Raw genomic sequence first — 144,179 nt, 5'->3', positions numbered from 1 at the left:
GTTGTCAGTTGCAGGGAGACGTGCGGTGTGTTGTCAGTTTCAGAAAGACGTGCGCTGGCGTGACGTCGCTTTCAAAAAGACGTGCGCTGATGTTTCACTCTTTTCGGAAAGACGTGCGCCAATCACGTCTCGATCTCAAGGGACGTGTGGTCAGCGTGAATGCGGGCCGTCAGATTGTCTTTGATCTGCACTGTCAATTCTTGGTTACTGTAGCTATAAATAGTGGGGGACCCCAGTCGATTTGTCACTTCTGCGGTTTGCCTCTTGAGCTTGCGTCCAACTTTTTAGCTCGCGTCTAGGCTGGTTACTTAGCCTTCAAGGTTTTTGGCTTGTTCCCATCTCCGGAGCCTTCAAAACTTTCCGGTGAGTACCTTCCTGAATCCACCTCTTTTCCTCGATGTCTAGCTTCGATAGCTCAGACGACTCTTCAGATAGGACTGATGTAGGTTCTACAAACCATGCCGTATCCCCCGACTGCCTTAATGATCCTGAGGTGGAACTTGATGACTATGAACCCGTAGGCCGAGCCGCTTCGGGCAGTTTGGCGTCTACCTCTCGCCGAGGTCGGATGCTAGACAGGTTTGGTCCCTCAACCATGATGCCCGAGGGGCTCCAATCTATACTTATGTCTTACAATCTGCCTGGGGGGTATACATATTTCATTCCTTCGGGTAGCTTTCCTTCGGAACACGGTCCTGATGAGATCATGATTTTTCAAGAGCAGCTCGCTCCGGGGTTGCGACTGCCTTTCCACCCTCTTCTCATCGAAGTTATAAACCACTTCGGTGTTACCATTGGCCAGCTTCATCCGAACTCTATTCGGAACCTAATGGGCATTGTCTCCCTTTTCTACGAGCAGAATTTCCCTTTAGACTTGGAGATATTCTCCTCCATCTTGATGCTCAAGAGACAAGCGGGTTCTCTTCCTAGGGAAGATGGGCGTATTACCTTTCTCCTCATCCGGGCTTTAAGCTTTTGCACGATCTTCCTAATAAGGTCCCGGCGTGGAAGCGGGACTACTCCGGTGTGTGAAGTGCACAAGGATGGCCCTTTCAGACCGAGTGGGGTGAGGCCGCTCCTGATTCAGGTGTCATTCTCAACAAAGAGACAGTGAAGGGCCTCCGGCAATGGGCACGACAAGGTTTAAAGTGCCATCAGTACTTAACGGAGGCCAAGCTTATTGCGGTCGGTCTGAGTTCGGGTAGGTTTCTAGTTATGCGGTTTCTTGCTTGCTTTGTTCCTTCATTTTTTCTGATGTCGAACTCATTTCTGCAGGTGTGATGGACGCGGAGAGAACTCGTGGGGGGCGCCTGTTCCAAGGCATGAAGAGGAGGAAGCAGGTCGCCAAGCGAACTCATACCGAGCTGCCCCCAGATGAGGAGCCTCAAGTTCCAGGCCACACGCCAGAGGATCTGCCAAGGGAGCCCGAGGTGACTCCACTGATGCATGAAGTTGACGGGGCGCCTTACGTTGAGACTACTCACACGGGTGCTCCTGCTTACTCCAGTGCTCCTACTCACTCTGGGTCCGCTCATACGCAAGCTGGGCCCTTGGGCTTGGGAGCTCAAGGGGAGTTCAGGAGCGTGTTGATGTCGAACTACGCTCTTCAGAAGAGTAGGGAGGCTACTTTCCCCGAGGAGATCGCGGCGTGGACCGATCTTCCTTTGAACGAGGTCGCCTGCCACGCCGTAACACATGCTATGGTGGTAAGTCAGATTTCATCTGCCTTCTTCATTTTCTATCGCTTTTGTTGTTGTTGCTCACTTGTTTCTTTTGGTAGGTGAATTCTTCAATTCACGCCTTAGCAGCCCAAGTTGAGAGGAGTTCGCGACAGGCGCGAGCTGCTGAGGCTGCTGCCCATGCTGCTGAAGAGGCTTTCCGTGCCGCCAAGGTGAATACCTGAGTTGCTGAGGTGGCCGCTTATGCTGTCGAAGAAGCTGCTCGCGTCGCCATGGCCAGGCAGGCGATGTCTCAACGTGATGCCAAGGCCATGGAGGTTGTCGTCAAGCACATGGCAGTCTTGAAGTTGAACTTGCAGCATTAAGTCGAATATCTTCAGGAAGACATCAGGGAGAAAACGCAGATTTTTTCCCAAGGCATTGAAGACACCAAGAAGAAGGCCGTTGAAGACTATATTGCCTCTCCGCGTTTTGACGATCTGATGGTGGATTCTTACAGAAGGGGGTTCAAGCTGAGCCGGTGGATGATCCAGAACACGTACCCCGACCTCGATGTTAGTGCCATATCCACTTCGCGTATAACTCAGGAGATGGCCAATGCTGCCGATGGCGAGCCAGACTCTGAAGGAGAGGCAGGGCCTTCGAGTGTTGTTGAAGTGCCTTCTGATGGCGAAGAAGTAGCTCCGGGCATGTAGAGGTTTTTTTTTTTGGAAGTGCCTTCTGATGGCCAATGTACTCCTATTTCTTGCAACGGAATAGACAATCTTTTTTGCCAAGTGTTCTTTTTCCCGAATTGATTCTTTGTCGTACTGACAATATGCCACTTTCTTGTCCGGTTTATTGTACTTACGCGACCTGTTTCGGCGCTGACTTTTGTAGCGAACTGATTTTTTTTGTCGAGCTGATAATATGCCCGACTTTTCTTTGCTTGCTTACGCCGAGGTTCCTCTTCGCTCTGCATCATGGCCCTTAGGCATTTGAAGCGATTTTGTCCACTTCCCTTGGCAGTTTAGGGGTAGTATCGCCTTAAGTTCACAATGTTCCATGCTCGAGGTACTTGTTTGCCTTCTAAGGTTTCGAGCTCGTATGCCCCCCCGAGCGCTCTCTTTACTTTATAAGGCCCTTCCCAGTTTGGTCCAATTTTGCCCACGCCGGGTTCGGGCACCATAATCTTACGAAAGACCAGGTCGCCGACTCGGAAGCTTCGTTGCTTTACTCTCACATTGTAGTAGTGAGCTACCTGCTGCTGGTAGGCCGCTGTCCGGATGTGCGCAAGGTCCCTTACCTCGTCCAGTAGGTCAAGGTTGGTACGTAACTCATCTCCGTTTGTCCGATCGTCGTATGTTTCTAGTCGCAATGTTGGTACTTCGATTTCCGCCGGGATCACTACTTTAGTGCCATAGGTGAGGTTGAAGGGGGTTTCTCCCATGGTGGTTTTTGCTGTAGTTCGGTGAGCCCATAAAACACTTGGTAGCTCTTCGGCCCACAATCCCTTAGCTCGATCTAGACGTGCTTTCAGTCCGCGCAGGATGGCTCTGTTCATTACTTCCGTCTGACCATTTGCCTGCGGGTGCGCGACTGATGTGAAGTTCTGCCGAATCCCCATGTTCTGGCACCACTCTTGGAATTTAATATCCTCAAACTGCTTGCCGTTGTCGGAGATTAGTACCCCAGGTAACCCGGAACGACATACTATGTTCTTCCAAAAGAAGTTCTGTATGTTTCAGGCCGTAACAGTTGCTAGAGGTTCGGATTCTTTCCACTTCGTGAAGTAATCTACTGCAACAACTAGTAATTTTCTTCCACCTATTGCTGGCAGGAATGGCCCCAGGAGGTCGATGCCCCATTGTGCAAAGGGCCACGAGCTGGCGAGGTATTTGAGGTCGGAAGTAGGCCGATGGTGGATATTGGCGTGCTTTTGACACTTGTCGCATTTTCTGACGAGCTCGACTGCTTCTACCTTCATCGTTGGCTAGTAGTATCCTTGTCGAAGTGCTTTTTGGGGGAGTGCTCTGCCACCCAGGTGTCCGCCGCATAGGCCTTCATGAGTGTCGCGGAGTACGAACTCGGCTTCGGTAGGTCGCAGGCAACGCAAGTAGGGGAGCGTATAGGACTGTCAGTACAACCGTTCGTCAATTATGACGTTTTTGGCTGCCTGGCGCTGCACCCTCTTGACCGCATTGCATTATGCAGGGAGGGTTCCGTCTAGCAAGAAGCTCGTGAGTGGGTCGATCCAGCTCGGCTCTGCTTCGAGGATGGGAGCGATCTCCTCTGCCCCCCCGAGAATACTAGGTCGAGGTAGATCCTCTATGTACACGGTTCTCATGTTGTTGTGACTTGTGCTGGCTAACCGGGACAAAGCGTCGGCCTCAGTGTTCTTTGACCTCGGGATTTGCCTGATGAAGTGTGATTAGAAGTTGAGCAGGGCCTCTTTTACTTTCGCCAAGTATGCGATCATAGAGAGCTCGCGTGCTTCATACTTGCCCGTAACTTGGTTGACCACGAGCTGGGAATCGCTGCAGATGACTAAGTGCTTTGCTTTTACCTTTTGTGCTAGGTTTAGCCCGACTATCAGTGCTTCGTATTCTGCCTCGTTGTTAGATGCCGCGAACGCAAAGCGTAGTGCGTATTCCAATTTTGTGCTACCCGGGCCGCATAAGACTATTCCAGCCCCATTGCCTTGCTAGTTCGAGGAACCATCTATGTAAAGGATCCAAGGCTCCTCATCCCAGTTCGCGTTTCGCCTGACCAGGAGAGAGGCCACACTGGCTGCTACTTCATGGGGTTCAGACTCAATTGGCTTGGGAGCTCTGGGTTCGCCCGAACTGGGGACCTCGGGCTCAACCTGTTGGCCTTCGAGGCTGAAAGTGCACTCGACGATAAAATCTGCCAAAGCTTGTGCTTTAATTGCGGTTCGTGGTTTGTACTGGAGATCGTACTTGCTGAGTTCGATGGCCCACTTCGTCAGCCTATCGGAGACCTCAGGCTTCAGCAAGACTTGTCTTAGGGGCTTGTCGGTTAAGACGATGACGGTGTGAGCTTGGAAGTACGGGCGGAGTTTCTGAGCTGATATCACCAGTGCGTTGGCTATTTTTTCTATCTGCGGGTACCTCGTTTCTGCTCCCTGCAGAATTCTGCTAACATAATAGACAGGCCGCTAGACCTGATCTACTTCATTTACTAGTACTGAACTAACCACCTCGTCGCTCACCGAGAGGTACAGTTCTAAGACCTTGCCCTCCTCGGGTCTTTCCAAGGTTGGCATTGTGGCGAGGTAGGTCTTTAGCTCGTCGAACGCGAGCTGACAATCTCGGGTCCATTCGAACCCTTTACCTTTGATTGCCTTGAAGAAAGGCAGGCAGCGGTCTACCGACTTGGACATGAAGCAGCTCAGAGCGGCTATGCGGCCGTTTATCCTTTGAACTTCTTTTACTTTTTGAGATGGTCTCATATCAAGGATAGCCTTTATTTTATCCAGGTTGGCCTCAATGCCACGCCGATTGACAATGTACCCTAGAAACTTACCCGAAGTGACACCGAAGACACACTTGTTTGGGTTTAGTCTCATTTTATACTGACGCAGAATTTGGAAAACAGAATTTTCGTGCCAACTGTGTTTTGACGACCATGTCATCTACATAACATTAGATTTTTGTGCCAATTAAAGGCCAAAAAAGTTTATTTACAAGTCTTTGAAAGGTCACACCAGCATTCTTTAGCCCGAAGGGCATGACCTTGTAACAGTATAGGCCGAACTCGGTAATGAAGCTGGTTTTTTCTTGGTCGGACTGGTCCATCTTGATCTGGTTGTAGCCTGAATAGGCATCCAGGAAGCTTAGCAGCTCATGTCCCGAGGTCGCGTCCACTAGGCGGTCAATTCGGGGCAGGGGGAAGCAGTCTTTTGGGCAAGCTCGATTCAGGTCGGTGTAGTCGACGCACATGCGCCACTTGCCATTGGCTTTTTTCACTAGCACTAGGTTGGCTACCCAGCTCGGGTAATGAACTTCTCTTATGAATTCCGCTGCGATGAGCTTTTCGACTTCTTCGTCGACCGCCTCCAGCGCTCTGGGGCTAAGTTGCGTTTCTTCTATCTAATGGGTCTGACCACAGGGTCAATGTTAAGCTTGTAAGTTATAAGGTCAGGGTCAATACTGGGCATATCTACCACGGACCATGCAAAAATATCTAAATTTTGGAGTAAGAAACTTACCAGTTCAGTTCGCAAAGGCTCCTTGACGGAGGCACCGATCTGGAGTGTTCGCACCGGATCTGTAGCCGAGGTCGGGACTGCGACTGTTTCCTCAGTGGGCGAAGCTCGTTCCTTGCCCTGCTCCGCAGGCCGCTCCAGTTCGAGGTCGTCGGCTGCCTTAGTTTTTCCCTTTAGGGTGGCAACATAGCATTTGCGGGACTCAAGTTGGTCGCCTTGCGCTACCCCCACACCGAAGTCCGTTGGGAACTTCATTGCCAGATAATAGGTGGAGACTACATCACGCAGAATATGCGTAATTGGTCACCCTATTATGGCGTTGTATGGGGAGGGGGTCACGACCACCAGAAAATCGTGGTTGAGTCTTACCGCGCATGGCCATGTGTCGACTTCCACAGGTACTATTATCTTCCCCAGGGGCCTGACTTCCTCTCCACTGAAGCCCATCAGAGGAGTGTGCGCGGGTTTCAATTTGATTTTCTGCAACTGCAATTGGTTGAACGCCGATTTGAATAGGATGTCCGCCGAACTGCTTGAGTCTACCAGTACGCGTCGGACTTCGAAGTCGCTGATCCTTAGCTTTTTGACGAGCACGTCGTCGTGGGGGTAGTGAACACCTCGCGCGTCGTCTTCTGTAAAAGAGATTTATTCTTCCTTCTTCGGCCTCTTGGGAGGGTTCTGCTCCTCTCGGGCTACTTCGCGAACTGACGTCCTTGCTGCCGCCGAAGTGCATCCTACCACCACCGAACCGCCCACTATCACGTGGATGGTTCCCCGGACTTGCCTTTCTTCTGGGGGAGGTCACTGCAAGGCTTCGGCCGGTCTGTTGCTCAGCTCGGGGACATCCTTCTCGTGTTCCCCTTGCCGACCTGCTTTATTATTATTGTCATAATGTACAAAATTTCTTAAGTACCCGCGACAGATGAGTCCTTCTATCTCGTCGTGGAGATTATTACATTGCTTGGTGCTATGACCGTGATCTTTATGAAAACTACAATATAAATTTTTGTTCCTCTCGTTTGGGTTGCTCTTCAGGCGAGGTGGCCACTTTATGTAGGGGGCGTCCTTAATCATCATCAAGATCTCGATCCACCTTGTGTTCAATGGCGTGTAGTCCGTCCGAACTGCTAAGGGAGCTCGGGATGGTTGGCTTGGCTTCGCCTCTCGGTTCTGGCTTCTTCTATCGCTGGGGTTGGAGGGCTCGCCTTCTCTTTTTCTTTTTTCAACCCCGCCTTCATTTCTCTGGTTGATTTCTTCCTCTGTTCTCATAAACTTGTCTGCGAGCTTGAGGAAGTCAGCCACGGTTGCTGGCTGGCTAGCCACCATGTGCCATTTGAACTCTTTGTGCGTCACCCCTCTTTTGGCTGCGGAGAGTTGTACCGCGGGGTCTAACCGAGGGATCTGCAAACATGCTTCATTGAACTATTTGATATAGCTCCGGATGGGTTCCCCCTCTCTTTGGATTATCCCGAAGATACTTTCCTCGGTTCTGGGACACCTTTTGCTGGTAACAAAGTGCGCAGTGAAGATCTGCATGAACTGGGGCCATCTTCTTATTGACCCGGAAGCTAGGTTCCGGTACCAGGTGCGGACCACCCCTCTGAAGGTGGTGGTGAAGGCCACGCACATGCACGACTCGCTTGCCCTAGCGAGGTGCATTTGCGACTGGAACGCGTCGACGTGGTCGCTGGGGTCAAAGGACCCATCATACTTGTCCAGAGAAGGGAGTTTGAAATCTCTAGGCAAGGGGATTGCCAAAAGTTCTACTGAAAGGAGGGAAGGAACTGAGAGAATGGGGACTGTTTTTACCTCGTCCGAGCTCATTTCTTCCTTGCCTTTGAGCTCGGGTAGCACACGGGTAGCAGTTCGGCGACTTCGTCAGCGCCTTCTTTGAGTGGACCTGGTGCTGGCGCTGCTGGCCTCCGTGTTGCCGAGCTCGATGGGCCCAGAATGTTGGCCTGCTGCTAAGGCGCTGAAGCGGTTCTCCGTGAGTGGGAACTCGGGCTTGGAGCACCGGGGTGACTTCGTAGGCGAGGTTCCTGACCCACCCGCGAGCTGCGAGGCGGGGGTGATCTTTCTTTGCTTACGGCTCGGGGATGAGGCCTAACTATTAGGGGGGTTCTGTGGTCGGGAAGCCTCTCCTTGGTGAGGTCGTCCACCTTGAGAGGAGGCCTTGATCGGCTTTGAAACAGGGTGCCGGGGGTGAAGCAGTGGTTGGTTCAATGGTAGCTGAGGGAACTGTTGTTGATAATGGTGTTGGGAGAGGTGGTGCAACACCTGGTGTTGCTGGAGTTGGTGCTGCTAGAATTGCTGCATTTGGGCCTACATTGCCTGCATGCATTGCATGAGATCATCTAGCTGATTTTGGCGGGCTGCTAGTGGGACAACAGTCGGTTCCGCGAAGTTCGTTTCGATGGGGAGTGGAAGAGGAATGTTCAACGAGGGAGTGTTCAGAGGTGCCACCGCTTGTGGCACATTCAGACTTGGGATCCCATCCACTGAAAGGGGGATGGTGAACTGCCCAATGCACACCGCCGGAACATGGTGTTGCTCTCCGGTAGTGGCTGTTTCGGTTCCACGTCCGACATTGTTGGAGGAGGCCATTTTGGTGTTGGAGTGGGTGTTGGAGTTTTTGAAAGAAGGGTAGGTAAAAGAGATTTAGAGGGAGGCTTTAGAAGCTTTCCCACAGACGGCGCCAATTGATGGAGCGCAATCCGGCCGTTCTTAGCTATCAACGAATTCGCCTCTGAGCTAGAGCAACGGGGAGCTTGAACGGGAAAGATGAGAGAACTCCGGGGGGGAACCCGATGAGATAACTCCGAAGCTCAAGTTAGTAATCTTTGAAAGGCAAAGTGTAGATCAGATAGCGCAAAGTCCACATACCATGTTTGTTGGGGGCAGGGGGCTTTTATAATCACTTCGCGCACTCGCTCCGAGGTCTTTGTCAGGTCGGGTATGATTACCCTTGCGTCTGTCAACTCGGGCGTCATCCTTTCTGCTGGGACAGAACCATCACTGCCTAACCGTCTCTCTGGAGATGGCGGTGTCAGGAGGCGGTGGCAGGTGGGCGTTTAGAGTGCGGCTGTCAAGCGTCAGATCCCAAGTCAGTGAGGTGTGGTGCCTTCAGGTACGGACTTCCTCGGTGTCAGGCATAGTGCGGTTTACTTGGTTTTGGTGCCCTAAGGGCGATGTGGAGTGGTGAGCGAGGCAAAGTCTTGAGTTTGGAGGTATGTATAGGGCAGGTCAGCTCGGCGAGGGGTATCCTGAACTGTTACAAGGCAGGCCAGTTCGGCGAAGTATGTCCCGAACTGTTACATGGCAGGCCAGTTCGGCAAAGTATGTCCCGAACTGTTACAAGGGAGGCCATGTTCAGCGAAGTATGTCCCAAACTGTTATATGCAGGCCAGTTCGAATTACTTTTCTAGTTTGGGCCAAGGGTGAGTTCGGGCCCCCAGAAGGGAGTTCTGACCGCTGGTTTCTCCCCTTGGTGCTCGCGCCTTAGGCTTGCTTTTGTGTCGAGCTGTTGCCTTTGCCACGTGTCGCATAACTGTGAGGTCGGGCCAAATCTTCCTTCATCAATTATAATATAGTAATACATTATAAAATATGATACACAATATATAATATATAAATAACATATAATATATAATACTTCAAAATTAATGGATCGGATTGGGTCATGGTAGATCGGATCGGGGTATATCTGAATTTGATCCGTTAATTAAACAAATCAACCTTTCCGATCTGGTCCAATTTATTAGTATGAAGAGAGGTATCCAAATCCTCTTATGGGATCAAATTTGAATTCGAATGGGATCTAAGAAACAAAATTAAAGAAAAGCTGAAGTGAACAGTGTCGTAAAATGAGTGAAAAAAATAAAATTTGAGAAAAAAATACATATGGGTACCCTGCACATTTGAGGGTTGTCAACACAAATTTCGTACTAAATTTGGAGTACAAAAAAATGAAGACAAATTAAAAAAAATGAACTTTTTTTTTGTAGATATCTAAATAGGATACAAACTTTTTTTTAAGAATATCCTTTGATTCTCATTTTACGGACACCACTGAACTTGCATTTGTAGCTTGTCACGAACATGACCCATAAATTTTGACGACTTTAATTATAGGAGGTCGCTTGTAATGATTCGATGAAGATCTTGATTACAACAATTTGATAAAAGATTTCTTGTTTGTGATAATTTGATGGGAGCTTTCTTTGATTAAAACAACTCAAAGGACCAAATTCTTCGATTCGCATGACACAAGACTATAGTAATTTTAAAGCATCAACAGTTGAGAAGCCAAACTTTTGGTTCTTCCTTCTTACAACAAGAAAACTAAAACACAACATGGGAACTGCTGGAGAGAACCGAAGAGGACTGCGCTGCCCTTCTTCATCTATTTATAATGCTCTTTGTTGGCCATTCAACCCAAAAATTGAATTCAAATGAGAGGAATATCTTCAGCCACTTATTGTTTCCTTCTATTATAAATTGTAATTGATATGGGCCCACTAATTTTGATGATTCGATGTCTTCAACAAAATTGGATCTGCTCCTCACACCTGGCACTTCACATGCACATTCTATCATGCATTGGGTAAAGGGATAGGATATCCATCACATGGATGCCCAAAGATTGCGGAATAAGGGGGGCGAATTTCAAAAATTTTTCTCTCCCTTCAACTGGGAATCGAATTCCCTATTTAGAAAATCATATTTTCAATGATCATTCTTGAACCATAAACTGAACCAAATCTGAACCAAAAGGAGTAGGAGAGGATGTACTTGATACAGAGAAACAATATCTCCCAATGGAAGTTTTCACGCCCAAGGAATGATCCAAAATCTGCTCCCACTGAAGATGGCGCAGTGTAGGGAGGAGCAGAATCAGTAGTGTTCTTCCAAAAGAACTTGACCATTCACAAGAATCAACTGGATGGCTTGTGAATATAGCTCCAACCAATCTTTTCTCCAAAAGATTGGTATCAAGATCGAATCTTGATTACCCCTATAGAGAAGAGGAGATCAAACTGCTAGAGACGGCGGCTGTAGGAAGGAGGCAGCAAGAGAGTATTCGCAGGGTGCAGAATTCTCTCTTCTTGTGATTTCAGCTCTGAAGACAGAAGTTGTGTGTTGCATGTCTAAAGGCTGCCGCCCCCTCCTCCTTTTATATTCTTAAAGGGATCAGCTCCTAATCCCATTAGGAGTTGGTGATCCAAATCATATTTGGATTACAAGTCCCTTTAAAAGATAAGGGATAACCCTTATCTTATCTGCAGATCAGATCAGCCATCTCCTAATCTAATTAGAAGGCTTCCAAGATCTAAATCTTTGACTCTCAAAGTGGATAGGGTCTGGGCCCAATCCTATCAGCTGATCAATCTCAGAATTCGCCCCTTTAAGTGACTAATCAAATCAGACCAGTTTGAAATGGGCTTAAGGCCCATTTAAAGTTATATATTTATTTAGCCTTCCAAATTGCTGCCCAGTTGGGCAACCTTGTATGGAATGGGACCCAAACATTGATCTACACATCAGCCACATGGGTTCGGCCTAGCCTTTGTTACAAGGCATGGCCGAATACACTGTTATGGACAGTGCATCCCCTGAAACCCATCTTATGGGCTCTATGGGCCCAACACTTACCCTAAGTGGTCCCTGGGCCAAGCCACCTTGTAACACCAAGGGACTGTGGGCAGATGTAAGATTTGCCCATCAGGTATAATCCTCAATGGTCTTACACTTGACCTCTCAGCCCATAATGATCATACACTGTCCGACAAGAGAGGACCTCTCCCTCGGCTGCAAAGAACAGTTGCACTCTCTGCTTATATGGATCCTGGGAATTAAAACCTTCTGACAAACATTTTAGAAACCATAATATATATATATATATACTTTTATATCTCATATAAAATATATTTTGCAAAACAAATCTCAACGATTGAAATCGGCTGCCGGCAGTCTTGGTTTCCATCAGTGAGAGTGCATCCCCGATCATTACCTTTGTCCGACAAAGGGGCTGATCCTGTCACTATGATCACCCACTCAGATGAATTCTTAGACTGTCCCAACATACCCAGGTTTTGACCCCTGCTAAGGGTCTCACTGATTGGTACATCAAAGACAGCCCAATCCGACACGTAGCGTAGTATCATAATCGAGTCTAGGGGTTGGGTGTAACTTTCCAGTTTTGCCCCTCAATCTCCAAGGTCCAGGGCAATATTGGAAATCTGTTCCAGTTTAGAGATTCAAATAATCCTACACTATATGTGCCTAGGGTCTCACCCTGGCAGGTGAGACAAGCCACCCCAACCGACTTGGTGGCACCACAGTGTTAGCCTTGTCAGGATAGGTCTCCCCAGACCGACCCACTGGCTATGAACATTCTAAACTAACACGAGTCTCGTTAAGTGTCCAGTTTAAGGGTATTACATAGAAACATACCAAGGAAACATGAATCAAATATGCACTTTTATTCATTTACCATAAACTCATAAAGTACATCATGTTGATTGAAGCTAAGGGCATACAAAACTATCTAACAACTCCCACTTGCACTTAGGTCCAATCAGGTACTAGCCAGAGTCTCATACTTTCCACGTGTTTCTCAAACACTTTCTGTGATAGTGGCTTCATCAATGGGTCTGCTACATTTTCCACTGATGCTACTTTCTGAATCAAGACGTACCCTCTACTAACAATCTCCCATAGTACGTGGTACTTCCTCTCGATGTTCTTCGACTTCGAGTGGGCCCGTGGCTCCTTAGCCTGAACAATAGCTCCATTGTTGTCACACAACAATGGGATGGGTGATATGCTGGACGTAACTACTCCCAACTCGTGAATGAACTTATTCATCCACACGGCTTCTTTAGCAGCCTCACTTGCGGCAATGTACTCGGCCTCGGTCGTGGAGTCTGTAGTGGACCCCTATTTGTTGCTTTTCCAGCAAACAACACATGATCCAATCGTGAAAACATATTCAGATGTAGACTTTCTATCATTTAGATCCGACTGGAAATCGGCATCTGTATACCCTTGGATCTATTGTGAGCTACCATCGAATACTAGACAAAACTCTTTTGTCTTTCGAATGTACTTAAGTATGTTTTTACAACAGTCTAGTGCTCCTGCCCTAGGTTGGCCTGAAATCTGCTTAATACACTCACTGCCTGAGCAATTTCAGGATGAGTGCACAGCATGGCATACATGATACTCCCTACAGTAGAGGCATAGGGAACGTCTTTCATGCCATCAATCTCCTCAGAAGTCTTGGGAGACATCTTCTTGGAGAGAGTGACTCCGTGCCTGAAAGGAACATTTCCTTTCTTGGAGTTCTCCATGCTGTATCTTTTGACTATTTTGTCAATGTAAGCAGATTGGGATAATCCTATTATCCGCTTCGATCTATCTCTATAGAGTCGAACACCCAGTATATAGGAGGCTTCTCCAAGATCTTTTGTTGTGAAAGCCATACTTTCACCATAGTTAACATTCTTACATCATTCCCAATGAGTTGAATGTCATCTACATACAGAACCAAGAAGGTAACCTTATATCCACTGTACTTCCTGTAGACACAGGGTTCATCCGGATTCTACTCGAAGTCAAACGATTTGACAGCAGAGTCAAAACGGATGTTCCAATTTCTTAAAGCTTGCTTAAGTCCATAAATGGATCTATTAAGTTTACATACCATGTTTTCCTGACCTACAGCAATGAAGCCTTGCGGCTGCTGCATATAGATATCTTTAGTAAGATCTCCATTCAGGAATGTAGTTTTGACATCCATCTGCCAAATCGCATAATCATGGTATGCTGCTACAGCTAGCAGGATCCTAATGGATTTAAGCATGGCCACAGGCGAAAAGGTTTCCTCATAATCAATGCCCTCTTTCTAAGTGTACCCTTTCGCCCCTAGACGAGCTTTGAATGTCTCAACCCTACCATTGAGACCCTTCCTCCTCTTGTAAATCCATTTGCAACCAATTGCTTTTACCCCGGAGGGTGGATCTACTAGAGTCCAGACTTCATTGGTCTCCATTGAGTCCATATCTGCTCTCATGGCCTCCACCCACTTCTAGGAATCTATGTCCAACATAGCTTCCGCGTAAGTCACGGAATTCTCCTCACTAGTCAAGGTTTCCACTAGGTAACTGTCCTGGTCATAACCATAACGGACTGGTGGCCAGAATACCCGAGTGGATCTTCTAGGTTGGTCACTACGTGGAACTTGTGGGACATCTCCCATTGCTCCTGAGCTCTCATCATCAAGAACAATTTCCTAACGATGGGTGTGTAGGATGTAATTGGTCTCCAAGAATTGTGCATTTCGACTACAGAACACTTTCTACTCACTTGGGTCATAGAATAGGTAACCTATAGAGCCTTTTGGGTAGCCTACAAATAGGCAACGGTTGGTCTTGGATTCCAACTTGTCTGCACTCGTTTTCTTAACGTGTGTTGGATAACCCCAAATATTCAAGTGTCTGACACTTGGTTTCTTTCTGGTCCAAAGTTCATATGGAGTATTCGGAACCGATTTGGTTGGAATCCGATTCAGCACATAAATCGCAGTCTCTAATGCGTAACCCCAAAAGGATGTGGGTAACTCTGAGTGTATGAGAAGTGACCAGACCATATCCAATAAGGTCTTATTCCTCCTCTCTGAAACACCATTAAGTTGTGGTGTAGCAGGAGGAGCTAATTGTGATACTATCCCATTGTCCTTTAAGTAGTCCATGAATTCGTTAGAGAGATACTCGCCACCTCGATCTGATCGAAGGGCCTTAATTTCTCTCCCTAACTATTTCTTGACCTCTTGTCTAAACTCTTTGAACTTTTCAAAGGATTCAGACTTGTGTTTCATTAAGTACACGTAACCATATCATGAGAAATCATCTATGAAGGTGATGAAATACACGTGTTGATTTCGTGTCCTAACACTCAGGGGACCACATACATTAGTATGTATTAGGTCAAGTGTGGCTGTACATCTTTCAGGCTTACAGTTAAATGACCGTTTCGTCATCTTGCCTTGTAAGCAAGGCTCACAGGTGGGAAGATCTTTTACAGTTAGAAAATCCAAAGGACCATCCTTTACCAACCTTGTGATTCGGTCAACACTGATGTAGCCAAGTCAGTAATGCCACAGACACGTGGGATTAACTGTATCACGGGCACTCTTCTTGGGGATTTCAGCCAACGTAGTTTCGGTTATGTTAGTTTCTAGAGAAGGATGTAGAACATAGAGACCATTCTCCAGTTCCCCGTATGCGATGAATCTGTTATTTCTTTTAATAGTAATTGTATTACTAAAGAAGACAGAATAACCATCTGCACACAGTTTTGAGACAGAAATCAAATTTCTCCTTAAATTTTGTACATAAAGACAATTTTTAGTACAATAGTTCCTTCTCTAAAAAGTAACTCCACAGTTCCTATGGCCGCGGCTGCAACAGTTGCAGTAGTCCCCAAGTATACTGTGACTTCTCCTTCACTCAGCCTTCTGCTTACTTTGAACCCCTGCAGTGAGTTACACGCATGAGTTGAAGCCCCGGAGTCAATACACCAAGACGCAGACGCTACCAATAAATTGGTTTCTATAACACAAGTTTCGAAATTACCTTTCTTGGATTCCAGATAGGCAGGACAGTTCCTTTTCCAGTGGCCAGTCATCTTGCAGAAGTGATAGGTATCCGATGCTTTGTCTTTCTTCTGCTTCTTGAGTTTGGCAGCCTTCTTCTGGGGCATTCTCTTTGCCTTTTTTTTCTTGCCCGATTTGCCAGTTTCAACAAACATGGCAATGGGCTCATCCTTTTTAATCAATTCTTCGGCCCTCTGCAACATATTGTTGAGTTCCTACAAGCTGACATTCAGCTTGTTCATGTTGTAGTTCATGATGAATGGATTAAAGGACAAAGACAGAGAGTTGAGAATAGCATCGATCTGTGTTACCAGATCCAGCCCGGATCCAAGAGCCTCTAGTTCGTTGGTATAACCCATCATCCGGAGACAATGGTCATGAACTTATTGGCTCTTGGACATCTGTGCAGTCATGAACTGTTTCAAGACCTTCTACCGAGTAGAACGATTCTGCTCTTCATACATTGATCGAACTTCTTCTAAATTGGATTGTCCAAGGAGGCAATGATATGGTAGTGGGCAAGGGAGTTTTTCTTCTCCCATTCTTGGTATTCTCTTCTTCGGGCCTCAGAAGCCCTATCTCCCAGACGATCTGGGGCAGGATTCTTGGCTACCTTATCCAACTTTTCAGAGGTTAAGACCAACATAAGGTTCTTGTACCAGTTGGCATAGTTTGGGCCCTTAAGCTTGTTGTCGTCAAGAAGCTTTGCAAAAGATTCGTTTGCCATTTTCTGATAAAAGAGTAAACATCAGTCCACAACCTGATTCATGTTCATTACATAGATATGGATTTTAATCTACGTTCCATTTCCATTTATTCATCTCTGAGATTTCCCTCCTTTCTTAGTGATGGAGACTACGGGTTGTCTTTGGAAATGTGGGAAATCACATAGGGTGCATGGAGCCAACTGTTTCAGCTGCATAACCCCACCACCTTTCTGTGAAGGATCATATCCACTCATTATATGAGTTTTCCCTTTGGCCTCTGTCAGATAAGGTTCAGAGCCATTTTCAGGTAAACCTTTCTGTTCAGTGAGTGCTTACCCATCATATTCGTGAACACCAAGGTACCGTGAGAGAGTTCCCAATTTCTGGTGAAGCCCCTCCCACATCGGTCTATGACACCCCTATCATCTTATGAAACACTTAGACAAGCCCAACAGTAAATGGATAGCCCATTTTCTGGTGTGTTTCCTCATTACTGAATGACTCATCCTCATGCTAATGATGGAAGGCCTTTAGAGAGTTCATCATATGAATCTCCCTATCACATGCACTCATATTAGCTGGAGGGAACAACTAATTACGCCCTAGTTTGATTTAGGTCAAACCAAAGTGGCTCTCACTAACTTTCATAAAGTCATATTTCGGTGAGCCTTAATCGGCTAGGGTTCCACATGTAACTTCTTGATGAGGTGTGGGGCCCACCACTGAGGGAGGTCATCCAATGACCAAAAGGGACACCATGGCAATGATGTGCATTCAGCCATGGTGTGCACAAGAGCCACTGTCGAATGAGCATGGGCCAAGCACTTATGGCCCATATGGCCCATGTACATAGCACATCACACATCCATACATCTCATGCAGGGATAAATTGATCCAATCAATTAATCATCTGTAAGGCCCATTGGAAGTCCGTTTTAAATCCATAATATTAACCATTAATATTATCTAGGTATATGGGCTGAAGTAGGGTTACCCAATTTGGCCCATATAGCTTTAACCTTTGAAGTGGGCTTTTGGCAATTTTAACTATTTAAAACTGGGCCTTTACAGGTTGGGCCGAATTAACCATTTAATTAAATGTCAATCTTCTAGCCCATTAGTGAGAAAAATAGGGTTGACTTTCAGCCTTGATTAAACCCAAGATTTGGTCCAAACAGTTTGAACCAATCTTGGTTCGAATGGGTCTAGGGTTTGATCTTTAATTAAATATTTAATTCAAGAAAATAATCTAAAATTAAAGAACTGATAAATGAAAATCAAGAATTAGTTAATCAGGGTTGTTCGCACAATCCATTCTACAAAACAGAGGTTAGATCACAGTTTGCAGTTTCATAAACTACAAATCGTAGATAGCAAGTGTCCCATCTGCGAAATCTCGTTCCATGCGCCGCCATCTTTGATCCAAAAATAAAATAAATAGAAATCCTATTTCTATCAATGATTACATCAAATCGAATACCTATACATTGAGTCTAAAAATAAAAAAATATATATATATATTTACAGACCAAATGTAATAAATAAATCAAGAAAATCATAAAGAACTATTCTAAACAATAATCAAATTTATATAAAATTAATTTCAGATTATTTGCCCATTAATTTTGGGAACAAATTTCCCAAAACCCATATCTGCGCAAATTGGGTAGAACGCCTTCTGCCCATTTGCGCAGGTTCAGATCTGAAACAAAATGGTTTAAGATTTGAACCATAGCTCTGATACCACTGAAGGGATAGGATATCCATCACATGGACGCCCAAAGATTGCGGAATAAGGGGGGCAAATTTCAAAAATTTTTCTCCCTTTAACTGGGAATAGAATTCCCTATTTAGAAAATCATATTTTCAATGATCATTCTTGAACCATAAACTGAACCAAATCTGAACCAAAAGCAGTAGGAGAGGATGTACCTGATACAGAGAAACAATATCTCCCAATGGAGGTTTTCACGCCCAAGGAAGGATCCAAAATCTACTCCCACTGAAGATAGCGCAGTGTAGGGAGGAGCAGAATCAACAGTGTTCTTCCAAAAGAACTTGACCCTTTATAAGAATCAACTGAATGGCTTGTGAATACAACTCCAACCAATCTTTTCTCCAAAAGATTGGTATCAAGATCGAATCTTGATTACGCCTGTAGAGAAGAGGAGATCGAACTGCTAGAGGCGGCGCCTGCAGGAAGGAGGCGGCAAGAGAGTATTTGCAGGGTGCAGAATTCTCTCTTCTTGTGATTTCAACTCTGAAGACAAAAGTTGTGTGTTGCATGTCTAAAGGCTGCCGCCCCCTCCTCCTTTTATATTCTTAAAGGGATCAGCTCCTAATCCCATTAGGAGTTGGTGATCCAAATCATATTTGGATTACAAGTCCCTTTAAGTGATAAGGGATAACCATTTATCTTATCTGTAGATCAGATCAGCCATCTCCTAATCTAATTAGGAGGCTTCCAGATCTAAATGTTATTTAGATCTTGGACTCTCTAAGTAAATAGGGTCTGGGCCCAATCCTATCAACTGATCCATCTCAGAATTCGCCCCTTTAAGTGACTAATTAAATCAGCCTAGTTTGAAATGGGCTTAAGGCCCATTTAAGGTTATGTATTCATTTAGCCTTCCAAACTACTACCCAGTTGGACTTCCTTGTATGGCATGGGACCCAAACATTGATCTACACATCAGCCACATGGGTTCGGCCCAGCCTTTGTTACAAGGCCTGGCAAATACACTGTTATGGACAGTGCACCCCCTGAAACCCATCTTATAGGCTCTATGGGCCCAACACTTACCCTAAGTGGTCCCTGGGCCAAGCCACCTTGTAACACCCAGGAACTGTGGGCAGATGTAAGATTAGCCCATCAGGTATTATCCTCAATGGTCTTACACTTGACCTCTCAGCCCATAATGATCATACACTGTCCGACAAGAGAGGACCTCTCCCTCAGCTGCAAGGAACAGTGTTGCACTCTTTGCTTATATGGATCTCGGGAATTAAAACATTTTTGCTAACATTTTATAAACCATAATATATATATATATATATATACTTTTATATCTCATATAAAATATATTTTGCAAAACAAATCTCAACGATTGAAATCGGCTGCCGGCAGTCTTGGTTTCCATCAGTGGGAGTGCATCCTCGATCATTACCTTTGTCCGACAAAGAGGCTGATCCTGTCACTATGATCACCCACTCAGATGAATTCTCAGACTGTCCCAATATACCCAGGTTTTGACCCCTGCTAAGGGTCTCAGTGAGTGGTACATCAAAGACAGCCCAATCCGATACCTAGTGTAGTATCATAATCGAGTCTAGGGGTCGGGTGTAACTTTCCAGTTTTGCCCATCAATCTCCAAGGTCCAGGGCAATACTGAAAATCTGGTCCAGTTCAAAAATTCAATTAATATTACACTATATGTGCCTAGTGTCTCACCCTAGCAGCTGAGACAGGCCACCCCAACCGACTTAGTGGCACCATAGTGTCAGCCTTGTCAGGATGGGTCTCCCCAGACCGACCCACTAGTTGTGAACATTCTAAACTAACATGAGTTTCATTAAATATCCAGTTTAAGGGTATTACACAGAAACATACCAAGGGAACATGAATCAAATATGCATTTTTATTCATTTACGATAAACTCATGAAGTACATCATCTTGATTGAAGCTAAGGGCATACAAAACTGTCTAACATTGGGAACATCTCCCGTATTAATTAGTTATTACTCTTGCGAACATCTCCCGTATTTATTAGTTATTACTCACTAGAGATGTTCCCAATGCACGGTGAATGTGCCTATAAGACACCCATTTCTGAGGAACAGATCCCGTCACGTCTTTAACATGCCTTATTATGGTAAGTGGGTTTCACTAAAATCCCAACACTTGAGATCAAGTACCATTTGGCAAATGGGTTGAGCCCACGTAGCATTCAATCCATTATCCAGCCACGGTTTCTTTTTTTTTGTTAGATCAATTAAGTCTCTCAATTGCTTTTTAAGTGGGATCCAATAAGTCCAATTTAAAATTTTGCCAATCTTTCATCCGGGGACATTTGATATCTTGTATAGGGCTGGTGTATTTGGAAATCAAGTGATTAAAGGCTAAATCACTTCCTTTAATTTGCATTTTCACTGGACCCTACTAGTGTCTCCTTGAGCTTAATGGGTCAATGCACTTGGTCCCACCTAAAAAAATATCTCTTCTTAGTCGGCCCAATAGCTTCTTTCGATTTTATAGTGGACCTTACTTATTTTACTTCTTAGGCAAACAAAAGAAAAATACCAACAAGGGTTTAAAACTGTAATGTTGTTTTAGTAATAAGGTTTAAAACACTCCAACCGTTAGATGTCCAAGGCTAGTATTACTAGTATTTGTGCGCCTATTTTGAAACCGAACTGATATTATGGGTTTTTGGAAAATCGATAATCAAAATTGAACTTGATGGAGGATGATTTGATCCGACCTACTGAGATGATGACATGTGGACCTGACTCAGCACGAGTAACAGCTCAGCAGCATAGCTTGACCGTGACCAAGCAACGAATCTGTAGAACAGCTGCTACGTCATAGCTCTCTATAGGGGGAGCTCGCTACAACGTGAGCTTCAGGTCTCCCGAGCTACTGAGAAGGGGATACTCCAAGATTATTTCAGCTCGCGTGCTAGGGAAACCAGCTCGCTCCAGCACCTGGGCAGAAGAACTGCCCCGAAGACCAACTTTGATAAGGGTCAGCCCGAAGTGCTCCTAACAACGTGCTACAAAGTAACCCGCGGTTAAGTAGTGCTACGCCCTCAGGAAGCTTCTATCTGATGACCATACTCGTCAAGCTGCGCCACGTTTCCTGACTGATGGCGCAGTTCCTGACTGTTCGACAGTCTGCCCCACGTCTCTTGACAGATGGTGGTGTATTTGTCCCTTCGAAGACGTGTCACTTAGCCAAGCGGGCAGTACATTGTAACAATCACCTGCGCAGCCCTGGCAGGTAACGGCTGCGACAGGAGCTCAGTGGCGGTTACGCCTGATTTGACTAGAATGCCCCTATAAAAGCCCTTTAAGAGGAGAGGACTCTCTCTCAAATTAGATCTGAACTTGCACTCTTACTTGCTCATGACCTAATTCTGAGATATAGTGATCTAGCACGACCTACACTCTTAGCTTTTTATACTCTTTTCTTCCTCCCCAGTGTTCTAACTTAAGCTTCGAAGTATTCCCGCTGGGCAAATCCCCGGAAATCCTTCTTCTTCGTCTTCTCAGGTGCAGTCTGTTGCCAGCAAAGAGCCAGTTAGCAGCCAGGTAGGAGTGCCCGGATCGTGCCACATCAGAACTGAAGCTAATCGGTTAACCGGTTGATTGGTTTGGTTTGTCAGTTTTTTTGGGTTTTTTGTATTTATAGTATTATTATAAAAATATATAAATATATAATAAAAACTAGAAATATACATATATATAATATTATATTTTAAGTAATAAATAATATATATTATATATATTTATTAATTAATTTATAATATATAGAAAATATAAAATATATATTAAAAATATATAATATACATAAATATAAAATATATAAAAATATATGTATACCAATCAATTCGGTTAACTATTACTTTTTTTATATTGGTCAATTGAAACTGAACCGATACCTTTAGTTTTTTAAATATACCAAACTGAAACCAAACCAATTGATTAGATTAATTGGAATTTTCGGTTTGGTTTCATCGATCCGGTTCGATTTTTCTGGCTCACCCGTTTTAATAATAGAAGTTTAAAATACCCCAACCGTTGGATGTTCAAGGCTAGTAGAACTTTAAACTTTAAAATATGATGAGTGGATGATTAAAAAAAGGGAAATTGTCCAAATTAAAACCCATCATCAGTTTTTCCGAATTCTCTTAAACCCATCTTAACTTTTCAAAACGTCAAAAATTCACCATCTTGGTAAGATAAGGGTAACTTTACTAACGGACATCGTTAATTTACTATTTTACCCGTTATTATTTTCGCTTTTTTTTTCTTTTTTTATGTTTTTAGCTCTTCCATCTCAAACCGTTTTCTTAATGAGCTCGGACAAGAAAGTGGCCAACGCCGTCGGTGGCAAGATGGCCACTTTCTTGGTATTGTGCCGCAGATGATGCATCTCTCAAGCTTGTGATGCTTTAGTCCACTCAGCGAACTCATTAGCACGACGACATGGAAAGGTTCGACTCAAGACTGCATCTCTCACGCCTAACGATGATTCCTTGGTTGAGAATTCTATACCGGTGTGGCACCAGGGTTTTACAGGCAAGGTGAGAACCCCTCATCATGGAAAGCCAACTGTACTGTAGCAACCCAAGAGTACTGATTGTTGGAAGAATGGGGTCACTGTAATTTTGGAGGAAAAGCTCTGAGGCGCGTCTGAAGATACTGTCTTTAAAACGTTATTTGCCTCCACTTAGTTTTACTGAATTTGCTGTTGGGTTACAAGCAAATCTGTTCCCAGGATACAACAGAGCCTTGGGCGAGAATATGCAACCAGCAAAGTTGAAGAATCTCTGAAGAAACCTTCTGTGAAACTGTAACAGACTGAACTGAGAGAGAGAGTGAATTTCGAAATTTTATGTTTTTGGAGTCTGATTCATGCTCCTTAAATAGTTTATGAAGAAGTATAAAGAAAAGGTAGGTGTTGGTTCAGAGAGGGCACCTTGAACAGTCACAATTTCAAACATTGTAACAGTTTAAAAAATAGTTAATAGTGGTCATTGTTGATCTCATCAACGGTGATCAACGATAATAAAGCACTAGAACCAAAGCCGCCTTTCACAGAGTGCGAGCAAAGTGCACCTCTAAAGCGCCTCATTGCACCGCAGATACGCGCGCGCACATTACTTGGTATCAAACCTCCATACTCTCCTCTAAGGAGTGTAAATAAGTTCCTATTAAAATACTGAAAGCAAAACTTATAATTTTTCAATGTGAGACAAGTTTAAAATGGGTTTTGTAAGAGAAGAACTAAATTTTCAATCAGGTGTGCAGGTGCAATTTCTCATGTAATTGACCAATCAAACCCATTAGATTTAATCTCTAATGAGATTAAAATCCAACACTGATCATCAAGAACCAATACCAATGGGCAGCGAAGAGGCCTCACTAGACGAGAATGAAGAGCAACTTCTTTATTGGGTTCCCATATTCGATCCCTTTGTCACTGAATTGTGCACGCCCGCCACATCCAACGAAGCACCGATGAGTGCAAATGATTTGAGTACTGCAGCTGTGGGTACTGGAACGAAGGCCTTCCTTCATGAAGGTCATGATGTAACGGGGGATATGGATAACTTGCCTGGGTTTCTTCCCTCTGGTACGGACCTTGCAGAATTCGCCGCCGACGTTGAGACTTTATTAGGAAAAAGGACTCGACGAGGACTCTTTCGGCATGGAGGGTTTGGGACTATTAGATTGTAAAGATGAAGAAAAAACAGACTGCTGCTTTGGTAGTGGAAGGGTGAAAGTTGAAGAGGAGGAAGTTGAAGCTGCCGTAGAATGCCATGTTGAAGTGGAAGCGGCGCACGACAAGGCCAGGGAAACACTAGACTTGAACTTTGACTATGACTCACCAACAACTGCCGAGGACGAAGTAGAGGAGAAAATGATCACCGGAGCAACCATGATGGTGACGAACTGTCACGGGGGTAGTTCTACAGTGGAAGAAACCCGTGCGGCGTCCTGGCCAAGGCAGGCCAGGACAAGCCTTTATACGCATAGAGGCTAAGAGTTGCCCGATGGGATGGCTCCACCAAAGTCAGTAGCACTGGATCATGACCTCAAGTCCAATGACCGTGGCACTCTCCTGGCTTAGACCGGTCCATGGGAGGCACCGCTTACGTGCTAAAGGGGAATAACCATAATGCAAGGCGACCATGCGCCGATGAGGTGACTTGGCACCGATGTGATGGGTCTCCTGAATGCCGATGATGACAGGCACCTATGTGCCATGATGATAGGCAACCGCTTGGGCCGGAACACACCTGTGCGCTAGAGGCAACGGGATAGCTCACTCAGCTTGGGCAAGGGACTGGCGTGGTGAAGGGTCATGCTTGAGCCAAGCCCGCATGCCAAGCTGAGTGAGCTATCCCATTGCCTCTAGCGCACGGGTGTGTTCCGGCCCAAGCGGTTGCCTATCATCATGGCACATAGGTGCCTGTCATCATTGGCATTCAAGAGACCCATCACATCGATGCCAAGTCACCTCATCGGTGCATAGTTGCCTTGCATTATGGTTATCCCCCTTTAGCACGTAAGCGGCGCCTCCCATGGACCGGTCTGAGCTAGGAGAGTGCCCCGGCCATTGGACTTGAGGTCATGATCCAGTGCTACTGACTTTGGTGGAGCCATCCCATCGAGCAACTCCTAGCCTCTATGCGTATAAAGCTTGTCCTGGCCTGCCTTGGCCAGGACGCCACACGGGTTTCTTCCACTGTAGAACTATCCCCATGACAGTTGGTATCAGAGCACGTTGGCCAATTGCAGCCGCAGTTGGTTTTCAACAGATTAGCCCAGAGCCAGTTGAAGCGGTCATTTCGACAAGCAACATTTTGTGGGGTGCGGTCCCTAGGCACTTCCACCCAGGATCAAGCAGAATTCAGATCAGGCCTGGCAAGAGGCCATTTCATTGTTCTTGTCCCCATTCCAATGACATTAAAATAGCTTCCCTTTTGGGGGCAGACGCATTGGTTGTTGTCCTCATGCGGGGGCAGACGCATGAGCCTTGATAGGAATGTGGGTACACCGTCTGAGCAGATTGTTTATCAGGCCTAGAAAGAGGCCATTCAATGTTCGCGTTCCCAATCCAATGACCCTAAAACAGCTTCCCTTGCGGGTGCAGACGCATTGGTTGTTGTCCTCATGCGGGGGCATACGCGTGGGCCTTGTTAGGAATGTTGTTGCGCTAGCCGTTGGAGCATGGGCACCCCTACACCGGCAAAGTTTTAGGTGGACATGCTCAGTTTTCAGGTTGAACACTTGCAGCAGCAAAAGCTCATCACAAGGCGAGTGCATGTTCGACAACTCATGGGTAAAAGTTGCCACACTCACACAGATTGCGGTCAGGTCTCCTTGAAGCATCAGCGGTGGGGCCCCCTCAGAGTGAAGATGTAGCCCGAGCCGGCGAGGCGAAGCATAGTTTCAAGGGCCAAGAGAGCATAAGCCATGGCTAGGTTTGAGTAACCCGAATCGGCGAGGTGAAGTCTACAGTCCAACATGGTGAAAGGGTACCTAGGTTATCGCCAACAGTAGGAGTAGACCTATCAGTGCGTTCGGTAGCATCACTAAAAAGCTACCAAGAATACGGTTGAGCCTTGAGGTAAGATGATACATGGGGCGGACTTCCACGAAGCACCACACACATTTCTTCGAGGGCCCTTCTTTCACAGTTCAACAGCATAGCCATTGCGCGGTTTGAGTAACCTCAATAGTGGGGGTGAAGTCCAGGCAGGCTGGCATGGTGAAATGGTTTCGTCCCCATAAATGGACACCAACATAGGCAAGACCCGGGTTGACCATGTGAGCCCTGGAACTGGTGGAGAAGTGGATGGCGCGGGACACAAACGCGCATTCACGTGAAGACCATTGTCGAGGTCGACAATGGATTGAGTGGGGGAGCCTGTGACGGTCTGACACAGGCTTAGCCTTGTCTACGCTTGGCAGGCTTACGTTAGGGACATGCCCATCATTTTCGCCTGTAAGATTTTTGGGAGAACTGATGTCATCTTCAGGCAGACCACCAGAAGCTTATCGTACTCTTTGAGGAGGGGTGGTCGACTTCCTTGGGTGCCTAACCTTGGCACTCCTAGACCATCATCCCCTTGCGGGGCGGCCCTGGTTAACGGCTAGTATGGCTACCAAGGTTCCTCATGGGCACACACTTGCTCATGGGGACAGTGTTGGACCGGCATTGCGCTACCGATACTCAAGGGAGGCTTGGCATGCGGGCTTGGCTCAAGCATGACCCTTCACCACGCCAGTCCCTTGCCCAAGCTGAGTGAGCTATTCCTTTGCCTCTAGCGCACGGGTGTGTTTCGGCCCAAGCGGTTGCCTATCATCATGGCACACAGGTGCCTGTCATCATCGGCATACAGGAGTCCCATCACATCGGTGCCAAGTCACAACATCGGCGCATGGTCGCCTTGCATTATGGTTGTCCCCCTTTAGCACGTAAGCGGCACCTCCCATGGACCGGTCTGAGCCAGGAGAGTGCCCCGACCATTGGACTTGAGGTCATGATCCAGTTCTTCTGACTTTGGTGGAGCCATCCCATCGGGCAACTCCTAGCCTTTATGCGTATAAAGGTTTGTTCTGGCTTGCCTTGGCTAGGACACCGCACGGGTTTCTTCCGCTGTAGAACTACCCCCGTGACAGAACGACGGATGTAAAGCAAAGGAGACGACGAGAAAAACAACATTGAAACTCGCTGCTACGAATTTCTCCTCTCTCTCTCTCTCTCACTCTCTCTCAGAGTACACTCTCCGGTCTCTACACTCCGCTCACTCGGCCTGCTATGCCATTTTGGGCGCCCAAGGGCATTTCAGTTAAAAAAATTTGTTTAACAGGTTGAGTGACCATTCAATGGCAGTTTAGTGATAAAATATTCATTTAGACTAACGTGGACAACTTGCGTCATTCAGCTTTAACGGTGGTGTAAGGGATGGTGAGTTTTAGAAAATAAAATAATCTCAATGACATGGTGAGTTTTTGACATTTTGAAAAATTGTGATGGGTTTAAGAGAATTCAGAAAAACTGATGGTAGGTTTTAGACAATTAAAAGGGTTTAATCAATAATCTTGCATTACCAAGGTATTTTAGTAATATAAAAGCTGACGTTTGTCCCTATGGGTTAACTGATGCTAATTCAACCGTTGGTTTTCTCTTTCCTACCAAATATAAATCAATTCAATCCAGGAAAGATCTCTGTTGCCTGTTTGAACTGGGTTTCTGTCTATTTCTCGAAAAAAGAAACGCAAATTTAGAGAGTTAAGCAACAAGCAAGGCCAGAGAGAAAAGACTCTGCAGGAGAGACATTACCCAAATGGTAGACATGGAGGTTACAACATGGATATGAGGAGAGATCATTGGCATAGGAAGCTTTGGCATAACATCTAATACCTAGGTGGACGGCTGATAAGCTCTCAAAACATCCTTTGTGTTCTTGAGGTGGTTGATACGAGTGAAGAAGAAATGGATAAGGTTTTAGCTGGAGTTAGGTTTGTTCCATCTCTATAAGTTCATTTGATTTTCTTTGCGCTAATTTGCCATCATTAGATTCACTTGCCAACAGCTTATGTAACAAGGAAAGGCCCCAACCCAATTAGTCTTTATCATCAGAGGGTTGGATCACTATGAGGGAAGCACTGTTTGTCATAAGAGGAAGAGGATTGCACATGATGCTAAAGAGGTTATTGGGTTGTGTTGGGTGTGGGTCCAGCCCATATGAGGGGCCCACACCACCTTTCTTCTCACTCCCCCAAAAAGGAGGTGTAAGATGGGGATATGAGGCTAAGTTGGGAAGCAATCTCTTTGAAAGACGAAGAGAAGCCTCGAAGGTTAAGGGAAGTGAAAGTCTTTTGTTAAGAGGGTCTAGGGAATGAGAAGGTTGTGGATATTCGAGAATATCAGTGACAAATGCTTAGGATCAGATGAGTTCTTATGTTACGAGGATATTTATTTATGAAGGAGGTCCCTAGATCCTAAAAGGTAGGGGATTAAGATATTTGCTCTATATCGGGGAAGGGAATATTTAATTCGTTATCAATTATTGGGTGCACTACTGAGGTATCGCCACGTGTTTCACGAGGATCTTCTCAAGGATTGGCTTTCCCTATCATTGAGATTCCTTATTACTCACGTGTGTTATTACCTTTTCGAGTCACAACTAATCATATGTGGCAACGATGATGTCATCATTCGGCGGTCGGTATTTCGTTAGCTCTACGTGGAGGCTTGCAAAGCCCTTTGCCGTCTTGGAACACACCCAGGACTCACCATGGGCTTGGCCTACTAGCTTTTTTATCCTGTTATCCAAAGCGGGCTAGTAGGTTGTGAGTTCATCACACGTTATAACAGGTGTGGCTTCATCATATACTTAGGTGTGTTTAGGTCTCTTGGACAGGTCTTTCTGAGATTCATTTAGGTTCCAACGTTAACTGAACTTGATGAGCCATGGGTTTGTCGAAGCTTTGCTTAAAGCCTTGTGGGTCATCGCAAGTCCATCGCAGCATGGGGTTAATTGCAACCAGCTCGTAAATGCTTCTATAGTATTACTCGAGTGTTCTTTGAGAATCTGTAAGCTGTACACACCTACATTATCCCTCCTGCAAGCGGGAGCTTATTGATAAGTATATTGCCTTTTTCGTCTTTGGGTTTTGCGGTAGTCTCGCTTGTGTGTGTTGAGTCTGGTGTTTCTGCCTGATTTGTGGTTCTGTGTTGATCGCATGCACCCTGCGCTCGTGTTTGGCGGCTTGTTATAATCTGATTTGTGCTCTAGCCCCCAACTGTTCATCATAGGAAGAAAATTAGCAAAAGATAATGCTAACAATAATAATAATGAGTGCAACCTTTTGACGGTGGGCATTAGGGGTAATTGATGAGTAGGCTTTGGTTGTATTTATCATATGGCTGATTCTAGTGTAAGAGGTTGGGTGTGTGTCGATTGGGTCTCTGGTGTTTAAATGACGGCACTAAGTGCATTATTACATCTCGGTAAGTGTTGCACGATGTCTCTTTTTCTTTTGGGGCATATTTATGAGATGTGTCATGTTGCCTTTCGTGACGATTCGTCTGGGTGTGCCTGCTCAGTTCCTTCTCATCGGGTTGTAGGCTGTTTATAAAAGGGTGCGGTGTGTCTTGTTTCTTATCATTGTCTGTGATATATCTTTCTTGTCTTAGTGCTCCTTTTCCCTTTATGATTTGTGGTTAGTGATGCCTCTTAATCAGAACGATGCGTAGATGGCTATCAACGAGTCTATGGGCTCTAATTCGCCATCTCTGGCGGGGTCGGCGCTGTCTTTGGAGCATGCCCTGGTTCGTTAGCTGCTTATGCAGCATTGTGAGGAAAATGCAATAGCTCTTTTGGGATATGAGGCTATCGGTGGGGTTCCTGTCTGTGGCGCTCATCTGGGTGACAGATTTGTAGTGACAGGGGCGGTAGTGAGGTTTGTAGAGGCGATTATCCGCTTTGGCTGACTGTCGCTGTTCAATCTTCCCTCCTTCATCGTTAGTCCAACATTGAATACTCTTGTGACGGTGATGTTTGAGATTATGAACCTCCCTCCCGACCAAATGTCATGGTTAGTCCTTTCATAGTGGTTAAGGACTTGTGAAAGCTTTTCTGCGATCGGTTTTCGCGTCACAGATATTAAAGAGCGCATCATCCTACTAGCGCATGTATTCTAGAGGGCCGGTCCTGGGGGTCGTTGTTAGTTTATGGGCGGTCTCTGAGGGACGTGCACCTTCATCTAGAAGTTGCGGAAGCAAGGTTGGCTAATGCTAATGAGAGGCTCGCGAGCTCGCCAACGCCAACTAGTGGCAGAGAACGAAGCGGAGGTGGGTGAATTGACAGCATATGAAGCTTGGAGACTTCTGCTTGAGGATATGGAAGCAATGAGGGATGAGTGGGCCGCTCTGTAAATACTGTATTTTGTTTTTAATGATGTAAAACAGTTTTGAATAAAATCAAAGGGCTTCTTTGTATACTTACTCCGTTTGCCCTTATCGAACTGTTAACATACCGAGGGGGAAATAACATGTAGGTGGTGGCCTTCCATGTTTGACATCCAGATCGATACTGTGTTTATCTTTTTGTTGATGATACCCGATTTGGATTCCTGTCGGCGTTTGGTGATTGATTAGGACTGCGGGATTTATTTGGGACATCCATGTGGCACTAATTGGTGGTGGCCTGTCAACTGTCGACCTGAAATCATTGCAGTTTAATCGCACATGTGGGGCAAATGCGATATTTGATACGATCCGTGGCAGTTATTGACGTGGCGATTCATTTGAATTAAATGCGCATCGCTGATCCCGCTTTGGGAAGGGTATTCGGGTAATTTTCTTTGTTTTAAGCATTGTTTTAGGTATTGCACAAACATCTTGTTGTCTTCTCCGACGCTGTTCGGTCTTCCATGCGTGTAGAAGTGGGAGATCACTATAAAATGGGGAAGAGTGACCGCATCTGTTCCTTCCTCAGCTCTTGTTATTGTCTCTACCTAATCAATTAATCCTCGAGTTGTTCTCGAAAGACCCTTTTCCTTCCTTCTTGCTTCATGTTTTTTGTGTGCTCCGTCTGCCTCCATGGCCATTCGTCAAGGGAATTCAGACTCCTTTACTAACTTCGTCAGGCAAATCGACACCGAATCGTTGTTGGTGGAGCGGGAGGCGGCCATGGTCGTTGATGGTGGTAGGGGTTTTTAGCTCCTGTGCTTGTGTCTCGGGGTGAAGGTAGCTTTTTTGATATCATCACCGGCGCAGAATTAATGTGCCTCTACGACACTACAGAGGTTTCTATGTCCTACAAGTGTCAGGAGTCTTGGACTGATGCTTCAAGATCTCCCACCAACTATGCTACCTGGAAACAATACATTCTCGAGAACCCCATGTACTGTTGGATGCTTTAAGATGCCAGGAGCCTTAGATTTGTGGGTCGCTACACTGATCTCTAGGGTCGGGAAGGTATTAAGTATGTAGGACACCTTAATACTTAAGGTGTTCTCGTACCCACACCTTAGTGGGTGCATTTGAGGAATTCACTATAATAGTGGAGGATGTGGTGGCATTGTTAGCGCTGCCAGTTGGGGGTGTCGTGTCTGTGTAGCATTTACAACATGTTGAATCCATCCTTGCAGAGTTCAAGGGGTTGTGTGAATGGCTTCTTGGGGAAGTTCTCCCTACAAAGCATTGGTGGACCAATCCACCTCTCGGGGTAAGATGCCATTGGACCAATGGATGGCATATTGGTTCGAATTCCATGATGATTGGGATGTTATGGTGCGAGGTGTGGGCTCTCAATGTCATCTTGCCGCTTACATCCTCTATGTGTTCTCCCATTTCCAGTTCCCGGGGATACCGGGTTATGGTCTCCGCATTGTCCTAATTCCCCTAGCCGTCCTTACTGCTAGCGGGCATGAACTTCTGCTGGCATCAGTGTTCCTTGGGTATTTATATGAGCAGCTGGACGATATTATGCAGCAACTTAATGACCCCAACTGCAGGAAGCGCGTAAGCTATATTTTCGTGCCTTTTATTTGGATGTTTATCTATAAGCGGTTTGAGCACAATGTGAAACTACGGAGTCTGCGTCCTCTCCGTCTACATGTTGCTACTCTCAATGGTGATGAGTCAGAGGAAAAAGTTTTTGAGGTCTATAGGGGAAGCGATGGCTTCAAGAAAAACGACACAAAAGCTTTAAAATGAGCGAGATTAGCATGATGTTGGCCTCCCTGGACAATTACTGTGGAGGCCATATGCTCAGAAGTAAACCACTCTGTGCCGTTCTGTGTTGGCGTGCCTGTCCCCGAAGGTGGGGATAATTAGTGTCCTCTTCACATGGGAAGTGCTATCGCGAGTATGGCATGGTTAATTTTGTGGCTTGGTGGTGTTGATTATTTGGATCGCTCAAGTGAGGCGTAGCTCTCCGTCTACCATCTAGATTGAGTGCTCTGGCAATTCAGGTATGACAACATTGGCGCCCAATTTTTGAGGACTTTCGACGAGGACGTTTTTAGGGTCTAGCACCACAATCGTGCTTTCCATGGGTGTGCTCGGTTTCTGATGGCTGGATATGGTAGGGTGCAAGTGTATAAGTCTCTCCATTTGTCATACCTTTGCACATTGTTCGAGGGGTGATGGAATTTTTGTTTGTCCCAATCCACCAAAGAGGTCGTCGTCCAAGCGTGCCGGAAAGCGACCGACTACCGATGAAGGGGAGTGTAGCCCATCCCCCTCTAGTGAATAGAGCTACATCTGCAAGGGTGCCCCGCTTGTTTTATTCTGATAGGGCACCATAGTCCTCACTTGCGGCCTCATCGCAAGTTCGTGAGGGGTCAGGAGTCCCCGGCTCCAATTGTTGTGGGTGGGACTGTGGCAGCCATAAGGTCAATGGGGGTACTGGTTACGATGGGTGCTATCATCTGTTTCTCTAGTGGGCGAATGAAGAGGAAGGTCCCCCCTCGCCGCAAGCGAGGTCCTAGGGGTGATGATTTGGGGAGTTTTTTCAATTCATGCCCTGTCTTTCTATTTTATGTTATGTTGGTTAGGAGCTATGCTAATGTTATTTGCCCTTTCCTTCTTGTAGTCGGCAGAGAGTGATGGCATACATGTGGACGCAGAGGTTCGGGTGGTGACTCCGGAGCACATGACAGAGGCTCCGGTCGCCCCTTCTGCCGAAGCGAGTTTAGTGAGCACTTAAGCGCGTGCTTCAAATTTGAATTTGGTATTGTTATCGTGGGTATGTATTGTGAAAACTGATCGAAAGAAAGAAAAAAAAAAAGTCTTTTGTTTTGAGGCAGGTTGACCATGATGAAGCTTAGCTTGGCGAGGATGTCTGGGGCGTCGGTGGAGTGGATCAAGAGGTAAATCGCAACTGTGTTTGATTAGCTGTTCGTTATGTGACTTATAGCTATTGCTGTTAATCTGACTTATTTGTATCCAGCTTTATCGCAGGTACCCCTCCCTGAACATCCAATCGGTGTGCCAGACATTCCTTTCTTCAGGCGATTGGTCGAGGAGTTAAGGGCAATGCAGCCCCCCAACATCGAATCTACGGTTGCTATGGATCGGGAGCGGCGAACGATTGTGTGGAATCTTTTGGTGCGGCCATTGGTGATGCTGAAGGCCCCGAAAGCATGGGTGGTGCGGTTCTTGTTGAGCCTCAATCCCCTGTTACAGCTTGTAGCACCACCGGGGATGTTTCTGTGCAAACAGGGGCAAATGACTCTGTGGCTCCTGAGGTCTTGGCTAAGGCGGAGAGTTACTCAGAGGATGAGGAGGCAAATCCCAGCTTTATTTTTCCCTCCAAGTAGTTGTCGTACGAAGAGGAGTTGCTTGAGATACGACGGGAACTATTGGAGTATTGCGACCACTACAGTATCCCTTTGTTGCACTTACTGGTAGTGGAGTCGGTGCTGGTTCAGGGCCAAATCCTACAGTATAATATTTCTAACGCAGTTGTTGAGTTTGTGCCAACTGCGATTTGCGCGGGGTGGCTTCCAAAAGGGATGCTGCATCCCGAGGTTGTGGGTCCCACTCTTAACACTATTGCTACCCTGATGAGTCGTGTGATGTGTCACACATTTGAGAATTTGTCGTGGGCCAACTTTGCCTGCTGGTTTGATGTGTGTCGGGCATTTTCAACGATGGGTTTCTTCATGACCCAAATCGAGCAGCGAGTTGTGGTAATAGCGCATACCATATGGAAGGTTTCGTTCTAAGAAGGATGTTCGCGCGCACCGGAAAATTGTTGAGAGGAATCTCTAGGGTCACGAACAAGATCAAGGGTCTGAGGGAAGAGTGTGCATGACAGGAGTGGATCCTCAAAGACTACAAGGCGGAGTTGGAGACCCTGAAGAAGTATGAGGAAGCTAGCAGGGTGCTGGATACCATAGCGGCTATTCGTGAGGAGTGGACCAAGTGACTAGTGAAATTGTTGTAACAGACTATTTCTGGGTTTTTTGTATAATAAAATCATTCTTTTGATAGAGTTTCCAATGATGGTGTGAAATGTTGTTCTTACTTTATGCATTGGGTAATTCTTTTGTGGTAGAGTTTATCGCAACGTGCTGAGGTAACTTTAGTGTGGCAACCCTTGTGTTTTATTGTTCGTTTGGGAATGTCGGTGTGCGACTGGGACCTCAAGAGGTCCGAAACACATGATTCTATTTTGTTATGTATGCTTATCGCACATTATGGATACAATGATAAGCGTGGGTTGGCGAATTGGGTCTTGTCGTGATCGGAAGCAAATAATTGTGGCACTTTATCGTGATTGGATGCAAATTATGATGTCATGTTGTCGCGATTGAATGGCAATTGTAGAGTCATTTTGTTGTAACCGAACACAAGCGTAGCATCGCTTTATCGCAAGTTGTTTTAGAGAAGTTGAGCAGTGCCGACTGTGGGGAATTGCCCGGCTACTCTTTATGTAGCTATGCTTGTGTTGAAACCACTTGTCACCTGTCAAGGAATATGAAAGTATTTCTACGTGTTACCATACCTTAAAGCAGTGAGGCTCTTCATGATATGTATGGTGGGCGCTTGGTTTAGTGCAATGGATAATGGAGGTGCTTGCTGTTAGCAAAACCCCCAATGGTTATATACGGAGTTGTGACTATGGGGTTAATGTCCATGACTGGGGTTTCCAAGGCTGTAACTATGCTTAGGGTTGCCCAAGGCTTTATCTGTGCCTGAGGTGCTGGGGCTTACTTGTCTGCCCGGGGTGTCCACGGTTCTGTAGAATGCCTAGGGTGTCGGGGGCTTACTTGTCTACCTAGGGTGTCCAGGGCTTTGTAGAATGCTTGGGGTACCAGGGCTTGCTTGTCTGCCCTGGGTGTCTAGGGCTTTGTAGAATACCTGGGGTGCTGAGGCTTACTTGTCTACCCGGGGTGTCCAGGGCTTTGTAGAATGTTTGGGGTGTCGGAGATTAGTTGCTTGCACGGGGTGTCTAGTGCTTTGTAGAATGCCTGGGGTGCCGAGACTTACTTGCCTATCCGGGGTTTCTAGAGCTTTGTAGACATGATGGAACAGGATGTGCGATCATAAACAAGGTGTATATGTAGGCGAATGTATGATACATGTGGGAATTAATGCAAGTGCATGTATTCTGGTTGATAGCTTTATCGCTATCATAATATGAGACTTTATCGCAAATCAAAAGAACAGTGAAGCAAAGAACAGATTTGTGTGAAATATCATAGATTTATAAGAGAAGCATGTTTATTCATAAAAAACATTTATTCATAAAAGATTCATGTGGAATATTATTGATTTATTCATAGAAGAGACACATTTATTCATAAGAATCTCATGTAAAATATTATAGATTTATTCATAAAATAGGCACACTTATTCATAAAAGACTCATATAAAATATCATACATGGCTAATCAAAGTAAGTTTTCAACCAGTAACCATTTATGGTTTCATCATCTTCGCCTATGTCCATGGTTTTTAATACATAATAGCCTAAGCTATGGGCTTCTTTTACTAAGGATGGACCTTCCCATGTAGGGGCGAACTTTCCTATAGATTTGCCCTGTGAATTTTGAGAGTTGTCTTTAATACTTTGTCTCATTCTTTAAACTTCCTTGGCCTTAAATGTCTATTGAAGTTGGTAGATAGGACTTGTTTGTACTTATTATGTTTCTGAGAGGCTATATTTCTGATTTCATCGACTACCTCGAGTTTGTCTGCGAGTAATGCATTCATGTCTTTTTCCCTGATTTTCTTCCCCATCGCCAAAGCTACTCTGGTAGATATGACTTTTATTTCTACTGGGAGTACTACCTTCTGACCATAGACTAATGAGTAGGGTGTTGCCTGTATACTTTTTCTAACGGATGTGCGATAAGCCCAGAGTGTTTTCGATAATTTATTTGCCCAATCCCTTTGATTGTCGGCCATTGTTTTGCTCAACATTCTTAATAACGTCTTGTTTGTGGGCTCTGCCTGACCCTTGCCCTACGGGTAATATGTTGTAGATGTTCCTAATTTTGCACCGTTTTCCCTAGGAGGTCACGAACTTCCTAGTTTTTGATGGACAGGCCGTTATTAGTAAGTATCCGCATCAGTACCCCAAATCTATGGACAATGTTCTGTCATAGGAAGTTTGCTATGTTGGCTGCACAGATTCGCTGCAAGGGAATGGCTTCTGCCCACTTGGTGAAGTAGTCTGTGGCTGCAATGATGAAACAGTACCCCCTAGAGGGTGGGTGTATCTTTCCTATGAGGTCTACCCCCCAAGTGTGAAGTGGCTAGGGTGTGATGACCGGATGCAGTCTGTTGGTAGGCTTGTGTATCCTTTCGCTGTGGATTTGGCATTTGTGGCATCTGCACACATGCCGCAATGTGTCTTCCATCACAGTTGGCCAGTAGAAGCCCAGATGTAGGTTGTGGTTGTGTGGAGCGAGCTGGCCTTGGTGGGCTGCGGTTTCAAAGCTATGGGTTTCTTTTAGGATTTCATTGATTTCTTCACCGGCTAAACAACACAGAGGTTTTCCTGTGTACAACTTCCTATAAGGACTCCATCTTGGAGGTAGAACCTTTTGACCTTAGATAATAGTTTTTTCCATAGTTGGATATCATTGAGGAGTGTGTGTTCCTACAGGTATTCTATGTACACCCTCCTCCAGTCCTCATCGCAAACCACTAAAATTTCTCTACTATCTGTTTGTGGGATGCATTTATCGCATTCTCTTTGTATCTTAGTTGAGTCTCACTTCATCGTAGGCCAGTAATACCCTATCCGTTACAGTTTGCAGAATAGGGTACTTGTGACATCCCCACAAATGGCTCTATGAACCTCATGCAATATCTCCTCTGCCTCTGATTTGCCTAAGCACCTTGTCCTTACACCATCTGATTCTCTGTGATATAGTACTCCATGCACCAATTGGAACTTTGTGATCAACTTGATGTCCTGTGTCCCTATGGTCTAACTTTTCAGATTTTGTATCACTTCGTACCTCCAATCATCTACCATTATTTGTCCCTCATCTTCCACTTAGTCTCGTAGGGTGAAAGTTGACTATTTATTAACCGATTGGATGGTAATTTGTATTGGCTCCGGACTAGCTTGTATCTTCAACCCTAAGGTTGCTAACGCATTGGCAATCCTGTTTTTGGCTCTATTTTGATGTTTGAAGTTTACATCGAGGTTGCGAACTAGCTTTTGGATCAAGGTCCAATATGGTAGGATGGTTAGCTCCTTCACTGTCGTTCTTCTATAGAGCTGTCTGATCACAAGCTTAGCGTCCCTGATCACTTTTATCCTCTTTGCACCAGATTCTATGGCTTTTATCAGGCCGATGACCAATGCTTCATATTCTGCTATGTTATGGGAACAGGGGAATTGAAGCTTAAATGAGTAGGCGAAAGTTTACCCGTCAAGAGAAGTCAAGATTACTCCAACACTGGCCGATGTGGTCATACTACTCCTGTCAAAGGTTAGGACCCATTCTCTGCCTTTAGCTAGGGCGACCATGGGTGTATCTCTAGGGACCTCATATGATATAGGAAAATCGGTGCTTGAGGGGAAAGTGGCCAATAGATCTACTGTGGCCTGACAGTTAATGGCTTCAGGCTGTTTGTATTCTATGGCATATTCATTGAAATACATCATCCATTTGATGAGTCTACTGGAGAGAGGAGGTCTATCCATCAAGAACTTAATTGTGTCGTTTCGTGCGATAAGCTTTACTTTTTGCCCCAAAATGTAGTGTTTGAATTTTTGTGTAGCAAAGACCAAGGCCAGGCACTATTGCTCCATGTGAGAGTAATTCTTTTTCACTGATTTGAGGGGCCTACTGGCATAATAGATAAGAAATTCTACTTTGTTATCATCTTCCTGTTTTAATAGGCATCCTGTGGCCTCTGCCCCTGTTGCGATATATATTCTGAACTCTCGCTCGTCTTTGGGCGGTGACATCGTTGGTGCCTTATCCAGTGCTACCTTTAGTTCTTCAAAAGTATCTTGATGCTCTTGAGTCCATCTGAATTCGACAGATTTCTTGACTAGCTTCATCAATGGCAAGAGGTTTTTAATTGGGACTCATTCACTGATGGCAGGAGGTTTAGGATGGCTTTAACCTTGCTTTTTGTCTGGGTGTATCCCGCTTTGATCTACCCGGTAGCCAAAGAACTTTCTCGACTGTTCTCTGAATGCGCATTTCAGTGAGTTCAATCTCAACTTAAACTTCCTACACCTCGTGAATGCGTTCCTTAGAACTTTTGAGTGGTCTCCTTTTTTCTTGCTTTGACTACTATGTCGTCATCATAGCACTCGATCTCCTTGTGGATCAAGTTGTAGAAGACACTAGTCATTGCTCTCTGGTATGTGGCCCCAATGTTCTTTAAGCCAAATGACATCTTGTAATAGAAGTTCCCTATGGGTGTCCTGAAGGCGGTGTGGGGTGCATCTGTGGGATCCATGAATATTTGGTTGTATCCACTGTAGGCATCTAGGAAGGAGAAGAGTTCATGGCCCACGGTTGAGTTTATCAATACCTCCATATTGGGAAGAGGGAATTCTTCCTTCGGGCAAGCTTTGTTTAGGTCCCTAAAATTGACGCAACATCTGCGATAAGGTGGAGTTAGTGCTTAGGTGATGTACTATTGTCAAGGAACTAGAAGGGAAGTTACTAACCTCAACTGTCCATTTTTCTTCTTTACCGGAAGTACATTAGCGAGCCACTGAGGGTGAGCTATAGATTTGATGAAGCCTACTTTCAGAAACCACTCGACTTCCTCTTTGATATTTAAAGTTATTTCCGTCTTGAAAATCCTTTGTGGCTGCTTTACTGCTTAGAATTTTGGGTCTATGCACAAGGAGTGGTGGACAAACTCTAAGTCTAGCCCTGAAATCTAGTCGTATGACCAGGCGAATATGTCCTAAAATTCTTCTAGAGAAATACGAGTTAGACCGGTTTCGGGTTCTAAAGTTTCTGCGATAAGGATGCTTCCTTACCTTGTAAAAGTGCGATGAGTTTTCTTCTATCCTTGGCTTCTAGCTTAGCGGATATTTATAGAGGTCTTTTGTCTGTTCCGTCGGTTACTAGGTTGATCTCCTCTAATGGCTCCTCGACCTTGTTGATGGAATCCGTCATGCACTTCAGAGGTGCTCTGACTTCATTGCAGTATTCCAATGCATCCTTTATTAACTCCTAAAGTTGTCCAAGTTGTTATTTGTTTTGAATTGTAGGAAATTCGTATCTATATTGGTATGTTATTTTAATGTTGTACCTTTGTGCCATGCTCAATAGTTGGATTTTTTCCTGATAGTAAGATCGTAGCGACATTGGTTTGCAATGTGGTGAAATGGTACTGGTTAAGACATGACTTAGAATCTTCCATTAGAGAAATGAAGAAGATAATTTTTTGAAGAAAAAAAGATATATTTGATTCAGAAAATATAAGTTAAAATTGAATGTTTCTTTAAAAAAACTTCATTTTTTTTAATACAAGCTGCGATAATGCTACGTTAGACAAAGTGAAAAGTCATGCCTCAGGGATCGCTTTCTTAGCTATAAATGGTTCGTCGTCCTCATTGTCTTTGACGATTGTGTAGTATTCTTTCTCGTCATTCCCTGTCATCTGGACACATCTGCTTCTCTTTCGACGTCCCATTGTTCTTGTTGGCTCACTCTCAGGTGGATACGGTAGTTTCATTCCCTCTGCTTTGGCTTTCTGTGTTTTGTTGTCTTCTGCCAACTCTGTAAAGTAGATGGCATCTTGGAGATGCATCTCGGGCTTATCGAATGGGGCCCTGGTGGCTAGAATCCTTATCGATCTCCCTCAGTATTTGGCTTTAATGCACTAGTGGTACGTTGAGGGGACAAGAGTAAGATCGTGGATCAGTGGTGCCCCAAGATAGCATGGTAGCAGGTTCTTCCCTGAATTACTTGGAATTCTTACCTAATGTTGGTCCAAGCTATTCAGGAGGGTCTTGGAGGGGTATGCTATACAGACCTAACCTTGAGCATATTTTTCAAAAAGTTTCCACACTCAAACTTGGACCTAATTTTTCATAAATGCCAGCCTCAGATTAGATCACTTGACCAAGCAATGACCTCTTTAGATCACCTTCTTTAATATTTACAAAGAATGTTTTGACAGTTACATGCACATATATGCTAAATGCAAAGAGCATCTGAGATAACTTCTCATGGAATTCTTAAACTAATCCACACAGCTACATGCAAACTTATGCAGAGCATTGCATATTTCAGGAGAAACTGAAACCATTTGGATGACAATCAATGTTGAATATTGCAGCAATAGCATTTATGAATGTAATTTCGATTATAGAGCCAGTTATAACTCAATCTAATTGCTCTTCCTCAAACATGCAAAATGCTGAAAGTAGGTTGAATAAAAGCAAATGAACTAGTAAAATAAGAATAAGCAGAGGAAAAAGTCCACAAACAAAAGTGAAAATAAATCCAATTTATTTCAGGTGAATGGACAATTTGCAAATAATTGATAAATAAAATTTTTTGATATGTATTTACGTGCACTATATTTACAGATTCTGAATAAATACAATCAAGCCTTGGAGACTACAGGAAGAGAAATTTGGCATAGCAGGGGACTCTGTCCTCTGTTGACTTGCATGGTTCAAAACCTGATGTTTGTTCAAAAATAGGACTTGTTCTGATAGGAGTCCCTCCAGTTATCTGATGAGATGCCACTGCAGGACCCTTGGAGCACCACTAATGCTCAAATCCAGGTGGTATATCAGGAATGGCGCTTGTGCCAACAGTAGAAAAAAAAAAAAAAAACTTAACTGATTAAATTTAAAAGAAGTACCAAGTTACATGAGATGATATACAACAAAAGAAAAGAACCAAAAATCAGAGCAATAGTAGGGAACTCGATCAACTGAGACAAAGCTGCATATCTTCTGGGACACCTGTTATACTCAAAACTTGTTGGTTTTTCAGGAATGGCATCTTTACTTAGAGCAGGCAACATAATTGACTGAGAGGCCACCTTATTTCTTCTGAGAGTCCTGTTACGCTCAAAACCCGGTGGTTCATGAGGAGTATTTGTGCTGATACTGATAGGACAATGCTCAATGAATTGATTCTCTGCTGCAAATCCAGAATACCAGTTACACTCAAAACCTGGGTTTTGAGTGAATAGTGATACCAGGTGGTTCGGCACAGATCCTTGTTTTATCTCCACAAGGAGGGAAGTCAAACACCTGTCTTGGAGATTTAACAAACTCAAATTTCTCTGTTTCCACTCCATCATCTTCATCATCAACTGCTACAAATAGATGTAATAGTAGCATATCTGCAGTCTATCGTAGAGACTCATTTCTAGTTAAACACAAGCTGAGGAAATCCTTACCTTCAATGGACAACTCCTCTGGTATCTTAGGCAGAACGGGTTTGAAACCAATCTCATTCAAGAACATATCCACATCAGTATCGGGAGGAAAATCCCAGGCAGTCTTACCGGTTATCATGTTTATGACAGTGCAGCCAAGAGCCCATATATCAGAGCAAGGCTCATACACACAGAAGCTAATCGATTCAGGTGCTGCATGCAGAGGCGTGGTCCTCAACATCATCCCATCCTTCCTGCAGAGCATATCTTCTCCAACCCTCTTAGAGAGCCCGAAATCGGCAATCTTGACAGAACTCCTCCCCTTAGAAGACGAGCTGGGCACGAGCAGAAGGTTCTCTGGCTTGATATTGCAATGAACAAATCCACATTTGTGAACATGACTGAGCCCTGTGAGGATTGAGCGCGTGTAGCGCCTGACTTCCGATTCCGGCAACCCCCCACCAGAACACACTATCCGGTCATATAAACTGCCCCCAGAAGCGTACTCAAGCAACAGATTGTAGATGGTGAAACCGTCCTCAACGGTGACATCCTCGCCATAGCAGTGAATTGTCGGCAGTCTTGGAGTTGGGTAAGAATCTTTCTCTCCTCCCGAATCGATCCAGATTCAGAGTATTCAGACGATTTCACAGCTATAACAGGCGGCAAGAGATGGTGGTTGGTTTCGGCCAATGAAACAACACCGTAGCTTCCATAGCCGATGGTTTTTCCTCTAATCCATGTCGCCTTCTCCATCTTCGAGATCATGTTTCTCTCTGTGTAAGTCTTTTTGCTCTGTTTTCTTCTTTTCTGTAGCAGAAAGCATAGTTTCGATAATCTGGGACTCGCGTAATCGCTTTTACGCAGCAGAGAAAGCTTACACAGTTAGGAAACTCTTCAACAAGCTCGGCAGTTACGTTCTGCCCACGACAGTATTTGGGCGGGAGAAATGCTTATCCAGAAGCCAGATTAAGATCAAACCGGATGGTCAGACCATTACATCTAAGGAATCGGCAGTTTGACTTGGTCAATCTTTGAATGGGCGTTGTTAACTCTAATAATATTTATGGATTTATGCTTATATTAACGTAAAATACTAAAATAGTTTTAAAAGATAATCTGGGTTAGCTTTTTTTTTTTTTTGCAATTTTTTTTTTATTTTGAGTGAGTCAAATGGTCTAACTGTCCAAGCATATGGGTGAACCATTCAGCTTCTGGCCCAATGACTAAACCAGTATAGTTCAACATTCGGTTCAAATATGGCAACATGGTTTTGATGAAAGGTTAACAAGTAGTGTGAGGATTGAATGCAAAACTAAAATTTAGGTATTTTAGTTATACTTGGCCTGGGATTTCTGTGTTAGAATCCTATTCAAAGTTTGAAACTAAAATTTAGGTCTCTCTCTCTCTCAGCTAGTCCAACCACGTCACTGAAATTAAAATTTTTATTAGCTTTATTGGTTGTACTTGGACTTGGATTTCTCAGGCAAGAGTGTCTCCTAGTCCAAGAGTTTGAAACTAACTACTAACAAGACATTCATTCTCTCTCATATAAATCTATTATTGTCCAAATAATCTTAATTCTATTTTAATTTGGATTTTTTTTTATATTTCCCCTCACTTTTCCGTCGTTATTTAAAAACTTTTAGGTTGTGTTTGGAAACGATGCAAATAAGTGTGAATGCAAATATGTAGAGTGTAAAACAGTTCATATAAATTGCAAAGTTGGGTTAGTTTTGCACCGACATATTTACCTTCTTACAAAATAGATTTTTAGCTGTAATGGATGCAAATACGAATTCCAATAAAGAATATGCCTTTTTTTAATCAAAAGCCCACTTGAATGCAAATTTACTTCTTTTTTATTGATGTACTTTTACATCTTATTATCAATATAAATTTGTATTGGAAAATGTGTTTTCTGTTATTTGTCAATGCATAAATGTAATGTTGCCAAACACAGGCAAAAATGAACGAGAGTGCAAATTTACCCTAAACCTGGATTTACACTCCATTTGCATCGTTTCCAAATGCAGCATTAGGGAAGGGCAATTCTTGGTAATATTCTTTATTTTTCCTATTTGGCATCAAGATATCAATATCATTTTACAATTTTAGTTTATGAGATAAGGGTGTCAGTGTAAATTGTCCTTAAAGAAGATTGACTTTAAGTAATGAATCAGTTGGGGAGGTAAGATGACACATATCAGAGGGAATTTGGCTCAGTTTGGAAGGAGTACAAATACAAGTATGTAGAGTGCAAAACCTTACATTTTGTATTATTTTGTATGTATTTGTACCGTACATGTATTTATACTACTTCCAATTTGAGCCTTTAGAATTTTAGGTGAAAAACAGAAAAGGTATAGGATTAGGAAAGCTAATGACAAGCAGATGTGGGTTGTGAATTTGATTATAGGAATGGCAATTGTCCTCATCCCCATTAAGTACCTAGCTTCCCTAACTCGATCGGGTTGAGGATGGGGAGTGAATTCTCCACCCCCTCCTGACCGTAATTGTATATATTAAATTTATAAAGATATAATATTATTTATATTATTTATATCAAAATATATTTGAAATATTTTATATTTTAAAAATTTCCCTTATTTTAATTAAATCTATTTTTTAAAAAACAATTTTAATTTAGAAATTTTGGGAATTCAAGTCCTTGATAGGGAACCCATCTCCATTGGGGCTCAAGGATGGAAGGTCATTTTTATGCCCAATGAGGATCAAAGTCGGGGACAGGGAATTGAATGCCTTTATGATTCAATGAAGATAAATGTAAGTTAAATACCATAAATGTTGAACTTAACGAGTGGGAATTGAATGCACTGAATATCTTAAAATTACCTCTTTTCAACTCATTTAATATCAATAACCGATTGTCCTATTTGGCCTCATTTTTTATCAATAAGTTTAAATATGGAGGGGTAAATTTTTGTTCTTAGAAAATTTCAAAAATATTTTTAAGGCTATTTGTGCTTTTTAAAGTAGTATAGATTTGGAAACATCAGAGAATGTTTAAGTCAATTTCGAAAACCTTTGTTTAAAGTCTTTTACCCTAAAAATAATTACTAAAGGATCATTTAATAACACCTGAAATTGCTAAACTGAACAACTTATTGCTTTATTTTTTTATGGATAAAATAATTAAATAATAAAATATTCAAGGGTATAGTAATCTACCCAACTCCAACTTTGGCTGTTAAAGAAGCATTACGAAGCCCACCTCTATAAAAGTTTATTCACTAAAAAGACAAAGCAATAAGCTTTTCAATTCAGACACTTGAGTTATTATCAAATGCCCTCAATAGACTTAAACTTATAACTCTTTTAGCAAACATACAACGTCAAATCAACTTTACAATATAAATTTGAATAAGATAACCTATGTTAAGATTGGAATCTGGTTTGAGTCGAAGATGAAATGGATATCATTTGTGATGGTGTGCGATCTGGTAGCTCCTTGCTAGAGGATAGATCGGACTACTTTACCCGGCGTGGACATTTTGATGCTTAAATCAACAAACTGGAGTTTTTTGAGAGCTAGGAAGCAAGGGAGCTTAAGTGCTAAATCGTGCATACCTTATGAGGTTGGAGGTGAGGCCCTTATATAGGCGGGTTGCCGTGAGCCTCACGAAATGCTTCTGGGATCTCTAGCCCATCTGGTTCAAAGGTGGTTTCACACATGGAGAGGGACTCCGTGCAGGCAAGTAATGTTTATCCAATCCCGCCCAAAGTGAGTGGGCTGGTAGCCAGCTCTACCAACGTGGCATTATGATCCTGGGGAATTCAAAGGCGAAAGTCTATTTAAGGGAGAGGTCACTCGACACACTAGGCAGGTCACCTCTTACGCTGACTTGAGGTCCTACCAAGCTATTTGCAGTTCAGCCTACCGAGGTGGTGTCGAGGTCGCTGAAGTGTCCGAAGTGGTCTACTTACATGGTGCCGATGTGTCACTCTATTGTTCTACAATGCCTTGTGTTGCAATATCATTGGATGACCAAATTATCCCTCATCAATTGCCCCCCAACTCCCAAGTTTGGTGTGGCCAGTCCGGTGAGAGAGTAGTTTTAAACCGAGGTGATTTGGTCTAAATTTTGTCCTCGTTTGTGGTCCAACCAATGGCTTGGGATCCAGTTGGTTCAGTTGGTCTAGCCTAGACACAAGGTAGCATACCAGGATGTGTAAATGCCATGCAACCATTAGGTTGCACGGACATAAAAAATGCACTAAATTGATTTCACCTCGGAATATGAATTGCCGCACCCCTACAAATCATTAGACCCAACCGATCTCAACCGTCTATAGTTCAGTTCATCCGTCTATAAAATAGGACTCTCAATGGCCCATTTCTCTTGTCTCTATATTTCTGGTGAGATTGTGGAGCTTGGCATTGTTGGAGTGATCGGTATTATCGGCGAAGTCGGTTTATTCATCCTAGGTGATCCCTTAGTTTTGTTTCATTCATAATGTCTGATAGTGAGTGGAGAAGAGAGGGGTCCGTGCTTCTAGGCCGAGGAAGGGACCTTGGCTCAAGAATGACGAGGTTCTCACAAGAGGGCCTCGTTTTCCCATAGGGCTAAAGCACCAGACCTTGGCTCATGTACCATAACCTTCCTGAGTACTAGTCGCCAACTCGAAATTGGAATTTCTTAACTTGGGTGTTATAATATCAAGCTACTTATTGCTAGTATGCCGCCATTAGAATATAGGCTAAGTCACGTACTTCTTCCACTAGGTCGAGGTTAGTCCGTAGATCGTTCTCATTAGCCTCCTCATCGTACATCTCAGACCACAAGGTCGGCACCTAGATCTCAATTGGGATGATAGCATCCATCCCATACGTTAGGTTAAAAGAGTCTCCTTGATTACCATCTTGATAGTAGTTCGGTAAGCCCAAAGGACACTGGACAACTCATCCACCCACAAACCCTTAGATTGGAAGAGTCGAGCTTTGAGTCTGTAGAATATCACCCTATTCGTCACTTTGGCCTAACCGTTTGCTTGGGGATGGGCTACCGAGGTGAAGTTTTGTTGGATTCCCATATTTACACAGTAGTTCTGGAACTTGATGTCTTCAAATTGATTCCCGTTGCCCAAAATCAGTACCTTGGGGAATTTGAATCTGTAGACAATGCTCTTCTAGAAAAATTCTGCACATTCCAAACTGTGGTGAATACCAGCAGCTTGGCTTCCACCTACTTCGTGAAGTAATCGCGATGGCCAAGAACCTCATCTATCCGGTTGCAGATGGAAAGGGACTGATTATAAATATATCCCCCACTATGCAAACGGCCATGGGCTGATAAGGTACCTTAGGTTAGCATTGGGCTGATGTTGTATGTTAGCACACCGCTTGCACTTCTCACACTTCTGAACTAATTCAAGCATGTCTCCTTTCATTGTAGGCTAGTAGCCTTGTTATCTTTCTGGGTGAGTGCCCTACTCGCCAAGTGTCCTTCGTAGAGACCTTCTTGGATCTCGTGTAGCACTTGGTTTGCTTCAGTTGGACACAAGTAGCACAGGTAGGAAAGCGTGAATGACCTATGATACAACTGTTCACCTATGATTACATAGTGAGCTGACTACCGCTGTACCCTCTGAGCTACATTGCGCTCTATAGGTAAGGTCCCGTAGCACAAATAATCAACAAACAGGTCCATCCAGTTCGACTCTACATCCATAATAGGAGCAACCTCTTCTACCACCCTTTCTATATTAGGTCTTGGTAGTTCCTCAATGTAGACAATTCTTCTTGTAGTGTCCACCACACCAGTCATTTTATTGTTAGACAGTGTATCCCCTTAGCTCCAATCAGAATGATGTACATTATGACATTTAATGTAAATGAATAAAGTACATATTTGATTCATGTTATTATGGTGTGTTTCTGTGTAATACCCTTAAACTGGACACTTATGAGACTCGCGTTAGTTTAGAATCTTCATAGTGGTTGGATAGATCGAGGGAGATTTATCATGCGAAGGCTGACACTGATGTGCCGCCAAGTTGGTCGGGGTGGCTTGTCTCAGCTGACAGGATGAGACTTAAGGTACATGCAGTGTGGGTTTTCTCCCTAAACTGAACCAGAATTCCAATATTGCTCTGGACCTTGGAGATAGATAGACAAAACTGGAATGTTACACCTGACCCCTAGACTCGATTATGATAGTGCACAATGTGTCGGATTGGGCTCTTTGATATGCCAATCAGTGAGATCCTTAGAGGGGGTCAAAACCTGGGTATGTTGGGACATTCCGAGAATTCATTTGAGTGGGTGATCATAGTGATAGGATCAGCCCCTTTGTCGGACAAAGTGAATGATCAGGGATGCACTCTCTCTGATGGAATCCAAAACTGCCGGCAACCGATTTCAACTGTTGAAATTTGTTTTGCAAAATATATTTATATAGAGATATACATATATATTATGGTTTCAAAATGTTTGCAAAATGTTTTAATTCCTAGGATCCATGTGAGTAGAGAGTGCAACACTGTACCTTGCTGCCGAGGGAGAGGTCCTCTCTTGTCGGGTAGTGTTTGATCATTATGGGTTGAGAGGTTAAGTGTAAGACCATTGAGGGTAATACCTGATGGGCTAATCTTGCATCTGCCCACAGTCCTTGGGGTTTTATAAGGTGGCTTGACCTAGGACAATTTAGTGTAAATGTTGGGCCCATTAAGAGCCCATGGTGATGGACTCAGGGGTTCACTGTCTTGTACAATGAATTCGGCCAAGCCTTGTAACAGAGGCTGGGTTGAACCCATGTGGCTGATGTGTAGATCAATATTTGGGTCCCACGCCATACAAGGACATCCAGCTGGGCAACAGTTTGGAGGATAAGTGAGCACATAGACTTAATGGGCCTAAAGCCCAATTCGAACTGGCTTAATTAGATTAATTAAAGAGGGGCAGTTCTAGGATTTAGATCAACATATAGGATAAGGGATTGTCCCTATCCACTCAGAGAGTCTAGATCCAAATAGAGATTTAGATCTAAAAACTCCTAATTAGATTAGGAGGGCTGATCTTTATCTATAGATAAGATAAGGGATTATCCTTATCTCTTAAAGAGAGTCCAAATACAAATACTAGATTTGGATTAGGAAACTCCTAATGGGATTAGGATAACCTCTCTTTAAGTATAAATAGAGGAGAAGGGAGAACCCCAAATCATCCTCCAGTCTTACTGATCCAAGAGAGAATATAGCATACAGTTGGACTGACGCAATCTTCTACTCTTGCCTTCTCCTACTATTGCTGCCATTACCAGTTCGATCTCCACTTGTATGAGGGATCAAGAAAGGATTCTTGATATTACCTTTTGGCAGAAAAGGTGATATGAAGTCGATCTCAATTGCCTTCCATCAGATTCTTAGTGAAGAATCAGGTTTTTGCTAAAGAGCCATCCTGCTGATTTTGCTCCACCCTACGCTGTGTCATCTTCAGTGGGAGTAGTCTTTGATTAATCTCCTTGGGCATGAACACCTTCATTGGGGGTTACTACTACTTCGTATCAGGTATATCCCTTTCCTACCTTTTGGTTTCAGATCTGGTCTGGTTTAGGTTTAAGATTGATCATTGAAAATGCAATTTTCTAAAATAGGGAATGTGATTCCCACATGGGAGAGAGAATTTTTTGAAATTTTGCCCTACCTTCCTACAGAGTTCTGCCATCCATATGATGGATCTCTCATCCCTTCAGTGGTATCAGAGCCAAGTTCAAATCTTGAACCAAAATTGGCCAGATTTGAAATTATTCAAATGAACAGAAGGCGTTCTACCCGATTTGCGCAGATTGTTGATTTTCTGGGAAATCAGTTCCCAGATTAAGGGTAGTTGATATGAAATTAAATCTTTTTAAATATGATTTTTATTTAGAATTGTTTTTTATATTTATCTTGATTTATGGGTTGCTCATACGGTGGAGATCAAAATCTTGATTGGCGCAAGAAGTCTGCACTCCTACTATCCTATTCATTCTTGTTTGTATTTAATTTCTTTTTAATTTTTAGACAGAATGTATATGAATTCTTTTTTATGTAATATTAATAGAAAATTAGGATTTTTTATATTTTATTTCATTCAAATTCGAAGTAGATCGCACAAAAGGAAGGAATTTCGCAGATTAGGGTTCGACTAACTGTGATTTGTAGTTTTAAAAACTGCAAACTGTGAACTAACCTCTGTTTTGCAGGGTAGCATATCTACGGACAGCCCTTGTACTGATTCTTGAATGTATTTTATCAGTAATTTAATTTCATATCATAATCTTGAATTAAATCTTAAATTAAAAATCAAACCCTAGACCCATTCGAACCAGATTGGACCAAATTGGTTGGACCGAATCTGTGGTTCGATGGGGGCTGTTCTTAGCCCTAATTTTTCATTCTTGGGTCCAGGAGTTGATGGTTAATTGCAAGATATAATTCGGTCCACATCTGCAAAACTCAATTTTAATGTGTTAAAACTGCTTTAGCCCATTAATTGCATAAAAGCTATATGGGTCAAACTGCTCTTTGCAATTCAGCCCATATACCTAGATAATATTAATCAGTAATATTATGGATAATTATGGGCTATAATTATGGGTTTTATAGATATTAATTGATTGGATCAATTCTACTTTTCATGCATGTGATGTATGGATGTGTGATGTGCAACGCTCATGGGCCATAAGTACCTGGCCCATGCTAATACGATAGTGGCTCTTGCGCACACCATGGATGAATGCACATCATTGCCATGGTGTCCATAAGATCATTGGATGATCTCCTTTAGTGGTGGGCCCCACACCTCCTGAAGAGGAGACATGCGAAACCCTAGCCGATTAGAGCCCATCAAAATCTGGCTTTATGAAAGTCAGTGGGAGCCACTCTAGTTTGACCTAAATTAAGCTAGGGCGTAATTCTTGTTCCCTCCAGCAATATGAGTGCATGTGATAAGGAGATTCATATGATGAACTCTCTAAAGGCCTTCCATCATTAGCATGAAGATGAGTCCTTCAGTAATGAGAAAACGGACCATAAAATTGGGTTATCCATTTGCTACTGGATCTATTAGATTGTTTCATGAGATGATAGGGGTGTCATAGATCGATGTGGGAGGGGTCTATCCTAAAATGGAAGACTCTCTCACGGTACCTTGGTGTTTGCGAACATGATAGGTGAGCACTCACTGGACATAAAGGTTTAACCTAAAATGACAATAAACTTTGTCTAATAGAGGCCAAAGGGAAAGCTCATAAAATGAGTGGATATGATCCTTCATAGAAAGGTGGTGGGGTTATGCTACTAAAACAGTTGGCTCCATGCACCCTATGTGATTTTCCACATTTTCAGAGACATAATTCGCAGTCTCTGTCACTGAGATAGGAGGGAAATCTCAGAGATGAACAAATGGAAATGGAACATAGATTAAAATCCATATCTATGTAGATAACATGAATCAAATAAGGTTGTGGACTAATATTTGCTTTTTATCAGAAATGGCAAACAGACAATTCACAAAATTGTTGGATGACAACAAACTCAAGGGCCCTAACCATCTTGACTAGTACTGAAACCTTATGCTAGTCCTGACATCAGAAAAGTTAGACAAAGTGGCTAAAAACCCTACTCCGGGTGATAGGGCTTCTGAGGCCCGTAGGAGGGACTACCAAGAATGGGAAGAGAAAAATTCTCTTGCCCGCTGCTACATCATAGCATCCTTAGACAATCCATTACAACGATAGTTTGATCAGATCGAATTGTCCAAGGATATCCTGGACAGTCTGAGGATGATGTATGAAGAGTAGAATCATTCTACTCGACAGAAGGTCTTGAAACAGTTCATGACCGTGCAGATGTCCAGGAACTAGCAAGTTCATGACCATTGTCTTAAGATGATGGGATATATCAATGAACTTGAGGCTTTTGAATCCGGGCTTGACCATGTCATTAAGGTGGATACCATCCTATATTCTTTGCCTCCTTCCTTCAATCAGTTCATCATAACATAAACAAGCTAAATGTTAGCATCTAGGAACTCAGCAATATATTGTAGAGGGCCGAGGAACGAATTAAGAAGGATGAGCCCATTGCCATGCTTGTTGAATCTGGAAAATTGACAAGAAGAAGAGGAAGGCTAAGAAAAAACCTCAGAAGAAAGCTACTAAGTCTAAGAGGCAGAGGAAGGACAAAGCATCAGATGCTTGTCACTTCTACAAGCAGGCCATCCATTGGAAGAGGAACTGTCCTCAGTACCTGGAATCCAAGAAACAAGGTAATTTCGAATCCTTTGTCATAGAAACCAATTTATTGGTAACTTCTGCTTCCTGGTTATTGACTCTAGGGCTTCGACTCATGCGTGTAACTCATTATAGGGGTTCTGGATAAGTAGAAAAATGAGTAACAGAGAAGTGACTCTTTACTTGGGGACTTCTACAAGTGTTGTAGCTACAACTATAGGAACTGTAGAGTTAATTTTCAGAGAATGAATTATTGTACTAAAAGATTGTCTTTATGTATAGAATTTGAGAAGAAATCTAATTTCTGTTTCAAAACTGTGTGCGAATGGTTATTCTATTTTTTTTAGTAATACGATTACTATTAAAAGAAATAACAAATTCCTCGCATACGGAGAACTTGAGAATGGTCTCTATGTTCTCCATCATTCTTTAGAAACTAGCATAATCGAAACTATGTCGGGTGACATCCCCAAGAAAAGAATCCATGATACAGTTAATCCCACGTGTCAGTGGCATTACCGACTTGGCCATATCAACATAGATTGTATCACAAGGTTGGTAAAGGATGGTCCTTTGGATTTTCTAACTATAGAAGATCTTCCAACTTGCGAACCTTGCCTTCAGGTAAGATCACGAAACGACCATTTAACGGTAAGCCTGAAAGATGTACAGACATGCTTGACCTTATACATATTGATGTATGTGGTCCCATGAGTGTTAGGACACGTAACTAGCATGTTTATTTTATAAAATTGACTAATGATTACTCTCATTATGGTTACATGTACCTTATGAAACACAAGTCTGAATCCTTTGAAAAGATCAGAGAGTTCAGACAAGAGGTCAAGAAACAGTAAGGGAGAGAAATTAAGACCTTTCGATCAGATCAAGGTGGTGAGTATCTCTCTGATGAATTCAGTGGCTACTTGAAAGTCAATGTGATAGTATCACAGTTAAACGATGTGTCAGAGATGAGGAATAAGACTTTATTGGATATGGTCCGATCACTTCTCGTAGACTTAGAATTACCCACTTCCTTTTGGGGTTATGCATTGGAAACTACAATATACGTGTTGAACTGGGTTCCAACCAAATCAATTCTGAAGACTCCCTATGAGCTTTGGATCGGTAAGAAACCAAGTGTGAGACACTTGAAGATTTGGGGTTGTCCGACACACATTAAAAGAACAAGTGCAGACAAATTGGAATCCAAGACCAGTTGTTGCCTATTCGTAGGCTACCCCAGAGGCTCTGTGGATTACTTATTCTATGACCCAGGAGAACAGAAAGTGTTCTATAGTCAAAATTCCCATTTCTTGGAAGATGATTACATCTTGAACAATCATCGTCAAGAAATTGTTCTTGATAAGAAGAGCTCATGAGTAGTGGGAGACGTCCCACAAGCTCCGGGTAATGACCAACCTAGAAGATATACCTGGGTTTCTAGGCCTCCAGTTTGTTTTGGCTATGACCAGGATAGTTACTTGGTGGAAGCCACGACTAGTGAGGAGGATTCCGTGACTTATACGGAAGCTATGTTAGACATAGATTCTTTGAAGTGGGTAGATGCCATGAGAGCCAAGATGGACGCAGTGGAAACCAATGGAGTCTAGACTCTGGTAGATCCATCCCCTAGGGTAAAAGCAATTGGTTGCAAATGGATCTATAAGAGGAAGAAGGGCCCCAATGGTAAGGTTAAGACCTACAAGGCTCGTCTTGTGGTGAAAGGGTATACTCAGAAAGAAGGAATCGATTATGAGGAAACCTTTTCGTCGGTGGCCATGCTTAAATCCATTAGGATCCAACTAGCTATAGCAGCATACCATGATTCTGAAATTTAGCAAATGGACGTCAAAATTGTGTTCCTGAATGGAGGTCATAGTGAAAATATCTATATGCAGTAGCCGCAAGTTTTATAGCCGTGGGTTAGGAACACATGGTATGTAAATTAAATCGATTCATATGTGGACTTAAGCAAGATTTTAGGAGTTGGAACATCCGGTTTGACTCTACCATCAAAAAGTTTGACTTTGAGCAAAGTCTGGATGAGCCTTGTGTTTATAGGAAATCCAGTGGGGATAAGGTTATGTTCCTGGTTCTGTATGTAGATGACATTCTACTCATTGGGAATGATGTAGGAATGTTGAATACGGTGAAAGTATGACTTTCACAGCAATTCTCCATGAAAGATCTTGGAGAAGCCTCCTATATACTGGGTCTTCGCCTCTATAGAAATAGATTGAAGAGAATAATAGGATTATCCCAATCTATTTACATTGGCAAGATAGTCAAGAGATACGACGTGGAGTCACTCTCTCTAAGGGTATGTCTCCCAAGACTCCCGAGGAGATTGAGGGCATGAATCATGTTCCCTATGCCTCAGCCGTAGGGAGCATCATGTATGATATGCTGTGCACTCATCCTGACATCGCTCAGGCAGTGAGTGTGGTGAAGGGATGAGAGATCCATCGTATGGACGCCCAAATCTTGCGGAATAAAGGGGCGACTTTCAAAATTTTTCTCTCCCTTTCAACTGGGAATCGCATTCCCTATTTAGAAAATCATATTTTCAATGATCAATATTGAACCATAAACAGAACTAGATCTGAACCAAAAGTAGTAGGAGAAGATTATACCTAATACGGAGAAGTAATATCTCCCAACAAAGGTGTTCACGCCCAAGGTAGGATCCAAAGACTGCTTCCACTGAACATGGTGCAGTGCAGGATGGAGCAGAATCAACAGTATTCTTCTCCAAGAATTCTGTCTTTCGCAAAAAACAACAGGATGGCATGTGAGCACAGCATCCTACCTATTCTTTCTCAAAGAATTGATGTCAAGATCAGATCTTGGCTTCTCCCACAACTGGAAATCGAACTGGCAAACAAGGCAGCAAGAACAAGGAGGCAGCAAGAAAGAATTCTACAAGGTTGCTTAATTCTTTCTTCTATATTTTCAGCACTCAAGAGAATGTGAGTATATGTTCTCTCAAAGCTGGCGCCCCCTTCCTTAATTGTTTTTAACCCCAAAGGATCAGCTCCCAATCCAATTAGGAGTTGCTGATCCAAATCTTATTTGGATCAAAGCATCTCTTTAGGTGATAAGGATTAACTCCTATCTTATTTGTAGATTAGATTAGCTTTCTCCTAATCTCATTAGGAGGTTTCTAGATCTGAATCACATTCAGATATGGACTCTCTGAGTGGATAGGGTTAAGACCCTATCTTATCTGCTAATCCATCTCAGAATTCACCCCCTATTTAACTAGTTAAATAGGCCAGTTCGAAATGGGCTTTAGGCCCATTAAGCTTATGTACTCACTTAACCTTCCTAACTGTTGCCCAGTTGGGCTTCCTTGTATGGTGTGGGACCCAAGCATTGATCTACACATCAACCACATGGGTTCGGCCCAGCCTTTGTTACAAGGCCTGGCCGAATACATTGTTATGGACAGTGCACCCCCTTGAAACCCATCAAATGGGCTCTATAGGCCCAACACTTACCCTAAGTGGTCCCTGGGCCAAGCTACCTTGTAACACCCAGGGACTGTGGGCAGATGCAAGATTATCCCATCAGGTATTATCCTCAATGGTCTTACACTTAACCTCTCAGCCCATAATGATCATACACTACCCGACAAGAGAGGACCTCTCCCTTGGCTGCAAGGAACAGTGTTGCACTCTCTACTTATATGGATCCCAAGAATTAAAACCTTTTGCAAACATTTTAGAAACCATAATATATATACTTTTATATCTCATATAAAATATACTTTGCAAAACAAATCTCAATGATTGAAATCGGCTGCCGACAGTCTTGGTTTCCATCAGTGAGAGTGCATCCCTGATCATTACCTTTGTTCGACAAAGGGGATGATCTTGTCACCATGATCACCCACTCAGATGAATTCTCAGACTATCCCAACATACCCAGGTTTTGACCCCCGCTAAGGATCTCACTGATTGGTACATCAAAGATAGCCCAATCCGACACCTAGTACAATATCATAATCGAGTATAGGGGTCGGGTGTAACTTTCTAGTTTTGCCCATTAATCTCCAAGGTCCAAGGCAATACTGGAAATCTAGTCTAGTTCAAAGATTCAATTAATCCTACACTGTGTGTGCCTAGGGTCTCACCCTGGCAGCTGAGACAGGCCACCCCAACCAACTTGGTGGCATAACAGTGTCAGCCTTATCAGGATAGGTCTCCCTAGACCGATCCACTGGCTATGAACATTCTAAACTAACACGAGTCTCATTAAGTGTCCAGTTTAAGGGTATTAAATAGAAATATACCAATGATTGATCTAAAAACCTCCTAATGAGATTAGGAGAAAGCTAATTAAATACCCTTAAACTGGACACTCTGAGTGGATAGGGTTAAGACCCTATCCTATCTGCTAATCCATCTCAGAATTCACCCCCTATTTAACTAATTAAATAGGCCAGTTCGAAATGGGCTTTAGGCCCATTAAGCTTATGTACTCACTTAACCTTCCTAACTGTTGCCCAGTTGGGCTTCCTTGTATGGCGTGGGACCCAAGCATTGATCTACACATCAACCACATGGGTTCGGCCCAGCCTTTGTTACAAGGCCTGGCCGAATACATTGTTATTGACAGTGCACCCCCTTGAAACCCATCAAATGGGCTCTATAGGCCCAACACTTACCCTAAGTGGTCCCTGGGCCAAGCTACCTTGTAACACCCAGGGACTGTGGGCAGATGCAAGATTATCCCATCAGGTATTATCCTCAATGGTCTTACACTTAACCTCTCAGCCCATAATGATCATACACTACCCGACAAGAGAGGACCTCTCCCTCGGCTGCAAGGAACAGTGTTGCACTCTCTACTTATATGGATCCCAGGAATTAAAACCTTTTGCAAACATTTTAGAAACCATAATATATATACTTTTATATCTCATATAAAATATACTTTGCAAAACAAATCTCAATGATTGAAATCGACTGCCGACAGTCTTGGTTTCCATCAGTGAGAGTGCATCCCCGATCATTACCTTTGTTCGACAAAGGGGATGATCCTGTCACTACGATCATCCACTCAAATGAACTCTCAGACTATCCCAACATACCCAGGTTTTGACCCTCGCTAAGGATCTCACTGATTGGTACATTAAAGACAGCCCAATCCGACACCTAGTACAATATCATAATCGAGTATAGGGGTCGGGTGTAACTTTCTAGTTTTGCCCATTAATTTCCATGGTCCAAGGCAATACTGGAAATCTAGTCTAGTTCAAAGATTCAATTAATCCTACACAGTGTGTGCCTAGGGTCTCACCCTGGCAGCTGAGACAGGGCACCCCAACTAACTTGGTGGCATAACAGTGTCAGCCTTATTAGGATAGGTCTCCCAGACCGATCCACTGGCTGTGAACATTCTAAACTAACACGAGTCTCATTAAGTGTCCAGTTTAAGGGTATTACACATAAATATACCAAGGGAACATGAATCAAATATGTACTTTTATTCATTTACGATAAACTCATAATGTACATCATTCTGATTGAAGGAAAGGGCATACAAAACTGTCTAATATGTGGTAAGCAGATTCTAGTCAAACCTAGGGCAGGAGCATTGGACTGTTGTGAAAAACATACTCAAGTACTTTCGAAGGACAAAAAGTGTTTTGTCTAGTATTCGATGGTAGTTCACTACAGATCCAGGGGTATATGGATGCTAACTTCCAGTCAGATCCAGATAATAGAAAGTATACATCTAGATACGTTTTCACAATAGGATCATGTGCTGTTTGCAAGAAAAGCAGCAAACAGGGGTCCATGGCAGATTCCACAACCGAAGCTGAATACATTGCTGCAAGTGAAACTACCAAAGAAGTTGTATGGATGAAGAAGTTCATTCACAAATTGGGAGTAGTTCCATCCAACACATCACCCATTCCATTGTTGTGTGACAACATTGGAGCTATCGCTCAAGCTAAGGAGCGACGAGTCCACTCGAAATCAAAGCACATCGAGAGGAAGTACCACGTACTGTGAGAGATAGTTGGAAGAGGGGACATCCTAATTTAGAAGGTAGCATCCGTGGAAATGTAGCAGACCCAGTGACTAAGCCACTAACACAGAAAGTGTTTGATAAACATGTAGAAAGCATGAGACTCCGAGTTATACCAGATTGCACCTAAGTGCAAGTTGGAGCTATTAGAGAGTGTATGCCCTTAGCTCCAATCAGAATGATGTACATTATGACATTTAATGTAAATGAATAAAGTACATATTTGATTCATGTTATTATGGTGTGTTTTTGTGTAATACCCTTAAACTGGTCACTTATGACACTCGTGTTAGTTTAGAATATTCACAGTTGTTGGATAGATCTGGGGAGATTTATCCTGACAAGGATGACACTGATGTGCCACCAAGTTGGTTGTGGTGGCTTGTCTCAACTGCCAGGGTGAGACCTGAGGTACATGCAGTGTGGGTTTTCCTGAAACCCTGAACCGGACCAGAATTCCAGTATTGCCCTGGACCTTGGAGATAGATGGGCAAAACTGTAATGTTACACCTGACCCGTAGACTCGATTATGATACTGCACTATGTGTTGGATTGGGCTATCTTTGATATGTCAATCAGTGAAATCCTTAGATGGGGTCAAAACCTGGGTATGTTGGGACAGTCTGAGAATTCATCTGAGTGGGTGATCAAATTTCAACTGTTGAAATTTGTTTTGCAAAATATATTTATATAAAGATATACATATATATTATGGTTTCAAAATGTTTGCAAAAGGTTTTAATTCCCGGGATCCATGTGAGTTGAGAGTGCAACACTGTACCTTACAGCAGAGGGAGAGGTCCTCTCTTGTCGGGTAGTGTTTGATTATTATGGGTTGAGAGGTTAAGTGTAAAACCATTGAGAAAATACCTTCTGCTCTTTTTTTCTCCTCCTATTGTCGCCATTACCAGTTCGATCTTCACCTGTAGGAGCGATCAAGAAAGGGTTCTTGATATCACCTTTTGGCAGAAAAGGTGATCTGAAGTCGTGCTCACTTGCCCTCCATCAGATTCTTGGTGAAGAATCAGGTTCTTGCTAAAGAATCGGGTTCTTGCTGAAGAGCTATCCTGCTGATTCTGCTCCACCCTACGCTGTGTCATCTTCAATGGGAGTTGTCTTTGGTAATCTCCTTGGGTGTGAACACCTTCGTTGGGGTTTACTACTACTCCGTATCAGGTATATCCCTCTCCTACTTTTTGGTTTCAGATCTGGTCTAGTTTAGGTTCAAGATTGATCCTTAAAAATGCAGTTTTTTAAAATAGGGAATTTGATTCCCACATCGGAGAGAGATAAATTATTGAAATTTCGCTCTTCCTTCCTGCAGGGTTCGGCCATCCATATGATAGATCTCTCATCCCTTCATTTACAATAAAAGTTTATTCACTAAAAAGACAAAGCAATAAGCTTTTCAATTCAAACACTTGAGTTGTTATCAAATGCCCTCAATAGACTTAAACTTATCTCTTTTAGCAAACATACAACGTCAAATCAAGTTTGCAATATAAATTTTAATAAGATAACCTACGTTATGATTGGATTCCGGTTTGAGTCTAAGATGAAATGGATATGATTTGTGATGGTGCATGATTTGGTAGTTCCCTACTAGAGGATCACTTGAATGTTGGACTAGGTAGGTTGCTTGGTCGAGCTGCAAAGAAAAAGACAAGATCAGAGTACCTGGGTTACTTTACTTGGTGTGGGAACTTCGATGCTTAAGTCAACGAACTGGAATGTTTTTTTGAGAGGTAGGAAGCAAGAGAGAGCTAGAGAGCTTATGTGCTAAATTATGCATACCTTATGAGGGTGAGGCCCTTATATAGGCTGGCTGTTGTGAGCCTCTCGAAATGCATTAGGGATATCTAGCCCATTTGGTGCAGAGGTGGTTTCACACCTGGAGATGGACTCCGTGCAAGCAAGTATTGTTTATCCAACCCCACCTAAAGCGAGTGGGCTAATAGCCAGCTCTTCCAATGTGGCATCGTGATTCTAGGGAATTTGGAGGCAATGGTCTATTTAAGTGGGAGGTCGCTTGGCACACTAGGCAGGTCGTTAACTGGAGTGATGTTAGATCGGTGGAAGCAGGTCTCCTCTTACGCCGACCTAAGGTCCTACCAAGCTGTTTGCAGTTTAGCCTATCGAGGTGGTGCCAAGGTCATTGAAGTGTCTGAAGTTGTCTGCTTACGTGGTGTCGAGGTGTCCACTCTGTTGTTCTACAATGCCACATGTTGCGGTATCACTAGAGGACCAAATTACCCCTCATCAATTTGCAACTAAGGTTGTCAATGTATTTGAAAGTTTGAAACTTGAGTGCCCAAAGGGCTGAAGTGGAGTAGCTTTTGGCTTTCCAAAGTGGGTCCAACACCAGACTTTAAGTTTTTCATTTGAAATATATTTGTTCTAAAGTCCCTTGTGGCCAAGATATCATTGTTTCATTGCTTATTAGTTGCATCATTGCATAACACATATCAAGCATAGAAATAATATATTTTATTTAAAAATAATTAACTTCTCATTTGCATTATATTTATTCCAAAGTTCGTTATGGTATCAAAGTCCCTTGTGGCATCAAAGCCCCTTATGGCAAAGAATTCCTTCATCTTTTAGCTAATCATATTAATCTTCCACCCTATGGCATAGAAACCAATGTTTGATCCGTTAATGTATTTATTCGAAAGTCCGTTGTGGCATCAAAGTCCCGTGCGGCATCAAAATTTCTCGTGACCAAGAAAATTCTTAATCTTTTAGCTAACAATATTTGTTCAGTTAATGTATTTGTTCTAAAGTTCGTTGTGACACCAAATCCCCTCGTGGCATCAAAGTCCCTTGCGGCACCAAAGTCCCTGATGGCATTAAGGTCCCTTACGACATCAATGTCCCTCATGGCAAACAAATCATTAATCTTTTAATTAGTCATATCATTCTTTTGCACTATGGCATAGAAATCAATGTTTGATCAGCCAATCGTATTTGTTCCAAAGTCCATTACAGCAATAAAGTCTCTTGTGGCATCAAAGTTTGTTATAACATTAAAGTTCCATAAGGCATTAAAATCCCTCATGGCAAAAACTTAACATCGTTTTTCATCATGACATAGCTTAATTATCATTAATTTGTCATATGGTGGATTATTGATTGCATTGTGGCATAATGCATATTTTATCGTTTTTAGTGTTTTTATTTCTGATTACAACATAACATATTGTGAAAAAAGAAAAAAAAAAACTTTGATCTTGATAATAGGTCCTCCCTCATTTCTAAGAGTGTGGCAACATGTCTAGAAATCTCACAACCTTTTCTAGTCCCACTATTGTGCTAAAATTCCCCCATCATCTCTAAGGAGCATGAGTTAGAATAGTAAATTAAGGAATCATGTTAATCATGCACTAGCATCTTATTGACACTGTTACACACTTGAAAGAACAACACTTTACACTTTCATGGGAATCATTGAGTGTTTTGTCAGGTTTTCTGAGCATAAATTGCTCTTGCATGGAAGGATACTTCTTATCTGACTAAAGAGTAGTTACATTATATCAACCACAAGACCTCTGTCAAGTCTTCGAAGTGTTTTATTAAAATCCTTCAAAATGTTTTCAAAAAGATGAACTGAAGAATATCTATGAGTGTTTTGACTTGTGATTAAGTTGAAATATCATGTTCTTGAGTTGGCTTTAATTCTGTATGTTGTCTGTTTTCAAATGATTTTCTTTATGACAAATGTACCCTGATTCTGTAAGGTTTCTTTATACTTAGAAGGTGTCACTTTGCCAAGAATAAATGGCCTTTACACAATGGAATGACTTTGTATGGGAACCCCTTTTCCTCTACTTAACCTTCCTTCCTTACTTTGACCATTTCCAAGCTTGCCCGTCACAAAAATCTCTATGTGCTTCTTTTGGGTCTTTGTTATTTTGTAGTTTGATACTTCACAACAAAGAGAGGCAGTTGCTAGCACCTAATTTTTTCTCAGTCCCCCGCCTGAACCTCAAAATCACCCCAAACACCCAATCAGACTTTCCAACCCCTTTAGCATATTGTAATTCCATTCTAAACTTTCCCCTTGCACCAAATTAAAGAAAACTCCCTCCATTCTAAATTCCCAAAATAGCTTTCATCCAAAATTACCAAAATACCCCTTAAACCAAACTCCTAAAATATCCTTCATTCCAAATTACCAAAATACCCCTTATAAATTTCCAAGGCACTCCTTAACTGAATTACCAAAATACCCTTTCCTCAAATTACCTAAATACCCTTCTAAACCTACCCCTTCTAACCTCAAATTACCAAATTACCTCTGAATCTCCAAATTACCAGATTACCCTTTTATCCCAAATTATCTCCAAACATTAAATTACCTTGTTTGAACCCTAATTGCTTGGACACCCCCTCTAAACTTGTATCACCACCCTCCAAACCCTAACATACCAAAACCTTCCATCATTTTGAATGTTGGCAGAACCCCCTTCTTCTCTATTATAAAGAGGAGGCTCCATTCCCAAGGAAAGGGGGAAAGGTCGAAGGTGGTCAATGAGGGGACCCCAAAAGAGTTGAGTTAGTGAGAGGGATTTTTAGGGGTCTCACATTCTTTTTAGAAAAGAAAAAGAGAGAGAGAGAACAAAGGGAAGAAGAGAGAAATCAAGAGAAATAGAAGTGAGATTTGTTTCAATAAGAGTCCAAAAATACTAGGGAAAATGATAGGGGAAGATGGCCTTCTCTCTTCCTTGTTAGTTATCGAAGTACCCTAACTCTCTTTGCTATTTTCGCTATCGTCATACCACCATAGTTTGAATTCCAACTTGTTGTCATCACCCTCAACTACCCCCTATCGTCTCCCTGATACCAATCCAAATCAGTCAAATTTCCCAAAGTGTCATCTACTAGTTGCTCGAAAGCTACAAAAGGCATCCTATCACCATTCAACTTCTAGCACCATTGTTCTAATAGCAACATCTTTCCATCAATCGAAGGTATCTTGAGGTAAACTTCTTAGCTTGCTATTGTCTTGGGTTCATTGTCTGATTTTTATTCATTTAGTCTTTAGTTTCAGAAAGCTATTATTATTTGCCTTTTGTTTTGCTGCCTTCTTGTGAGTTTGGGAGCATCTACGCCCTCCTCTACTTAAAGGGATGATGATTTCTGATGGTGCGCGATTTGGTCACTCCTAGCTGGAAGTGGTTGCACTCCTAACTGGCGACGGACGAGAGTTACTTGTGAGGAAGAAGATGAAGGATCCCAGGGGGCTCACCCGGCGGGAACACTCCGTTGGTTAAGTTAGTAACTGGATTGAAAGCTGGGAGAGAGAGAGAGAGAGAGTTGCAGAGAAATTAAAGAGCTAGAGTGATGATCACGCAATACCTTCACCCCTGCGGGTCGGGGTCCTTATATACTGGTCTTTTGACATGTCAGGTGCAACCGCCTCCGAATCTTTGCTACGGTGATCTGCTGTCATATAACGGCTTAGAATGGCTAGGCGTTATCTGTTAGAGCTGCACTGGCGGGCAAAGGTGATTGCTGCAGAGTACGGTCCTGCCAAACAAGAAACAACCTTCAAGGTTGGCAGGCACGACGCCTCCAGGCGAGAGACGTGGGTGCAGTCTGGCAGGTACGGGTCCCTGAGATAGCCTACTTAGTTTAGGCAGGAGCGAGCTTATCCTAGTTAGGGGGCTGACGAGCTTAACCCGAGGTGTCTTCAGCTCGTGATGCTCCCTACTTGGGAGTCTTAGCTCAGGGTGCCCCCTATTTGGGAGTCTTAGCTCGAGATATCGGAGTATCATCTTGTAGCGAGCTGCCACTTTCGACGGGCTATTAGGCTGGGTCAGCGAGCTTCGTTACGCTGAGTTGTACCGAGCTCATTATGCTGAGCTGTCACTTATGTCGAGTCATGTCCACGTGTCCCCTTATTATGAGGTCGGGCCAAATCACCCTCCATCAATTTCAATTTTTCAATTCCTCTAGTTGGGCAACCAAGTCCAAAGGCAAGGGTTCTGATAGAAAAGGAGTGAGAGGTATTTTCTCACCCTTTTGCTTAGATCCCATATCCAAAAGGGGTCTGTCCTAGAGGAAGAGAGAGAAAAAACATCATATTCATTGCCCATCTTCAAGTCGTTGGGGAATGTAAGCTCTCAATCTCTGAGAGTTTTCCTTGTTTTAAAATCAGAGATGGGAATTGACACTCACTTTGATCGGAGAGAGGGGAACTGACATTCAAACTGATCGGAGAGAGGGGTGCCTAACCCCATCCCTCTCTCTCTCTCTTTAACTTACCCAAACTAGCCTTGTCTAGGCCAAGGAGTATAGAGTCACTAGCATTTGATTAATTTTGAAAAATCCAATTCCTAAAGGTCCATCACTCCTAGTTATCTATTCTAATGGGTGGAGACTCCATCTGCTCAGCCATGAAATGAACGACTGGGTTTGGTAATGTGAAAGAGTTTTAGTTTAAGTTATATTTGGATGAATTGTGATTTTCTTTTTCTTTTCTTTTCTTTTTTTTTTTTGTTTTTTGCAAGTGGTCGGTTTGATGTAAATGAATTGAGTTTCTTGTTTTAAAAGTGGGAGGAGTGAATTTAATTGGTTGAGATTAGTTAGTTTAAATGGGTATTGGATGTTTAGTTGCTGGTTCCATGCAAGTTGGGAATGCAAGTTGGGAGGTGAACTAGTTTTAGTTGTTATGTTTCAGGTGTAGGCAAATGGGTTGGGTAGGTAAGTTCTAATTGCCCTTTTTGTGTGTTTTTTCTTTTCTTTTTTTGTATTTTCTTTCTTTGTCCAAGTAAGAGGGGTTTGTGTGCACTGAAAGGGGTTTTAATCAAATGAAATGTGATGGCTAGTTTCTTCTGGGTTCAAAATTAGTGGTTTTTTCTATGTTTTGGTTTGTACAAGTCTTGGACAAGATGGACTGTTAGCTTGGTTGGGTTCTTGCCTAGCAAGGCTGTGTGATGATACATTACCTCGAGGTTGAGTTTTGGATGGATTCTATGTTCACTACAATTTAGCTATGCTCTGGTGCAGTGGGTTTAGTTCAGCCAAGTTTAGTGGGTTTAGATTGTTTTGGCGGGTTAGATTCAGCTGTGCTTTAATAGGTTAGGTGTGGTTTAACTTATGCTTTGTGCGGGTGGGTTCAATTCAACCATGTTTAGTGGGTTCAACTTGTGTTGGCAAGTTATATTCAGCTATGTGTTGATGAATTAAATTGGGATGGGTTAATGTGTTAGCCTAGGATAAGGTGGACTATTTCTATCTCAGTATGGTTCGTTCCTTTTGTGTTTAGTTTGCTGAGTTCTGTTAGGCTTGGGTTGGCCTAGGATAGGATAAAATGTTGTTATATAGGTTTGGCTTGGTAGAGTTAGTTCAGTTTTTTTGGGGTGAGTTTGGTTTTAGTTTGGCTAGGTGGGTATGGGTTCATTTGTGCTTCAATAGGTTGGGTTAGGTCTAGTTATAGTAAGGTTAGGTTGATTAGGACTTGGTTTAGTCAAGTTTTTAACTGTGGATATGTTAGGTAAGGTCTTCTCTAGGTGGGACTTGGTTCAAATAAGTTTTGGTACTAACTTGGTTGATGTTAAACTTAGATAGGTTAGGTTTACATTTTAGGTGTATGCTCTAAGTAGGTTCTACTGAGTTTGGGTGAGTTCTAGGTTCATTTTAGTAGGTCAGGTTTTGCTTAACTTTGTCTTGATGAAATAAGCTAGATTTGGTTGGTTGGCCTAGGCTAGGTTAGTTTTTGCGTAAGGTGGAGTTGGTTCTACAAAGGTTTGGCTAGGCTCAGTTATGTGGGATTCGACAAAGTGGGTTTGATTAATCTTAGGTAGATTGGATTTGTTTTAGATGGGTAAAACTATTTTGGGTTGGATTCAGCTATATGTTGAAAGCTTGGGTTGTGTGTCTCTATTCTCATATTGGTTCTATCTAGGTTTAGCTATGTTGGGTATGATTTAGCTATGTCTTGATAGGTTAGGTTGGGTTTGGTTAATCCTGGGTAGGTTGGATTGATTCTAACTAGCTTTAGCTTTGTTGGGTTTAGTTTGACTATGTCTCTATAGCTTGGCTTGGGTTTGGTAAATTGGATTAGTTCGTTGATTATGGAAAAATATATTGGGTTGAGCTTGGTTGGATTGGTTCTTACTATGTTTGGCTATGTCGGCTTTGGTTTTGTCCATGTCTTGGTGGATTGGGTTGGGTTTGTCTTTTAAAATGTTGAGAGCGGGTTGGAATAGATTATAGTTTGCAACTAATAATGCAATTTCCTTAAGGTTTTGGTTGAATATTTGGTTTGAATGACTCGGACAGTTTTGTTTGGTTTTGAGGTCTAGGTGAGTTGGTTTGGTTTTGGGTGGCGCATGTGGGCAATGGAGTTTAGTTTGAATTGGTTCGTAAAGATTCGTCTGTTTAGTTCTTGTAGAACTGAGTGAGTGGGTTTGGTTTAGGTGGTTTGAATGAGTGTAGCTTGGATTGTTTTAGGTGGGTGTGGCTAGTTTGGATAGGTTTGTTCGGTTCTTGTGAGTCTAACTGTGTTTAAGGGAAATGATAGGTTTAGTTTCAGTGGGAGTGGGTTGGTTTTAGGGCTGTTCATGGGTCGGGTTGGGTCGGTTTACTGCAGTTTTTCCAACCGACCCGACCCGGTTGGGTTACTTGACATAGAAACCGAAACCGACCCAGTGTTAAGCAAAACCGACCTGGTCGGTTTGAATCGGGTTGGGTCAGTTTCGGTTCTAAGTTCATCCCTGTGATAAAATCTTGCTAATTTTAAAAGCAGTCATAAATTGAATATCATTTCAGCCATCTCCTATGATAATATTTAAATGATAAGTTAATCACAAAAGTTGTTTATTAATCACTATTCACTAATCCAAAGTTTCTTGCAACCATTCAAAAACTAGGTGGCCTAATAGGCTTTGAAACTTCATATTTGAACTAGGAACTGAGTCGGTTCGAGTCGGATGTGAAAACTAAAATCGACCTGAATCATCGGTTTAAGAATTTGCACAACCCGAAACCGACCCGTGCTGATGAAAACCCGGCCAACTCGGGTTGGGTCGGTCAGGTTAGTCGGTTTGATCAGGTTGGGCCTTCTTATGAACAGCCCTAATTGGTTTGGATGCATTTGTTGGTTCTTGTAGGCTTAAGTGAGTAGGTCTAGTTTTTGTTTTGAGTATTTTTATGTTGGTTAAATGGGATTGGTTGGATCGACTTAGTTTTATTGGTTTTATTTTGCTTTGAGTTGTGGTTGTGCTGCATTTTTATTGGAGTTGAATTGATTTCCTAGTGGGTCTAAGTGGGTTGGGTTGGGTTGGTTTAAGTTAGATCAATGAGTTTAACATTGCCATAAGCTTGGTTACAGTAGCTAGTGGGTTTAGGTTAGTTTAGGCATATTTGATGGATTTCTAGTGGTTCTTTGATGGTTTGGGGTGGCTTCAATTTTAATTGGATTAGGATAGTTGGATCTAGCTAGATTTGGTGGGCCCTAGCTTTGTTGCTCTTAACTATATTGGTTGTTAGCGGAAGACATTTTGGATCGTTTGCATTCCAGCACCTACCATGTGACATTGCCCTTGAAAACCGAAATGATGCCAGGTGGGATGGTCTCGGTTCGTCACTCCTTGTTGGGCTTGACACTCCCGAACCGATGCTCGCGCAAGCATTCAGCTACGACCTTTACCAACGGACAAAATGTGGCATGGCTTTAGAAGAACCAGAGGGAACAATTGACTCTCTCCCTCTCTCTCTCTACTTCCTTTACCTGAGGTTGTGGTCAAGATTGCCCATTCAACCTTCACATCGGCCTTGACCTTGGAAGTGAGGGCAAGTGATATAGCCAATATTTGTATTGCCACCGATTTGTGACACGTGGCAAATTCATTAAGGGCAATCTCATCATCTCATGGATCTTAGAGGGCATCCTCGTTCTTTTACATTAGGGTCAATGCGGAAGCTTTAATGACAGACATTATGACCTCGACCAATCTCCTCCTAGTGCATTTATGGAGGGGTAACGCTTAGGCATGTAGGACTCTAAGCCCCATCCATGATCTTTTAATTGACTTTGTGGTCACTTGAGCATGAGCTTTGCTAAAACAAGAGGCAAATGCAACTAGCTGCTACAAATAATGGCAAAAAAGCTATAGGTGATTAAAAATTAGACATGACCTTCATCTTCCTTCTATCCCTCTTTGATGGAAGGAGGAGCTTACTCTATGCAAAATAATCTAGCACCTAAACGAGAAGCTCCTCCTTAGGCAATCAACTCAAATCATTTCCCAGAGCTTTGACAACCCTCTACTGCATAGCCAATAGGAGATTATCTCCTTTTATTGAGCATTTTATGAACATATTTCCTCGTGGAATTTGCTCTTGCTTTTGTACTTTTTATACTATCATGTTTATAGAGATCCAATTTGTTACTTAGAGTGCGCTTTACACTAACCTCGCAATATATCAAGGTTGTGCATTGGTAACATCTCCCTAGGATTGAAAGTACAATAAGAAATATTCTCAATGCATGTCTGAAAGCATTGTGAGGCACAGTAAGTCCGAATTCATTTTTAAGGAGTTGAGTTGTGAGACCTTGCAATAAAGCCTGATGCTGGTAAGGAGGCATGTTGTGCTTTGGCACTTTTTCCTATGTCTCATTGGCAAAGAATTGAGCCTCATTGTCAATTTTTAAAGATGGTAGAATTTGAAAGGAAGATAGGTAGAAGTGGTGAAATGCAGATTAAGACTGAAGAAATATCAATTGATTTTCATTGTTTTCATAATATTCAAAATAGAAAAATGATAGCACAACTTGTAACCAATTAACCCATTCTCAAGATAAAAGTGCTTATTATCTCCAAGGAAACCAACAAAAGGAAGAGTTTATTGCATAGAAAAACCCTTGCAGGATTGGAGATGAGCCTTCGGGGGGGTGGGGGGGGGGGGGTTCCTGTGAGAGAACTTCTGGTGACAAGATGAAGTGGATGGTTTATGCAAGAAACAAAGTAAAGAAGTTCAAGTACTTGGAATCAATAGGAGGGTGAATTTCAGCAATGTAGCCATACAAGTACTCCATACCAGTGCTTCACTCTCTCTCTCTCTCTCTCTCGTTTGTATGAGATGTGGGTTAGGATTGCTAGCCTTCTAGAAGATAATGGATCAGACTGCTCTTGTTTTGTCCTACACTAGAAGTGAAGAAGAAGAAGAAGAAGAAGAAGAAGAAGAAGAAGAAAAGGAGGAGGAGAAAAAGGAAGAGAGAAAAAATGAAAAAGAATCCCCCATCTTCAATTGAATCATAGTTTATTTGTCACCCCTCATTAGCTATGGGTCTGTTGTTCAAATCTCTTGTGATTAACTTGGACAAATGGTTGTTAAGGTCTATAATGTCATTGTACACTTTTGTCTATCAAAACCATCAGTAAGTAATGCAATTTGGGGGTTGTCTTGGTAAAATGCAAACTATAAGGGGTGTTTTAGTAAATACACATAACAAACAACAAAGGAGAATGTTAAACACATGACTAGAGGTGTAAAACGGGCCACTATGCCAAGTGCGGGTCGTGCCACCCTCCCTTGGGATAACTCGGGGGGTTGGCCTGGCATGGCCCATGGCCCAAGCCTGTGCGAGCCCATGTTGGACCCGTGCCATGCTGGGAGCCAGGCTGGTACATGGGCCAAGCCTTGGGCTAGGTCAGGCTGTGGACCGAGCCAAAGCTATTTATTTAAAAATAAATAAAAAAAAACTTAAACTTTCAATATGAATTTTGGTGTATACAATTGCTTATATATTTAATAATTAAATTAATTAGTATAATAAAATTGAAAACAATTGTTTATTTTATTAATATATTATATACTAATATTATTATAAAATTATAATTTTATATATGTGTGTGTATGTGTGTGTGTGGGTCATGCTGGGCTGGGCCACGAACCTAAAACCCCAAGCCCAACATGGCCTGAACCATTGTACTGAGCTTAGCATGGCCCATATGCCATAATACCGAGCCTCAAGCAGCACGACCCGATTGACACCTCTACACATGACCTTAAAAGCAAATATCTTCATCTTTATCATCCCAGCCTTATTAGACAGTTCATTACATGAATCTTGTTTTGACATTTCATTTTGCTTAAAATAACAAAAATAAACAGAAATATAATATTTAATAAATTGGTTAGCTTTAGAGTTTTGCAATTTGCAATGAACTAAGAATACGTGTAGTAGAAAATAAGAAGAAGCTAGAAGAAAGGGGGTAGCCCTTACCAGAGATATCACACAAACAAACATACGTGAACATCAAATCTAATCTATCACTATTTCAACTAGAACTTTTCAACTTATGACTTTAGAGTAGTAAAACATGAAAATTCTCACATTCATCCTACATAGAGAATACATGAAATGACGCTCCTCTAGGGGTGGCAATTTTCCCCATCCCTGACGGGTACCCGAGCTCCCTGACCCGACGGAGTTGGGTATGGGGGTACTTTGGCGGGATCGGGGTTGGGGACGGGGGTAGGGAATGCAATCCCTGCCTTGACCCATCCTCGATTAATAAATATATAATTATATATATAATATTATATATTACTTATATTATAATATTATATTATTATTCATTTATTTAATTATTTTAAGATTAAAACTTAAAAGACAAAAACACTCGACACTTAGAGGTTAGAGTCTTCAATAGACACAGGCAAAGAACTCTGAACCGTGAATCCTAGTCAGTCTTCTTAGTCTTCGTTGCCGACTCGCCAACCGTCATTGCTATCACCACTCACCCGTCGGACATTGATAACTTTGTTTTTTGATGCCTTAAGGGCATCATTTCAGGGGTATTTTCAGCCTTAGAATAGTCAAAGTATGCCGTTTTCCTTGTTAATTCAATGTTGTGACCTTTGAGGGCCTCTATGCAACTTCTGTGGAAAACTAGGGAAGTTGCATGGCTGAAATGTAGTTTTTGGGAAGCTGGTGTGAAGTCCAGCTGAGAGGGGGTGTTTTTGTGAAAAACTGAGAACAAGAGGGCGCTTCCTATTTGCTAAACCCATAATGGAGCCCTCCTACTACTGTATTAACATGCTCCCCTCTCTTAGCAAACCCTAGGGCACCTCCTAGCTCATTCTTTTCATCCTTGGCAAACCCTAGCCGCCCCTAGCTACTCAATCTCCACCTTCCATCCCTTTTAATCTCCACCACTCATTTTAGGGCACTCTCTTTTTATCTTTTTAACCCTAGGGCACCACTTAACTTCTAATTCTCACCATTCAGCCCCTAGTCATTAGATCTCAGCCCTCCATTCCATTTTTTTTTATCTCAGCCATCTGCTCTAGGGCGCCACCCACTCCTTTTAATCTCCACCTTTCAACCCTAGGCGCCTTAATCTCCACCCTCCATTTCTGGGCGCCCAAATCTCAGCCCTACATAATATCGGGCACCCTCTTCTTCTCTTCTCAGCCTTAGGATCAACCCAGAATCATCCTAACCCTTCATTAGAAACCCTAGGGCGCCCATATCTTTTCTAAAACCCAACTACTGCCCCCCTCTTTTTCTCTAACCCCAGTTATGTCCATCATTTTCTATAAAAAGGACCCAAGGGCTCCTGAGAAAGGGTTGGATTCTACCCCCGGGTAAGACGGAAGGTTGATCTTGAGAAATTCAAGGGTAAAGGAAGAGGAGGACGCCTAGGCAAGAGGAGGGGTTCCTGCTTGCAGTTCACCTAATCCATTACTGTCATCTTTGGATTCAGATCCCAACCATTGATTTTAGTTTTAATTTATGTTCTTTCATTTCCAGTTTTGTTTTTTTCTTTTTTGCAATTTACTTTCATTCAATTTAATTTCGTTTTCTTTTCTACAGATCTAATTACTACCTCTAATCGGATTACAAGATTTTTTATTTCATTTCCTTCATTTATTTATTTCTGTATTTATTTATTTTTATGCACTTTTAACTTTCAGCAATGTTGGGATTCTAGTTTTCCAGTTTAATTAATTAAATTTTGTGTTCTTCAATGTTTCTTCAACTCACGGTTGTGTTCTTTTTCTCAGATTCATGTAAATAATGATTTTCCCTTGCTTCCCTATGGATACGGCCTGTTCTCACCATTTTACTACATTTGTAATTGTTTGAGAATCGAAGAAATTTTATAAATATTAAAAATGGTGTTCTGAAGTGGTTAACGACACGCTTCCGGACACACCATTTTTTGGTGTCATTGCCAAGGAAGCAACGAAGAAAAATTTTTATTTTCTTTGTTCGAATCTGTTTCATTATTTTTTTATTTTGGTTTGATTACTTGATCTGCAATCTCATTTTAATTCTTGTTTTTTTTTTATTTTGCAGAATGTAATAGCAAAAGGTGGGGTATCGGAGCATTGATGGTCTATTGAAGAAAAGAGGAGAGAAGAGAAATTGGGATTGTGATTCAGGTGTAATCGTCCCAATTTAATCCTGGTTTTTTTGTTTTTATTTTCGAAATACTTTTTTTTGGTAAAATAGTGGTTTTTGAATTCTTAATTTATTAATTAATTTTTCTTTTTTTTTCTAGATCCTATTTATTTTTTTAGTACTTTTTCTTTTTCGTTTTGTTCTTAGATCTTTTTTTTTTCTTTTAATTTATTGAGTGAATTTATGTTTAGGATTGTTAAGTTCTATTTTTTATTTTATTTTTAGATTAGAAACAAACTTCATTTTTTTATTTGTTGCTGCATATTCTTATTTTTTTATTTGTTTGTTTAATCCATTGAGTAGCGATTTTTCTTGTTAGAATTTATTTTTGTGGCTGTTAATTTTTTTAGCATAATTAATCCTTTTATTTTCGGTTTGCTATAATTCTTGGTTGCTTTATTTAATTGCCCTTTAATTAGTTATTTAATTGAATGATTAATTGTTAATAGGAAATTATTCAAATTTTTGAATTTGAGTTTTTATTTCAATTTTGAATTCAAAATTTAAATTCTAATTAAAATCTGAATTTGAATTTGAATTCGAATTTAAAAAAAATAAAAATAATAAAAATATTTTTTTTTAATTAGTATTTTAAAAAGTTTTGCATTTGCATTCGAACATTTAGGGTTTGATATGATAGAGCATGCATCATTTAGGATTATTTAATTGCTGAAATTATCATTGTTAGTTATGAATGGGTTAGGTTTTCTTTTTATTATTTTAATTGTTTATTTTGCTTAATTAGTTTGTTTTATTATTTTATGTTATATTATTGAATTGCATGTTAGAAATAATTGTTCATGTATTGTAATTAGTTGCATTTGCTTTGTTTATTTTGTTTCTTTCCATTAATCCATTTAAGGACAATCCAATTTAAATAAAATAAGGTGGGGATTCATCACCCTTCCTTGGCCCAAAAACCACCATCCCTTCACGTGCAATTCACTCTAAACCCTAATTTAAAATTTGGATAGGAAGATCATTTAGGGATCCTCACATTTGGTTCAAAAGTGTGTTGAATCTTAGGGAAACTTGTGATTACTTTCCATAACTGGCAGTTAGTGTCTAAGGAAAGAGGTTAAATGGCTAAGCCTAAGTGGGTTTTATGGTTACTTAATTAGGTCCTTGCGAGAGTAAGGGGAGCCACCCACATCCCCACCTCTTGCTTGGCTAACCAAAGGAAGTGGTATAATTCCAAGTGAACCTAAGGGGATTCACATTGATTGAACCACTAGTTTAGGAAACCTTAGTTTAGCCTGTAGGTCGTGTGTTTGAATTTATTGCATTTTTTAAATTTAAAAATTTAAATTTGAATTTAAATTTTAGGAATTTAAATTTCAAAATCTAAAATTGAATTTAAATTTCAAAAAAAATAAAAAAATTAAAAATTCAAATTTGAGTTTAAATTGTAAAATTTAAATTTCAAATTTCAAAAAAAAATGAAGAAAAAGGAGGGTTAAAACAAAATAAGATAAAATAAATTCAATTGCCGGAGTTTGTGGAATGAAAAACTACTTCCAACCTGAGCCACAACTGGACAAGATTAATGGGATGACCCAAAGACTTGACCAAGTCCTTGCATGTTGTCAACAATTTAGCCCATTCCCAACCTTGTCATCCTATCCAACATGTTCCATCTGTGCAAGCTTAATCCATCATGTTAGTTAGTGCCTTGCGGCAAGCCCATGTCAACCAGTCATTCCAGACCAAGTACATGCAGCCAATAGACTTTTCCAACCCAATACTAATCCATTCTTTCACCCATATAACCCTGGGTGGGAAAATCAACCCAACTTCACTTATGGGGCCCAAGCCCAAGAAACCCCCTTGCTAGATGTGCACTCTCAATGGTCTGAAGCCCAAACTCATTGGGAGGACAATGATTACCATAGGACTCAACTGACTTATCCATGTCAAACCTACATACAGTCCTAACAGTACCATCCGCCTAACTCTGTGGCCCAACAATTTCAGAGGCCACAAGTATAGAGTCAATTCTAGCAGATCTACCCTAGGAACCAACCAATCCAACCTTATCAGGCTTACCCACAACCTCCTCGGACCCATATAGTTGATGATCAATTCATACAGCTTCAGCAGCTGATTCTAAATCAGCAGCAGTCCTTCGATAGATTAGATAGCCAAATAGGACAGCTAGCCAAAGCCATTGTGAGGAGAGAAGTAGGGCAATTACTGAGTCAACCGGTTGCAAATCCTAGAAATCAACCATAAGATTTTTCTCCACAACAAATTCAACCACCTTCTAAGAACCCTTAGTTTTGAAAATGCCAAAGTCGTTACAACCTTAAAGAGTGGGAGGATTTTAGAATACCCGTATGAGAAAAAGAAAGTCAGTGAAGAAGAAAAGGAGCAAGAAGACCTTAAGTTGGAGAGGGAAGAAGAAGGAAAGGAAAATTTAGAAGAAAAGACTATAGTGAACCGACATGTGGTCCCCTTTCCAATCACTCAAAGTTGGGCCATTGTGAAAGAAGAAAGAGACTCGCAATGAGGAGATCATGAAGTTATTCAAGAAATGCCATATTAACATCCCTCTCCTCGATGTGATCCAACATGTCCCGACCTATGCCAAGTTTCTGATAGAGTTGTGAACTCAAAAGAGGGAGTCATGATCAACCCCACAAAAAGTGATGCTTTCGCCAGATGTTAGTGCGGTTCTCTTAAACCAACTTCCCCGGAAAATGAAAGACCCCGGTACTCCTCTCATTAGTTGTGTCATCTCTAGAATCGCCTTTGATCGGGCTCTATTTTATCTTGGGGCTAGTATAAATCTGCTTCCATCCATTATTTACGACAGGTTTAGGATCGAAAAGTTAAAATATACCTTGGTAATTCTGTAACTCGCTGATTGGTTAGTCAAGACTCCTTGAGGTGTTATTGAGGACGTCATTGTTAAGGTAGAGGGTTGTCACTTCCTAGTGGACTTTATCGTCCTATACATGACCCCAACTGAGGGACTAAACCATAACCCAATAATCTTAGGATGTTCGTTTCTAGCAACTGCTAATACAAACATCAACTATAAATCAGGAGAAATGGACATTTCATTTGGGGAGCAGAAACTCCAGTTAAATGTTTTTAGTGCTTCTAAATATCCAAACCTCGGGGAAGATGAGTGCAAGGTGGATGTAGTAGATGAACTTTTAGATGCCATAGCTACCCCTTGGTTAGCCCAATCTGAGCCCTGTATGTGTGAGGAAGAAAGCAAATCTAGGACTATAGATAAGAACAATGCATGAATGTATCCGACTGAAGACGTTAAATTTAGCACTGGTTGGGAGGCAACCCAACGTAGCTTTTAGTGTTTCTACTGTTAGGGTTTGAGTTTTTTTTTTTTTTTTTTATTCGAGACCAGGTGGCAGACCTTGAACCCCTCACGAAAATCCTATTGATTGTTCCCTTTGTAACAAGTCCTTTTTGCATCAGCCTAGTCAAGCCATTGGGGACAACGACACTTAAGTTGGGGGGTAAGGAAAGAGAGAAAAAAATTAAATTTTCAAAAAAAAATTGAGAAGCTAAGCCTTTAAATATGTAGAATTAAAGTTTCACTAGCAAATTTAAAATTTCATTCCATTAAAAGAGATTCCCAAACAGAAAAAGTTAAGGAAACTGATAAAAAAATATTGAATTTTGTAGAAATTGGTAGCAAGTAATAGAAGTAAAAATTGGTGTTATTTGAATATTGTCGAAGCCATTTAGAAATTGGAAAATACTTCCAAATTTGTCCCTGACAAGATAAGAAGAGAAATATGGGGAAATTAGACAAAAATTCTTCAATGAACACCCTAGACTTAGTAATCAAGTCTCTTCACCTAAGTCAAGTGTTGAGATTCATGCCAAAAGGAACAATGCCAAAGACACTTACCTAATACTTATTAATTAGGTCTCTTCACCTAAGGCAAGTGTCAAGATTCGCGTAAAATGGTGGAAGGTAATAATAAAAAATAAGAGTGCATGTCAAGTTTAGGGGTGGAAATCTATTGTCAAAAATGATAAGAAGAATACCTACCTGATTTCAAAAATCAATCTCGGCCTATCAAGATAGTTTGCAAATGGAAGGGTAAATAAGATTTTTACCCTTCAACACATCCCCGCCATGTATTGTGAACATCTCCCGATGTGGAGCAGCCCCACCTGAAGGAATGAGAGATCCATCATATGGATGGCAGAACCCTACAGGAAGGCAGGGTGAAATTTCAAATTTTTCTCTCCCATCTAGGAATCGCATTCCCTTATTTTAGAAAACTGCCTTTTCAATAATCAATCTTGAACCAAACTGGACCAGATCTGAAACCAAAAGGGAGGAGAGGGATATACCTTATACGGAGTAACAGTAACTCCCAATGAAAGTATTCACACCCAAGGAGAAGACAAAAAACTGCTTCCATTGAAGATGACACAGTGTGAGGTGAAGCAGAATCAGTAGGACGACTCCTCAGCAAGAACCGAATTCTTTAGAAAGAATGGGGTAGAGGGATGGTGAGCATGACTTCAGATTGTTTCTTCTACCAAGAAGCAATATCAAGAACAATTCTTCATCACTCCCACAAGTGGAGATCGAACTGGGTAGGGGTGGCAAGAACATGGAAGAACTCTACAGATTGCTATAATGTTTGTTGTGTGTTTTGCATGTCCACCCTGCTCTCTTATTTATAGCCTTAAAAATACAATCTCCTAATCTAATTAGGAGTTTCCTGATCTGAATTTTTATTTGGATCTTGACTCTTTAAGTGATAAGGATAACCCCTTATCTTATCTGTAGTTTAAGATCAACTTAATCCTAATCAAATTAGGAGTTTCTTGATCCAAATCTTTATTTGGATCTAGACTCTTTAAGTGGACAGGACTTATCCTCTTATCCTTATCTGCTGATCCAAACCCAAATTTTCCCCTATTTAATTAATCTAATTAACCCAGTTTGAGTTAGGCTTTAGGCACATTAAGTTTATGTGCTCACTTGACATTTTAACCTACAGCCCAATTGGCTCTCCTTGTATGGTGTGGGACCCAAACATTGATCTACACATCAGCCACATGGGTTCAGCCTAACCTTTGTTACAAGGTCTGGCCGAATTCATTGTAGGAGACAGTGAACCCTTGAGTCCATCACCATGAGCTCTTAATGGGCCCAACAATTACACTAAATGGTCCTTGGGTCCAGTCACCTTATAAAAACCCAAGGACTGTGGGCAGATGCAAGATTAGCCCATCAGGTATTACCCTCAATGGTCTTACACTTAACCTCTCAACCCATAATGATTAACCACTGCCCGACAAGAGAGGACCTCTCCCTCGGCTGCAAGGAATAGTGTTGCACTCTTTACTCACATGAATCCCGGGAATTAAAACATTTTGCAAACATTTTGAAACCATAATATGTATATATGTATATTTTTATATAAATATATTTTGCAAAACAAATTTCAATGGTTGAAATCAAATGCCGGTAGTTTTAGGTTTCCATCAGAGAGAGTGCATCCCTGATCATTCACTTTGTCCGATAAAGGGGCTGATTCTGTCACTATGATCACCCACTCAGATGAATTTTTAGGCTGTCCCAACATACCCAGGTTTTGACCCCCTCTAAGGATCTCACTGATTGGCATATCAAAGGCAGCCCAATCCAACGCCTAGTGCAGTACTGTAATCGAGTCAAGGGGTCATGTGTAACATTCCAGCTTTATCCATCTATCTCCAAGGTCTAGGGTAATACTAGAATTTCGGTCCGGTTCAGGGTTTCAAGAAAACTCACACTACATGTACCTTAGGTCTCACCCTAGCAGGTAAGACAAGCTACCCCAACCAACTTGGTGGTATATCAGTGTCAACCTTGGCAGGATAAATCTCCCCAAATCTATTCAATGGTTGTAAAGATTCTAAACTAACACGAGTCTCATTAAGTGTCCAGTTTAAGGGTATTACACAGAAATACACCATAATGACATGAATCATTTATGTACTTTATTCATTTACGATAAATGTCAAAAGGTACATCAATCTGATTGGAGCTAAGGGCATAACTGTCTAACAGCCCCTTGTGGGGCGGAGATGTGATCACCACCAAACCCCACTCCATGTCCGTTTAACTGCCATCTGCATACGTAGATTACCATTGAATCCCTATCATATTGTCACAAGGCTAGTCGTACAGGCCCCGTGCATCATTTGAATGTGATGAGTAAGTCTAATCAACAAGCAACAACACAAGAAAAGGCAACAAGATGGCACACGAATTAGTCAAAAGGCTATTTGTATTGCATTAATGGATGGCAAGCACGAGCACACAGTTTAGTATCAAGGGGATCTTCTGCTTAACCTTTACACGCTATTGATTCACTCGACTACCTACCTCCCCTCAAAGAGTACGTTAAGCTTTTGGGAGAGTGACAAAAGGAAACATCAAAATGGTGGAAAATCATACTAAGTAATTACAATAATGCCACTAGTAGTCCCCCCTTACAAGATACATGCATACCTCACCCTTGACACACATGATGGCACTATGAAGGCACACTAAAGCCTATTGGAAGGTGCTTGATGACGTGGTGAAGGAGTCACTTGTGACAACCTCCCCCACTCAATTCGATCTACGTCCTTGGAGATTGGCTTCTACTGGTCCCTTGGAGTTGCTAATGTGGAAGGGAGGTTCTCCAGTTGTTCCATGAACCGACTGTCGTCCAAGGCTGAGGTGTATATTTCGGTGGTATGGTTGGGATGGCTTGTTCTGTTGGGAGTTCCTATGGCTAAGTCCATTCTAGGTGGCCTCAAAGTATGATATTGGCTGGTTCAGTTTGGTTGTAGGGAAGGTTTGGGCCAGGTAAGGGTCAAGATGATAGTTTGGATTGTTGGGGTGTTGGTTCCCATGCATTTTTGCCCAAGGATGGCTGCTCACTGTGTTACTATGTGGTTCAGCTTGAGGAATGGTGAGAATGTGGTTCCTATATGGTTTGGGTGGCACTCGCTCTCCCCGATGATTGAGGTAGTAGGTGTGGCTATAGTTGAAATTGGCCTTGGGTCTTCTCTTGGGTCCATCAGTTGCGAGCATATGCGGCTTCTGCTGCAAAAGTGGCTTCTATTGATGTTGGTGCTAATGTTAATGTTGGCACTGGTGCTGGAATGGCTTTGGGGGAGACTTCTTCTTAGTGATGACTTCCCAACTCGTTCTGGTGCTGATGTGAGTTGTTAGAGTGGGGGTCTTCTTTGTCGGCACGACACTGGCTTCGTGGTTGATTGTTTCTTGGTACAGTTGTAAGGTTGAAAGCTACTTACCATGTACCTGGAGGGCTGATGTCACTGGGATCATGCATGGAGAATGCTCGTCCAAGATGAGTAAATGGTCAAGGTGTGGCATGAGGGCTGCTTCTGCCTATGTTAGGAACTCCACTCCAATGGCAACTTGAAAATCATCCAAGGGAACCACATATAAGTTTACTTTGCCTTTCTGCAGTCCCACTTGTAGGTCTACTTCATGGGCCATGCCTTCTACTACCTTGGCCCCCGACTTGATGGCCTTGATCCACCCTGTTTGTTTGGTAGTGGTCAAGCCGAATCGCTTTGCCTCTCCAAGTGAGATGAAGTTGTGGGTGGCCCTAGTGTCTACCAATGCTTGGGTCGGCCTCCTGCTGAGGGTGATGTCTACATATTTCAGCCCCTTGTAAGCTTTGGTGGACCGCTTGGATGTGACCTCTTTCTTTACCATGGCATTTATAAGTTGGAGGGCAGCTACTCTTAGTGTTGGTGTGGGCTTCTCCTCATCACTTTCTTCATCATCACTGAGTTTGGTGATGAGGGCATTGATTTTCTTCCGCATGGGACAATCGCTAGTCTAGTGCTTTTCATTGCAAATGTAACAAGGTGAGGGAGGAATCGTAGGTCTCCTAGTGTACCAATGGCCTTGATAGCTTTGGGCTCTTTGTGGCTTCATCCCTTGTTGATAATTGTTAGGCTTGTCAGTGTGTACTGGTTTTTCCTATGTAGAGGTCGCTTGTTGATCTCCGCCACTCAAACTCATGGTATGTGGGTTGGATGGCTTTTGGTCTTTTTCATCAGGTGTCCTTAGATCAATAAATTGCTCAGCTACGGCCATGGCTGTGGCGAGGTCCTTCATACCACGTTGTTGAAGTTCAAGCTCAGCTCATGGCTTGAGACCGTCCATGAAATTGAACAAGAGGTCATTGTCTGACATGTCAGAGATCTCAAGCGTTAAGGCCGAAAATTCTTTAACGTAGTCATGTAGCGATTGTTGATGTCTAAAGTTCTTTATTCTTCTACACGCCAGGTACTCTACGTTCTCAAGGTAGAACTGATGCTTGATCTCATGCTTGAATCCAGCCCAGGTGTCAATGGTGCGGGTGCCATGTTCAATGTCTTGACAACACCTATGCCACCATAACATTGCAATATCATTCAAATACATAGCGGCTGTATGTACCTGAGTTTGGTTGTCAATAATGCTAGCGACAGAGAAATATTGTTAATGGAGATCGAGGTGCTGGCCAAATGGCTCAAGCTAATATTCCCAAATATTCTCAAGATACATTGCAAGAAATCGGTGGACCAATGACTAGGGTAAGAACAAAGGGGATGAAAGAGGCTTTACAAGGCTTAATCATGGAAGTGCGTGACAAAGATGCTGTTCTACAAGATTCTAAGACTGTTCTAGCAGTTCCCAAAGCTTCACCAAAGATAATTACCTATCTTAATGTGCAAGACGATGCGCAAGGCTTAGAACTTGAAGAACAAAGCTTGATGGGCTCGGTGCATGGATATGATAAGAAAAGGCCCAATTCATATGCAAAGATGTATTGATGGGCTTGTTTTGTCTTGTTGGGCTTATTTTTATCTTGTTTTGTTTACTTTGACTTTTCTATGCTTAATTGTCATTAGTTGCAGTCTTTTAGAATGATTCCTATTTCAAAGTAGATTTGTTTTCCTAAATTAAAGGGATCCTCATCAGTTAGGTGTTTCCTGATAAGATAATCATTAGTTAGGAGTTTTCCTATAAAATTAGGAATTTCCTTATAAGATAATGATATTTACATGCCTATATAAAGGTCACAACTATGTAAAACGAAAAAACATCAATAATACAGTGGTATTTTCAACAAGCTTAGCTTTGCCTTATTGTGTTCTTGGTAGAATACAATATCTTGACTTATCAAGGGAGTGATAATCCTTTGTAGCGTCTTCAAGATTGGATTATTTAAGGACTTAGTTTCCTTAAGGTTATAATCTGATCAACTACAGCTTGTTTTCTAGCTTCTGGGTGGCATAACAACTTGATTTAAGAGTTCCTAAAGCAAGTCGTTTAGTGGGTTCTTATCAATTGTTCTAGTTGCCACAAGAAATTGTCAAGCTCCCTAGCATCCCAAGCACCCGAGTAGGGTATTGGCTCACAGATCTTTATGTGCATGGGAGCTAGGGTGGCTGAAGTGCTAGTAGAGTTGGCTACCGCCCTTTTTAGGAGAGTCATCTCATCTCTCATCTTGTCTAATTGTGCTTGAAATCTGGCTGAAGATCTTTATGTGCATGGGAGCTAGGGTGGCTGAAGTGCTAGTAGAGTTGGCTACCGCCCTTTTTAGGAGAGTCATCTCATCTCTCATCTCGCCTAATTGTGCTTGAAATCTGTCTAGCATTCCCTATAGGCTACTTTGGGAAGGCCCCGCTCCCGAGCATTGTAAGGTGGTGTGCATCTCTTTGAAGGTGATTGAATCACCCTTCTAGTTCCACCACCGCATTCTCAACAATCTCCAGGCTGTGGTGGAGTTCATCGACCCGATCTCTGGTTTCACCTATTGTTGCCTCGCAAAGTAGGATGCGCATGTCCATGCTAGCTAGTTGGTCGACTGATTTGTCACGCTTGCTAACTTTAGTTGTATGGCCCTTTGCGGCTTGTGTTCTAGCGAATTCGTCGAGTCCAACCTCATCGGTGTCATGGATTTGATGCAACCCATATAGTATGTCATCAGCAATGTCACAGTTGCTCTTCATTGTATTGAATATGGGGCGATTGAGAGGGTTCAAGGTGAATGCTCTTGCTTTGATACCGACTGTTACATAACTAATCATGTGGACCCCATGCAACACTCGAATGTTACGAGTAACCCTAAACAACAATCAACAATACAATAAAAACAATAAGGATGGCAAATCCTTAACCATCAAAGGAAACATTATAATAATGCCATTCACAATCTTACGAGAAGATTGCATATTGACACCGACGATTAAAAGACAGGACACATGATACAGAATGAAGGACACGTAGCAATTCGAATTTTATAAGACCGTTGTAAGAGTCGTGGTAGTTATTCTGCAATCCTCCACACGCTCTATCCTCGCATGCAATTGATTTTTTTAACGGTCTGAAAAGATCATCGAGTAATTTCTATACCAGAGTTGGTGTTTTCCCCTCTCACTATATATAGTTCGGGGCAAGAGTAAGAAGAGTTCTAGCTTCGGAGAAGAGCGATGGGGGAGGGGGTGAGAGAGGGTTTCAGATTTTGCCTCTTTTTGTAAACAATCTCTGTTCTTATTTTATCTGGGATTCTGCGAAGGATTCGCTCGTTTTCAAGGGCTTTTTGGGTTCTTGCTCTCGATAATTTCCGTAATTGTTAATGCGGAGGAAACGATTGATTACTGGATTTTCGTGTTTGTGTGGGTAAACTTAGCAGAGATTTTTTGAAATGTTTTCGCCCACAATTTAGGGTTTTGATTGAAGATATGGACTCGGAAGATGCCGATCTTTTGGAGGCGGTGGAGGGCTATCGTTGGTGGTGCATCGTCGGTTTCATGCTATGCTCGATTTGCCTCGAGGCCGTAACGGACAGCGGGGATAGATCGAGGGGCGAAGCTGCAATGCGGGCATGGATTTTATCTCGATATGTAAGAAAATATTGAATTATTTTGAGGAGAATTATTATTTTCATTGCGACTGATGAACTGTTGAGGTACATATACGAGTTTAGCATGCACGTTGAAGCGAAAATGCGTTTTAGATTTTATGTGATGCCGATTAAATTTTTCCTCGATCCATATATTGGTTTGTCTGGATTTTGCTCCGTAAATTTTCTCCAACGCTATTACCTCTTGCTCTTTGGTCCTAACCTGTTTCAAATACTTTACCTTCTTCTTCTTCAAAAAAAAAAAAAGAAGTATGAAAATATTCAAGCTATTTTAACGATGAAGTGCTTATGCAACATATATTGGAGACTGGGATGGGAACTATTTGAAATCGAAGGGTTTAACAATTGAAAACTGTTACCATCAAGCCGTTCTAGTATGAAGTTCCAACTTTACATCTCTACTTAGTGTAGCATCATGGATATTAGGGCATGAAAATGCTCATGTCGCAATATGAATGATATTATTATAAGGTGCCCAGCTTGTCATTTTGGTTGCCTAAGTGTGCAGCTACCTTGTTGCGATAAGTCAAGGCGTTTAGCCAAGGATCTCAACCAAGGGTGTCTATTTGCCTATTTGCCTATTTGCCCAAGCAACGCCTTGACAACTATGATTAAGTCAGTTACCTTCTTGAAGGAGTCTGCACCTTTAACAATGGTTGGAGTCTTCAATGATTATTTTATGGTTGATTACATCAGAGGATGGGGAGAAATAGTAGCTTCTTCTACACTGGAGTTGGCAGTGCAAGTTATGTGGTTTCCCTAGCCACAATAGAATTAAATTAAACTTTGATGGAAGCTCCCCTAAATTGAGAAGACAGCTGCATGGCTGGGAATTAACTAACCTGTTAAGACTTGTTTTAGAGGCTATTGAACAAGATTTTGAGACCAGGTTGCGATGATGAGACAATGAGTGGTGCTGGAAATGGGAAAAGATGGTCTCTTTTTTGTCAAGTCTTTTGCAAAATCTCTTAGCAGTGCTTGCAATACATTGTTCCCCTCTTCTGTTATGTGGAACTCATTTCACCCATCCAAGGTGGGTTTCTTGCTATGGTCAGCCATGTTAGAGAAATGCCTCAACAAAACTTCCTGCAATCTAGAGGGGTACAGATAGCTGACCAGAACTGTGAACTCTATAACCAATGGATCATGCTAACCACCTATTTCTGCATTACCAGTTAGCTCATAAAATCTGGCATTATTTTCTTGGTGCTGCAAATTTGCAATGGGTTTTGCCTCATACCGTGTTGGATCTTCTAAGGGCTTGGCACATTGGTTGTTCTGCCAAGGGGAAGATCTTCTGGCAGCTTATACCTGCAGCTATCATTTAGACAATTTATTTGGGCTTACAGAAACAATAGAATCTTCCCCAGAGATTGAGATGTGTGGAGGAGTCGATCAATGAAGTGATTGGCAGAATTGGTTCCTGGGCATCAGTATCTAGAGATTTTGCTGATTTACCATTGCCCCATATTGTAATGGTTCAGTGTTGTGGAATGTTTGAGGTCCCTGGAGTGGGCTTTTGTTAGTATTTTGCCCTACCTATCTGTTGTACGATTTGGCTTCTTTTTAATAAAATTTTAGCTTAACTTTTTTCAAAAAAAAAAAAAGAAAAAAATCTTTGATGGAAGCTCCTGTGCCCTGCTCCTTGGGTATAGGGGGAATTTTAAGAGATCGTAGGGGAGTGATACTGACAGTTTATTCTGGTCTAACTGGAACAACCGATTCATTGACAATAGAGATCTCAGCCCGTTACAAGGATCATAGGGGAGTGATACTGACACTTTTTTATGCATCCATCTGCTACAATGGGGCTTATGAATGACATGGACCCATGGTGCCGCTTGAACAGATGTTTTCCTTTTTGTTTCTTGTGGATATGTAATGTACAGATTCCTCTCTCTTGTACATGAACAGATGTTTTCCTTTTTTGTAAGGATAATTTCCAATCTTTTTCTGTACCATAGATATGATATATTTGTGGTTAGGTTTTACCTTAGCCTTTCACTTCTACATGTTTGTCTAATAGATGCTTTTAGTATATTACATACTCATGCAAACAAAGGTAATTTGTAATAATGGAAGAAATTTTGAACCTTTGATCATTACCCAGATAGATGAGACTAACATTGGGTAATGGCCTTTTTCATGATAATTAGCTTGACCATGTGAATTATGTCAATGCATTTGGCGTGGACAATCATACACTAAAGAAGAAAGAAATAGATCCATATTAATTGTATTCTTATCTGTCTTCTTCATTTTCTATTTTCTTTTTAGTTCTGTGTGTTAATCGGGGAAATTAAGGTTGCTGACTTGCTCTTATTGTGAGTAGTAGTTTTAGGTTCCTATATTCCTTATACTTTTTCCTCCTTTTTCTTTTTTCTTTAAGCTGTAGTATGCTTGTTTTCTTCCTCCCATTCTTTTGACTACAAATATACTCTGAAAATATTACATGAAATGAAGCGTTAACTTGTTTTCTTGGGGGTTTTATAGTATTTTTGTTCTTGGGCATTGTTTTGTGGCTTCTGTAATTTTGGGTGACTGGACACTTATCTAATGAAATGTTAACCGTTTTCTTGCTGATCAAAAGAATGCTACTAGTTCATTTCTTTTCTTTTCAGTGCTGAATCTATTAAATATCCTCTTCTTGCAGTTATTTATTAGAACATTTATGCATAATTGTATGCATAATTTCTATCATTTATCACCTTTCTTATATCCTTGGTTTATGAGTCTCTCTTTGCAGCTATTTGGAGTTCATTGGTGTCCTTTTTAGTGGATTCGCTTGAATTCTTCCTTCATCTTTTGGGTAAGCATGATCTGCTTGTTGTAAGCTTATATTTGGTTATTTTATGCTATACTACTTTTAAGATGAATGTGTATAAACAACCCTGACTGGAACCAAGGATTTAAATATTGACACAATACAGGTGTATCGTATCGGTATCGGTTAGTGGTGGTACGAGACATGCTACGAATTAAAATGTGTCCTGTATATCGTTTGTATCGAACCAATATGGATGTGTATCAGCCGATATGTACCAATGTAGATCGATGCACACGATACTCCAGATATCTATTGTTGATAAAAAGTGGAATACGGTGATTCGAACTTAGGTCACATAAATCTTGTCAATCCTTCACTGCAATTTTAAACCACCAAACCACACTTCGTCTTGTGGTAATTAGTGATATAAAATATATTTTATAACGTTTATATCTACATGCAATTTAAAAGAACACATATTTATATTTAACTCAAACTATTCAAAGCAATAATATTCAAAAATAGTACTTTATAAACTAATATAAAATAATCTATAAAACCCAAATTTAATAAAATGATGATTTTTAATATCAAGAAATTTATACAAATAAAATATTAATAATAGAATAATTATTTTAAATCTTTAAAATTTATATATTTGTAGATGGTATGCATCTTAAAATTTGTATACAAATTATTAATTAATATTTTAATTTACATTAATAAGTAATAGTAACATATTTATTATTTATAAAAATTAAAAATATTCTTCACAAAATATTGTAAAATATAATATTAAATAGAGTCTATCAAATCCACTAATCTACATTTATTTCAAAAAAATGATTTTTTTTTATTTCATATAACTTGTATAAATAAAACTATTAATAATAGAAGAATTATTTTAGTAATTAAAAATTATGAATTTGTATATGTTATATCAGAAATTTTAACAAATTTGATATACTTTAAGTTAAGATTATATTTTTATAAATTATTAATTGATATTTTAATTTGCATTTGAGAATTTAACATTCATTTGATTTTTTGTTAATGTTAAAAAATTAAAATAGTAAAATAAAAAAATAATTGATATAATAATTAAAATATAATAGGTGCATATGTTTAGTGTCTTGGACTCTAGATTGATGCATTTTACATAAAATTATATGATATCTACGCATCTTGGTGTGTTAATTGTAATATATTTTTTCATATAACCATTAAAATATGCATTTTTATGTATTTAAATACTTTTTATGACTATTTTAGTCTTAAATTTAGTGTTATTAATATGTTTGTGAAATTTGTATGTATTTCCCCAGCATATCCATGCATATCTAAATTGTATCTGTATCCATATTCGTATCTGATACGATACCCGATATGTAACTACTATCTCGTAAACAGTTCCTTGTTTTTATCATTTCTTCATCCCTGTGCAAAAGCTTCTCTATGCGGCATGCATTATGTCTTTGCTCTTCAATCTTCTTGATACTCTGAGTATGACTATGATATCCAATGATCATAATTACATCATCGAAATTGAATATACATTTCAACAGTTGGGCTTTTATAGTGCACTGTATTCAGTAGAAGAAAACTTGGCCTTGTGATTTGTAGGTGCACTATATGGGTTTTGCTGCCATTGAAGGAATTGGATTGAGATGTCCCCCTAGAGACTCATGTTCTACCTCGGTTAATGGGATGTCCACGGGATTTCTTAGAAGCTAAACATGTCTTGGAGATTCTATCATTAGATTCTTATTTATCCTAATTACTGAAGCTTTCGGTATAATGCTCATTGGACATCCTCTAGCATTCATCCACATCCTTATGATAAGCCCATGTTTCCTCCTAATACTTTAACACAAGTCCCTTTGGTATGATCCCATAGCCTATTATAATGCTATCTAATCGTTCTTTTGTCTGACACGTAGCACATGATGGGCCCATCTTGAATTTATACCCTAGTTCTTCTGATAACTGTAACCCAAAGACCCTTTAGTTTGATCTCTTAGCCCACAATTTGCCAACCTGGTTTCTATTTTATTCCATCCTTGATCATTGACCCATTAGGATGACCATTCGGTAGTATTATGCCCATCTAGTCGTTTTCCTGTACTCCATCTTGGAGATTTGTTTAATGATCATTTAGTTTGACCCGTAGCCCATAATAGGCCCATTTAGTTGTTTCGTCTTGTAACCTTAGACCAATGTCATTTTGGCTTGATTATTTAGCACAGGATAGGAAATCTAAGTAATTGGTTCTACTCAACCCATGATAGGCCCAATTAGTGCTCTGACTCATTCACCGGTTCAACCCAAACTTACTTTCGTAAAAGTCCGTTAAGACATCCTTTGATAGTCTTTTGGATCACCGTGTTTCTAAATGAAACCTAATGTTCACGAAACATGTCTAAGTTATCCTTTGATCCTCCTATTCTCGAAGTTCTCTTAAATAAACTATAGGACCTGTTGAACAGTTCAATTTTAGTCTAAATCCTCTAGATTCATTTGCTCCTACAATATTTGAACAGTCCAGTCATCCTTCGACCATCCTATCCTCCAAACCGTATTTTGTTTAAACTTTTTTAGTCATCCTCTGCACGCCTTACAAGCTCCCTATACTCAATTCCAAGCTTAGACCTGGTTCAGTCATGGGGTCCTATTATGGTCCTTTAGTATCCACCAGGTAATAACTTTATAATTATCTTCATCACTTTTTTTTTCCAAAAATAATATTATAAAAATAACAAATGATGCTTTCCAGTTTGTTTTCTTTGTTAGTAAAGTTTCCCAAGTTGGTTATCCATTAGTGCCTTGATACAGCTTCAAAAGAAAGCTAGTGTGTGAGTTCCTTGAAATTGATTTGTGAACCTTCTCCTAAGGGGAAGCCCAACTCATCATGGAGGAACCGGCCGTCAATCATTAAATCCTAATGTCCGCTCCAAGATGGGGTCTAGATTGGAGTAGTTCTAACTTGAGAAAGTAGAATTGGTTGTTTGATGATCTCACTTAAATCTTCTTGTGTTGTGACTAGAGGTTGGTGTAGAGTGTGTAAAAAAGATGAAAAAAAGAAGGAAAAAATGGGGACCTAGAAAAAAGCAAAAAAGGGGGGAGTGGAGGCCCCGGTTCTTAGTCATGAGAGTAGGAGTTATTTTGAGAGTTGCAGGAATAGGTTGTTTGCTTCATAGACTATAGGACATGTTTAACACCTTGAAATGTGTGCATCAAGGAAGGGAGGCCATCCTTGGCCAGTTAGCCGTGTTTTGATCCTTTTAAATAACCCAAAAACTATGGTCAGTTATCGCTAATTAGCCCTATGAGCCTTACAAATATTATCCCATCTTTCATCAGCCTTGTAAATCGTACCTATGGGTGGGAATGGATGATGCTTGGGAGCTAATCTTGAGCTAACCCACCAATGCTTGGGAATAGTTGAAATCATGATTAAGCCTATGAATCAATGGAGGCCATCATTCCTACACTATCATTAACCATTGGCCTATGAATCGAAACGTACCCTTGTTACACCATTGGGCCAATTTAAGCCTTTTTCTTCATATCCAGCCCCAGCCCATTTTCTACACGTGCTTTTGTTGGAGAAATGATGAAAATAAATCTCCCGAATGTATAAAAAAGCCCAAAAGAAGACAAGTAGAAGCCCATGTGAAAGGATGCCTAAATCAAAGGGAAGAAGTGGACAAAAATATCCTAAAAGATTGTCAAACAAGGGTTAAGTGTGCAAAGGGAAGGAGTGGACAAAAATATCCTAAAAGATTGTCAAACAAGGGTTAAGTGCGTAAAAACATTGGAAAAGCTAAAAACAAAAAAGAAAAAGAGAAAAAATTGAAAAGAAAAGAAGAAAAAGAGAAAACAAGAAAATGTATGAAGCAAGGGGCAACAAATATTATTTTGGGAGATAATGAAGTTAATTCCCAACAAGGGCTAAAAAGCATATTGTTTTGAGTTGAATATCGTATTTCATTTGAACCTATAAACTACAACTACAAACACCTTCGCATTCTATGAAAGTCCTCCTTAGGCCCAAGCACTCCTAGCATAATTAGGGAGGATGGAATGCCATTTATGAAGTGGTGGAACTCAGGTGTTGTCCATTTGAATTACGTAAGACTTAATTCTTGGAAAATTTGAGAAAATTGACCAGGATACATAGGTAACCTGAAGTGATTCTTGTGTAGTCAACTTATTTGGGTTTTTGAACCAAAGGCACGTTTGGTCCTATCTACTAATACCTATTGAAGGTGTGCATGATAATGACAGGTGGCACTATAGAACCGTTAAATGACATCTCAACACTATATAAGAAGACTTTAGGAGCACTTTGGACAGCTCACACTTGTCTCGACCTTGTCGGCCCCACCTAGGCAGGCTGACCTACAAACAACTTGGAAGATATTAAGTCGGCATAAGAGGTGACTTGCCCCCATTGACGTAACCCGGACTTAGTTAGTGACCTGTTTGATCCGACAGGTGACCTTATGGAGAGGGTTATCATCTCCGACTCCCCCGGATCAAGATGCCACATTGATGAAGCTGATCCCCACTTGTATAGTTTGGAGGCAATTAGATAAGCATTATCAACTTTTGTGGGGTCTATCTTCAAGCGTGAAACCACCTCTGAATCAGACGGGTCGGTGATCATGGACACACATAGTGAACCTCACAACAATTTGTTTATATAAAGGCATCTCCTTCCTCAGAAAAGGTACGTGCGATTTAGCTCTCAAAAAGTCGATTAGCTCTCTTGCTTACTAAAATATTGATCTCTTTACGGATTTAAGTATCGAAGTGCCCACCCCGGATAAAGCAACCTGGACACTATGATTTCTTTCTTTGCAAATCAGCTAGGTGACCTATTTAGTTTGGCGACCGAGCTGCTTGTCAGCAGGGAGCACTAGATCGTGCAACATTAATTGGTGTCATTTGTGGTGTGGGTATACACTATACAAAAGCCTAGTTCTCATCTGTTTCCCACTCAATGGCATCTTCAAGAAACATCCAAATCAATAACGTTAACAACAACAATATGTACATTGATGGCACTGTCGTTGGGGGCAAGACCAACCCGCATTGCACCCAGAGATCTCGACTGTCACAATTGGTCAATTCACTGTTCCCCTGACATTACCGGGTATCCCTGCCACTCAAGGACTAACCTCCCATTGCCCACTGTGGACACGCCTCTTCCGATAATTGAGCCCTTAGTGGTTCTTGTTGGGATCGATGGTCGTCAGTTTCATGAATTTGTGCAATACATTTGTGGGATAGACCTGTAGATGCAGAACTAGGAGGGTTGCTTTGCAGAAATTGCTTTGATGCAGCCATAGCCTATGCCTGGCATGCAAGCCCTACAACAACAATAGTAGTAGCAACAACACCAAGTCACCTCAATCCTCTTCGCCACTAGAATGATTGTAATCAGGACCCACACCTCCAAAGTTCGGTATCCTACTTACGCCCCACAAGAAGAAACCATTGAGCAACCACTTTGGTTGGGACAAGATCATTGGTTCTACCGAGGAATCTAGGAAAAGGCATCGTAGATGTTCATGTCGCATCACAGGGAAGAGTCACTTCACCCTGAAGGAAGAAGAAGAGGCAAAGGCGAAAGAAGGAAAGAAGAGATGAGCCAAATCGCCATGTCTCTATTGGTGGTCGAGTCCTCATGGCCCCTCGGCCCCCTATGATGGCACAACCGACCTGGTTGACCACCTTGACAACTTCCAGGCCTTGATGCAACTTCACAGGGCCATCGATGCGAGCCTATGCATGGCCTTCCTGACCACTTTTTGAGGCACAACTCAAATGGGGTACTCGGGACTGGCAGCGGGTCCAATCAAGAATTTGAGGCAGTTTGCCAATCTCTTCACCATCGACTTTGCAACAAGCAAGCGGTGTCCGAAGTCAGCAACCAACATCCTCAACGTAGTCTAGTGCCATGATGAGACACTCTAAGACTACATCAAGCGGTTCAACCTGTAGTGGCTACACATCCCCAACCTCGACCTCGCCATCTCACTATGGCAGATAACAATGTCTAACACCTTGACTTGCATTGGAAGGTTGAGTTGAACCCTTAAAGCACCATAAAGGAGTTCCTCAACCTGGACACCAAGTTTACAAAAGGTCGAGGAAGCGCTTAGGTCTTGGTTAAAGTTGAGTGGAAAGCAGAAGAGGTCGGAGGACGACTAAGGAAGCAATAAATGGAGGGAGAAGAGCTGGTCTCCAAGATGCAAAGAGAGGAGAGATCTTGATGTAGATTAAATCGGTCGAGTACGTTAGATGGCCACCATGGATGAGGGGAGACCTAGCCAACCGTAATGCTAACAAGTACTGTCACTTCCATAGGGACATAGGGCACGTCACCGAGAACTACCATAACCTCAAAGACAAGATCGGGGAGCTAATAAGAAGATGCTACCTTAAGAAATTCATCAAGCAAAAGGATCACGGCCGACTTGTTGATCAACCAAGAAATGAGCCACCGCTAAGGATAGATAATCCTCAACACGACCCATCACCATAAGATCGATGTCTCTATGGCATCATTAACATGATTACGGGTGGGTCAATAGTTTCAAGTTACATTACCTTAGTAGGCAAAAACTTAGCTTGGGAGCTCGTGCATGAAGAGAACCTGGCAAAGCGTCCTCATGTTGAAGAGGTGATCTATTACACCAAGGATGAGCCACATGGAATCCAATATACCCTTGTAGTCAAACTAGTAATAAACGATATTTAAGTAAAGCAGATTCTGGTTGATTCCGGCATCTCGACAGATATACTATTTTTTGAGGCATTTGAGTAGATGGAGTTGGAAATGAAGGATTTGTTTCTAACCAACGTCCCTCTAGTCGATTTCAGTGGAGGAGTGGTGTGGCCTCTAGGCTGAATTAATCTACTAGTGACAGGGGGCTCTGCACCAAACAAAGTCTACTTCAACCATGACTTCCTAGTGGTGGCTATAGCCTCGCCGTAAAACGCCATTTTGGGCCGACCTACTATTTGGCGATGAAGGTCCCCATGGATTGCGGAGTAGGCGTAGTGTGCGACGACTAATTGGAATCACGAAAGTGCTATGTGGTGGTACTAAAGGGAAAAGGATAGCAAGACATTGACGTCGACCTAGAGCCACACCCAGAGAACGAGGAAAGAGTTCGCCCCATGGAAGGCACTGTCCTAGTGCCGGTCTCAAATATTGACCCCTTGAAGACAATGCAGATCGACACATCCCTCTAAGAATAAATGTGCTTCGAACTAGTAAGTTTTTTAATTAATAATCTAGATATTTTTGCTTGGTCAGCTGCCGATATGCCCAACATATAGACCCCTTTGTCATAACTCATAGGCTTCATTTTGACCCTTTAATCAGACTAGTCTGATAGAGAAAAAGGAACCTCACCCAGGAGCGGTGGAGGACAGTAGATGAGGTCGGGAAGCTCCTCGCAGTAGACTTCGTGAGAGGTACAATATCCAAGTTAGATTGCGAATCCAGTTCACGTAAAGAAAGGCAATGGCAAGTGGTGCATGTGTATCAATTAAACTGAACTCAATAGAGCCTACCCAAAGGATAGTTTCTCGTTCCCTATGATAGATTGCTTGGTAGATGTGACCTTAGAGTTCGAGCTGTTGAGCTTCATGGATGCCTATTCTAGTTACAACCGAATTTAAATGGATCTAGTTGACCAGGAGAAGACTACCTTTGTAACTGAAACGACTTGTATTGTTATAAAGTTATGCCTTTGACTTAAAAAAATGTTGTGGCGACTTATTGACACCTTGTATTGTCATTGGAAATAAAATTGAAATTTATGTCGATGACAAGGTAGTAAAAACTCAACTTTCAAAAACTTTAATTGCTGACCTAAACAATGTTTTTAATGTACTAAGAAAATACAACATGAAGCTCAACCCAAACAAGTGTGTCTTTGGTGTCATGTTAGGCAAGTTTCTCAGTTATATGGTGAATTGATGAGTCATCGAAGCCAACTCGTATAAAATGCAAGCCGTCCTAGATATGTGACTTTACAAGTCGAATAGCCACCCTGAACTGATTTATGTCTAAATCGGCTGGGCGATGTCTTCCATTCTTTAAGGCCATCAAGAAGGCCAAGGACTTCGAGTGGATTAAGGAGTGTTAGCTCGCGTTCGACGATCTTAAGAAATAATTAAGTTTCATGCCTTTACTAACCAGGTTGAAACTCAGAGATGAGCTAAAATTCTATTTCTCCATGAGTGACGAGGTAGTCAGCTTGGTCTTAATTTGAGAGGTGGATAGAGTGCAATGATCTATCTAGTACATAAGCAAGGTCTTGTACGCTGTCGAGACAAGATACCCCAACATCGAGAAGCTGACCTTCTCATTAATGTTAGCAGTTTGCAAACTATGCCCCTACTTTCAAGCCGACACAATCGTTATGCTCACCAATAGGCCTTTGAAGCAAGTCTTGCAAAAGCCTGAGGTGTTATGGAGACTAACGAAGTGGGTGGTTGGCTCAACAAATACAATATTCGGTTTGAGCCATGTCTTGCAATAAAAGACTAGGTGTTGGTTGACTTCGTTGCTGAGTGCGCGTTCAACACGCTGGCTCTTGAGGATGACCTATCAACACTTCGGAGGTTTCAACTAGTGTGACACTGATCCCGGCCTAGGATGAAGAGCCTTGGGTCCTCCACGTGGATGGCTCATCCAATTAGAGAGGAAGTGGAGTTGGACCGATCCTCTATGGTCTGAGTGAGGTCAAGTTGGAGTACGTCCTCCGATTCGCATTTTGGGCATTGAACAATGAAGTTAAGTACGAGGTGCTCATAGTCGGGCTATCATTGGCAAAGGAGGTCGGCACGAAGCACCTCGTCGTCTGCAATGAATTGCAACTTGTGTTCAACCAAGTGAATGGGCAGTACGAAGCTCGGGTGTTAGACTGTATGCCCTTAGCTCCAATCAGAATGATGTACCTTATGACATTTAATATAAATAAATAAAGTACATATTTGATTCATGTTATTATGGTGTGTTTTTGTGTAATACCCTTAAATTATATGAGACTCGTGTTAGTTTAGAATCTTCACAACCGTTGGATAGATCTGGGGACATTTATCCTACCAAGGCTGATACTGATGTGCCGCCAAGTTTGTTGGGATGGCTTGTCTCAACTGCCAGGGTGAGACTTGAGGTACATGCAGTGTGGGTTTTCTTGAAACCCTGAACCAGGAAGAGAATTCCAGTATTGCCTTGGACCTTAGAGATAGATGGGCAAAACTAGAATGTTACACCTGACCCCTTGTCTCGATTATGATACTGCACTAGGTGTCGGATTGGGCTGTCTTTGATATGCCAATCAGTGAGATCCTTAGAGGGTGTCAAAACCTGGATATGTTGGGACAGTCCGAGAATTCATCTGAGTGGGTGATCATAGTGACAGGATCAGCCCATTTGTCGGACAAAGTGAATGATCAGGGATGCACTCTCTCTGATGGAAACCAAAGCTGTCGGCAGCCGATTTTAATTGTTGAAATTTGTTTTGCAAAATATATATATATTGCAAAAGGTTTTAATTCCCAGGATCCATGTGACTAGATGGATCATTATGGGCTAAGAGGTTAAATGTAAGACCATTGAGGGTAATACCTGATGGGCTAATCTTGTATCTGCTCACAATCCTTGGGTTTTATAAGGTGGCTTAACGTAGGGACCATTTAGTGTAAATGTTGTGCCCATTAAGAGCCCATGGTGATGGAGTCAGGGGTTCGGTCAGGACTTGTAACAGAGGCTGGCTGAACCCATGTGGCTGATGTGTAAATCAATGTTTGGGTCCCACACCATACAAGGATACTCTATTGGGCAGCAGCTTGAAAGATAAGTGAGCACATGGACTTAATGGGCCTAAAGCCCAATTTGAACTGTTTTAATATGATTAATTAAAGAGGGGTGGTTCTGGGATTTAGATCAACAGATAGGATAAGGGATTGTCCTATCCACTCAGAGAGTCTAGATCTAAACAAATATTTGGATCAGGAAACTCCTCCTACTTAGATTAGGAGGGCCTATCTTTATTTGTAGATAAGATAAGGGATTATCCTTATCTCTTAAAAAGAGTACAGATCCAAATACAAGATTTGGATTAGGAAACTCCTAATGAGATTCAGAGAAGCTCTCTTTAAAGCTATAAATAGAGGAGGAGGTTGAACCCCAATTCACCCATCAGATTACTGATACAAGAGAGAAGACAGCTGCAGTTGGACTGACGCCATCTTCTACTGTTGCCCTCTCCTATTGTGCCGCCATTGCCAGTTCGATCTCCACCTATAGGAGCGATTAAGAAAGGTTCTTGATATAAGTTTTTGAAAGAAAAACAGATCTGAAGTCATGCTCACTCGCCCTCCATCAGATTCTTGGTGAAGAATCAGGTTCTTGCTGAAGAACCACCCTATTGATTCTACTTCACCCTACGCTGTGTTATCTTCAGTGGCAGCAGTCTTTGGTGATTTCCTTGGGCGTGAACACCTTCATTGGGAGTTACTACTACTCTATATCATGCATTTCCCTCTCCTACCTTTTGGTTTAAGATCTGGTATGGTTTAGGGTTCATGATTGATCATTGAAAATGCAATTTTGTAAAATAGGGAATGTGATTCCCACATGGGAGAGAGAAATTTTTGAAATTTCACCTAACCTACCTGCAGGGTTCGGCCATCCATATGATGGATCTCTCATCCCTTTAGTAGTATCAGAGCCAGGTTCAAATCTTGAACTGAAATTGGCCAGATCTGAAACTACGCAAATGGGTAGAAGGTGTTCTACCTAATTTGCGAAGATTATTGTTTTGTAGGGAAATCGTTTCCTAGATTAAGGGCGATTGATCTGAAATTAAATCTTTTAAATCCGAATTATATTTGGAATGGTTCTTTATATTTTTCTTGATTTATGGGTTGTTCGTACGGTGGAGAAATCTTGATTGGTGCATAAAATCGGCGCTTTGCAGTTCTTTCACATTCTTGTTTGTAATTAATTTTTTTTTTAGACTGAATTTATAGGAATTTGATTTGATGTAATATTAATGGAAAATTAGGGTTTTTGCAGATTAGGGTTCGATTATCTGTGATTTGCAGTTTGAGAAACTGCAAGCTGTGAACTAACCTCTATTTTGCAGGGTAGCAGGTCTGTGAACAACCCTAGTACTGATTCTTGAATGTTTTTTAAAAGTAATTTAATTTCAGATCATTTTTTGAATTAAAATCTTGAATTAAAAATCAAACCCTAAACCTATCCGAACCAGATTGGACCAAAATGGTTGGACTGAATTTGTGGTTTGATGGGGGCAGTTCTTAACCCTAATTTTTCACTCTTGGGTCAAGGGATTGATAGTTAATTGCAAGATCTAATTCGACCCACACCTGTAAAGCCCAATTTTAATGTGTTAAAATTGCTTAAGCCCATTAACTACCTAAAAGCTATATGGGCCGAAACTGCTCTTTGCTATTCAGCCCATATACCTATATAATATTAATTAGTAATATTATGGATTATTATGGGCCTTAATAATGGGTTTTACAAATATTAATTGATTTGATCAATTTTATCCCTACATGTGATGTATGGATGTGTGATGTGCAACGTTCATGGGCCATAAGTACTTGGCCCATGCTGATACGATAATGGCTCTTGCGCACACTGTGGCTGAATGCACATCATTGCTGTTGTGTCCTTAAGATCATTAGATGATCCTCCCTTCGTGGTGGGCCCACACCTCCCTATGAGAAATCATGCAGAACCCTAGCCGTTTACGACCCATTGAAATCTGACTTTATAAAAGTCAGTGAGAGCCACTTTGGTTTGACTTAAATTAAACTAGGGCGTAACTTTTGTTTCCTCATAAAATATGAGTGCATGTGATAGGGAGATTCATATGATGAAATCTTTAAAGGCCTTCCATCATTAGCATGAAGATGGGTCTTTCAGTAATGAGGAAACGCACCATAAAATTGGGTTATCATTTGCTGTTGGATCTGTTGGAATGTTTCATAAGATGATAGCAGCATCATAAACCAATGTAGGAGGGGCCTATCCTAAAATGAAAACTCTCTCACAGTACCTTAGCGTTCACGAATATGATGGGTAAGCACTCACTGGATATAAATATTTAACCTAAAATGGCAATGAACCTTGTTTGACAGAGGCCAAAGGGAAAGCTCATACGATGAGTGGATATGATCCTTCATAGAAAGGTGGTGCGATTATGTAGCTAAAACATTTGGCTTCATGCACCCTATGTGATTTTCCACATTTACAGAGACATAATTCGTAGTCTCCGTCACTGAGATAGGAGAGAAATCTCAGAGATGAACAAATGGGAATGGAACATAGATTAAAAGTCATATCTATGTAAATAACATGAATCAAATTAGGTTGTGGACTAATATTTGTTTTTTATCAAAAATGGAAAATGGACAATTCGTTAAACTATTGAATGACAATAAACTTAAGGGCCTAAACTATGCTGACTGCTACCATAACCTTATGCTAGTCCTCACTTTAGAGAAGTTGGACAAAGTAGCTAAAAATCATGCCTTGGAACATTCGGGTGATAAGGCTTCTGAGGCCCGTAGGAGGGACTACCAAGAATGGGAAGAGAAAAATTCCCTGGTCCGCTGCTACATCATTGCCTCCTTGCATAATCCGATACAGCGACAGTTCGATTAGATCAAATTGTCTAAGGATATCTTGGATAATCTGAGGATGATGTACGAAGAGCATAATCGTTCTACTCGATAGAAGGTCTTGAAGCAGTTCATGATTGCGCAGATGTCCAAGAACCAACAGGTTCATGACCATTGTCTGATGGGTTATATTAATGAACTTGAGATCCGGGCTTGACCATGTCATGAAGGTGGACGCCATCCTAAATTCTTTGTCTCCTCCTTTAATCAATTCGTCATGAATTATAACATGAATAAACTAAATGTTAGCATCCAGGGACACAACAATATGTTGTAGAGGGCCGAGGAACTGATTAAGAAGGATGAGTCCATTGCTATGCTTGTTGAAGCCAACAAGTCGAGCAAGAAGAAGAGGAAGGCAAAGAGGAAGCCTCAAAATAAAGCTACTAAGTCTAAGAAGCAGAGGAAAGACAAAGCATCGGATGCTTATTACTTCTGCAGACAGGCCGACCATTTGAAGAGGAACTGTCCTCAGTACCTGGAATCCAAGAGAAAAGGTAATTTCAAATCTTGTGTCATAGAAACCAATTTGTTGGTAACTTCTGCTTCTTGTTGTTTTGACTTCGGGGCTTTGACTCATGCATGTAACTCACTGTAGGGGTTCAGGATAAGCAGAAGACTGAGTGACAGAGAAGTGACTCTTTACTTGGGGACTTCTACAAGTGTTGCAGCTACAGCTATAGGAACTGTAGAGTTAATTTTCAGAGAATGAACTATTGTACTAAAATATTGTCTTTATGTACAGATTTTGAGAAGAAATTTGATTTTTGTTTCAAAATTGTGTGCAGATAGATATTCTGTTATTTTTAGTAATACGATTACTATCAAAAGAAATAACAAATTCATTGCATACGGAGAACTTGAGAATGGTCTCTATGTTCATCATTCTCTAGAAATTAACATAGCCGAAACTACGTCGGATGACATTCCCAAGAAAAGAACCCATAATACAATTAATCCCACGTGCCTGTGGCATTACCGACTTGGCCATATTAACATAGATCGTATCACAAGGTTGGTAAATGATAGCCCTTTGGATTTTTTAACTGTAGAAGATCTTCCAACCTGTGAAAATTGCCTTCAGGGTAAGATGACGAAACAACCATTTAACGGTAAGCCTGAAAGTTGTACAAGCACGCTTGACCTTACACATATTGATGTATGTGGTCCCATAAGTGTTAGGACATGTAACCAATACGCTTATTTTATAACATTCACTGATGATTACTCTCGGTATGGTTACGTATACCTAATGAGACACAAGTCTGAATCATTTGAAAAGTTCAAAGAGTTCAGACAAGAGGTCGAGAAATAGTTAGGGAGAGAAATTAAAACCCTTTGATCGGATCGAAGTGGTGAGTATCTCTCTAACGAATTCTGGGACTACTTGAAGGTCAATGGAATAGTATTACAGTTAGCTCCTCCTGTTACACCGCCAAACTTTATTGGATATGGTCCGATCACTTCTCGTACACTCAGAGTTGCCCACATCCTTTTGGGGTTTCACATTAGAGACTATGATATACGTGCTGAACCGGGTTCCAACCAAATCAGTTCCAAAGACTCCCTATGAGCTTTGGACCGGAAAGAAACCAAGTGTAAGACACTTGAAAATTTAGGGTTGTCCGGTACATGTTAAAAGAACGAGTATGGACAAATTGGAATCCAAGACCAGTCGTTGCCTATTTGTAGGCTACTCCAAAGGCTCTATGGGTTACTTATTCTATGACCTAAGAGAATAGAAGGTGTTTTGTATTCGAAATGCCCATTTCTTGGAAGACGATTACATCCTGAACAATCATCGTCAGAAAGTTATTCTTGATGAGGAGAGTTCAGGGGTAGTGGGAAGTGCCCCACAAGCTCTAGGTAATGACCAACCTAGAAGATCTACCCGGGTTTCCAGGCCTCCAATTTGTTTTGGCTATGACCAGGATAGTTACCTGGTGGAAGTCACGACCAGTGAGGAGAATCCCGTGACTTATACGAAAGCTATGTTGGACATAGATTCCTTGAAGTGGGTAGATGCCATGAGAGCGGAGATTGACTTAATGGAGACCAATGAAGTCTGGACTCTAATAGATCCGCTCCCTTGGGTAAAAGCAATTGGTTGCAAATGGATCTATAAGAGGAAGAAAGGCCCCGATGGTAAGGTCGAAACCTACAAGGCTCGTCTTGTGGCGAAAGGGTACACTCAGAGAGAGGGCATCGATTATGAGGAAATCGTTTCGCCAATGGCCATGCTTAAATCCATTAGGATCTTGCTAGCTGTAGCAGCATACCATGATTACGGGATTTGGCAAATGGACGTCAAAACTGCGTTCTTGAATGGAGATCTTAGTGAAGATATCTACATGTAGCAACCGCAAGGTTTCATATTTGCAGGTCAGGAACACATGGTATGTAAATTAAATAGATCCATATATGGACTTAAGCAAGTTTCTAGGAGTTAGAACATCTGGTTTGACAAATCTATTAAGCAAGGTTTCACAACTCATTGGGAATGATGTAGGAATGTTGACTACGATGAGAGTGTGACTTTTATAGTAGTTCTCCATGAAAGATCTTGGAGAAACCTCCTATATACTGGGTCTTCGACTCTATAAGATAGATCGAAGAGGATAATAGGATTATCCCAATCTGTTTATATTGACAAAATAGTCAAAAGATACAGCATAAAGAAATCCAAGAAAGGAAATGTTCCTTTCAGGTATGGAGTCACTCTCTCCAAGGGAATGTCTCCCAAGACACCCGAGGAGATTGAGGGCACGAAGGATGTTCCCTATGCCTTAGCCGTAGGGGTCATCATGTATGCCATGCTGTGCACTCATCCTAACATAGCTCAGGCAGTGAGTGTGGTAAGTAGATTATAGGCCAACCCTGGGCAGGAGCATTGGATTGCTGTGAAAAACATACAAAAGTACCTTCGAAAGACAAAAGAGTTTTGTTTGGTATTCGATGGTAGTTCACTACAGATCCAAGGGTATACTGGTGTCGACTTCCAGTCAGATCCAGATGATAGAAAGTCTACATCTGGGTATGTTTTCACGATAAGATCGTATGCTGATTGCTAGAAAAGAAACAAACAGGGGTCCACGACGGATTCCACAATCGAAGCCGAATACATTGCCGCAAGTGAAGCTACCAAAGAAGTTGTCTGGATGAAAAAGTTCATTCATGAATTGGGAGTAGTTCCATTCAACACATCACCCATCCCACTGTTGTGTGACAACACTAGAGTTATCGTTCAGGCTAAGGAGCCACGAGCCCACTCGAAGTTGAAGCACATCAAGAGGAAGTATCACGTATTGCAGGAGATGGTTGGAAGAGGGGACATCCTAATTCTGAAGGTAGCATCAGCGGAAAATGTAGCAGACACATTGACTAAGCCACTGACACAGAAAGTGTTTGAAAAACATGTGGAAAGCATGGGACTCCAGCTTATACCAGATTGGACCTAAGTGCAAGTGGGAGTTGTTAGACAGTGTATGCCCTTAGCTCCAATCAGAATGATGTACCTTATGACATTTAATGTAAATGAATAAAGTACTTATTTGATTCATGTTATTATGGTGTGTTTTTGTGTAATACCCTTAAACTGGACACATATGAAACTCGTATTAGTTTAGAATCTTCACAGTCATTGGATAGATCTAGGGAGATTTATCCTGCCAAGGCTGACATTGATGTGCCGTAAAGTTGGTTCGGGTGGCTTGTCTCAGCTACCAAGGTGAGACATGAGGTACATGTAGTGTGAGTTTTCTTGAAACCTTGAACCAGGACCAGAATTCCAGTATTGCCCTGGACCTTGGAGATAGATGGGCAAAACTAGAATATTACACCTGACCCCTTGACTCGATTATGATACTGCACTAGGTGTCGGATTGGGCTGTCTTTGATATGCCAATCAGTGAGATCCTTAGAGGGGGCCAAAACCTAGGTATATTGGGACAATCCGGGAATTTATCTAAGTGGGTGATCATAGTGACAGGATCAGTCCCTTTGTCGGACAAAGTGAATGATTAGGGATGCACTCTCTCTGATGGAAACCAAAGCTTCCGACAGCCGATTTCAACTGTTGAAATTTGTTTTGTAGAATATATTTATATAGAGATATACATATATATATTATGATTTCAAAATGTTTGCAAAATGTTTTAATTCCAGGGATCCATGTGAGTAGAAAGTGCAACACTGTTCCTTGCAGCCGAAGGAGATGTCCTTTTTTGCCGGGTAATGTTTGATCATTATGGGCTAAGAGGTTAAGTGTAAGACCATTTAGGGTAATACCTGATAGGCTAATTTTGCACTTTCGTGAGTTGTTTTCTGGCAACAATCAGTATTATGTGAATCGTGTGTTCTGGTTAGCTTCCGCCCCCCCCCTTTGGATGTTGGTCACCAAAAGGTAACTAGGTGGACGGTTGTGGGATGCTCGTTTTATTAGCCTTTCATAAGTTAATTGGTGGTCAGGTTGTGGGACCAGTCATTCTTCCTTTTGATTATGATAAGACAAGTGTCGTGTGCAGCGCTTGGGTTCCCGTTAGCCTAATGGCAATATCAAATGCGTCATTACCTCTAACGCCACGTGTCGCAGAGCGGTGTCCTTTATTGGGCGTAGGGTGAGGTGTGATGTTTTTTCTCCTTGCGATGATTTCTCTCGGAGGTCCCTCAACTCCCGCCACCTACAAGGAGGAGGAAAAGATGGAGTTCTCGGAGGTCCCTTAGCTCCCGCCACCTACAAAGAGGAGGAAAAGATGGAGTTCTCGCAGGCCTCTCAGCTCCCGCCACCTACAAAGAGGAGGAAAACATGAAGTTCTCGCAGGTCCCTCATCTCCCGCAGCCTACAAAGGAAAGAAGACCGCCTCATGTTGAGGGCAGTCGGATTGCGCCGCACCAGGGAGCTCCAACATTCTCTAAGGCAGTTCGCCACCAGGCAGTTCGCCACCAGGGAGTTCACCACCAGGCAGTTCGCCACCAGGGAGTTCGCCACCAGGCAGTTCGCCAAGGCAGTTCGCCCCCAGGCAGTTCGCCACCAGGGAGTTAGCCTCCAAGGCAGTTCGCCCCCAGGGAGTTCGCCACCAGGGAGTTTGCCACCAGGCAGTTCGCCCCCAGGCAGTTCGCCCCCAGGCAGTTCGCCACCAGGGAGTTAGCCTCCAAGGCAGTTCGCCCCCAGGCAGTTCGCCACCAGGGAGTTCGCCACCAGGGAGTTCACCACCAGGCAGTTCGCCCCCAGGCAGTTCGCCCCGAGGCAGTTCGCCACCAGGGAGTTCGCCACCAGGGAGTTGGCCACCAGGCAGTTCGCCACCAAGGCAGTTCGCCCCCAAGTAGTTCGCCACCAGGCAGTTCGCCCCCAGGCAGTTCGCCACCAGGCAGTTCGCCACCAGGCAGTTCGCCACCAAGGCAGTTCGCCCCCAGGCAGTTCGCCACCAAGGCAGTTCGCCCCCAGGTAGTTCGCCACCAGGCAGTTCGCCACCAAGTAGCTCGTCACTAAGGTATGCCACCACCGGGTCGAATAACGAGGTACTTTGCCAAAAGTTTTTACATCACAAAACATTGGTACGTGGCCGAAAATGGTTACATCAATTGGCACCGTCTGTGGGAACCCGCTACAAAAAGCTAAGTTCTCATCCTACCAAAGCTAAGTTCTCATCTTGCCAAAACTAAGTCCTCACTTTTTAGAAATTGAAGCTATCGCTTTATAGTTTACATTTTTTATGAACTCTGAGACTATGCAAGGAGCTAACGGACTAAGTAGCTCTACCAACCTTACTTTCAATTCAAATAATGCCACATCAGTCCTCTCCGCAAGGTCCCCCCTACAAAGATGAGCTCTTCGTGGCTTCCGCGGAAGTTGGCGGCCAACTGACTACATAGGCGCCCTTACTGGTCGAGCCTTCCAAGGCTCCCGTGTGAGCTGGCAACCTAAAGTTAGTGGTGTTGCCCCCGAAGGTCGAGCCCCTAGTAGCTTCTTGTAGGAGTAGGTGACCGGCATTACAAAGCTGATGTAGGCCAAGCCTACGGGCCACCTCACTACTTAAGACTCGGTTGCCTCTCTAGCATGGGCAAAAGTCAAAAAAGAGTAGATTACGAGTTGCTCCCAAAAGCCTACGGGCCACATTACTGCTTAAGACCCGGTCGCCTCTCCGGCACGGGCATAAGTAAAAAAAGAGTAGACTACGAGTCGCTCCCAAAAGCCTACGGGCCACATTATTGCTTAAGACCCGGTCGCCTCTCCGGCACGGGCAAAAGTCAAAAAAGAGTAGACTACGAGTCGCTCCCAAAAGCCTATGGGCCACATTACTGCTTAAGACCCGGTCGCCTCTCCGGCACGGGCAAAAGTCAAAAAAGAGTAGACTACGAGTCACTCCCAAAAGCCTACGGGCCACATTATTGCTTAAGACCCGGTCACCTCTCCGGCACGGGCAAAAGTAAAAAAAGAGTAGACTACGAGTCGCTCCCAAAAGCCTACGGGCCACATTACTGCTTAAGACCCGGTCGCCTCTCCGGCACGGGCAAAAGTCAAAAAAGAGTAGACTACGAGTCGCTCCCAAAAGCCTACGGGCCACATTACTGCTTAAGACCCGGTCGCCTCTCCGGCATGGGCAAAAGTCAAAAAAGAGTAGACTACGAGTCACTCCCAAAAGCCTACGGGCCACATTACTGCTTAAGACCCAGTCACCTCTCCGGCACGGGCAAAAGTAAAAAAAGAGTAGACTACGAGTCGCTCCCAAAAGCCTACGGGCCACATTACTGCTTAAGACCCGGTCGCCTCTTCGACACGAGTAAAAGTCAAAAAAAGAGAATAGACTATGAGTCGCTCCCAAAAGCCTACGGGCCACATTACTGCTCAAGACCCAGTCGCCTCTCCGGCACGGGCAAAGTCAAAAAAAAAAAAAGAAAGAATAGACTACGAGTCGCTCCCAAAGCCTATGGGCCATACTAGTAATTGGATCAGCACTTACTAGCTCATCGACTTACGGGCCAAAAGAAATCTACTCCCTTCGCTGAGTTACTATCAGCTCGGGAGTGGGGGGCTATTGATGAGGGCAGATTTGGCCCTCCAGTAAAATTGTGACACGTGGCACCTCGTGACAACTAGGAAAACACCCAGTCAACAAACTTACGAAGTTGGTGACCCACCCGAGCACCTGTCTGGCTGGCCTGGCGCGACCTACGCGCGGCCTGACGCGCGCCTGCGCGACCTGCGCGCGGCCTGCGCGAACTGTGCGACCTGCGCGCGGCCTGACGCGCGCCTGTGCGGCGTGCACGAACTGCACGGTGCGCGCGCGGCCTAGCGCGCGGCCTGCGCGAACTGTGCACGGCCTGCGCGACCTGGCCGACCTGGACTAGCCTAGCGCATGATCCGGCCAAGGCGCCAGCTTGACGACCTGATCTAGACACTGACCCGCCGACTGACACAGGCGCCAGCTTGACGACCTGATCTAGGCACTGTCCTGCCGACTGACACAGGCGCCGACCTGGCGACCTGGCCTAAACACTGACCCGCCGACTGACGCAGGCACCCCTCTGACAACCCGGCCCAGGCGCCGACTTGGCCGCCTGACACAAGTGCCAGCCTGACGACCTTGAGGAGTTCACCACCGTACCCCGTTTGGAGGCTTTTCACCCACCTAACCTGTGAAGACTCCGGTATATAAAGACCTCACCCCCCAAAGGGGAAGGGGATGGAAAAGAAAGGGAAGTAACCCTGCTCTCTAGCTCTCTCATATTATCTTCAAAACTCTCTACAATAAGAGTGCTAACTTAAGCATCGGAGAGCCCCCACCGGGAAAGTACCCCCGGGACCTCTGATTCAGTTCTCGCAGGTCCTTCAGCTCCCGCCGCCTACGAAGAGGAGGAAAAGATGCAGTTCTCGGAAGTCCCTCAGCTTCCCCCACCTACAAGGAGGAAGAGATGGAGTTCTCGGAGGTCCCTCAACTCCCGCCACCTACAAGGAGGAGGAAAAGATGGAGTTCTCGGAGGTCCCTTAGCTCCCGCCACCTACAAAGAGGAGGAAAAGATGGAGTTCTCGCAGGTCTCTCAGCTCCCGCCACCTACAAAGAGGAGGAAAAGATGAAGTTCTCGCAGGTCCCTCATCTCCTGCAGCCTACAAAGGAAAGAAGACCGCCTCATGCTGAGGGCAGTCGGATTGCGTCGCACCAGGGAGCTCCAACATTCTCTAAGGCAGTTCGCCACCAGGGAGTTTGCCACCAGGCAGTTCACCCCCAGGCATTCGCCACCAGGGAGTTCGCCACCAGGGAGTTCGCCACTAGGTAGTTCGCCCCCAGGCAGTTCGCCACCAGGGAGTTCGCCACTAGGGAGTTCGCCACCAGGCAGTTCGCCCCCAGGCAGTTCGCCCCCAGGCAGTTCGCCCCCAGGCAGTTCGCCACCAGGCAGTTCGTCACCAGGGAATTTGCCACTAGGCAGTTCGCCCCCAGGCAGTTCGCCACCAAGGCAATTCGCCCCCAAGCAGTTCGCCACCAGGCAGTTCGCCCCCAGGCAGTTCGCCACCAGGGAGTTCGCCACCAGGCAGTTCGCCACCAAGGCAGTTCGCCCCCAGGCAGTTCGCCACCAAGGCAATTCGCCCCAGGTAGTTCACCACCAGGCAGTTTGCCACCAAGTAGCTCGTCACTAAGGTACGCCACCACCGGGTCGAGAATGGTTACATCAGGTTATAATTCGCCGCTGCCAGTAGGGTCAGCATCGTCGTTGGAATATGCTATGGTTTTCCATAGCTTGGGCGGTACTGTGAAGAAAATGACATCACCCCTTTGGGGTACGATATTGCCGATGGAGTGGCCATTCCTGGCGTCTGCCCGCAAGACCAGTTTGTAGTGTCGAGAGGGGTATTGTCTTTTGCAGAGGCAGTTGTTCGGTTTGGATGGCTACCTGCAGCAGAACTGCCTTCAATCGTTGTCAGTTCAGCACTGAATACACTCGTGTCGGTGATGTCAGAAGTCGTCAACCTTCTACACGACCAGATTTCATGGCCCATTCTTGCACGGTGGGTGAAGACTTGCGACAGTCTCGCCGCCTTCAATCGTTGGAAGGCGGGTCTTGGAGGCACACCGTTAGTCTATGGTCAGTCCTTGGCGGATGAGCATCATCGCGTGGAGGCAGCGGAAGCCAGGATAGAGGCGGCTACTAAGCACCTTGCGGAGGCTGAAGCGCAATGCGTATATCAGCGCCGCATGATAGCGGAGTGCGAAGCGGAGTTAGCCGAGTTATCGACATATGAGGCTCGGGAACCTCTACTTTGGGACACCGAAATTGTAAGGGCTGAGTGGGCCGGTTGATGAATATTATATTTCATTTTGCATGTATAATCGGTTCAACTGGACTACCTAGCTATGTTCACGCTACAATGCCGATGGTGTTACGATAACACAGCAGCACCCTGTAACTACCCTTCCATCGAGTCTAGGATGGTTTGCAGAAAGAAGATATACATTCGAATCGGCAGAGGCGATCCAAGTCATTGTCCCGTCAGGGCTTAATGAATAGATATTTTCGGACAGGTGGCAATTGTTGATAGTGTTGCTCGATTTTGCGCCTGGGGGTATTTGGGGAATCCTACATGGTTGCTTTCATTCTAAGTAACCCATCGAGATTTGAGTATGCATCTGTTCGTATGCCTCGTTGTTGTTCGCTCTGCGTCGCGCGTTAGTATTGAAGAGGGTTCTTATAAGAGGGTGTGAGCATACCGGGCGTGCTTGTGCTCACACCTTTGTGAACGAAGATAATTTCTGCATCATCGACTCTTTGGAGGTTCGATTGGATTTCTACCCATGGCTCCGCGTCACCACCGGGACATTAGAACTGCAGAGGGAGGAGAGAAGAGAAACAGAAAGAGGGTCGAATGCCCTTTCGTCGATTTCATGGGAACGGTTGACATGGCTGAAATGCTTTCAGAACGGGAAACAGCTTTGGCCGCTACTGGGGAACAGGGATTTTGGCCTCCTGTTCCTGTGGCGAGCGGTATAGAAGGCATATTCGACCCTATTCTAGGTATCGAGTTGTTATTGCCTTTGTGGACATTCGGATCAATCCATGTCCTACAAGTGCCAGGAATCGAGGACTGATAGCTCAAAGTTCCCCAACAATTATTCGGCATGGGCGGAGTTTGTGTTTGAAAACCCCATGTACCGTCCGGTGGAATTGTGGTGTTGTCGCACACACGTTCGTTGGGGCGTTTGGAGAGTTCACATTGGTGGTCGAGGACACAGCCGCTTTGTTGGCGTTGCCTGTTGGTGGTGCTCTGTCCGCCCATCATCTGCAGCACATCGAGTTTGTCCCTGTGGATTATAGGGAGTTATGCGACGAATTGCTTCATGCGATAGACTCCTTCAAGGTGTGGGAGGACCAGACCACATCTCGCGGGAAGATGTCATTAGAACACAGGATAGAGTTCTGGTTCGAGTCGCATGGCGGTCGCGTTTATTCTGTATGTGATGGTGAGGGGTAGGGATAGTCAATGCCATCTCGTCGCGTTTATTCTGTATGTGCTATCCCGGTTCCTCTTCCCGGGTCCGCCAGACTATGGATTGCGTACTTCTTTGGTTCCCCTTGCCATCCTTCCGCGATCTGTCACCAGCTTCCCCTGGCTTCCATATTCGTGGGGTATTTGTACAAGTTGCCAGACGACACTGTGAAGCAGCTGGTGGATCCGAGTTGCAAATGTTGCATCAGTTATATTTGTGCGTCGTTCCTCTGGATGTTCCTCTACGAGCGGCTTGATCTTGTGGTGGCCTCATGTTCTTTTGCACGTCGCAGTGTTCCAATAGCGACTTTGCAGGGGAATGGGCTCGAGGACAAGACCTTTGAGGTTTGTAGGGGGAAACGATGGTTACAGGTCAATCACCATAAAAGTTTCTTGATAGCTGAGACCGATGTTCAGTTGGGTTCCCTGGGTGGGTTCAGGTGGAGGCCCCGTTTCCAGACATTTCCCCATGCTATGTCGTTTTGTGTTGGCACGCCTGTCCCTGTCGACGCGGACCAACATTGCGCTCTGGATGTAAATAATGTCGCAGCGGGTATCACGCGGTTGATCGCATGGCTCAGGGTGATACCCGGATCAGATAATGCGCCAATTCGGATATGATGATTTCGGTGGGCAGTTTCTACAGGCTACCGGAGAGGATGTGTTCTGGGTTCTTCAACACAATCAAGCCTTCCCGGGTTGTTCGCATTTGCCAGTTGTCGGTTTCTACGGGGAGCCGCGATGCAAGGCCCTACAATTGACCTATCTCTATGCGTTGCTGGCGGGTTTCTAGGAGCTCATCAGGAAATCCCCTAGACCTCGCCACGTCCGAGAGCCTCCGAAGGATCACGCTGCCAACCGGGGTGCCGTCCCTATTTCTATCGCAACGCGGCCTTCAGCAAGGGATGCAGGCAAACGCAAGGGGGTCCCACCGATGATAAAAGAAGGTCTGAGTAGCCGCCCGCCCATTACCAAAAGGGTACGATCTATGCGGGTCCCCCATCTATCGCGTTCTATAAATATGACGAATTCTTCCATTGTCTCTCATTGCAGCTATCTACTGGTAGTCCAAAGGTTTAGCCTATGGAATTTGTGGATGCGATTGCCAACGACCGAAGGCTCTCTAGGATCGCGACTCTTGGGTCATCCTCCGCAGGGTATCATTCGTTTCTCGAGTGGGCGAATAAAGAAGAGGGCTGCTTCGCGTTTAAGGCGCTGCTATGAGGTTGGTGACACGGTAAGCCACCCTATGGCGATGACTACGATCTATCGCTTTTTCTGCGTTATAAGCACAATTTTGCTAATGTGTTCATTCATCGTTATTGCAGCTAGCAGAGAGCGGAGGCGGACGGGTCATCAATGAGAGTTCCGTAAGCTCTGCAGACCAGTCAACGGGTGTCTTGCTCGGTGCCGACAACGAGCAAAATTTGGTAAGTTGGCAAACCTGTATGAGCACGTCACCCTTTGTTGTGTAGGGGGTCAATGATAATTAATCATGTTCTCATTGTATATTTAGACTCTGAGCACACACGAGCAACCGAGAACCTTTTTTTTATCTTTTCTAACTGAGAACTCGAACTGGCAAAAAAGGTAGTGGCGGCTGCCGGAGGAGAATACCAGAGAAGAAGGTGACGAATTGTTATTTTCTTCTCTAGGGTTATCTGAGATCTTATTTCAAGAATGCAGAGAGTTCTGTTAAAAACACTTAGGGTTTGAATTCAAGTAATTCAAAACTAGGGTTTTCTCCTTTTTCTTAATGATTAAGAAAATCTCCAAATCATATCAGGAGTTACCTTTATCTAAATCTGTATTTGGATTAGAACTCTTCTAAATCTTATCTGCAGGTTAGATCAACTTTTGGGCTTAACCTAATCTCAGATCCGTCCCCTTAAGTGACTTATCAAATCAATCCAGATCGAAATGGGCTTTAGGCCCAATATGTATTAAATGCTCAATAGTCTTCTAAACTGCTGCCCAATTAGTCTTCTTTGTATGGCGTGAGACCTAAGCATTGATCTACACACTTTTCACATGGGTTCGGCCCAGCCTTTGTTACAAGGCATGTCCGAATTCATTAGAAAGTTCAGTGAACCCCTTGAGCCCATCACATGGATCCCATGGGCCCAACACTTAGCCATCTTACAAAAACCCAGGGACTATGGGCAGATGTAAGATTAGCCCATCAGGTATTATCCTAAATGGCCTTACACTTGACCTCTCAGCCCATAATGATCAAGCACTGCCCGACAAGAGAGGACATCTCCCTTGGCTACAAGGAATAGTGCTGCATTCTCTACTTACAGATCCCGTGAATTAAAACCATTTGTAAACATTTTGAAACCATACATATCTATAAATTTTGCAAAACAAATTCCAACGATTGAAATCAAATGTCGACAATTTGGTTTCCATCAGAGAGTGCATCCCCGATCATTATCTTTGTTCGACAAAGGGGCTGATCTCGTCACTATGATCACTCACTCAAATGAATTTTCAAAATGTCCCAACATACCTAGGTTTTGACCCCTGTTAAAGATCTCACTGGTTGGCATATCAAAGACAGTCTAATCCAACACCCAGTGCAGTACTATAATCGGGTCTAGGGGTCAGGTGTAGCATTCCAGTTTTGCTCCATCAATCTCCAAGGTCTAGGGCAATACTGGAAATCTGGTTCGGGTTCAAGGATTCAAGTAATCGTACATCGCATGTGCCTTGGGTTTCACCCTGGCGGCTGAGACAAGTCACCCCAACACTTGGCAGCACACCAGTGTCAGCCTTGGCAGGATAGATCTCCCCAGACTTATCCAACGACTATGAATGTTCTAAACTAATATAAGTCTCATTAAGTGTCTAGTTTAAGGGTCTTACACAGAAATATACAACACAACATGAATCAAATATGTACTTTATTTATTTACACTAAATATCAAAAGTATATCAAAACTGTGAGCTAAGGGCATACAAAACTGTCTAACACTACTCCCTAAAGCATTCCTCCTAAGGAGAACCACTAGAGAAAAATAAGGTAGCATCCATAATGTCAAACTTGTTCTTCGACACTAGATTATAACAACAATACCCCTTTTGGTTTTGAGCATATCTAAGGAAAACACATTTCTTGGCTTTAGCATCTAACTTCTTGTGATGAGGACCAAGAATGTGAATAAAGCAAACACACCCAAAAACTCTCAAAGGCATATGAAATATCGCCCATATAGAAAAAAAAGACTAAATGGCACCTTAAACCCCATAATGCATGAAGGTACATGGTTAATGAAATATACGACTGTGAGAACTGCATCCCCCCAAAAACGAACAGAAACTAAAGCACACACCATAAGACTTCTTGCCACCTCCGCAATGTGTCTATTTTCTCTCTGCTACCTCATTTTGTTGAATTGTATAAGCACAACTATTTTGATGAATCACCCTATCTTCCAAAAAATGTGGTCAAATCCTTCTTAAAATATTTTCTAGCATTATTTGATTTGAAAATCTTAGTCCTCACTCCAAACTGTGTGAGAACCATTTGGTAGAATTCTAGTAGCAAAATAGGTAAATTATCACGAGATCTTATCAAATATATCTAAGAACACCGAGTTAATCATATGAAAAAAAATAACAGTAATCACCCATGGAAGAAATATGATAAGGTCCCCCCAATACATCAGTGTGAAAAATATTAAAAGCATAAATTCTTTTATTACTTGGTTTAAAGAATGTTTACAATGCTCTCCCAATTGACAACTTTCACACTCTAGACTAGACATCTGAACGAATTCAAACAATTTTGGAAACAAACATCTTAATGAATTGAAAGAAAGATGACCTAAAGAATTATACTCTGGCATATTCATAGTCGACTGGTCAACCCCAAACTGTCACAACGTGACATTCCTCCTAGTCTCCTCTCCAAATACAAGGGCATAAGCTTGAGGAAGAGTTACACTTTATCTAGAAAGGATGTGTTGCTTGGCAATATCAAATTCAGGGTTCAGTCCGATCAATAACTTAAAGATCCTATTCTTCTCTACCAACTTTTGATAGGTTGTTGCATCCTTTGTACTCTCCCAAACCACAATCTTTATGTGATCTATCTCTTGCCAAAGTATTTTCAGCATGGAGAAATACTCAGCAAGAGGCTCTAGCTACATTCTATTTTTGGGAATAGTTCTCAATTACTCCATCCCAAATCTCCTTTATAGTATTATTCCACTAAAAAATTTTACCAATGTGAAGTAACATGGAATTACATAGTCAAGACAACACCATGTAACTTTCCTATACCAACTGGGAGGAATCTTACCAGGCTTCTCCTCGTTGATGTATTCCAATTTTCTACAAGAACCAATAGCTATCTTGGCTAATTGTGCCCATTCTAAATAATTTCTACCATCCAATTTTATCGTAGTAATAATGCCAAATCTAAAAAGACAATTGGTACTTCCTACACCTGACCTAGGTCATTGGTTGACTTCTGCTTAGTACTCCAATCCTCCATTTTAATTTAATTAGTTCATAAGTAAGAAATAGCTAGGTAGAAAGCCTCCAAGATCAAATCGATCTCACATATAGGGGTAGAAAACCTTTTTTGGAGGAAGAAAAAACTAGCCGAAGAGAAACCTCCCTTCTCGAGAGCTATAGGAGAAGATGGGAGAAGAGAGAAAAGTGAATCGATCTCTCTAGGAGGCTCAGAAACAGCTAGAAACTAAACCACCTCTTGTAAAAACCCTAAAAGAAGTCCAGAAAAGTTTGAGTGCCCAATACCATATCAAAATTGAAGAGTCCACCCTCTCCATTAGTATTTATACTTTAAGTAAAAAAGAGTGCAATGACTAATATGCCCTTATTGGTGGTTAACACAAAAAACTGAATAAAAACTTAAAAAATCACTCCAAAGGGTCCTAGCAAGTGTGTTATTGTCCACATTTTCTGTCTAAACAAATAACAAACAAAATTAACTAACAAATCTGCACAAAATCCTCAACATGGGCATAACTATTTGCTGCTTTGAAAGGGTATAGATTGCAAGTGATTTGGGTTTGATAAATGTGGAGATTGAATGGGACTCAAAATTGGTGGTAGGATCGATGAATGATGTAGAGTCTATAACTTGGTGCTTTAGGGATAAGATAAAATTTATATGGCTATCCAAAAACATGAATTTGAGAGTGCTTTGGGTCAGGAAAGTGACTAATGCTACAACAAATGTGTTAACTAAATATGGGGGTAAACAAGGATAATTTGTATTGGGCTCAGTTGTAATTGTTAATTGTAATTTTCTTGATGTGTAAGAGGTAGCACCTCATGCCTCTTTGTGGGGATGCTTGTACAGTTGTACTGCCTATTTTAATTGATCTTTAATAAATACTTATTTTACCTATAAAAAAAGTGATGTCTTGGCTCATTGTTGCTTTGTTCTTCTATGAAAAACTGAGTTTCTGGTCATTACCATAGTAGAAAAGTTGTCATAATAGATAGACTTTACAAAGACCAAATTTCCTCTATCGCCTATAAGAAACTATAAATAACATAACAGTAGCTTAGCAACAACCTAAAAACAATATAATAAAGATGGGACCACATATAAAATAATATAAAATATGAACCAAGTCTCCTTTGTTATATATCTATAGTCTATACTCCCCCCTCAAGTTGGGAATAGATATCGAGCGTTCCCAACTTGCATGAATCTGTCTCCATCTTGACTTTAGTGACTACTTTGGTTAGGATATCAACAAATTGCATATCGGAAGCAATATATGGCAAGCACACTTCTTGAGAGGCAACTCTCTCTTTGATAAAGTGTCAATCCACCTCAATATGTTTTTCCCTATCATGCTATATTGGGTTATGGGCAATATTAATGGCAGCTTGATTGTCGCAATACAACATCAAGGGCTTTTCATACTCAATTCCAAGTTCTTCAAGTAAGTATCTCAGCCATAATACCTTAGTTACTCCATGAACCATGGATTTGTATTTTGCTTCAATACTTGGTTGGGCAACTATACTTTGTTTCTACTTTCACATAAAACCAGATTCCCTCCAACTAAAGCACAGTACCCTAAGGTAGACTTCCTATTGTCTACACATTCGACCCAATATGCATCAGTGTACACCTCTATCTTTATGTGTCCAGCAGATGGGTGGTTTTGGAAGAGTGCATGTACTAACTAACAAACACTAATAGCATAAGAGATGTCCGGGCGTGTTAGAAAAAGACAAAGAAGCTTTCCTACCAGTCGTTGATACATGGTCTTGTCCTCAAGAAGCTCACCCCTTTTTGCACTTACCTTATATTCAATTCAATAGGTGTATTTGCAGGTTTAACTCCTAGTTTCCCAATTTCCTCCAAAAGATCAAGAACATATTTCCTCTGGAAATGAAAATACCATGTTTAAATCTAGCCACCTCAATTCTCAAAAAATACCAAAGGTGACTTAAGTCTTTCACCACAAATTCTTTATTAAGTAGCTATTTGAGGGAATCAATCTCATCGATATCATTGCCTGTTACCACAATGTCATTTATGTACAGAGTAAGAAGTGCCAAAGAGGAACCACTTCTCTTAATAAAGAAAGTATGATCAGAGTAGGCCTACACTTAACCAAATTTCTCTAAAGCCAACCTAAACTTGTCAAACCATGCCTTTGGAGATTGATTTAAACCATATAATGCTTTCTTCATTTGACAGAGTTTCTTGCTTGTATATGTATCATAGAAACTAGGGGACAACTCCATATAAACCTCCTGTAAATCACCATTTAGCATCATTGTTATCCACTTGGAACATGGGCCATGAAAAATTTGCAGCAAGGGACAATGGTACTCTAATAGTGTTCATCTTGGCAACTTGGCAACTGGTGCAAAGGTTTCAGAGTATCAATGCCATAAGTTTGTGTGTAACTGTTTGCAACTAGTCGGGTTTTATATCCTTTAATTGAGCCCTTTGCATTATGCTTCACTATAAACACCCATTTGCACTTAATTGGCTTCTTTTCTTTTGGTTGATCAACTAACTACCAAATCTCATTCTTAATAAATGCATTCATCTCCTCCCTCATTGCATCCTTCCACTTAGGCATAGTTAGAGCTTCCTACACAGTTTTAGGAATGGATATATCAGGAATAGATTTCAAATAGGATTTATAGGATAATGATAAGTGGTCATAAGAAAGAAACTGAGATATGCAATGGGTAGTGGAGGTAGTGCATTATCGTTTTCCCTTGCGAACTACAATAGGATGGTCAAGGCCATTTGTAGGAGGTAAGGCTCTGTGGAGGCAGATATAGGGTCAGGAGGTGTGAAAAACCCGCAACTGCTTGCATTTTTGACAATGACCTTCACTACACAACTTCCCTTCAAGAGCAGGAATAAGCAAGGGAACTTCAAGATCAAAAACACCCCTCAAAGAAGGTAATGCCCATAGACAAACTGAGAGCTAGAAAGAGGATCATTATAGCAATATCCCTTTTGATTTTGTCAATAGCTGAGGAAGAAACATTTGGCAACTTTAGGATCAAATTTAGAACGATGAGGTCCCAAGATCTAAATATAACAAGTGTAGCCAAAGGCTTCTGAGAGGGATAGTAAATAAGTCTTTGTTAGGGTATAATAAGGTGAAAGGTTATTTCATACGGAGAACACGAGAAGGAACACGATTAATGAGATACACAGCTGTGTGAATTGCATCCTCCCAAAAACGTATGGGAACATTTGAATTGAGCATAATGCTTCTTGCAACTTCAAGGATATGTCTGTTTTTTCTCTCAGCTATTCCATTTTGCTGAGAGGTATGATGGCAGGTGCTCTGGTGAATAACCCCATACTCAAGGAAGTACGAATTCAATGGTTTAGCAAATTACTCCTTGGCATTATCAGATCTGAAAACTTTGATTCTAACTCTAAATTGAGTAAGAACCATTTGATAAGAGGTACGAGTCAAAGTAAGAACCTCATCATGAGAACGCATAAGATAAACCCAAGAGAAATGGGAATAACCATCAACAAACAATAAGTACTTATATCCCATTATAACAATAATATGGTATGGTTCCCAAACATTAGTATGCCCAATTTCAAAAAGAACAATGCTTCTTTTATTACTCAAAGTATAGATTTATCTACAATGTTTTGCAGCTCACAACTCTCACACCGTAGACTAGACACTTGACTCAACCAATTATGCCAAAGCATAATTTGACTCATAGACTGAGAGGCAAAAGACTGTCCAATTCCTTTATTTCTTTTAGGTGGATGCTTAAGCAAATGGATTCCATTTGCCTCATGGCTAGTCCTTATCACCTTCTTTGTTACCATATCCTGGAAAACACAATGATCAAGAAAAAAAGGTCATTAAACAGTTGTGATTTTTAATAATGCTACTAACAGAAAGTAGATTAGTACTAAGCTTGGGCACATGTAAAACTGAAGATAGAGTAATGGCATTAGACATTCTAATGTCTCCCTTGTTAGAGATGGGAACAATAGAGCCATCAACAATAGAGACTGCTCTACCCGATGAAATATGATAGGAGGTAAATAATGAGGGTAAAATGGTCATATGGTCATAGGCACCTGAATCTACAATCCAAACAAGACAAATGTTGCTTGGAGTTGAGGCATGATAAGCAATAACTCTTGTACCTAAGTATGCAAAAGCTGAAGTGGAAGTAAAGGGAGAAGTGGTAAACTAAGGTGGTCCTGTAATGCCAGCTTCATTCTCCAATTGTGAGATGGGAACAATAGAGCCATCAACAATAGAGACTGCTCTACCCGATGAAATATGATAAGAGATAAATAATGAGGGTAGAATGGTCATATGGTCATAGGCACCTGAATCTACAATCCAAACAAGACAAATGTTACTTGGAGTCGAGGCATGATAAGCAATAACTCTTGTACCTGAGTATGCAAAAGCCGAAGTGGAAGTAAAGGGAGAAGTGGTAAACTAAGGTGGTCCTGTAATGCCAGCTTCATTCTCCAATTGTGTCAAGATTGTTCTAACTACAGACAAGGCATCAGTACTAGTTGCAACATCTGCATTCCCCTTCTCATTCTTAATTCTTTTAGGGACACTTGAAGTTACTGCTGTTAGCAGAACTTCTGGGTACAAAACAAAAACAGAAACCAAAGAAGAAGAGAGAAGAAGAGAAGAGGAGAAGAGAGAGTAGAGGAAGAGCAAGAGAGTGATGGGCTAAAAATTACTTATAGCCGCCCAAGGCAGTATTATTTATATGTTCAACATAACATTAAGTAAAAGGACAAAAATGCCTTACTACATACACTAGTTTAAGTAAGCAAGCATAAATGCAAGAAATAATCAATAAAAACTGAACTTATGGGACCACATAAACAAGGAACATCATGTTTGGTTCATTGTATCACTACAAGGACCAAATGAGGATGAAGCTTCCAGCAAGTGTCTTTGGTGTTTCTAGGTTTCTTGCAATAGTCATAGATCACCTCCCTTTTTTCTTTCTTCCTCACCTCTTTCTCTTTATCACTACCATGTTTCTGCTTCATAGCTGCTAAGGCTGATTCTATTTAGGAATTTTGTAGCATTACTTTTCCTTCTACTCTCCTCACTATGCACTAGAGAATAGGCTTGGGGCAAAGTAACACTTTTCCCTAGTGAGAAGTTGCTCTTTTATAATATCACATTTAGAGTTCAGTACCGCTAAGAATTCAAAAGCCCTATTTCTTTCCACCAACTTGTTATAAGTTGTTGTATCCTTTTGACTCTCTCATTCAATTGTCTCCAAGTGATCAATTTTATACCATAGGGACTATAGAGTTGAGAAGTAAATTGATGCAGGTTTCTCCCCCTGTTTCAGATTTGTTACTTCAATTTTCAGCTCATAAGCCAATATCCAACCCTCTTTATTTCACTGAAATCTGAGTGGATTCTTGCCACCACTGATCAAGTCTATTTCGTTGTCGCTGGAATTATCCTAAGATTCTGCCACTGGTGGATTCATCCCTAAGAACAGGTAAGTCCACCTTTTGCCTTCTTTTGTCTAGTCATGTTGAGCATCTGCATTGTTTTTTATTATTGTTCATGGGGTTAAGTGGCTTGGAGGGGTGTGAAGCCTGGGTTTCTTTCGCTTTTATTGAGATGGACTGTCATTATTGGTGTTTTATTTTTTCAGTAAAAGACAAAAAATGGAGGAACCAAAGTGACTTGTTTCTATCTTTTCATTTCATTGTTTTGTTTGGAAGTGTTAAAAGGGTGTTTATAGGCTGTTTGTCTTTTGTTTTTTATTTCTGTTTATTTTCACAGGGGTACTATTGTAATTCCCCTTCTTTTATATTATGTTATGATCGCCCTAATATAAATACCAAAAAAGCTGGCGCTGCTAGCATTGAGTTTTGCTCACAAATCTCTCTCTCTTTTCTCCTCTCTTTTCTCTCTTCTCTTCACTTTCTCTTCTGGATAATATGGTATCAGAGCAGGCCCATTTGATCTAAAAGGAGATTGAGAAAGCACTCTTTTGTCTTCTCCCTTCACTTGCTACTGATTTTTTCCCTGAAGAACCAAGGTAGTTCTTTGGATTGATCTCAGAAGTTTCTCTCTTCCTCTTTTTTTTTTCTTGATCGTGTATCAGGACAGAACCAAAACAAGGGGATCGATCAACTGACGTGAGGTGATCAGTACCTGTACCTTCCTTTTTTGTGGGATTGAGTGATCCTTGTGGTAGTTATAGGTTACAGGTGACCTATATGCTGTGACAGCAGGTTTGTGGTGTGTTTGTAGGTCGGAGATGACCTGTGTGTGCTGCGACAGCAGTCTGGTGGTTAGTTTGTAGGTCGGTGATGACCTGTAAGTGTCGTAATAGTAGTATAAAACTTTTTTTTTGGTGATTGAAGGATTGTGTTCAAATTAAAAGGTGGTTGTCTCTAGTTTCCTAGTGCAATATTCTTTTTTTCAGAAATAATACAGTGTGTGAAAGGGAAACAGGTTGGACTGTATTTTTTCTAGGTCTTTTGGAACTCTTTTGAGTGTGATCTGAACCAGTTATCATGAATTGTGAAGATTCTGCTACATCTGGTGTTTCCTCAATGCAAAATGGACTGAGTGGAGAGATGGATTTATCCTTTCCTATGGCTGTTGTACCTCTTGATGGTCTCAATTACTTAGAATTGTCGAAGGGGATCAGGTTATATATTACCGCAAGGGGAAAGATAGGATATATAAATAGAAGAATTAAAGAACCTAATTCTGGGAGTGCTGAACATGACAGATCGATGTAGGAAAACAACATACTAATGTCATGGATCTTAGTGTCTATGCAACTTCAGGTGTGAAGAAATTTTATGTGGGTTGAAACAGCTTATGAGATTTGGGAACAAGCAAAGTCAACCTACTCTGAATTGTGCCACTATGCAAAAATCTATTAGTTACAGGCAGAATCCTCTACTTGTACACAGGGGGAGAGGAGTCTCTCTGTGTACTATTTAGACTTGTCTTCCATCTAGAAGGAGTTGGATCACTATCAGAGTGTAGATTGGAAGTGTGATGAAGATGCCTAAGCGTATACTTTTGGCCTGAACCCTATGTATGAATCCATTAGAGTATAGATCCTTGGAAGCAAGGATCTCCCATCTATCCAAGAGGTATATGCTCTAGTACAGTCAGAGGAAAGTAGAAGAAATATGATGAATAATTCTGGGGGAGATGCAGTTGTGTTGGAAGTGAAAGGAAGTGTTGTTACAAGTGGGTGAAATCTCTTTAAGAAGGGAGACTCTCAAAAAAGGGTGGATGACAAAGAAAATTTATGGTGAACCCATTGCTAGAAGTCTCGGCACACTCGTGACACATGCTGGGACCTTCATGGGAAGCCGAAATGGGCTCAGGAATTGAGTAACAAATAGGGTTTAGATCTGAATAAGAAGTTAGGACAGCAAGGTTCAAGAAAGCTCCCTACAACAAACATGGCTACTCAGGAGAACCAGCTCCCGACTACTATTACGGCTCAGACATACACCTCTGGTTCTAACCCTAGGGAGGATATCATTAATTCCTTCCGTGACCATTTAGAACTTTATGGTAAGGCAATTTAAGTTGTTCCTCAAGCAATTGGATCACTTCTTTAGGTGTTTCCTTTATGGGCTTGGAATGAGATATCATAGCTTCAATAATAGATGGCTCCAAATCTGATTGCTCTTCTTCCCCTTCAACTTTTTATTGACTTGCAGCCTCTGCAATAGGAACATTGAGAGAAATTTTATGCTGAAAATGTTGTTGTATAGTAGGTGCAATAGAGGGTAGCATTAGAACAATGGGCTGAGATGTTTGATGCCAAAGTAGGTTGAGACACTCCATTCGATGTGGTATTTGAAAAACTTTCACCAATAACAAAACCCTTCTCTATAAGAAAGGCATCCAACTTGGCATTTAAAATTTCAAGTTTGTCATCCATTGCAGCAACTTTCTGCTCCAAAGAAATGAATTTAGATGTAATAGAGTCAATTCGACCATGGAGTTGACCCTTCTCTTCTTCATAGTAGGGTTCATCATATTTTCATGGTAGGCTCTGACACCTCTTGATTTAACTCTAATATGGCTCTGATACCAAACTGATGTAGGATGGGTTAGGGTTACACGAATTTAGGATATGGTGGTGGGCTTGGTAGGGTGAATGAGAGGCTATTAGAGATTAAGAATACGGAGGGTAAAGCAAGTAGGGTTCCTTTTGTGCACTAAAGAATGAGAAAAATTAGAAGAGAGAGGTGAACTCTTGTTGTTAGGGAGATCAACAGAGATATAGATCACTTAGAAGAAGAAATAGAGGAAAAAAAATCTTTATTTCATTAAATCACTCTTCTTGAATTCCAATTATAATGACTATTTATAAACTCAATTTAGATAAGGAAATTGACCCAACACAATTCCTATATGCTTTAAAACTAAAGCGAATCATAACTAACCCATTAAGACAAATAAGGAGCCCAACTCCTATACAACTCTAATAACACTTTCCTGATCCTACTAAAACTACTTTAATTTAAAGGAGATCGGATCTGCTCCTCACACAGTGCACCTCACTCCGACCTCACAACACATTTCAGCCGTGCATCTGGAACATTTTCCCATGAATTAAAAATTTACAAGTATGAGATGTTCCAGATGCACGGCTGAAACATGCTGTGAGGTTGGTGTGGCACGTTCTATGAGGAGCAGATCTGAACTCAATTTAAAGACAACAGAAATTACTAGAAATAGTAAGTCACAAGTTTTCTAAAAATAGTAATTACGAGAATTACTATAAATAGTAAGTCCGAAAGCTAGCATAAATGGTAATTTCAAAATAAAACAGAAACATGTTCTTAAGACACCAACTTAAAAAAAAAAAAAAAAAAAAACTAACAATGTCCTATAACCCAAAAATTTTGTAATTGGTATAGGAATTGGAATATTGTTCCCCCCCCCCCCCCATAAGTTCTTTCCTTGCTTCTACTTCTGCATCAACGTCTATAGAATAGCATAGACTATTAAAATCGGTCATCTTGTAAATTGGAATTACAAGAAAAACCATCTCTTTGTCTTGATACAGAAATTTTTATATGGGATTAGGAAGTGGAAAAGACACCACATTTGTTTTCCCTTCCCTATTCTATATTTATTAAAAGAAAAAGAAAGTCCTACTTCTTCTGCTTATTTTCTTGTGGGAAAATAACTTGTCTCACTTTAGTTGTCACCATTCCTTTTAAACAGAAACTTTCTCTGTTGAAGGGTAAAAGAAAAACCCAATTCTTTTAATTCAAATGTTGAAATAGGGTTTTAGTCTCTGCAATCTCTCTCTCTCTCTCTCTCTTTCAAACTCCATGGTTTCTCCCCTGTTGTGCACTGAGAGGTGGCTATCAACCCCCTCAGGGATAGCCCCCAATTCATATTCAGGCCCTTCCCCTACTTTGGTATTGAATTTAATTCCCTAGAAGTGGTGTATATATTGTTTAAATTCCCTGTGTGGAATTAAATTTTTCTATCCATTTTGGCAGGATTGCATATTTTTCATTAGTTGGAAAAATGGCTTTTGTCCATGTATAGCATTGCATGGTTTTTGTTCATGCATGCAACTTGTATATCTTCCATTGCATGTACCTTTCTAGTCACAGAGTAGCATTGCTTCATAGTAGGTGTGAATTTCTAATTTGGCTTTTATTCATTGTGTTGATGGTTTGGTTACTACTTAGTGCAGTTAGAAGATATAATTAACTTTAGCTATTTCGTGTTTTTTGGTTCTGATTGGGTTGCTCCTATTGCTATTTACTGAGTGGATTGTTTAGTCAAAATTGATGTCTCATGTACAATTGGTAAATTTAATTAAGTTGTATTTAAATTTTCTGGTTTTTGGTTCTGATTGATTGAGAATAATCCTTCTATTTATGCTTAGATAACAACTTAATTAGATATTCCTTCTATTTTAGTTCTTAAGTTTCTGGTTTTTTGGTTCTAGTTTTCTAGTCTTCTAGTTATTCTTAGAGAACTTTGAATTCAAACTAATTCAGTTTTATTAATCTAACTAACTATGTTTTGAGAGGACAAAATGTCCTTCTATTTGTCTTGATTGTTTGAAGTTGGAATGTCTTTTCACAATCTTTCTCACTCATCAAGTTCCATTTTCTCAGGCAACCGAGATCGGAAGGGCTGTAAATAATGTCCAGAAGCATGGGTCAAGCAGATTCGTCACCTTTCTGACTCTCATCATGTATTAAATAAGTGATATTTTCTGATGATTTTAATTCTATGTTTGGTGTCTGCATTCATCAGTTTCATTCAGATGTACCATATCCACTATCTGTCACTGGGGTACTTAAAAATGGTTATGAGTTTTTGGCACTTCAATTTATAGTATGAATTTCATATTGGATACCTTGTCCATGTTATTTCCTTGAAATACCTGGATAACATACTATACATATCAGCTTCTCTATTGAGTGGACTGAAAATTTCCTTATGTTTCTTTCCTGTATTTGTTTACCAATTTGCTGCCCTTTATAAACTTAGCACCACTGATAACTGGCTTTGGTTTCTAGCAATTTTTATTAATTTGCAGTCCATCCCATCTTGACATACCAACCTGCTCTGGTTTCTCACGTATCTGTCAATAGACTGATACACCTAATTATTTAATTTCCATATGTTCATTATAAAACTTAATTTAACTTTAGGCTATGTTTGGTTTGAAGGAAAATACAGAGAAAGGAAGGGAAAGGTAAGGAAACTTTACAAAGCTTGTAGAGGTTCTCCTGTCTTTCCCTACCTTTTCCTTCAAACCAAACATAGCCTTAAAGGCCTTTATTATACAAACTTCTAGGGATTAAATCTTCAACTACCACTGCTGATGAACGAGATTTTATGATACAATGAAATTCCTGAAATGCCATTTCGATCTTGAGGGTTACTTCAATGAAATAGTGGTGATATATATGGCTACTAGTATTTGTGTACGAGCTTTGCACATGACAGATTTTGTGATGATGATAGTATATAATACATTTCCAAATTTTTTTGCAAATTTTTTATATTTCTACATCTATAAAAATTATTCTTATTTATCACATTTATTATGATTCATTAATAAAATTAATAATTTTTATCAGTTACCTTCATCAAAATTTTATTCAAATTCTTGTTACCTTTGCAAGAATTAACTTCTATATGATAAATTCCAACTTCAGTTCCTTCAATTACTAAAAGCCTTACAATGAATTGCTATAAAAAATACCACTTACTCTTGTAGATATCTTGCCATTCAACGATGTGGGCTTAAAGGTAAGGAAAATGAGAAATTAACCCACCATATAGTAGGAATAAAGAAGAGAAGACCACCTATACCTTAGTGACCAAGAATTGAACCAATGAAAATAGGTTAAAAATATTGATCATCCATTTGCAAGTTAGAAATCTTTTTATGGTGGTTAATGTGGCCCAACATCGGCTATTGAGAACATATGATGTACTTTCACGTTTTTTCTTTTTCTTTTTTTTTTTTTCTAATTTAAATAAATGAAAGGGTAAATTACTAAAACCTCCTATAAATTTTTTTTTCATTCCTGAACTCCCCCTAAAGTTTGGTAAATGCAATCACCTCCCAAGAACTTTTTGATACAATTGCAAGTAAATCCTCTATTAGAATCTTCTAACAAAAAGCACAAAAATGTCTAAAATACCCATGTAGTTACTTTGGACCAAAATGTTTATTTTCCAAAGTTTTTCTTCATATCAATCACTACCCCAATTCCCTTATAATCTCTTTTTTGGAATTGATGTATTTTCCAATTTTGCCCTTCATATCAATTGCTAAAAGGTAAAATTGCAACTTTAAACTCTTTTTTTTTTGTTGTTCATAACATTTATATTGTTTTTATGTATAAACCAGCATCAATAGTAATTACATGGGTATTTTGGAAGTTTTCATGTCTCTTGTTAGAGGATTTTACAAATGGGGTTTATTTGCAAATGTGTTAAGAAGTTTAGGGGAGGTGATTGTAATTACCAAACTTCAGGGGTGGTTTGAGTAATTACCATGGTTTGTTTTCTAATTATTGAACAAAAAGAGGGATTTTTGTGTATTTTCCCTAACATGCATTAAATGGGAATGTTAAATAATATTTTTGCCAAGTACTCGTTTTACAATTATGAACAAAAAGATTCATTTCCAAATAAGCATTAAATGAGAAAACAAAATTACATAGTTACCATTGCTTTTCTTGATTCAGACCTTATAGATGGGGTATTTTAGTCTAGTGAAAATTTCAGAAGCCAATCACATCTATTCGTACTTTTAGAGATAGTATAGAGTATAGATATAGATGGGAGAAAAAATAGATATTAGGTATGTTCAGGTAAGAAACAAGATAGAAAAACTAGGAAAGTGAGATTAATATGACTTCTTTTCTCATGAAATTTGAGTGAAATTCTGTTAACAGTTTTCATTTCAGAGCAGGTTGAAAGCCAAAGTTTTCTTGAAACCAAAATTTAATAGCTTGGAGCTGAAGGCTTCCTCCTTCAGTCATTTGTTCATATACTAATTCAGTGGCAGATCTGGTTTTTTATCTTTTGCATGTTCCTCAAACTAAGAATGATTAGACTCATGACTTTCCTAGGTGCTATTTCTTGATTACAATTCCACCGATAGTTTTACTGCTGCTTGGCAATTGCAGTGTGTGGAAAGTTAGACGAGTGCACAAGGTCTACAAATGTTATTACAGGTAAGCTTCTGTTACTCATGTTTTGAGTTGTTGGAGATGCATTTTAAGATTGTTAAAGAATTGCTTTCTTTAAAATTTGTATTGATACTCATAACAGTAATTTTATTTATGAACCAGCGGAGACTCGTGCGATGCACGAAATTTGGTAAAAAAAGGTGAAATAGTGCATTAATAAATGCTTCTAATTAAATACTATAATTAATAATATTAATTAATTAATACTATTAAATATTAAAAATTATGAAAAATAATGCAATTATAATAAATACTATAATTAATAATGTTAATTAATTAATACTATATTTTTATAATACTGTATTACAATCACATTTTAATATTATACTGTAATTAATTAAATACAAAAATATTGCAATTAATTAAATATATACTATATTAATTAATACTGTATTTATTAATTAAATGAAATACTGTATTTAGTTAACAGTAATTACATTACATTTTACATTAATTAACAGTTATTAATTAAATGAAATATTGTACTATTCTAATACTATTAATTATTATTATTATTATTATTATTATTATTATTATTATTATTATTATTATTATTATCATTATTATTATTATTATTTTGTTTTTATGGACATAAAATTGCATCAACAAATTGAAAACACATCAATCACATAAGTAAAGCAAACATTTTCAAATAGTTGGCAAAAACAAAAATAAAAATAATCTACATCATCTTCAAATAAATAAACCAAGCATTTTAAACACCAAATGTTAATAAATAAATGTTATAATTAATAATGTTAATTAAATAATACTGTTAATTGTTAAAAATACTGTAATTATGAAAAAAACTATTAATTAATAATACTATTTTTCGATAAATATTGTAATTATTAAATTACTGTATTTATTTAAACTACATTAATTTCTGGAAATTATCATATTTTCAGAAATATATTGGTAATTTATTGGCTAAAACTAATTAAATGTAATTTTTTGGTAATTACAGTTTAAAAAGAATTTAGTTACAGCTTAAAAATAAATACCATGAATTATATTACTGTTAATTAATAATTAGTTAATTAATGTTAAATGTAATTAAATGTAATTTTCTGGTAATTAAATGTAATTTTATGCTATTTATAGCTTAATTTATAATCACTAATTATAGTTTAAAAATCATTTATAGCTTATAATTTTATGCTATTTATAGCATAATAGACATCACTAGTGTATTTTACATTATTTATAGCATAATAGCATAAAATTACATTTTCAATATTTTGAAATATTAATAGTATTTGTGTAATTGATGGATATTTTATGTTTTGGTTACTTATGCTAAATTATATCACTAAATTACATTTAATACTGCATTCCAGTAAATAATGTAATTATTAAAATGCCAAATTACTAATAGTACTGTAATTATTAAATTACTGTATTTATTGAAAAAAATATATTTTCCGTTAAATATAGTTGAAAAAAATTATTTAGTTGCATTTTAAAAATAATTATTGTTGATTGCTGTTAATTAATACTATTTTTTATAAATATTGTTAATTAACAATACTGTATTTATTGAGAATACTGTTAATTAATTAATAATGTTAATTATTAATAAAATACTGTATTTATTGAGAATACTGTTAATTATTAACAATACTGTAATTATGAAAAATGCTATTTATTAATAATACTATTTTTCAATCAGTACTCTAATTATTATATTACTATATTTATTTAAAATACATCAATTTCTTGAAATTATCCTATTTTCAGAAAAATAGTATTATTATTTAAGATTTTTAGTTATTGAAATATTTAACTAATGTTTTATTTTTAATGTTAATTTTTATTATTTGAATAACATTTAAATTGAATAATTCATAAAATTATAATTTATATTGTTACTACATAATTTCATGATGAAATTTGTAAAAATATTGAGTTATTAATAATATGAATATTATTAAATCTATTAATTTTTTGTGTTTTGAATAAATCTTTTAAATTTAGTATATAATTTTGTTATAACATTTAAATTGTTTTGAATTTTTTTAATTGAAACTTTCTTTAGATAGATATAGATAAAAAGTGGGGGAGAGGATAAATAGGAATTAGAGATAGTTTAGGAGAGAATCTCTGAATTAGAGATAATTTAAGAGATAAATAGGAGTTAGAGATAATTTAGGAGATAAATAGGAATTAGAGATAATTTAGGAGAAAGTGGGGGAAAGTGGTGCCACTTGACTAAACATTACAAAAGCAAATCCCTCTTTATTTATGGTTGTTATAAATGGGTTCGGATGTAGTAGGCACATTAGGTAAGCACAAGAGTGAGCACGTAATAGTTGTGTGACACATGCTCCAGTTAATGTGTCTTTCATTGTTTTTATTTTTAATTATTTTGACAAAGATAATAAAATAATAGATAATTTCTATTTAATGGAACATAAATGTTTGGATAAAAGGCACATTAATTGGGACATGTGTCACGCAGCTATTACGTGCTCACTCATTGTGCTTACCTAACATGCCTACTACATCCGGACCCGTTAGAAATAGTTAAGCATATGTAATTTCCTTATTGGTTTAATGAGTAATTATGGAGAATTAAAAAATAAGAAAAATAAAAAACAAAAAATTAGAATGGGGGTTTCCTGCAAGGAGAGATGTGTGTGTGCAGAAGGTTCACTTGACTTTGTTAGGACTCCCTTCTCCACTAGATGGAAGTGCCTTTTTAGCTACTCAGACTACTAGAATAGAGCTTTGTCAGGTACATACTTTGTTTTGTAAATACAAAATAGATCATTTTTCTTACTTCTACGGTCCAAATTTATTTTTTAAGAACTATTAATTTTGAGTTGATTGAAATCTGTTTTTCATGCCTTTTAAGTGGACCAATGTGAAGTTCTTTGATGGCATGCATAGAAGTAAAATTTGGATTTTGAAATTCCTTCCTTTCCTTCTATTGAGGCCTTGTTCTTTTTCTGGTACCCGGGTATTATTAATAGTGAAAAATTAATAATACCAACAAATAAAGTTATCAACAATGAAGTACTACTAAGATAAGTTGTGAAAATTAAAATAAGCATATATGTGTAATATTTCAATAGATGTTTTAAATTAGCCATTTAATTTGAAATTATTATTTATACAGTGCACATATATTTAAATTCCACTTAAAAAAATGAAAGTGAATAAAATATAATAAAAATTAATAGAAACTAATAAAAATAACATTCATTTAAATTCAATTTAGAATTATAAAAATTAATAACAATTTATCTAACCATGATGAAAATTAATAAACATTAATAGAAAAGTTAATAAAAATTAACACAAGTATAGCTAACAATAAATTATTGCTAATTACTAAATAAAATAATTGTTTATTTATTTTATTTTATTAATGATTAAATGTTGTAATGTTTTTGTAAGTGTTACTTAAATATTTAAAATATTTAAATATTAGTAAATATATAAAGTTAGGTTGTAGTCATAATTAAATTAAGCCCGAGTTTGAGCTTTAAGACTACAGGTTGGGCTTCAGTTGATCCTCAACTCAACCCAATCCACCCAAGTTGCACACCTAAGAGAAATGTGGCATTCATAATTGGATTGAACCAAAACTAGGATCACCCATCCATAGATTATTTTTGTTTTAACTAATTTTAGATAAAATTTATTAATATTGAAGCCGAAGGAACTATGGGGGATGGGCTACCCCCATTCGTGTAGCCAATTGAACCAAAAAAATAAAAGATCTTGGGCCATATTTTAATATTGTATTAACATTTATTAAGGTTGCTTTGCCTAACTCGACCCACACCCCAAGTGTAATAATATTTGTCTAGGCCTGGGATAGGGACAAACTTGCCTATGTTAATTATAAAACTATGAATTTTTTATAAATCAAAATTTTATTTAATTTTAGTTTAATATAATAAATATATAAAAAATCTATCTAGGCAACCCATAAAATTCTTAATACACTATGAAAATTTGGCCCAATATCTTTTATGTTTTTGGTTCATTGGACTACACAATGGGGGGTAGCCCATCCCCCATAGCTTAGTTTGGTTCAGATAATTACAAATGTCATTAGGGTTGCAAGGGGGTTGGGTCAGGTTGAGGATCAACCAAACCCCAACTCCGAATTCTTAAACCTCAAACTCGGGCTTAGATTAATTTAATTATGATACAACCTAACTTTATGTATTTACTAATATTTAAGTAACATTTATAACAAATATAATATTTAATTGTTAACAAAATAAATAAAATAGAATACTAATGGATAATATGGAAAAAATAATTATTTTATTAAGTAATTAGTAGTAATTTATTATTTTTGTAACAAATAACAAAAATAAAGATCAATTATTTTAAACAACATTGTAGTTATCAGATTTATTATTTTTGACAAATCTCGTACATCGCACAGGCCCCCGCTAGTATGCTCAAAAAGACCTGAAGCTTCAAATGAAGCTTTTGAATTTAAGAGAAATTTGAGCTTTCTCAAGCTTTTTGGGGAGCCTGTCTTTTCGGCTTCCTATCTTTTGGTTATCAAACGAAAAAGCTAAAAATCAGGTCTTCTAAGCTTTGAAAAGCTTGAAAGACCACTTAGAAAGACTTGGCAAATGCCCCCAAGTAATTGAAATATAAATTGTTACACATTATTTAGTCTCCTTCAGTAAATTCGGAGATGGTAATGTCTTAGACTCTCAGGCTATATTGGTAATTGTAAATGTTGCAAATGGGCCAAGTTAGGATTTGGCATAAAAAATATACATTTTTTTTAAATAAAGTTAACCTATGATAGGTGAGTTTGGATTAGTTCCTCACAGAACACACCTCACACTGACCTCACAGCATGTTCCAACCATGCATCAGGAATATCTCCCATGAATAAAAATTTATAATTTTGAAGATGCTCTAGATGCACAACTAAAATGAGTTGTGAAGTCAGTGTGAGGCACGCTCTGTGAGGAGAAGACCAAACTCATGACAGGTGTCGGTTGGTCACGACTGCTGACTTATCATATAACAATCTTACATAATTCGTCCCTGCAGTTTTGGCGGTTGTGTTTTGTAGAGAGGATGGGTAGAATGGCCCATAGACTGCTTTCTTATTCTTTTGTTTATGTTTTTTATGCTGTAATGGGCCTCAAAATGCTCTCTCTCTCTCTCTCTCTCTCGTTTGTATGAGATGTGGGTTTAGGATTGCTAGCCTTCTAGAAGATAATGGATCTGACTGTTCTTGTTTTGTTCTACACCAGAAGTGAAGAAGAAAAAAAAAAAAAGGAGAAGAAAAAGGAAGAGAGAAAAAAATGAAAAAAATCCCCCATCTTCATTTGAATCACAGTTTGTTTGTCACCCCTCATCAGCTATGGGTCTATTCAAATCTCTTGTGATTAACTTGGACAAATGGTTGTTAAGGTCTAGAATGTCATTGTACACTTTTGTCTATCAAAAACATTAGTAAGTAATACAGTTGCAAACTCTAGGGGTTGTCTTGGTAAAATGCAAATATAAGGGGTGTTTTAATAAATGCACATAACAAACAACAAAGGAGAATGTCTAAACACATGACCTTAAAAGCGAATATTTTCATTTTCATCATCCAAGCCTAATTAGACAGTTCATTACATGAGTCTTGTTTTGCCATTTCATTTTGTTTAAAATAACAAAAATAAATAAATATAAAATTTAATAAATTGGTATGCTTTAGAGTTATGCAATTTACAATGAACTAAGAATACATGTAGTAGAAAGAAAGAAGAGGCTACAAAGAAAGGGGTAGCCCTTACCTAGAAATATCACACAAACACACCTGAACCTCAAATCTAATCTATCACTATTTCAACTTATGACTTAGATTAGTAAGGCACTCTTTAACAGAATTTGCTTCTCTAAAAATATGAAAATATCTAATCTTGATGCTCCAAGGAGTCTTCAATTCTACGTTAGCTATTGATAACCAACAACCTTTTAATGGCGTGGCCCAAAGAAAATAGAAAAAAAATTCAATGAATTAATTCATAATTTGTGAATGAAGTTCAGTTGTGGTGCAAATAAAAACAATATATATATAGCATCCAACCGCTCGTTGGGAATATCTCCTGTATAATCTATGATGTCAAAAAGACATGGTACCAGAAGAATTTTGATAAATCAAAACCACTTGTAAATTTTGATAAGTTCCACTTGATTGGTCACAAAATTTTCAGATATCATGTCTTTAATCCTAAATTTATAGGGTGCTTACGTATGAATGAATACCATGTTTTCATAGTATATGTAGGGTTTTTGTTAGCAAGAGATCCTTTAATCTAGGGCCCGTTTGGCGTGCCTATCTGCGCGGTCTTTCGACTGCTTACAAACTAGGAAGACCGATTTTTAGTTTATTCCTGTTTGGCTCACAGAAGATCTAGCTGCCAAAAGATGGTGTGATGAAAAGATGCGAAAAGCCTATTTTGGGCTGATTTCGGGAAGCTTCAAATTGCGTATTTTGCGTTTTAATCTCACGCGGAAAGACATGGATTAATGCATAAAAAGGCACATATCTGCCAAACTGTCTTGGGGCTGTCCAGATCTTATATCAAAAGCTCAATACATTTTTTTTACGTCGCCAAATGAGCCCCTAGCTATTTCGGTCCTGATCTTCTGGATATAAAAACACAGTGCTAGATACAATCTATAGTTCTTGAGCAGCAAAAACTGCAACTATAACCCCGGTGGCCCAAAGCCTTGATTTAATGAATCTAAATTTGGTGAGTTAGGTATGCGTTAGGTCATCGTCTGAGTTGTAAGGATAAAATTGGGATTGCAGATTTTTCTCATCCATTCTCATCGTCGACCATTTCTTTTGAGTTTTAAAAATTAAAATTATGATAATTTTATGTATTAAATCAAATCAAAATTTTACTAATTGGAGAGATTTAAGTAGTTTCGGTTCGGTAGATTTAAAAAAAAAGTTGGGGTAAAAGACTTAAACCTCCCTTCAAATTTCTCGTAAATATTGAAACTTCCCCTCATTTTTTAAAATGAATTAAAAAAAAAACGAATATTTTTTTTTATCTTAGAATTTTTTTAGATTATTTGCTAATTTGTTTGTTTTTCACATTTCAGATTTAGTGATTTCAAGAAAAGTTTGACTCTACCACTTCCTTACAAATATAAAAGATAGGTAAAATACTCATATAAACTCAGGGTCCGTTTGGTTTGCAATCGGAATTAAAATCGGAATCGAAATCCTCCAGAATTATAATCGAAATGGTCCATTCTCATAATTTGTTTGGTTCATACAGGAATGAGAATGAAATTTCATTCCCAAGGGAGAGGCAGGGAATGGCCATTCTCTCAAATGGGGAATATCATTCCAGTAAGAATGGAAATGAGATTCCAATTCTAGAATCAGAATAACCCATTCCAATTCCGATTCCAGACCCCTATTCTCACGAACCAAACGGGGCTTCAATTGATGTTTTTATTTTGCGTATAGCTTAATTTGGCTTTAAACCGTTGAGCACAGATTGTCAAATGTGGTTTTTTCAATATTTGATTTTCACAATCTCTTGACAGGATTATGGGTTCAGCATTAAAATATAATATTCGCTTTCTTATGTTTCATATGAAACATTATAATCTTAGGGTCCGTTAGGTTTGTTCCCCTTACCTGTTTGGTTCAAACACGAATTAGAATCGGATTCTGATTGATGTTGTTTAATTCATTAAGAGGCCGGTATCGGAATCAGCCATGATTTTTGATGTAGCACAATCCGGTCACTCCTAGTTGGTGCTCAAGTGGCTCCTGAGAGGTACCTGAAACTAAAGGAGAGAGGAAGAACTCCCGGGGGGTTTCCCGACGGGAACGCTCCGATGCTTAAGTTAGTACCGTGTGCAAGAAGTTGAAGGAAAACGAAAGCTAAGAGTGCAGGTTGCGCTAATGATTCAAGATACCTTGTTCCTCGAGGGTCAGTTCCTTATAGCTGAATTCCGTTTCTCCCAGCCCTCTGACTTCTGATAGGGCAGGTATAACCACCACTGTCAGTTTGCTACACCCACTACCGGCAGGGCTGAGGTGGCACGTGCGGGGCCGTCTTGTAGGGTACGTGTCTGTCAGGTGTGGAACGCCTTCCTAAAGGTGGCAGGCATGGCGAGGGAACACGCTTGCAAATTGCAGGTTTGTCAGGTACGACGATCTGGCAGGAAGCCATCCTATGGTATACCGAGTTGCTCTCCTGCGAACCGCCCTGAGCTGGGCTGTCCCCTAAGTGACGGGCTGCCTGCGGCCGGTTATGCCGAGCTAGCGGACCCGAGGTCTTCGTGCCCTGGGATGTTCAAAGAAGAATCGTTGCGTTCTTGCTTGGGAATGGCCCTAGGTCCAATGGGAGGAGCTCGAGTCTCAAAAGGGGTCAGGGTGCCCCAAACTTGGGACCCCTCGAAGTCCCTTGACCCCGGGGAGGAGGTGCGGGCGAGGCGACTTTCGGCGAGTAGTTTACCCGTCGAGCTGTCGTGCCGAGCTCGGTGGGTCCCCACCGAGCTGTGCTCTTGTCTGTTGTGTTGTCGTGTTGAGTCACCGTTTGAGCTAGGTCACGCCTACGTGTACCTGAGCTACGAGGTCGGGCCAAATCACCCTCCATCAATTGCCCCCACTCCCTGCGCTGGCGGCGGTGACCCAATGCGGAGGTCATGACGCGCCGGGTGGATTTGGCGTCGGTGTTTGTGCTGCACCATCATGCATTCCGTCCAGCTGTACCGGTCTAGCGCCTGACTCGACCGAAAAGAGATTTGGGTCGCGTTTGGGTTATGCGCGGACTTCACGAGACTTGGACTTCGCAGACGTCAAAAACACACAACCGTTTTCGCCTCGAAGAACCCATGGTTGCAGCTATAAATAGGGGGTGCCTTGACCATTTTCCTCACCACAAAGCCTCCATCGTTAGTGTTTGAGCTCGTGCCAGGGGTTTCTTAGCTCGGGTCTTCCAGTTCGTCTTGTTCTTCCAGTCCGGTTGCGTTCCTTAGGTGAGTCCTCCTGAGCTTCCTGTTCCCTTCTAGTTTGGTTCTCTGTTAGTCCGGTATGTCATCTAGTGTAGACGATCTCATCGACGAGCCTGAGGTAGGCACCTCGGCTCAGGATGTCCCCTCTGCTACCCAGCCATCCGAAGTACGGGTGGCTTTAGGTCATCTGGCGTCTACCTCCCACCGAGGTCGGGAACCAGATCAGTTCGGTCCCTCCGTAATGACCTCGGAGAGGCTTCAGGACCTCATACAGAGGTTCCGCCTCCCTAGAGAGTACTCGTATAGCCTTCCCACCGGCGACTTCCCATGGGAGCACGGACCCAACGAGATCGTGATCTTCAGGGAGCAACTGATAGCCAGGCTCAGACTTCCACTTCACCCCTTAGTCGTTGAGGTGTTGGTACACTTCAACATTACCCTAGACCAACTCTACCCGAACTCCATACGGAATGTGGTGGGGTCCATTTCTCTTTGTTTTGACCGTTCCCTTTCCATAGATTTAGACATTCTTAGCACGATCTTGGCTATAAAGAAGATTGCTTCAGGCGCTCTCCCCGGGCATAGGCGGTCTTACTACCTGTCTCCCCGCCCGGGTTTTAAACTCATTGACAAGCTCCCGAGCAAAGTCCCAGCTTGGAAGCGGGACTACTTCGTAGTCCGAAGTAGCACGGGGTGGCCCTTCCCCACCGATTGGAGGATAGCCGTTCAAGACCCTGGTGTCATCCTAGACAGGAAGACCAAGAAGGAGCTCCAGTCACTGGCTAAGCTCGGGTTGCATTATAAAGACTTCACCTCTGAGGAGAAGCTCGTCCGAGCGGGCTTGAGTCCGGGTAGGTTTTTTCCACTTCGGCTTTTCTGCCCATATGTTTGCTTCGAGTTACTAATGTCGTATTTCATCGCAGGTCCTATGGAGGCGGAAAAGATAGACAACCAGAGACTCTTCCACCAGATGAAGAGGAAGAAACGTGTGGTGAAGAAGGTGTGTGTCGGGTCCCCACCTGCTCCAGCCGAGCCTTGCCTTCCGCAGACCTTTGCTTCAGGGCCCGAGGTGGCAGTCGTGCCCATCATAGACTTGGAAGAGGGGGCTGTGCCCAAGGGGCCCAAGGTGACGGCGGAACCTGCCGTTAAGCCCACCGAGCCCATTGCCATTCCTACCCGACTTGCCAGGGAAAGCGTCACAGAGGCTAACGCTGCTACTGTCGGGGCTCATCCTTCTGAAGCTACCGCCGAGACCTCCGAGAGCTCCACCCACGATGTGGAGATGACGGCTTCCAGCTCGGAGGGTCAAGGGAGCCAATCCGTCCTAAACCCCAAGTGTAGCCTGAAAAAGAGTACGCTTGCTGCATATCCAGGGGAGGTCAGCGAGTGGGTCAAACTCACTCCTGGTCAGCTCGGCGCCCGAGCTGTCACTCATACTATGGTGGTGAGTTTCTCTTCTTCTCTCTCTCTCTCTCTCTCTTTTTTTATTTTTTTATTGACTGGTTTCCCTTTCACAGGTGAACACCACCATTCGCGCCTTGACCCTCCAATCAAATCGGTACCTGAGGCGGGCTCTGGAGGCTGAGGAGTCGTCTCGCGCAGCCCATACCAAGTTGAGGGCAGCCCGTTGTCAGGTTCACCGCCTGGAGAGTGACGCCTTGGCTCAAAAGAGCTTCATCGAGATGTTGATGGCAGAGAAGGGGGAGCTGGCCCGAGATAAGGACAAGTTGAGGGCCGAGGTGAACAACCTTAAGGTTGGCCAGGTGGCCTTAGGGCTCAAGGTGAGCAGCCTCAAGGCTGAGTGGGATGCCTTGAAGCTCGAGGTGCAAGGCCTCAAGGAGGCGAAGGGGAAGTTGGAGCATGAAGTAGGGTACCTCCAAGAGGACATAAGGGAGAAGACTGCGATCTTCGAAGGTGCTCTTGAGGAGGCCAAGACCCAAGCCGTCATTGACTATGTCAAGTCTTTGAGATTCGACGATGTGATTACGGAGGCCTATCGTAAGGGCTTCAAGCTCAGTCGGTGGCTGATTAGGCACCTCTACTCCGAGCTAGACACAAGCGCCATCACTACTTCGCGGATCACAGATGACATCGTGCGTCAGTCAAAAGATGACCCCAATTCCGAGGATGAAGGTCCCGAAGATAGAGCAGAGGACGCCAGTCCAGACACTGTCCCCGAGGGGGTCCCTGATAGAGGCGGTGAGTCCCCGAAGTAGTTTTCTCCTTATGTTTGTAACTTAATCTTTTCCTTTTCTGAATTGTGAATGTATCGTCCTGGGCCTTCGAGCTCGGGTAAAAACTCTTGTACCTGAACTCTCTTTTTAATGAAATATAGTTTCTTTCGAGTATCTCTGAGTGCGAAAATATTTCTAAGTGTGAGTGGACTCCAAGCCGGTCAATTTAGTGTATGGGTTACCCGAGCTGTCAAGCCACCGAGTTGGTGGAAAGGGTGACCGAGTGAAGTTGTGTTACTTTGGGTTGCACGGGTTACCGAGCTGAGTGAGAGCAGCAAGGGTATAGACACTGTAGGGTTCACACCCGAGCTGTCTTTCCCTTAAGGGTTAGAGATAACCAGGTTTCTGTCAGTTTGCTATGGCGAAGTGGCAACTAGGGTTTTCTTGTGGCCCTTAGGCTTAAGAAGGGAGCCATAATCAGTTCTTAGGTTTCACCCAGGCCAAAGTGGCGACTGGGGTCTTCTTGTGGTCCTTAGGCTTACGGAGGGACCCGTAGTCCGCTCCTAAATTTCACCCAGGCCGAAGTGGTGGCTGGGTCTTATGTGCCGAGGTCATGTTAGCTCAGTATTCTGGCCCTTAGGCTTGGGGAGGGGCTCGTGGCCTACTCGATTCTTACAAATAGTATTGTCTTAGGTTGACAATATTACATGCTCGAGGTATTTGTTTCCCTTCGAGGGTCTCGAGTTCGTATGTTCCTTCCCCGAGCACTCGTTTCACTCGGTAAGGACCTTCCCAGTTGGACCCGAACTTGCTAGTGCCGGGCTCAGGTACCATAACTTTACGAAGGACCAGGTCGCCAACGCGGAGGTTCCGCTTCTTGACCCTAGCGTTATAGTATCGAGCTACTCTCTGCTGGTAGGCTGCGGTCCTAATGTACGCGAGGTCTCTTACTTCGTCGAGTAGATCGAGGTTGGTACGTAGCTCATCTTCGTTTGTCTGATCACTGTGTTCTTGTAGTCGTAGCGTAGGTACTTCGATCTCTGCGGGGATCACTGCTTTGGTGTCGTAAGTGAGATTAAAGGGTGTTTCTCTTGTGGCGGTCTTCTCCGTGGTCCAGTAGGCCCACAGGACAATGGTCAGTTCATTTGCCCACAATCCTTTAGCTTGGTCCAGTCGTGCCTTTAATCCACGGAGGATGGCTCTGTTCGTGACTTCTGCCTAACCGTTTGCTTGAGGGTGCGCGACTGAAGTAAAGTTCCGTCGGATCCCCATGTCTCGACACCAATCTTGAAATTTGATGTCTTCGAACTGTTTGCCATTGTCGGAAATCAATACCCGAGGTAGTCCGAAGCGGCACGCGATGTTCTTCCAAAAGAAGTTTTGGACATTTCGGGCTGTGATCGTCACGAGGGGCTCGGCTTCTACCCACTTGGTAAAATAGTCCACCGCCACTACTAAGAACTTTCTTCCACCCGTTGCTAGCGGGAATGGCCCGAGTAGATCGATGCCCCACTGCGCGAAGGGCCACGGGCTGGTTAGATACTTGAGGTCGGCAGCGGGTTGGTGGTGAATATTGGCATGTCTCTGGCATTTGTCACATTTTCTTATGAGCTCAACAACGTCTGCCTTCATTGTTGGCCAATAGTACCCTTGTCGAAGTGCCTTTTGGGCGAGGGCCCTGCCCCCCAAGTGCCCACCGCATAGACCCTCATGGATGTCGTGGAGTACGAGCTCGACTTCGGTGGGTCGCAAGCAACGCAAATAGGGGAGCGTGTAGGATCTCCTGTACGGCCGCTCGTCTATTATGACGTATTTGGCTGCCTGGCGCTGCACCCTTCTGGCTGCATTGCAATCTATAGGGAGGTTCCCATGTAGCAAGAAGCTCGCGAGCGGGTCAATCCAGCTCAGCTCTGCTTGAACGACGGGAGCGACCTCCTTTGCCCCCTGAGAATGCTAGGCCGAGACAAGTCCTCTATGTACACGATTCTCATGATGATGTCGCTAGTGCTGGCTAACTTGGACAGGGTGTCGGCCTCAGCGTTCTCTGACCTAGGGATCTGTCTAATGAAGTGTGACTGGAAGTTGAGCAGGGCCTCTCTGACTTTGACTAAGTAGGCGATCATGGTTGGCTCGCGAACTTCGTACTCGCCGGTGACCTCGTTGACCACAAGCTAGGAGTTGCTGCAGATAACGATGTGCTTGGCTTTTACTTCTCTGACTAGTGCTAGTCCAGCTATCAATGCATCGTATTCTGCTTCATTGTTGGATGCCTCAAACTCAAAGCGTAGCGCATACTCTAGTTTTATGCCACTTGGGCCGTGCAGAACTATTCTGGCACCACTGCTCTGTTGGTTCGAGGAGCCATCTACGTTAAGGATTCAAGGCTCCTCATCCCAGTTCGCGGTTGAACGAGCTAGGAGAGGTGTCACGCTGGCTACTACTTCATGGGGTTCAGACTTGACCGATCCAGGAGCTTCAGGCTCACCCGAGGTGGGAGCCTCGCGCTCAACCGGACTAGGAACTTCGGAGCTGAATGTGCATTTGGCTATGAAATTTGCTAAGGCTTGGGCCTTAATGGCAGTTCGCGGCTTGTACTGAAGGTCGTACTCGCTGAGCTCAATGGCCCACTTCGTCAACCGACTAGAGACCTCGGGCTTAAGCAAGACTTGCCTTAGAGGTTTGTCAGTAAGGACGATGACAGTATGAGCTTGGAAGTACGGGCGGAGCTTCCGAGCTGCAATTATCAATGCGTATGCTAGCTTCTCCATCTCCTGGTATCTCGTTTCTGCTCCCTACAATACTTTACTAACATAATAGATGGGTCGTTGGACCCGATCTACTTCCTTTATTAGTACCGAACTGACCACTTCGTCGCTCGCCGAGAGGTACAGTTCTAAAACGTCACCCTCCTCGGGCCGGGTTAGGATCCGCACACTAGCGAGTTAATTCTTGAGCTCGTCAAATGTGAGTTGACAGTCTCGGGTCCATTCGGACCCTTTGCTCTTGATTGCCTTAAAGAATGGCAAACAGCGGTCCACCAATTTGGACATGAAGTGGCTTAGGGTGGCTATGCGGCCATTCAACCTCCGAACCTCCTTCAACTTATGGGGTGGTCTCATGTCTAAGATGGCCTTAATCTTATCCGAGTTGGCTTCAATATTGCGCCGGTTAACGATGTATCCCAGGAATTTACCTGAGGTCACACCGAACACACACTTGTTTGGATTTAATCTCATGTTAAACCTACGCAAAATTTCAAAAACAGAATGCAAGTTTTGTATTAATTCATGTGAAAATTGAGTTTTGACGACCATGTCGTCTACATAGCATTCTACTTTTCTGTCAATTAACGGTGCAAACAATTTATTTACAAGTCTCTGAAAGGTTGCCCCTACGTTTTTCAACCCGAAGGGCATAACCTTGTAGTAGAGGCCGAAGTCTATGATGAAGGTAGTCTTTTCTTCGTCTGTTGGGTCCATCTTGATTTGGTTATAGCCCGAATAGGCGTCCAAGAAACTAAGCAACTCATGCCCTGGGGTTGCGTCCACCAGACGGTCGATTCGGGGGAGCGGGAAGTAGTCTTTCGGGCAAGCCCAGTTCAGGTTGGTGTAGTCGACCCACATGCGCCACTTGTCGTTGGCTTTCTTTTACCAGGATGGGGTTAGCTACCCAGCTTGGGTATTGGACTTCTCTTATAAAGTCCGTTGCGAGGAGCTTCTCAACTTCCTTGTCGACCGCTTTCCACCGTTCTGGGTTAGGTTGCGTTTCTTTTGTCTAACGGGCCTAACTACAGGATCAGTGTTCAGCTTGTGAGTTATGAGTCCGGGGTCTATACCGGACATTTCTGCCGTGGACCACACAAAAATATCTAAATTTTGAAGTAAAAAACTTACCAGTTCGGATCGTAGGGGCTCTTGCTCGGAAGCGCCGATCTGAAGCGTCCGAGCTGGGTCTGCTATTTAGGTTGGGACCGCAACTATTTCTTCTGTGGGCGCGGCTCGCTCTTCGCCTTGCTCCGTGGGTCGTTCCAGTTCGAGGTCATCAGCCACTTTGGTTTCCCCTTTAGGGCGGCAACGTAGCACTTGTTGGGAACTTCATAGCCAAGTGGTAAGTGGAGACCACCACACGTAGGACATGGATGATTGGTCGACCTATTATGGCATTGTAGGGAGAGGGGGTCGCTACCACCAGGATGTTGTGTTCGACTCTGACCACACAAGGCCATGTGCCAATCTTTACAAGTACTGTTATTTTCCCAAGGGGCAGACTTCCTCTTCGCTGAAGCCCACTAAAGGGGTGTCCGTAGGACTCAGATCGCTTCTCTGCAACTGAATCTGGTCAAACGCAGTTTTGAAGAGGATGTCGACTGAGCTGCCTGAGTCCACGAGTACGCACCTGACCTCAAAGTTGTTGATCCTTAGCTTTATCACGAGTGCGTCATCATGGGGGTAGTGGACCCCTTGCGCATCGTCTTCTGTTAAGAAAATTGGATCTCCCATCTTCGACCGCTTTGGGGGGTTCTGCTCTTCCCGGGTGGCCTCACGAACTGACGTCCGAGCTGTTGCTGAGGTGCAACCCGCAACGATCGGACCTCCCACTATCATGTGGATGGTTCCCCGAACTGGCCTCTCCTTCGGAGGCTGCCTCTGTGGTTGTTCTGCCGGCCTACTGCTGGACTCCGAAGCGTCTCTACCGTGCTCCCCTTGCCGACCTATTCTATTACTATTATTATTATTATTATTATTATTATTATTATTATTATTATTATTATTATTATTTTGTACAAAGTTTCTCAAATATCCACGACGGATGAGTTCCTCTATCTCGTCGCGGAGGTTTTTACAACTCTCGGTACTATGACCGTGGTCTTTGTGAAAACTACAATACAAACTCTTATTTCTTTCATTGGGATTCCCCCTCAGACGAGTGGCCACTTCACATATGGGGCGTCCTTGATTGCCATCAGGATTTTGGCCCGCTTCGTGTTCAGTGGGGTATAATCAGCTCGGTTCGGTGCAGAAGCTTAGAACAATTGACCCGGCTTCAAACCCCAAGCTGTTTCCTTTTTCTTCGGGTGTCCCCTTGACTGGAAGGCTCTTCTCTTTTTCTTTTTTCGGGTGCGCCCTCACCCTTCTGGTTGATCTCCTCTTCGGTGGCTATGAACTTATCCGCAAGTTTTAGAAACTCGGTTATGGTCGCAGGTTGGCTAACGACCATGTGCCACTTGAACTCTTTGTGATTCACGCCCTTCTTGGTCGCTGCAAGGCGTACGACGGGATCCAGGCGTGGTATCTGCATACAAGCATCGTTGAATCGCTTGATATAACTCCTGATGGACTCTCCCTCCCTTTGCGCTATGTTGAAGATGCTTTCTTCAGCTCACGGGCAACGTTTGCTGGTGACAAAGTGAGATGTGAAAACTTGCGCGAACTGTGCCCAACTTTTTATTGACCCGGGTGCCAAGTTTCGGTACCACGTGCGGGTTGCTCCCCTAAAAGTAGTGGAGAAGGCCACGCACATGCACGACTCGCTGGCTCGCGCTAGGTGCATCTGTGACTGAAAGGCGTCTACATGATCATTCGGGTCGAACGACCTGTCATACTTATCAAGAGGGGGGAGCTTGAAATCCTTGGGCATCGGGATTGCCAGGAGTTCGGAAGATAGGGGGGACGGAATTGAGAGAAGGGGAGCTTTGGCTTCGGCCGAGCTTACCTCTTCTTTGCCCAAGAGCTCGGGCAAATCGGGGTGGCAGATCGGCGAGCTCGACGTTGACACCTCTGCTTCTTGACGGCCTCGGCGTTTGTGCTAGTCACTTCCGCGCTATCCAAAATAGTTTGCATTGGGGGTAGCCCGGTCCGCCGGTGATGGCTACGGATAGAAGGATCTCGCTTGGAATCTGTTGCCAAGATCTCAAACCAGTTTTCGAGGATCGGGGTTCCAAACTTCGACTGTTGGGGCGACGTAGATCTACCGAGCCGGGGTCCCCCCGACCTGTCCGCTCGCGGCGAGATTGGGGTAGCCGGTCTCTCCTGTCTGCCATGGGGGGAGGCTTGGTTTTTTGGGAGATTTTGGGGGGCCTCTCCTCGGCCAAAGCGCTCACTCCGGCGACGAGACTTGGTTTTCTGCGAGACCCGGTGCTGAGGCTAGGGCTGAGGCTGTTGAAGCTGAGGTTGGGGCACCTGAGGGAACTGCTGCTGATACTGGTACTGGGAGACCTGGTGTAGTACGTGCTGTTGATAGAGCTGAAGCTGCTGAAACTGTTGCATTTGGGCCTGCATGGCCCTCATGCACTGTAGTAGGTCTTCCAGTTGGTTCGGGCTGGCCGCCATTGGCACGACCAAAGGTTCAGTGAACGCTGCTCCGACTGTAGCTGGAAGCAGGGCAACGACAGGTGCCATTGTGAGAGGCACACTTAAGCTAGGGATTCCGTCTGCTGAGAGGGGGACGGTGAATTGTCCGATATAGATAGTAGGAAGCTGGGGTTGTTCCCTAGAGTTATCTATCTCCGTGCTTCGTCCGATATTGCTAGAGGAAGCCATGAACGTTGGATTGTTTCAAGGAAGAAGAAGGAACTGAAAAGGTTTAGAGAGAAAGGCTTTTTGAAGCATTTCCCACAGACGACACCAAATGATGTAGCACAACTCGGTCACTCCTAGCTGGTGCTCAAGTGGCTCTTGAGAGGTACCTGAAACTAAAGGAGAGAGGAAGAACTCCCGGGGGTTTTCTCGGTGGGAACGCTCCGATGCTTAAGTTAGTACTGTGTGCAAGAAGCTGAAGGAAAACGAAAGCTAAGAGTGCAGGTTACGCTAATGATTCAAGATACCTTGTTCCTTGAGGGTCAGTTCCTT

The 144,179-nt window shown here is 41.9% G+C and overlaps 1 protein-coding gene, 4 long non-coding RNA genes and 1 pseudogene across 6 annotated transcripts; all 6 read left to right on the top strand.

Moving 5' to 3' along the window:
- The first annotated feature begins 23,374 nt into the window (after positions 1 to 23,374).
- Positions 23,375 to 29,483, top strand: LOC148866187 (zinc finger protein CONSTANS-LIKE 16-like; annotated as a pseudogene).
- Positions 29,484 to 30,483: 1,000 nt separating this feature from the next.
- LOC148866186 (uncharacterized) lies at positions 30,484 to 34,004 on the top strand. The gene is made up of 3 exons (XR_016109068.1): positions 30,484 to 32,490; positions 32,593 to 32,869; positions 32,950 to 34,004. It is a non-coding gene; the product is annotated as an uncharacterized LOC148866186 (long non-coding RNA).
- A 48,517-nt stretch (positions 34,005 to 82,521) lies between these two features.
- LOC148866185 (uncharacterized) lies at positions 82,522 to 85,919 on the top strand. The gene is made up of 2 exons (XR_016109813.1): positions 82,522 to 82,946; positions 85,713 to 85,919. It is a non-coding gene; the product is annotated as an uncharacterized LOC148866185 (long non-coding RNA).
- Positions 85,920 to 96,840: 10,921 nt separating this feature from the next.
- Positions 96,841 to 99,255, top strand: LOC148866184 (uncharacterized). Its single transcript, XR_016109814.1, has 2 exons — positions 96,841 to 98,974; positions 99,076 to 99,255. It is a non-coding gene; the product is annotated as an uncharacterized LOC148866184 (long non-coding RNA).
- Positions 99,256 to 108,115: 8,860 nt separating this feature from the next.
- LOC148866183 (uncharacterized) lies at positions 108,116 to 123,910 on the top strand. 2 transcript variants are annotated; one of them, XM_088977733.1, is made up of 4 exons: positions 108,116 to 109,901; positions 110,008 to 110,191; positions 110,283 to 110,384; positions 123,590 to 123,910. In XM_088977733.1, exons 2-4 carry the CDS (start codon positions 110,051 to 110,053, stop codon positions 123,674 to 123,676), a joined length of 330 nt encoding a protein of 109 aa, XP_088833859.1. In that variant the 5' UTR covers positions 108,116 to 109,901; positions 110,008 to 110,050; the 3' UTR covers positions 123,677 to 123,910. The 2 variants fall into 2 exon arrangements, with proteins under 2 accessions (XP_088833859.1, XP_088833858.1); XM_088977732.1 differs by having other exon boundaries at positions 109,730 to 109,933.
- A 709-nt stretch (positions 123,911 to 124,619) lies between these two features.
- Positions 124,620 to 131,725, top strand: LOC148866182 (uncharacterized). The gene is made up of 2 exons (XR_016109812.1): positions 124,620 to 126,175; positions 131,434 to 131,725. It is a non-coding gene; the product is annotated as an uncharacterized LOC148866182 (long non-coding RNA).
- The last annotated feature ends 12,454 nt before the right edge of the window (positions 131,726 to 144,179 follow it).

Source organism: Nelumbo lutea, chromosome 3 (assembly GCF_056320005.1).
Source record: "Nelumbo lutea isolate HS-2025 chromosome 3, American lotus-T2T, whole genome shotgun sequence".
In the NCBI taxonomy this organism is placed as follows: domain Eukaryota; kingdom Viridiplantae; phylum Streptophyta; class Magnoliopsida; order Proteales; family Nelumbonaceae; genus Nelumbo; species Nelumbo lutea.
This window is presented reverse-complemented; position numbering and strand designations above follow the sequence as displayed.

Coding starts and splice junctions, on each gene's coding strand:
- LOC148866183 (XM_088977733.1), top strand. CDS start 110,051: ATGCGATTGCCAACGACCGAAGGCTCTCTAGGATCGCGACTCTTGGGT. Junction 110,192..110,282: donor GCTATGAGGTTGGTGACACG/GTAAGCCACCCT, acceptor TCGTTATTGCAG/CTAGCAGAGAGCGGAGGCGG. Junction 110,385..123,589: donor CCGACAACGAGCAAAATTTG/GTAAGTTGGCAA, acceptor CCATTTTCTCAG/GCAACCGAGATCGGAAGGGC.